The following is a 144,179-nucleotide window of genomic DNA, read 5'->3' as shown; positions in this document are numbered from 1 at the left end:
TTGGCATTTAGGTCTTCTAATATTCGTTGCGGAACATACTGACTATATACATTTTGTTTCTCTTGTAATCAGCTTTCGAATGAGGTATGAGATTTATCTATAATTAGGGGCTAAAGGGTCGCCGCAGTCCATTCTAATATTCAAAATATCCAATTCATTATTCAAAATTGACTTATTTTTAATTTTGACGCGTACTTTGGCAATTAGGTCTTCTAATATTCGTTGCGGAACATATTGGCTATATACATTTTGTTCCTCTTGTAATCAGCTTTCGAATGAGGTATGAGATTTATCTATAATTAGGGGCTAAAGGGTCGCCCCAGTCCATTCCATTATTCAAAATATCCATTTCATTATTCAAAATTGGCTATTTCTTAATTTTCACGCGTATTTTGGCATTCAGGTCTTCTAATATTCGTTGCGGAACATATTGATTATAAGCATGTTGTTCCTTTTGTAATCAGTTTTCGAATGAGGTATAAGGTTTATCTATAATTAGGAGCTAAAGGGTCGCCGCACTCCATTCCATTATTCAAAATATCCATTTCATTATTCAAAATTGACTTTTTTTTTTAATTTTTACGCGTATTTTGGCATTTAGGTCTTCTAATATTCGTTGCGGAACATATTGATTATAAGCATGTTGTTCCTCTTGTAATCAGCTTTCGAATGAGGTATAAGGTTTATCTATAATTAGGAGCTAAAGGGTCGCCGCACTCCATTCCATTATTCAAAATATCCATTTCATTATTCAAAATTGGCTATTTCTTAATTTTCACGCGTATTTTGGCATTTAGGTCTTCTAATATTCGTTGCGGAACATACTGACTATATACATTGTGTTCCTCTTGTAATCAGCTTTCGAATGAGGTATAAGGTTTATCTATAATAGGGGCTAAAGGGTCGCCGCAGTCCATTCCATTATTCAAAATATCTTTTTCATTATTCAAAATTGACTTTTTCTTAATTTTCACGCGTATTTTGGCAATCAGGTCTTCTAATATTCGTTGCGGAACATATTGACTATATACATTTTGTTCCTCTTGTAATCAGTTTTCGAATGAGGTATAAGATTTATCTATAATTAGGGGCTAAAGGGTCGCCGCACTCCATTCCATTATTCAAAATATCGATTTCATTATTCAAAATTGGCTATTTCTTAATTTTCACGCGTATTTTGGCATTTAAATCTTCTTATATTCGTTGCGGAACATATTGACTATATACATGTTGTTCCTCTTGTAATCAGGTTTCGAATGAGGTATAAGATTTATCTATAATTAGAGGCTAAATGGTCGCCGCACTCCATTCCATTATTCAAAATATCCATTTCATTATTCAAAATTGGCTATTTCTTTTTTTTCACGCGTATTTTGGCATTTAGGTCTTCAAATCTTCGTTGCGGAACCTTTAATAGCTGACTATGCGGTATGGGCTTTGCTCATTGTTGAAGGCTGTACGGTGAGCTATAGTTTTTAATGTCTGTGTCATTGTGGTCTTTCTGGATATGTGTCTCATTGGCAATCATACCACATCTTCTATTATATATTTCCTCATTTTTATGCATATTGTGGCATTTAGGTCCTCCGTAAACCGTCTTATGGTCATTTCGAATCAAAATATAGCTATAGTGTCACAGTCAATTTTTTATTTTTTTTTTCACTATTCATCGCTTCAATTTGAATAATGAAACATAAACCATTTCATTATTCATTATTCATTTTTCAATATTGAATAGTGAATAGTGAACTATTTCATTATTCATTATTGAATAATGAATAATGAACTATGAATAATGGACGTACTTCAGCGCGGTTATTAAATCGTGTTGACAAATATTTCGGCTCAACAAATGGCCTTCTTCAAGTGTCACAAGTTTTAACAATACTGATACATAATGTATAAGATGTAAAAATAGATCAGTAATAATACAGGTAAGTTTTGGTCGATTGATTTTAATCCAAAATCCTGAATATCATAATATAAACAAAACACTATAATTCAATATACGTGACTGTGTATATTAACAATAAAAATGAGTGAAAAACAAAACTGTTAGTATTTCTTATTGATGCCGTTTGGATGATGTACATTAAGTTCCTTTATCCAAAAGCTTTCCCGGACCTGTCCTTGGGCATCACTCCAGTGAATGTTCTGTTCAATTACAAGAATTTTCATGCGGTTAAAGTCATCAGGTTTGTGACCCGACTGTCTGAAGTGCTGAGAAACTGGGAGAAGTGGCTTCTTAGAGATATCACTCCTGTGGCCATTGAGGCGTTTGTGGAAAGGCTGCTTTGACTCACCAACATATTGGAGGCCACAAACCGAACATTCTAGTATGTAAATAACATACATACTTTTGCAGGTAACATTGCAAAATATCTTATAGTTATTTTCGGTTGCCTTACTATGAAATGTTGATGAATGCTGCATCTGTAGGCAGCATTTGCAGCGTTTTTCTTCACACGAACGACATTCTCCAGAAGTACTTCTATTATCAGACACTTCAGCCCGCACCAGCAGGTTCCGCAGACTATTAGGTTGACTAAAAGCTATCATTGGAGGCTCGGGAAAAATCTTGGATAGTTTGGAATTCTTTTCAACTGATTTCCAATGTTCACGAATGACACCAAAACTGTTTTTGAGAGATAGGTGGTAAGTTAGAACACATGGAGTCCTTTTCTTTTTCTTTTTAACTTTGTATTCCAAAAGTTCACTCCTAGGAATTGACTCCGCTTTCTGAAAGCTTTTTTGATATTTCTGTGTTTGTAGCCCCTTTTCTTCAAGCGAGTTACAAGTTGACGTAGTTGTCTTTTAGTTGTTTCTGTGTTGGAACATATTCGCTTGACTCTAAGTGCCTGACTGTATGGGATGCTCTTGGTTAGATGAGCAGGATGGCAACTTTTAGGGGACAAATATTGATGAGTCTCAATAGGTTTAGAATATAAATCTGTAGTTATGGTGCCCTCTGTGAGCGAACTTGAAGTATCGAGGATGTTATAACTTGTATAATGCAAAAATACAAGTTATAACATGTACAAAAGTACCTCATACATGTTATAACCTGTACAAAATATTGCTTAAAAATGGTTTTAACTTGTACAAAATTTAAAATAAATCTTAATGAGGTAAAATATACATTTAAATTCACCAATGCATAAAGAACAACAATAAATAGGCCAGAACGTGTCTTTTTCTGTAGAGGACAATGATCACAAAGTTTCAGAAATATATGTTTCATGACTTAAGTTATGTTGGCAAATGTGTTTTCATGTAATTGTATGTTATATGCAGTCCATCATGGCTTAAATAAGTGTGAAACTATTTACTAAAAGCTTGCATTTCCTCAATGACAATGACAATTACATTAGATACTAGTAACTAAATTCTTCCAAAAAATTTAAGAACGATGCCTAATAATTTTGGGTTATACTCCTCCCTCTCATTTTATAGCATGCAAAGACTAAAACAATGTCTTATATGCTTACTCTGTAAAAACAAGAGAGAGCTGAAATAGTTTTCATTCGACCACGCTTCATTATCAATATCTTTGGATCTACTCTAACATTTTTGGCCTTCAGCTTGACTTATGTAAATTTATAACTCAATCTTGTTTTATAAACTCTAGGATCATTGCATGAGGCGAATGTCATTTTGATGTTTAAAATATATCCTCTACTTTGAAAGCATGTATTTGTGGCCTTTGGATGTTGTTTGGTCCATGGGCGGGTTGTTGTCTTTTAGACACATACCCCATTTCAATTCCCAATTTCAATTGTAGACACATCTATCCTGGCTATCCTCTTACGTCTTTTAGTGTCAATTAGAATGAAAGTATGTTACTATTGCCTTCAAAGTGGACACTCACAATTATAATTCATTAAATAAAGATATGTCCATAGATAGTCATAAAAGTATCATAAGACATGTCCTAAGATATATCTTATGACAGGTCTTAGGATTGCATCGTAATACCGACCCCTGGACATTAACTGTATCAAAAAAGGACAAAACACACTAACATGAAGGAATAATAAAAAAAGTTATTGAGGTCAATATCATCTTATTTTTCGATTTTGTACATGTTAAAACCATTTTTAAGCAATATTTTGTACAGGTTATAACATGTATGAGGTACTTTAGTACATGTTATAACTTGTATTTTTGCATTATACAAGTTATAACATGTACAACATTTTTGTACATGTTATAACATGTACAAAATCGCAACTTGTACACGACATATATATGTCGTGTACAAATTCCGATTTTGTACAGGTTATAACATGTACAAAAAATTTGCACATGTTATAATTTGTACAAGGCAAAAATACAAGTTATATCATGTACAAAAGTACCTCATACATGTTATAACATGTACAAAATATTGCTTAAAAATGGGTTTAACTTGTACAAAATTTGAAAATAAAAACATGTCTGTATTATTACAACACAAGTCATCAACCTCAATAATAATATAAAAAAATCCTCTGCAAATAGTTGTCAAAGGTACCAAGATTATAATTTAATACGCCAGACGCCAGACGCGAAGGTCATTTCGGTGTACTACAGCGAGGTGGCTACAACATTTGATCAAACTGCACACATTAAGTATGCTGCAATTTGGACAAAAATGTACTCTGTCATACGAATCTGGAATTTTGAAAAGATTCTTTTAACAGACTGTATCAACATAGCACTCACCATCCGATGTTTTTCTTTTTTTTTCTAAGGTTCAGGCTGTCAATATATCATACTGCTTCAGAAGGGTTCTTTCTTTGTCAGTAGTTTTAGCTGCATCTTTTGCTTGCTTAACACTCTTTATATAAATTTCTAATATATATAAAGAATTAGAATGTACTAAATTATAATCCTGGTACTTTTATAATGTACTAAATTTATAATGTACTAAATTATAATCCTGGTACTTTTGATAACTATTTACACCACTGGGTCGATGCCACTGCTGGTGGACGTTTCGTCCCCGAGGGTATCACCAGCCCAGTAGTCAGCACTTCGGTGTTGACATGAATATCAATAATGTGTCCCAGGAATAGATTACCTTAGCCGTATTTGGCACAACTTTTTGGAATTTTGGATCCTCTATGCTCTTCAACTTTGTATTGTTTGGCTTTATAACTATTTTGATATGAGCGTCACTGATGAGTCTTATGTAGACGAAACGCGCGTCTGGCGTACTAAATTATAATCCTGGTACTTTTAATAACTATCTATCCTCTCCTTGGAAAACAGGAAATTGTTTGCAGAGGAATTGTTTCCTCGACATATCTAGGATTTCATTGTAAAAAATATAGTTTACTGGCTTTCCACTTGCATAATAGAAAAATATTTTTATTTTCAATTTTGTACAAGTTAAACCCATTTTGAAGCAATATTTTGTACATGTTATAACATGTACGAGGTACTTTTGTACATGTTATAACTTGTATTTTTGCCTTGTACAAATTATAAAATGTACAAATGTTTTGTACATGTTATAACCTGTACAAAATCGCAACATGTACATGACATAGGTTATATGGCTTATTACAACAGAGAGTTCAAATATATGCTTCAAATGCAAATAATAATGTATGATATGAACTAGCACATTTCTAAAACTTTAACGGGAACGACAATTATGATGGTACAAGAATGATTACGTCAATAAAATTACCAAATAGACAGCACTGAACGATCTTAATTTATAAATATTTTAAATTGACAGAGTAAAGTAGCTGTAACAGACTCTGATCAATATTTCTGGTCTGTTCCAATCTGTCCTTCACTATTGACAATGACTATATATTACATTTTCCCAAATTCACCCTTGGAAAAAATATTTAAATAGATTTTAATTTCATCAAATCTTATTTTTTGGGTATTATTTATATGTTTATGAATTATATTCTTTACACCAGAAATGTTATTTATAAACAAGCGTATGAGTTTAGTAATGACAAGTAAGACAGAGTTGTATATTATTCATCTGATAGTTCAAAATGGAAAGTTATAAGTTATCAGCCGTGTACACTGATCAATACCTGCAGAAGTGAAACGATGCATGAACTTGCAAGCCCGACAGGAAATCGCTTGAATACCTGGACGTGTCACCTCACACCCCTCACAATACCTTTGGAAGTAATACCTTTAGCCATGCTGGTGATCAGATGAGGGAAGATCAAAATATATTTGTTTATTACTTTAAAGAATTATGAACAAATTAGATTTTCGAAAACAATTTTCACGGAACACTTATTTATGATTTCAACTTTGACTTTTCACCTAATTCCAATATCAACAGTTTAAAAACAACAGACCATGGTAATTTAAAAAATTTTTCGTATCAAGTTAGTTAGTCGGATAAAACAACCGTACGATTGACAAGATATCGACACGCAGTTACGACTACATCGGTTACTGTAGTTTTGTTTCTTTGTGGTTTATAGACATATCGTTTTTATTAATCGGGAAAGAAGACAAAATGGCGGATCGCAGAGAATTGATACTCTAAATTTAAAATCGATGGTGATCGCTTATCTAGCGGAATAAAACTTTAATATCTATGAATTTGAGCATTTTTATACAGAATGAACATAATATCAATTTTTAATTTTTTTTGCGAAGTTTCCCTTTAATGAAGTTTCTTTATAATCATTAAAATGCTGAAATGACGAATTGAAAACCATACTTCTATATACATATAAGGCAGCAACCATTTGATTTTCTGGGGGGGGGGGGGGCTATGGTTTTTTTTTCTGTACAAACAAATTTTTTTTTTCGCGACAAGTCGAAAACAATTTTTTTCTTTCAATTTTAGCATTACATATAGTGGCAGCTGAGGGTGTAACAAACGGTAAACGGACAGAAAGTCACAGGACAAAAAGTCACAGGACATAAAGTCACAAATTTGATAGGACAAAAAGTCACAGGACAAAAAGTCACAATTAATTCTTTGACAATTTTTTTTTATTTCCAAAGGAATACAGAACAAATCTTTAATTATATTCTGGATTACCTCCTTGGCAAGTGTCATTGTATACATGTTGTTTCAAAGAGAATTGTAAATATTTTATTCCTATATCAATCAGTTTATGTGATGTGATTTACACACAAGTAAGATGTTGTATTTGGCTTTATCTATGGAAAAAAATAAAGGCAACAGTAGTAAACTGCTGTTCGAAAGTCCTAAATCGATTCAAAGAAAGCAAATCCGGGTTGCATACTAAAACTGAGGGAAACACATCAACTATTAGAGGAAAACAACGAAACAACAGGAACACTAAATTATATAACATTGTTATCATGAAGACCAGACATGTGCTTAGCAATATCTAGATTTTAAAAGATCAAAGTAGCATCTGTATTCATAGATCCATTTAGTTTTTAATCAACATCACAGCCTTAACACAGTCAGAAAAATATATAAAGTTATATTAAATGTTCTGGTCACCAGTAAATACATGGCAAGTGAATGAAGCTTCTTGCGAAGTGATGAATACACAACAGCTTTTGTAAAGATAGCAGTGTTCATATTCAAATTTTGAAAGTGGTTGAGGATCTGAGGAATCAAGATAAATGTGAACAGTTACCCTTCTGGAGCACCTGATATCACCCCCAGTTTTTTGGTGGGGTTCGTGTTGCTAAGTCGTTAGTTTCCTATGTTGTGTCTTGTGTACTATTATTTACAGTTTGTCTTTTTCATTTTCAGCCATGGCTTTGTCAGTGTATATTTGATCTATGAGTTTGACTGTCCCTCTGGTATCTTTTGGCATCTTTTAACAGTTGCAAGATAATATGCACAGTTATAGCAATACCTCAAACAAGACCCTAAGTGAATTCAACTAAACTCAGGTGTTCTAGAATTATACATCAAACATTATGTTTTATACTTTATTTCATATCAGACAGAATATTTTACTTCAGACTTCTAAATAAAGTCCTGTTTATCTAATTACCAATGAGAAAACAAATTTGACTTTTGAGTGCATTGATAAAAACATTTGAGATATCTGATCAAGCCGTAGAATAAAAATCTGAAAGATAACAAGACTAAACATACATGGACTCTATAACATGCATAAAATATTAAACAATATCACTTTAACTCTAACATGATATTTCTATTGATACAGCAAAGAAGACAAAAGTATAACAATAACAATTTCACATGATATATGAGTAAAATCAAAGCTCTAAAAGTGCTCAAAATGTATGAAAGTTTAACATGTGAAAATAATCTGATTACAATGTCCTATACTAGATACTACTGCAAAATAGGGCTCTTCACGGTTAGTTCGGCCATGCATGTTTCTATGCAACTGATGTGTTTTAATGATGTGTTCCCATATTTTCACACCATTTTTACCTCCATTATGAAAATCTGCCCCCTATTCAATATGGCCGAACTAACCGTGAAGAGCCCTATTACCAGCTATATTTGTAGTCTAATGCATCTAATCATACCCGTAGCCAGGGGGGTTCGTCCGAACCCCCCCCTTTGAAATCAAATAAGCACTGTTAAAATCAATGTTTTGTTCAAATTGTGACTGTTAAAGTCAAGTTCATGAGTCCAACGAACCCCCCCCCCTTGGAAATTCCTGGCTACGGGCCTGCTAATGCATTATGCAGACTGTTTATGCACACTACATCCTATTTCGATTTTATTTTGCAATTAGAATTCTACATAAAAATATCTTAGCACTTTAAGCTGAAAACTCAATGTCTGATGTCACTATGAATAGATTAGATCTCCTTTGAGAGCTGATTTAGAATTAAATGTGTGTTAGTGACAGGAGTATGGAGAGAGACACTTTCCCATAATCCTAGCAACCAACAATATTTTTTTTCAATTTCTATAAGGTTCTTAAAGCTGCTATAAAAAAAATTAACAGTTAACATTTATTCAATAACCCTCCTGACTCGCTCATACATTCATTTATGGAACATGGCTTTAATCAAATTTGATAATATAATAATACAATGAAACCTGCATTGCCTTTTTAAAAGATTCATAGCCCTAAACTATTTTGTTCAGCTTGTATGAAATAATATGAAAACTGAACAAAACATGATAAGAAATTGTTGCTTCATAGTAACAATAAATTATTTCTGTATTTTTTTTACCAACTTGCGCAATATCATTAGAAAACTTCTACTTTGAGTAACCTGGCCAGTCATACCCCATTGATAATCTAGGGTCTAAAAAAGATAAAGAAAAACTCAACTATCAAAAGAAAAACTTGAAATACTAATATGTTGAAAGCAAAATGGAAAGGAAATCCTTTAGAATTTTTGAATTCTATATAGACATATCCTCCTTTTCTTAGTATTCACTTCTTTCAAGAGGCATATACAATTGTTCTAATAGTCTTAACTTGGTTTATGTTAAGTTTAACTTGTTGAATTTCATAAAAAAAAAAATAGCAGATTTATATCATGGTACCATTGGCCTATTGAAACTCTTTCAATTTACTTTTGTTGTTTCCATTAATTATAACTGTTGGGTCTCATTGTCATATACCCTAGAACTCCTTTGAGCCATATTAAAAAAAAACAGTGAAACAAATTATGTCCTTAACTAATATTTACAAAATATGCCATTTATAAGTCACCTATAAGTGTACTGATGCCCTCAACATCATAAACACAACTACATATACTTTTATTCAATCTACATATTCTCCATGTATTCTCAATGTATCATTGTTTCTTTAGTACAATTCTAAAATTATGCTTTAAAAAAATCATAGATATCAAGCTTAACATATACACATAAAGAAAACAAAAATAAAAATATGAACTTGTAATGACCACTAAAAATACCATGTCATGTTTTGTATATGTGTAATCATAGTTATCGCTATTTTACGAAATTTTTCTTTGATCATGCTGACTGATAATTTCCTTTCTCAGCGAAGTCGAGTGATATGAAAATTATTGCTAGAAACTAAGGGGGCATGTAGCGTTGCCAATGAAATTGGCACATTATCATAGGTAAAATTAGCAATAAACAGATTAACATTGGTCATAACAACCTTGCCGGCTCAAGTGAGAAAATCATTATTCTGATATCGTCTGCTGTTAAACTGAATGTTATGATATCTTACTGAAAACTAGCGATGAAAAGTCCATACATAGAAACGTAAATGACTGAACCTGAACTTTGGGTAGCATTGAAATTTGGAGAGAACATTTGTTGTAAACATTTTTCATATTGTTTTTAATATTATTCAATTTAACTTTGTGTTCTTCATTTCTAAATGTTAAAAGCATTTTAATTAGTAAAATAATAAGTTTAACCAGGTGCTCCGCAGGGCACAGCTTTATACAACTCCAGTGGTAGAACCCTGCACAGTTGGGGCAAATTTGGTCACAATATTCAAGCTTGATACTGTCTGAATTTGGATTGTGATCAAATTTTTGACATAATATAGGTTTTTGTCAGAAAAATTATGTGGTCAAAGATCTAACAAAGCTATTGCACAATACTGTGCAATTGAAGATTTCTTCTTAAATCTTTTCAAAATTCGAAATTTGAAAAATTTTGAAAAAAGGAATCCCTTAAAAAAATGGTACCCCCTCCCCAACTTAATGAAACCCCTCTTGGAGCAATAACCCTCAAACTCAATCCCATGCTTTCCTTTGTAGTATTGAACCTTGTAGTACACAATTTCAGAGAGATCCATACACTTAAACACAAGTTATTGTCATGATTGTTTGGGAACTAGAAACATGCTTCTTTTTGGTCCTTTTATGGCTCCTAATTCCTACATATTTTGGGCCATTAATTCAAAACTTACTCCCAGCCTTCCCTTTGTTATATGGTTCATTGTGGTACAATTTCAGAGAGCTCCATATAATTACACACAAGTTATTGTCTGGAAACTTGAAAAATGCTTGTTTTGGCCCCTTTTTGGCCCTTAATTCCTAAACTTTGGCCCATAACCCCTAAAATGAATTCAAATCTTCTACTAGTGGTTTTCAACATTGGGGTATAATTTCAGAGCAATTGAAATACTTGTACACATGTTATTATCCTGAAACTAGAAAAAATGCTTGTTTTGGGCCCCTTTTGGGCCCTTAATTCCTAAACGATTGGGACCATCATCCCCAAAATTGATCCAAACCTTCCTTTTGTGGTATTGAACCTTCTGAAAAAATTTCATAAAGATCTATTCACTTAAACTAAAGTTATTATCCGTAAACCAATGTGTCTTCGGACTACGCAGACGACAACGATGATGCAGACAACGACGACGACGCATACGATTTTTTTTTTAATTTTGAAAGATACATTGAGTCTTCTGCTGATATCTTGGGAATTGACATCTATACTTGAATTTCAATATCTGCTTCAATGACAACACAAGAAAAGTTTTCTACATGTATGATTACAAAGAATTCATAATAATGCTTCTCTTTAAACTTTGAATTTGTTCTAAGTCTTTCAAAGAAATCTTTTAAATTCACTATTATACTCTAAATTTTAGTTATCATTTTTTTTGTTTTAAAAATTTTGGCAATAGCAATACTTAATCTCACATTTTTGTTCATTGATTAAACATCACAATAATTAATGCAAACAAAAAATTCTGAATAAATAGTAATTAAAATTAAGTGTAATTAATCTCATTTTAGGAATACAAGTACAGAAATATAAATAAACAATAATAAAATATTAATGCTTATGTGACCTTTGTATATATTTTGTGAATTTTTGTGTAATTCATATTCAATTAATGAAAGTCTTTCCTTTTTCTACGTAAACTCAGCAATTTCAAATAACTATCACTATTTTGTTTAATGTTTAACTTAACTCATCCCGATACTATTATCTAAAAATGTAGGGTCAAAATATTTTCTAAGGTAAAACCAGGTGCTCCGCAGGGTGCAGCTTTATACGACCGCAGAGGTCGAACCCTGAACAGTTTAGGGGGAAAGTATGGACACAACATTCAAGCTTGATACAGCTCTGCATGTGGATTGTGATTAAATTTTTGACATAATTTGAGTTTCTGACACAAAACAAATGTCAAGATCTTACAAATCTATTGCACAATATTGTGCAATTATTGTGCAATTGAAGATTTCTTCTTCAAACTTTACAAAAATTTGGGAAAAAAAATTGAAAACTACTACCATCCCCCTTTTTTTTGCAATTAGTCCAAAACCTAACATTTCTTTAAACATACTTTACAAGTAGTGTAAGAGGTAAATTCGAACATACCCAACATTGTATATTAAATGTTTTGAGTTACATCCATTACACTGCTTTAAAATTGTCTTAATTGTCCATTGACCAAAAACCTAATTTTCCCCCTTTTATTGCCCCTAATTCCAAAACATTTTGAGCCATAACCCCCCAAAAGTCAATACTAACCATCCCTTCATGGTATGGAGACCTGTGGTATAATTTCAGAGAGATTCAAACACTTAAATACAAGTTATTGTTTGAAAACAAAAATGCTTATTTTGGGCCCCCTTTTTGGCCCCTAATTCCTAAACCTTTGGGACCATAACCCTCAAAATTAATCTAAACTTTTTACCTGTGGTATTAAACATTGTGGTACAATTTCAAAGCAATTGAAATACTAATACACAAGTTGATATCCTGAAAGTAGAAAAATACTTGTTTTGGTCCCCTTTTGGGCCCCTAATTCCAAAACAGCAGTGTTTTCCTTTTTTCACTAAGGGAAGGTGGGTGTTTTAAAAAAATCACTTGCAACCGGGTGTTTTTTTTTTTAAATGTCCACCTGGTTTTTTTTAATTTACTGTGGGTGCACGTGGGGGTCACAAAAATAAAGATTAGTATAATATTCACATTTAATGGAGTTGAACAATCATAAATAGACGTAGTCATATTAATTGTCAAATATTCTTTGATTTTATTTTTTTCAACAATTTATCTCTTTTCTCTCTTCTTTCATTTACAATTTTATGTCCTGTTTCTTGCTTTTGTGCCGTATTTTTGGCCCATAGAACAGTAGTATCCTTCCTTTGTGACTATAAGCCATTTGAAGTCTTGATCATATTTGTCTTCACTTGCGTGTCTTTTCGCTTTCGGGTCGATCCGGCCCCACGTCGATCCGGCCCAAGTCGATCCGTCCCACGTCGATCCGGCCCATATGTAAAGTCGATCCGGCCCCAATAAAAAAAAAAAATATTTCTAAGGAATAAAAATAAATATATATTAATTGTAATTCATAAATGTTTATTATTTTTATTATAATGTTAAAGGTGTACGGTAAAAAAAGTAAAAAAGGCCTTTGAATTTTCTTTAGATGAGTATAAAACAACTAGGTTGATTATGTCTTTATTACAAGTTTTCAAGATTATTGGGTATAATTATATTAAAACGTATATAAAAGAATTCAGACATCAACATTATTCAGCAGTTATTAGCATTTTCTTTCAATTGACTGTGATCCTAACAAGTCTTTCATCTTGCGTAACATATAATAACAAATAGTTTCATACATGAACGGTACAAGCCGATCCCCAAGCTGATACATATATATATAAACTTTGTTTTTCTTTTGAAGTTCTTAAAATTTCTAAAATTGAGAAATGTTGTTTGATTTGCCGGATCCTTTCTATAAAAGAGTGCTCATATTATATTTTAGAGAGTGAAAACGTGCATTCAATGTCATTGTTTTGTTGTTTTCTTGCAATGAAGAATAATGAATACTCATATGACTTTTTTTTTATCTACACTATTCAAAATATTGTCAAAATAAGAAAAATATATTGACTATATCCGATGTTACAAAAAAAAAAGTGTTATAGAATAGAATAGTTTTATATGTTATAGAAGCCTATGATGTAACCTGCAAAAAAAATACAAATAATTATTATAATATACACCAACCAGAAGATCAAACTATAAAGACCTTGTTGAAAAACAGATTACGTAACTTTAATTAATCAGCATTGGAATCAAATCAAATCAAATATTTTATTATAGTCTCACCTCTCTACATGTACAATACAAACATGAATACAATATATACAACATGTTTTAATTAAAAGTACAACACAATCTTAAAAACATTCGAGAGCCACTCTCAAAAGAGTTATGAGAGACTTTTACATAAAAAGGATTGAATTAAGTGATTACGAGTGGCATTACCTTACAGTGTTCCAGCTAGGTTTTCAAAAGGGCAGGGTGCCAATCCTGAAAAAGGGCATTAAACGCGCGATATGATAATATGAAAAGGGCATATTTTAATAAAAGATGTTAATCAAACATTTGTGTTTATTCGTTGAATCACAGGTTATACAAGAACAACATCTTTAGCCCATATAGAACTCTATCTTTCTACTTTTAAGGCTGAAAAACTTGTCAAGCAGCTTGTCACACAAGTTTTTTTATCATTGCTTGGCACAGTTGAACTTTATATGCAGTATGTTTTGAAAGGAGATCTGTTTCATACTGTTTCTATGGTCTACCACATTTTACCAGTTTCACCTTTCTACCCCTGCTGTGCTTGATGGCAATACAGCACAAAACAGCTGTGCTCAGTAAATTCACAATTTTAGGATATAAAGCAACAGTGAAAAATAGTATCAAAAATAAAGAATACAGAAAAAGATGACCAAGGCACCCTACCAACACTGCTACTAAGACCCTCTTTAACTTTTCCCATAACTCAAAATAAATACCTAAACATATATATTCTTAAGCAAGAAGTATGGAGACACATTTTAGAATATGTAAATGGGTTACTCAATGCTAGGAAAAAAATCAGATTGAGTTATCTTTCTTTATTCGGGTGTGCTCCTTCTTTGGAGGATTATAAACAGTACGTAAATATGATGTAAATATGATCACAATATGGCGGACGATTTTGTTATTTTCGTATTAAAAATGAAGGCAGTCAATGACAAATACGTCTGAATTTTCTGTTTATTTTACAGAAAACAAGTAAAACAATGTCTTCAACGAGTTTATAATGGTTTTCCAACTTTCTGTCATTACGTTTCTTCCATGAAACTACGGTAAACATCGCAAATTGTGCCCAAGTTGTTGTATGCACATTTCTTCAAAGATAATTGCCGACTGACCGATTCTATTTGAACGAATTAATGTTGATGATCATTAATGACCCATCCGATAAACGGATTACCTATAACAACAGATTATGACACCAGTTGTAACCATTGATTAGCTTGGGGTGGTAAACAAAGTCATAATCTTTTCCCCAGGTAAAATTTAGTAATTAGCGTATCATATCAATACGCAAATTAATATGCAATCGATCTTCAAAAAAGGCAGGGCGCCCTGGAAACTGTAAAAAGGGCACAGGGCGCCACTCGGAAAAGGGCGGGCGCCGCGCCCTCTGAAAACGGCCTAGCTGGAACACTGCCTTAGTTCACAATCATCAGACAACTGTTGAATAAACAAACCAATTATAGACTAATGATTTGATTAAATAAGTCATTATTATGCGTTAAATTTTATAGGTCCTTTGGACTGTAAATATTTATTTAGCTATTCTGTGTGTGAACTGAATAAAATAAAAATCGCCATGAAATTCAAAGTAATAGTTATCATGGAAAATAACTTCATAATTTAAAAATGTAGAAACTGCGATACAAACAGACACAATAACACTAATTTCGTATGGATTTAAATTAGTTCGTTAACTGTTACTCCAATACTTCACTGACCTGTTGTCATCCATCATCGATCGGACACTTTTTTTCAAATTCCATTTATACTGTTTAAGTTTGTGACAAATTCCTCCAAAATCTAGTTAATCCATATTTTATTATGGGGCCGGATCGACTTGGGGACGGATCGACGTGGGTCGGATCGACTTGGGCCGGATCGACTTTGGGCCGGATTGACTTGGGGCCGGATCGGTTTGGGGCCGGAACGACCGGATACCGTCTTTTCCGTTGTTTTGTTGATTTTTGTTCAATTTCCACAACTTCAACATTACTATCAATTTTATTTAACTTATTTGGTCTAGTATTTTCTTTATCATCATCGTCATCTGCCTTTCTTGTACCCCGATTGATAAATGAAAACACTGACGATTGGACGCCATCTTTGTCAATGAAAACAAATCAGCGAGGCGCGATTAGTATTCAAATTTTAACGGTACGGAACCGAAAAAAATCCGAAATTTGAAAAAAAAGCCGACTACCTCCTAAAATCGAAAGGTGGTCGGCTTTCAAAAGAAGGTGGTCGGCACACCCGGCTTAAATGCCGAATGGAAAACACTGAACAGTTTGGAACATTATCCCCAAAATCAACCCCAACCTTCCTTTTGAGGTATAGAACCTTTTTTATTAAATTTCATAGAGATCAATTCACTTAAACAAAAGATATTGTCCGGACTCCAAATGTGTCTTTGGACTACACAGACGCAGATGACGACATCATACCATTATATGAAGGCAAATTTTTTTTGCGGTAGTATAAAAATGACGAAGAAAGTAAACAGTTCATTAGAGCTTTCAATATAAATCTTTTCACACAATTTATGCAGTCTGCAATAACAATATAAGCTGAACACATTCACCCTAACAAACAAATTGACTAAAAAAATAACAAACTCACTGGTACACATACCAACACCTACGATATTGTTACACAAATCTTACCATAGAGAAAACAAACTTGAGGCTACATGGAGTCTGTTCTAATCAAGCAAAAACATTATTTTTCTTTAGGTTTTGTATCTTTACATATTTTTCTTGAATATATTCAGAAATTCGACTAAATCATCTTTTGTTAATAAATTCAGTGAAAAGCATATGACTAGTAATTAAAGCATAAAAAATCGGTGAACTTTGTATCACAGTGTTAATCTTGTGACCCACAATTTTATTTTACTTGATGACTTGTTTACACTCTACAAGCAAAGAAACATTAAAAAATCTTTTAAAATAAATTGACCTACTTTCTGATTTATTGATAAAAATATTATATATACATTTGATACTTTATACATCAGAATTATACAAACCATTTTTTTTACTGATCTGATTTATAAATACAAATATTTTATATAAAAAACAACATTTATAAGTTTCAAACAAGAGATAAATAAATGAAGTTGGAAAAATCTTGAATAAACTGGCCTGAGATGAAAACTGAGCTGCAATTTGTTTATATTTGTATGTATAAACTACTGAAATGTGACTGTCACTTTTGAAAATTTTGAATGGCCTACCTAGTCAGAAATAAATAATCCCTTACCTTTTGTTCTATTTAAATACTGTGGATTCATTATAATTCCTTGGATACTAATTTTTCTTGTTCAAGGGTATAGGTGAACCACCAAATAAAGTATTCAACGAATGACAAATTTTCTATCTGGTAAAATGCAGATTTTGGCAATACCACGAAATTAAATATCTACGAATATGTAAGTTTTCCTCAATCCATGAAAATTGGTACCCACGAAAAATAAATGGATCCACAGGAGCAAATATCATAATTGAAGACTTTCATGAGGGTCTGGATGGGGGGGGGGGGGGGGGTCTGTTTTTCTGTAAACATTTAATTTTCACCCCTTTTTTCTCTAATCTTCATTTTTTTTTGCCCGTTATTCTCTAATCTTCATTTTTTAAGGGCATTATTCTTTAGTCATTTAACCCCATCCAAACCCTCTTTCATAGCCTAAGTTCAAAACCAGATTTACATATTTTTCCTCCAAAGAGGAAGTGTTAGTAATTCTATTAAATTGTCGATTTCAAAAGAGAGCACCAAAATACCTCAATACATGTACCAATATAAAAATTTCCAAAACATTCATATATCAATATAAATGAAAATGTTTAACTACTTCTAATATCTAAAGTTGAAATTTGTATACAATTTTAAAATTTCATTTGATCTACAAGAATAAATGTGTTGCTTGGCAACTCTCTAAGAATTCCAATAGACTTGGAAATGTAGTAATTTTATTTAATTTCATGCTTGGGCAGAACTTCAGTATCATACATATTGCTCCAATAGGCAAGTCATCATTGTCATACCTTATCAAGTCAAATTTGGAGAAATACAATGATAACTTTAGTAATAAAATAATTACTTTAGTAGTACAATAATTACTTTAGTAATCAAATAGTTACTATAGTAATAAAATATTGACTTCTGTAATAAAATAATTACCTAAGTAATAAAATAATTACTTTAGTAAATTAATGTCCACCTAGTAAAACAGTGATCTCTTTAGTCTATTTTATAGACAAACCTTGTCCTGTAAGGTTATTATAGGACAACATTACTTTCCTGAAGTATTCAGTCATTTACAAAAAACACCTATAGATATATCACAATGACTACACCTGATAAAATCTTTAAATTAAAAAATGTAAAATTTGTATTTACAATTCAATATAAAATTTCAAATATATAAAGGTGAAGAGATAAACTTTAGTGTGACCAGGCACAATATAAAATAGAAACCTAATTTTACCTTCCAAAATTTAAACTACTTGTTGTCTGCTAAGTAAACTACTGATTTTGTTATAATTTTCAAAAAAGCTAACCAACAGAAAATGAAATCATAACAAAGAAGTTAAAGAGAATAAAGATGATTTTACCACAGAAACTATATTCCAAATGAGATTATATGTGAATATCAAACAAAATTTGATGAAAGTTTTACATAATTCAAGGTAAAAAAAATAAATGATTATTTTGATAAAATGCTTTAAAAAGGCCAAAAAATCTTCAATTGCCTTATAAAGTTGTCAAATCAAACAGACAAAAATGCATGGTCAAGAGAATATGTTGATACATTCCAACCAGTCTCTGACAATTGATGTGTTTTGGACAGATGGATAGAGACCATTCAGAGGCGGATTTAGGGGGGGAAGGGGCCCAGGCTCCCCCTTTTTCAGAAAAAATTTGGTTGGTTATATAGGGAATCACTGAAGCGTGACGGAATCACCCCCCCCCCCCCCCTTAGGCAGTCAGTGGGCCCCCTCTTATGAAAATTTCTAGATCCGCCACTGCCATTACCATATCCCCTGCAGCTTTGTGTGTTGGGACAATTAAATTAGAAAAATGATATATGCTTAAATGTAACACCAAGTATAATTAAATCAATGGTCATGCCTACAAGAAGTTTGAAATTGGAAGGTAGAATAGATTTCTATATAAATAACAAATGTGCACTTTATGTACAAATATTAAAATACTTTTAAAATAGTATGTTTTCAAATAAAATTTCAATTTTTACAAACATATTTTATATACAAATTCTTAAACTGTGGTGTAAAAATAAATTTAATACACTTTTATCATAAGACTTAACAAAATTAGAATGCAGAAACAACAAAGAAATAATTTAAATATCTCAGACTCTGTCTAAGAAATACAGAGAATACTATGGCTCATACCAGATAAAGTATAGTCCTTAATGACATCATGCTTATAACATATATGTATTTTTAAATACAATATTTTGTACTAGATACATGCAAGGCTAAATTCAAAAGAGGTCATTAATGAAGAAAAAATCTAGTCAGATTTTCACATGCTATATACATGACAAATAAAAATTTCACAGAGGTGATAAATATAAAAATTATTTGCAAAAATAGTCAAAAAGCAAGATGTTTACAATAACAAGTGTGGACACATTGAAATATCTCACCTGCTTTGCTGATCATGATTTATTCTATGTTCAAAATCTTTAAGTTAAAAATTTAACAAGTAACATATAAACTTAACAGTATTCATCAATTTACTTTTCTAGTGCTAGTGTATTTCTTACCTACACCAATAATGAAAATTTTCATTTTCTTCAACAGAAATCCAAGAATATAAAGAATTTTCTTTTATATAAAATAATTTTTGTTGAAGGGTCTATTTCATGATCATCATACATTAAAAATATAAAATTACCTTTCATAATAATTTAAATAAAGGAACATAAACATTTATTAAAATGATTGCAGAAAGATGATACACACATTTTTCTTTTGAAACCACAGTTTCACTTATTACCTGTAATGGTAAAGTTCAAATGTTAATGTGTTGTTTTTGTTCAAATGCACATCTTTTTTCTTTAGTACAATTTTTTTTAAAAGTATTGATGCTAATTTCAAAGCAGATATGTTGATGAGTATACTTTTGGTAAATTCTTTATTTTTTTTACCACACAAACATGTAAGCTGAAAATGATTTTTTTGAAATGATGCATTGTTTTTTTTTCAAAATGAGGCTGTAAGAACAAACTGATCTTTTGAATATACATACGACTCTAGTGATGTCAAAATAAAATGACTGTATCAATAATTCAGTTATTCTATTATGTTTTTTAATACAAACATTGCTAGAAATTTCTTGAAAATCTGTCAAAAAATGTAATCAAATGGAATGCCTCCAAAATATTTTTCATGTTATTTATATTTCTAGGGGTTATAAGTATAATGCTAGTAATTTGTTTTCTTATATTTTCACAACAGTTACCTGCTGATTAAAAGAGAGCTTTTACAGCTGATTATTTTAAAATTTAGGGTCCAAAATGGAAGTATTGTACCTTCAATTTTGTATACAATATCAATAGAGTCATTTGTATATTTACAAATAATTTTGATTGTATTTTTCAGAATATATTCCAATGTATAACCTTGATAATGGCTGTACCAAAAGATATAACGTGAGATCTAGTCAATATCAATTAACATTATTGACAATGAGAGTATTTAATCTCAAACTGAATATGAAATTGTAATGTTAACAATACTTCAATGTAAAATTGAAACAGCCTCATGTGTAAGCATGAACGACGAACATTAAGTAAGTAATTTAAAATGAAAGAAAGAAAAGGTGTAAAATCTACTTGGCCTTATTACATGTATTATGAGAAATGACGTCATGGAATGTTTGATTATGTATATACACAGTTGCACCAAGAATGAAAGACAAACAACAACCATATAACCTACAGAATCATATACATATATAACAACGTAATTTGTCCGATTCCAAGTCATCAAAGTTAAAATAGGAATCTAACATCTTTGTCAGACTCACATACATACCTTGCTATAACATAGAATTCAAGCTTGGCCACAGACATGACAGGCCAGGTTTGTAAAATCTCTATTGGTCTGTAAGTATTTCACCTACAGGTCAATGGAATCTGTACAATTTTGTTTGTTTTAAAAAATTGTAAAGCCTGTTGCTGTAAAAGTTTTCATGAAAACTGATAAATTGTTATTCATCTGATACCTAGTAATCAAAGTCAAAACAATTCAGTTATAAAACGAAGTAAGAACACTATACTAATATAGTACAATGTACATGTACAGTAAATATTTATTCTGTCACTAATATAGACCAAATTCACCAGAAAATCATAAGTAAATTTGATTCAAGCTTGAACAAAAAGCGTTTTAACTCAAATTCACTTAGATATTTCCTTCTCTTTCTTTTTTTTTTTAATATATGATAAGAAGTTGTATTAGTAATTTTTATACAACTATTATTTAACATTTGGAAAGAATACAATAATCTAAATTGCCAAACATGCAATGAGTCTAGAATGAATTTGGTCATATTGTACAGTCCAGTCCAACTTGTATTGGATTCTGTAAGCTATAATTATTCAACACTATATAATCTTTTAAGTACACTAATCATCTATAACAATAGGGCTAGTCCGATGATTCACGTCGGGTTGATCTTCTGCGTTGCTATCCTCCTCAATCTCCTCATCAGTATCCACAATATAACTCTCTGACTCGCTAGCAGAGAATTCTTCACTATTGTCATCAATTACAATTACATCTTCTTCATTCTCCTCTTGAGAATCATCTGAATGTTTTCGTTTCTCTCCACGACTACTCTGAAACAACTCTGAGGCACTGCCAGTTTCTTCTGTTGCCACGGTAACATCTTCTGCAACATTGACTTGTTCATTATTCAAGTTGACAGGGGTATGGGTACGAGGCACAAACCCTGTACTACAAATAGACGAGGTATTTGATGCACTCGAGATGCTTGATAAATTTGATAAATTTCTCTTTGGTGATGGCTGAGAATTCAGCTGATTTGACGATTCACCAGAACTTGAGGAATGAGTGCTGTCTGAAGAAAAACTACGATCTTCTACTGAATTTTTCATCATTTTACGACGTTTTAAAACCAATGGGGCTTTTGCCACATCCTGTAGTCTGAATCCTTCCCGAGTAGCTTTGTGAAAGGCACCTAAAGTTGCGCTGAGCTGACTATTAACTGTATGATTTAGTACACCGGGTGTCCTCAGAGGGGTACATGAGTAACATGAACTATTATGCCTATTTAGCCATTCATTGTCTTTGAGATCATCCATAGTTAATCTTTTTGATGGTTCTACTGTTAATAATCCTGTAATTAAAAGTAATTTTAACATATATATTAAAAAAATAAAATAAGTTGATGCTGGATGGCTGCTTAAGGTCGATTTTCAAATTAAATGCATATGCAGGATGAAAATATGTTGATGTAATATTATAAATACAACCCTGCTTTGTACAAGATCAACAAAGCTTAGCTAGATGTGCTAGTTCACAAGTCTGCTGGAAGACATGTCAACATACTCAGACACACTATTCCGTCTAAAAACCAGCCAGACTTTACTTTTACTTCTTACTGCTGCATGCATATAAAGGATGCAGTAAATAACAATTTTAAAGTCTAGTTTGACCTGGCTGGGGTCACAACTCACTACCTACCACACTTAATAAAATGTGTGTTGCAGTATATAAATGAAACCATAATATTCTGTATATGTACACCAAACCTTTAAGGGATAAAAGTTAATTCAGTACATAATGAACAAGAATGTGTCCATAGTACACAGATGCCCCACTTGGTCCGAGACCACAATTGTCGTCCCTTGATTTTCGTTGTTCACGAATATAGTCCCTAATGTTGACAGTGGGTTACTTGCCATTAATTTTTATACCCCTTCCAAATTTATGTCTCCATGTTTAATGCCTCAAATTGCAAGTAGGGGGGTGAAATTACACTAAAAAAATTTGGGTCCAGAATTTTAAAGGAAAGTAGTGATTTGTTTCAGCTGAAAAAGGTTAAAAATTAGCACTTCGGAAGCTGTCAAAAGATTTCAAGACGCCCTCAACATAAAATTGTCCATATTTTGAGTTAGAGCCGATGAAGTTTTCTATAATTTTAATATAATTTGTCTCAAAAGTAGTACAACACACTGTAAAAATTTCATTGAGAAAGCGCAGGTGGGATTTTTTAAATTTTCATTTATGTTCTAAAAGAAATGCACTACAAATTAATTGTGGTCTCGGACCACTTGCACTCATTTTCTATGTTCAGTGGATTGTGAAATTGGAGTCAAAATCTAATTTGGCATTTAAATTAGAAACATCATATCATACAGAACATGTGTACTAAGTTTAAAGTTGATTTGACTTCAACCTCATCAATAACTACCTCGACCTTTAATCTGAAGCATGACAGACAGACAGATGAACGGAGGAAAGAACAGACGAACGGACACACAGACCAGAAAACATAAAATCAAAGCAGGTGAGCACTGGAAGGCAGATTCTGTCTTCTTAATGTTTCTTTTGACTTCTAGTTATCCAACCTTCTGTGGTGTAATCAATTCAGAAAGGAGACTACTTTGTTTTTAATTCAGATGGTGTAGAAAAAGCTTTTTCCAAAATGCTATTAACAATTAAATAATTTGTTAATCAGATCAAAGGAGGATGTAAGCTTTTTTAAGTCTTTCATTGTTCTCAGGGCTATAAATATTAATGAAATACTAGTAAGTATGGGTAGCAATTTGTGTATATGCACCCTATTGACATATAAAGCTGTCTTTATATTCAAGAATCTTATCTTTCAATTCTTGCCTTTTTTTCAAACTTGTAAGTAAAAATTTATAATTCTGACCTTGAATGAGATCTTTAGCTTGTTCAGAAACATCTTTCCATTCTGGTGTAGAGAAATCAAATTGTCCACCCTTAATTCTCTTCATGATGCATTCAGCACTGTCGTCACTTTTGTATGTTTGAAATGGCACTGTTCCTGATAACATGGTGTACTGAAATACATAAATGTCATTAGTAAGAGGGTCTGGATGGGGTTTACAGAATAGAGAATAATGGGCAAAACTGCTGAATAAATGGCTAAAAAATAAAGAATGAAGAGAAATGGCCTTAGATTTAACTAATAAAGTTATGAAGGAACCCTAATTAAGAGTTGATATTAATTTGCATGATAACTTATATTAAACTGATAAAACCCCAAATAAACAGTTTGAACTATGAGATATTGCTCCATTATGATATCAACTAATTCTTCAGTAAACAGGAAGTTGTTATGCACTGGATTAAAAACTGCATCATACAGTACAGCTTTCCAACATGAAGCTTGATACCAAATTTCTAGAATCACTGATCATCTGAAAACCCTCTACATGGTAAAGCATGCTCACAGGAAACTTGCTACTAAATTTGATATTGCCTAACAAAATGGCTAACATAACTAACATAAATAAATAAAATACATTTATCCCTTGACTAATCAGAAGCTACTCACAAAAATAACACCCATACTCTACAAGCCTATGACTGATCAGAAGGCTACTCACAAAAATTTCTCTATGACTCCACAAGTCGCATAAGTCTAATCACAAGAATAAACCCTAGATTCCACAAGTCCTATGACTAATCTACTCACAAGAATAACACCAAGACTCCATAAGTCACATGACTGAGTATAACCATCTTTTGTTGTCCATGTTTTCAAAACTTCTGGTGCTGCATATGGCAGAGTGAAACATGGCGTCTCCAATTTCTGCATCTCAGGTTTATAAAATCGTGCAAAACCAAAATCTACTATCTTTATTTCTGCATTATCTGTGTCGTCTTGAAAAATCAAATTCTACAAGAAGAAAAAAAACAACAATTATTTTTTCTAAGTTTGTTCTGAATGATAATATAATTCTTAAGATGAGAATAATAAAAGAGGTTTGCTAAACTTTTAACTTTAAAATTTATTTAAAGATATGGAAATTAAGCAATGAACAGTAATTTATAACAAAACAATTCTGTAGCAGACATGTTTTTCAAGGAAGAATTCTTTTTTGTCTTTAATGTCTGTGAAAATCATAAACGTTCCTACAATTGATTTGTTGGCAGACTGTGAGATTCTCCTATTAAAGTAGAAATACAACTTACCTCTGGTTTAAGGTCTCTATGTACAACTCCTTTTGAATGCATAAAACTAACAGCTTAAACAAGTTTAAACATAATTTCACTGGCCCCAGGTTCTGTACAACTTACCACTGGTTTAAGGTCTCTATGTACAACTCCTTTTGAATGCATAAAACTAACAGCTTGAACAAGTTTAAACATTATTTCACTGGCCTCAGGTTCTGTACAACTTACCTCTGGTTTAAGGTCTCTATGTACAACTCCTTTCAAATGCATAAAACTAACAGCTTGAACAAGTTTAAACATTATTTCACTGGCCTCAGGTTCTGTACAACTTACCTCTGGTTTAAGGTCTCTATGTACAACTCCTTTTGAATGCATAAAACTAACAGCTTGCACAAGTTTAAACATTATTTCACTGGCCTCAGGTTCTGTAAAATTCTTCTTCTTCCTTAATCTGTTTAATAATTCTCCTCCTTTTAACAACTCCATAACAATATATGTGTGTAGCTGAAATAAAGTTTTATAGGTTCGAGGTCAGTCAGAATGATATTAACCGATTGTCAAAAACATAAAAGAATTATAATTTAAATAATTTTCTAATTCACTTTTTTCATTTTCATCTAATTGTATGGAGGTGAGGGGTTGAAAGTTACCTTATATCAAAACTATAGTGGCAGTAGGGTTTGCAACTTCTTTTCACCCAAAAATGCATTAGAATTCATTATTGAAATTGTATGGCTGATGGTCTTTGAGGAAAAAAGCATTTTACAACAAACCCCAAACCCTAATATGACTTGTCACTTTGTGAGTCATATGAAATAGGGATAGTGGTAGACCTTCAACTTCTTCACTTTTATCCTTGAACTGTTTTCTGATGATTTTGTTGTGTGTAGAAATATAAAACAATATTTTCTTCTCTCCAAATTGCACTTATTGTAACTTATAATACTTCTTTCAGTTGCTCTTACTTGACTGATTCCCAGAAGTTCCTACTACCTGTTGATAAATTATATACTACTATAGAGTCAGTAATATGAATATAGTAAACTCATAGTGTTTCAATATAAAATTACCTCATCACTGAACACGTCCATTATAGTGACTATATTAGGGTGACCTTGACAGTGTTTAAGGATTGTGACCTCTCGTGTACAATCAATACGTTTTGTTACTATTTTTACTGCATACTGTGTGTTGGTGTCCTTTTGAAGGCATTTCCTGCAAGTATAGATACAAAGTTTACACAACCAAGTAAAGTAAATGTCTTTCAACATCATATATTTTTATACAAATTTTCATGATACCGTCTGTCATGTAGCTAGCTTTGTGGTCATGATTCAAATAACATTTAAACTTCATCAAGTGATTGATTCATTGTTGGTTGCTTTACGCCGCATTAGCACAAAAAGGCTATATCGCGGCGACTTCATCAAGTGAAATTAACCTTATATACTTCAGTTGTTCTGTAAAGATACTTGCTGCCAGGGCTTCCAAAACGGTCATATATTCCGGTCATTTGTATAATGTCCGGTCAAAATCCGGCTGTGCAAAGCATGAAACGGTCATCTTCTTTTTAGTTTCAAGGCTTTTTCGGTCATTTTAACATAATTCACGATCTTTTTGACCCAACCTTTTGCCTTTAACATCCACACATTTCCGGTCATAAAAGTGACATGATGTTTAATTACTATCAAAACAGCCCCTACTTCAATACTTTCCAATTTTAATCAAGGCTAATTAGTTGTTGGACAGCTGAAATCTACCTGTTCAGGTGACAGGTAAACTACTTTCAGTACCGGACATCGTAAAAATTATCAGTCTTTTCACAATTATTTTCTTACATTTCAGCGGTATCTAATTGATTTAGTCCAAAAGATTAAAATTATAAGAAATTAGTTTATCAACATGATTTGATAAAAAAATTAAAAAGGTTTTAAATGAAAACTTGTCAGAACTACGTTGTATGAACTAGAACATGTGTGCGCATGTGCACAGGTGGGAAATTTAATTATGTATCCTACATTTCTTAAAAAATACTAAAATTATCATTGATACCTGTATCTAACGTTCATTTCAAGTATTTTGTTGAAGAAATAAAGTGGAAAGAGCTTCTTCACTCAGTCGTGCTTTGTAAACGTACACGGATTTTACGTATCCGTTTATGGTCCATGTTTTACCATTGTCAAGTCAACATCCGGTTTAGATTTTAAAAACGAAAGTAAAGTTTTTGACAATATCATTTTGCACAAATAAAGAGTCTAAGACAGATATGAGCAGGCTGATGTGCACACTATGAATGATGCACTGCCAATTTAACAGTTTACATCCGAACATCAAATTCATATCAAAGTAAAATTTAAAATCGTGGTTTTTTTAATCTAATGCCAATCATTGGAATGGCCATCTGATTACCATAAATGCCTTTTGTGACTAAGTCTTAAGGGATTAAAATCGGGATCAGATATAAAATGTCCGGCTGGCTCAAATATTTTTTGGAAGCCCTGCTTGCTGCCCTATCTTTCATAATTTTATTTTTCCAAAATTTTAATCTCAAGCTCTCTTGATTAAGGTTATATTTTTGTTTGCACATAAAAATCATCACACATTTGCTTTTCTTAATATTAAATGAAACAGAGACTGCCACTCTTTATTGCAAAGATGTTTTTTTTTGAAAATACCAAAGCTCTCTTGAATACTTGGACAGTACATTTTGATAGTTGAAACATAATTGATGCTGTTAACTCATTTTATTACCCATTTGAAAAAAAATACATTGTAAATTTTACCTGCATACTGAAAAACTCCCATCTCCTAGTGGTTTACCAGACAAATCAATTTCATACTTCTGAAAAAATGGTGAACTCTACAAAATATCCAAAATTTATTGTATTAGTCAAGAGGAATAATAATTAATCTATGTTATTTTAAAATCAGGGAAAAGAAAGAAGAATTCTTTGTTATACTTTTTTTTATAACATACTGCTTTTTAAGGCCAGTAACATAAAGCTTACACTAATACTTTTATGTTTCTTAATACCCTAAAATATTCAATCTAATGAAAATTTTGTTTGCTTTCTGAGAATAAAACACTATCTGAGATCATCCCAGGATTTTTCAGATACAAATTTCCACTCTTATTTCTTTAAAAGTCCTGCCAATTTTCGAACACAAAATATTATCTCCCCTCTTTTTTCATAACAGCAAAATGAAAATCCCATATTTTTATGTTGCTGAATTAGAATATCTCCCTGACAACCTATCAATTACTTTAAAATAATAAAACCATTAATCCTCTGGCCTTTGTTAGTCTTGTATTATTTTAACTTTTAGTTTCTTGTGTACAATTTGGAGTTTAGTATGGTGTTCATTATCACTGAACTAGTATATATTTGTTTAGGGGCCAGCTGAAGGACGCCTCCAGGTGCGAGAATTTCTCGTTGCATTGAAGACCTGTTGGTGACCTTCTGCCGTTTGGTGGCTCTATGGTCAGGTTGTTGTCTCTTTGACACATTCCCCATTTCCATTCTCAATTTTTTTTTTTTAATTACTTACTTTAAAATGGTTGGCATATACTATATGTCCTTCACTGGGCTGATTTTCCTTCCCTTTACACAGCAAATCTGAACTGATTGTGTTATCACTAAATATTATAGATGGTGCTACATAGGAATAACCCTAGAAATATAAAACATAAATTTATAATTTTTTTTGTTAAACTTACTGTAATTTCAAAACGTTTTTCTACACAAATGTCAGTTTTTTCTGTGTATTTGGAAATTTGGAAACATATACTGTAGCTTGTTGGTAATTCAAATTTTTGGCCAAGTATTTTCGCATGCGTCAATGGCCATACAGCCATATATAACTCATGGCCCATGTCTGAAAAACCAACTTCCCTTCCTATTATCCCTGGTAAATTCATTTTAATGTAATAACTCTGCCCAAAAATATAATTTCATCATCAAAGATTGGTCTGAACTCTGTCATAGCCAGCCTTTCACAAATAAATAAGCTATTAACCACTTACCTTAAATATTCTTTCAGCATTATTAGGAACAATAGCTGGTGAATCTGCAGGTATCATGTTGGTAAATTCTGTGGCAAAGTTCCTTACATCTAATTCATGTTGTATTTTAGGAACAAATGGAGCTGGTGCATTTCCACTGGCCAGTTCGTTCCAATTCAGAGTCTGAAAGATCAAACATTCATACATTTGATATTGGATATAAGTTAAACACAAAAATCCTTCAAACTGAAATCCTTATTTTATTCACTATATAAACTATTTGATGAACTTTTTACAGACTAAATTATTTCAAATATTTAACAAAATAAACCAGATGCTCCGCAGGGTGCAGCTTTATACGACTGCAGAGGTTGAACCCTGAACGGTTGGGGCAAGTATGGACACAACATTCAAGATGGATTCAGCTCTAAATTTGGATTGTGATTAAATAGTTGACACAGCATAGGTTTCTGACACAGAATGAATGTGGTCTAATGAACTTAAAATACTTTTTGTTCCTTTGAGCAATTCACTATGCTGTTGAATATTAATCCTCTCAAAAAAATGTTTGAAGAAATTTTCTTTTTATTTATGAAATCTGAAATGAGAAAAATTTAACCCCCCCCCCCCATTTTTTTTTCACATCCCCCTTTCCCTTTTTCCAAAACTGATCTCAATTCAAATTTCTAATGGAGTTTGCAACAATAACTACTCATTTAAATACATCATAAAATATTAAAATGTAACAAAAGGTGCTTGTTATCACTGAATGGTAAAGATTGTTTTAATTTATCAGTTGGTAGTAAAAGTGAATATACATTGTATATTGTATAAAACAATGATTTAAGTTGACTCAACTACTATTCTGGACAAAGAAAGATAACTCCAATCAATTGAAAATTTCTTGCTATTGCACAATATTGTGCAATTAGATATTTCTTGCTATTGCGCAATACTGTGCAATTGAAAATATTTGCTATTGCACAATACTGTGCAATTGAAGATTTCTTGCTATTGCGCAATACTGTGCAATTGAAAATTTTTTGCTATTGCACAATACTGTGCAATTGAAGACTTCTTGCTATTGCTGAATACTGTGCAATTGAAAATTTCTTGCTATTGCACAATACTTAATATAATAATTTTGGATCCTGATTTGAACCAACTTGAAAACTGGGCCCATAATCAAAAATCTAAGTACATGTTTAGATTCAGCATATCAAAAAAGCTCAAGAATTCAATTTTTGTTAAAATCAAACTTAGTTTAATTTTGGACCCTTTGGACTTTAATGTAGACCAATTTGAAAACGGGACTAAAAATTAAGAATCTACATACACAGTAAGATTTGGCATATCAAAAAACCCCAATTATTCAATTTTTGATGAAATCAAACAAAGTTTAATTTGGACCCGATTTGGACCAACTTGAAAACTGAGCCAACTAGATATCATTGAGATGGGAGCCATCTCTGTGGGCCCCGTTGTGAATAATGTGCATTAAAAAATTGTATCTTTACCATAGGACATGGGTTTGTCAACTGAAATCAAAGTTTTTGACCTTGACCTTTGACCTATGAAGTTGTAAATAAATTATGACACACCCTTTGGTGTTGGTTTATAAACATGTCAAGTATAAACTTTGAAATGATAAAGGTTCTCAAGATATAGAGCGGACACGATCTTTACCATAGGACATGGGGTTGTCAACTGAAACCAAAGTTTTTGACCTTGACCTTTGACCTAGGAAGTTGCACATAAATTATGACACACCCTTTGGTGTTGGTTTATATACATGTCAAGTATAAACTTTGAAATGATAACGGTTCTCAAGATATAGAGCGGACACAATCTTTACCATAGGAAATGGGGTCGTCAACTGAAACCAAAGTTTTTGACCTTGAACTTTGCCCTAGGCAGTCATTCATAAATTATGACACACCCTCTGGTGTTGGTTCATATACATGTCAAGTATAAACTTTGAAATCATAACGGTTCTCAAGATATAGAGCGGACACGATCTTCACCACAGGACACAGGGTTGTCAACTGAAACCAAAGTTTTTTGACCTTGACCTTTGACCTAGGAAGTTGTACATACATCATGACACGCCCTCTGGTGGTGGTTAATAAACATGTAAAGTATAAAGTATGAAATCATAATGGTTCTCTAGATATGGAGCAGACACAAAGTGTTACGGACGGACGGACATACAGATGGACGGACGGATGGATGGACGGACGGACGGACAGACTGATCACTATAGGGGACCGCCTTTGGCGGGACCCTAATAATCAAAAATCTAAGTACATTTTTAGATTCAGCATATCAAAGAACCCCAAGGATTCAATTTTTGTCAAAATCAAACTAAGTTTAATTTTGGACCCTTTGGACCTTAATGTAGACCAATTTGAAAACGGGACCAAAAATTAAGAATCTACATACACAGTTAGATTCAGCATATCAAAGAACCCCAATTCAATTTTTGATGAAATCAAACTAAGTTCAATTTTGGACCCTTTGGGCCCCTTATTCCTAAACTGTTGGGACCAAAACTCCCAAAATCAAACCAAACCTTCCTTTAGTGGTCATAAACCTTGTGTTTAAATTTCATAGATTTCTATTTACTTAAACAAAGTTATGGTGCGAAAACCAAGAATAATGCTTACTTGGGCCCCTTTTTGGCCCCTAATTCCTAAACCGTTCAGACCTCAACTCCCAAAATCAATACCAACCTTCCTTTTGTGGTCATAAACCTTGTGTTTAAATTTCATTGATTTCTATTTACTTAAACTAAAGTTATTGTGCGAAAACCAAGAATAATGCTTATTTGGGCCCTTTTTTGGCCCCTAATTCCTAAACTGTTACAACCAAAACTCCCAAAATCAATCCCAACCTTCCTTTTGTGGTCATAAACCTTGTGTCAAAATTTCATAGATTTCTATTTACTTAAACTTAAGTTATTGTGCAAAAACCAAGAAAATGCTTATTTGGGCCCTTTTTGGCCCCCAATTCCTAAAATGTTGGGATCAAAACTCCCAAAATCAATCCCAACCTTCCTTTTGTGGTCATAAACCTTGTGTTAAAATTTCATAGATTTCTATTCACTTTTACTAAAGTTAGAGGAGAAAACTCAAAGTATTCGGACGACGACGCAGACGACGACGCCAACGTGATAGCAATATACGACGAAAAATTAAAATTTTTGCGGTCGTATAAAAATTCTATCATAAATTTATGTTGTCATTGATAGACATATATTTACTCTGAATGGGGATTGTTTAGTAAGTATCATGCACAATCAGAAAAAAAATATCTCACTGGCCTTGAAATTCAAAGGATTATAAAAAGAAGAGCTTATAAAATGAAGAATTCTAGCATAAAAAGCCAAAACTTTATTGAGATTATATATTTCATTGTCTCAAAAATTCTTTTTTCAATGCTATTGGTAGAATATTTCCCTTAGCACACTGTATTCAATAATCGATTATGAGACAAGTTTGTACCTTAAAAAACTTGTGCTTCTTAACTTCAGCAGCTCCTCTAGATCCAAGTCGTTCATGTGGATCTTTAGTCAGAAGTTTAAGTATAAAGTCTTTGGCTTCGGAAGAAAACGACTTTGGTATTGGAGGACTTGCTTTTAAAATTCTCCTACAAAAGCAAATGAAGTCATCAGATTAATTACATAATACACCATTAATGGGTGACAAGATTCTCTTTTAACATCATGAAAAGCATGAAGGTATGGATAGCCACTTCTTCAACCAAGTCACTTTTGTTTGATAAGGTAAAACATACAAATATTGAATTCATCACTTTGCTTTCCTTGGTAATAGATAAACAAAACTCACCTAGAAACTTCTGACTGTGTATTTCGTTCTCCTTCCACTGTGAAAGGTGAGGCACCAGTTAGAAGTTCGTAGGTCAAAACTCCTAGAGACCACCAATCAACAGCCTGTAAAAAAATGTGTATAATGTTGTTTACAAGTATCTGCATCTAACTTGTACAAAACTAAATTGTAATTGCTTTGGTACAGAGAGACTAGGAATAAATAACCTTCAAGTTAGATAAAGAAAGATTGAGGAAGTTGGAAGGACTTTTTATTGTATATTTTTGTATGTCTTTACTCTGAACTTTAGAAAGAACTATCTGTTTCCCTTATTTCTTTTACATAATAATCAACAACATGTATTATTCATTTTACATATCTGAACTTGCACTAACCCTTTTAAGAGAGAAAGGTGTGAAGTATATATCAAGAAGCGAGCATCAAAAATACACCCATACAAAATTTCTTAATTGGGAACATCAATTTAATGCTGTATAAATCATTCAAGAAATACTATTATCAATTCTGAAACATTCATCAATTAAACAATAGGAATTTGAAAACTTACAAAATCATGTCCTCCACTGCTGCCCTCAACAACCTCAGGAGCCATGTATTCTATGGTGCCACAAAAGGAGAATGCTCTGTGGTACTGAAAACAACAAAAAATAATGAAGACTTGAATTATGCTTTTGTTTATATAGCTTTTTTATGTATTTTTTTGTGGTTTCAATATTTGCTTCGATTTTATAGTATAGATTCATTTTTTTGGTGAGTGTTTTATTAATTGTGCTATTTTGCTTTTGATTTACCCTCTGAAGTATATGCACATAAATTGTGGTTATAATCCATGTGCAGCAATTCATAGCAAAATAGAATAAATAAACATTATTATTAGCAAAAATACAAAAAGTAGAAGTTCCTTATCAAACAGCATATGAAAATGCATGCATATTTTAATGGGGAGATAATTCTTAAAACATTTGTGAGGGATGTGGCTATTTTGCTCTAAAGTGGACGAAATTCCATTAAGGGTCTGCTGAAATTACCTTATCTGTTGGTAAAAATTCTTTACTGAGACCAAAATCTGTGAGTACAATGTGACCCGTGGAGTCTAGTAATATGTTTTCAAGCTTGATGTCTCTGTAGATAATCCCAAGCTGTAATACATAAACACTAATTATGCAAAGTTAGAATCCAATTTACCAAATAAACAATAAATAATTCTACAAGAATTTAATTGTTAACTAAAATAAGGTATATACAGAGATTTTTTGTTATGTAGATTTTGTTGGGGTTTCCAAAAAAAAAATAAGATTGCATAAAATTGGTGAAAAGGTATACATACATACATGTTCAAAAGTGAACTTAAAATAAAGCTTGTCAATACAGCAGATATCAGTTGTAGGTGAGAGATTGACTTTCAAAAGGGTTATCTTGAATATAGTCAGTAAATAATACTCATTATTTTAATGTTGCATTCATTTGCATAATTTGACAACCCTGCATACCAAGGTATCCACTTCAGGGACTCTATCGAAATGATTCACACAGGCGTTGGTTCACCTCATGGAATTTAATAGTCAGTAAATGTTTAAATTTTCAATTTCCCTGTAGGAGTCTGGTATTTCTGTTATTTCCCTTTTTACAGCAATCTACATGTATCTACTTACCTTGTGCAATGTTTCCAATGCCAAAGTAATTTCTCCTATGTACACTCTCACGTCTTTTTCCTCAAACTGTTCATTTGAATTGAGATGTGTAAACAATTCACCACCACTAACATAATCTGAAATAGAGTAAATAATGAAGTGATTATTTCCCCTTTTTTATCAACTCAATCACCATTTCATTTATCACATGTTCATAAACTTACACTTAATATTTTCATAATATATAAGGTAATAATTATTATAATTTATTATATGAAATCTAATATTGACATAAGTTATCACACTGAGTGCTGGAATTGTGGATTTTTTGTCTTGAATCTATCTAGGTATATACAAGAGTAGAAAAATCACAGTCATATCACATCAAATCATCAGCTTTCAGGTGTAACACCATTAATTCGGGTCCGACCAGAAAGCACATACCAGAAAGTAGTACATATTTAACACAAAATAGTTCCTACGCATGAGTGTAACTTTCAAAATATGTAGGATAGTCAGGTATTTTTGGCATCAAATGAAAGCTGAAGGACGGGTGATCATTGTAAAACACTTTTGGACTTTTAATTTTAATTATTAAAAAAACTGCACCAAATTTTAAAAAGAGGGTACATTTTGTCTGTTTGTCAGATCTGAAGTATCTGTTTTGGTACATCCGAAGTTCCGGGAACCAGTTCTTTCTTATATGCCATTAAAGGTATGTTGATTTTTTCAGCACAAGACACCATAAAGTGTTGCTTTGACGTGTAATGATTGCCACTTTATTAGAACTTAAAATAAAAGAGCTGTGCCTACTTGAAATGGAGGAATTTAACATAGAAAGCAATGGGACCATGAATTAGTGGTGTACTTCCTTCATCCTGTTCCACTGTAATTCACTCATCACCAGCCATTGTGATTTTAAGCTAAGTCACCTTGTGTGAACTGTACATCTGTCATTGGTGGCAATCGGCTGTTGTCTGCTCTATGGTCAGGTTGTTGTCGCCTTGACAAATTCCCCATTTCTATTCTCAATTTTACTTACCTAGTATAAGGTGTAGCTTAGCCTCAGTTTGGAATGCGTAATGGAGTTTGACTAGAAATGGTGATTCCCTGATAGCCTCTAAAACTTGTCTTTCTGTACGAGTATGTTCGGTTGTTTTTGTTTTCTGTACTATGGCTGCCTTCTTTAAAACTTTCATTGCATACAGCTTGTTGACATCTTTACCTCCTATTTTTCTTACCAAAAACACCTTCCCATAAGCTAAACAAAAATTTGAATAATTCACATGCAGAAAAGATAAATTAAGCTTTTTCTCATATAAGATATTCATTTGTTTAAAATTGACTGCTTTTTTAAATTGTCTATTAGAAGATCCTAAAGGTGTAATACCACCATTGATTTTCCCCTATTAGTCTTTGTTAAATTTGCACTTTTCAAAAAAATGTGCAGAATTTATCTTTGTTTCAAATAAAGAAATACTTGGCATGAGTAAAGTTTTATCCTGTCCAGTTCTATAGAAAAAATTTCACATAACATTTCATTGCATATAAGAAAATAACCATCACTGGAAGTTAACCAATCAAATTTCTCCCCTTATTTTATCTGTGTACATGGTTTAGTCACCATGTAACCTCAAGACTACAAAATTTTCTATAGAAATCCCAAATAAAAAATAATGGTGTTTTGAAATACTCAAGACATATGTTTATGACACAGAAATGGTTTTACTGCAATAAAATGTAGGATTAATTACCTACAACTGTCAAATTCCAGGGAATATTTTTTTCAACTTACTTTCGTATACAACCGGATGTGACGAACCATGATTTGGTGGTATAACACATAAAGGGAAATATATATATACATATATAATAACAGTAAAATGGACAAAATTTCCATTCACATGATCTATCAAAGAAATTAAAAAAAAAAAGATCAATCACAATTAAGTATTGCATTTGCATATATGCAAGTCATGCAATAAAAACATACATATACTATTACAAAGTGTGCTGAATGTGTGTCTCAATATACTTACCTCCTGTTCCTAAAACTTTCAACAATTCAAAATCTGCCATTGCAACTTTCCCCTGGCCTGTCATGTTCACTGGAAATGCAAAAAAATACTTCAACTAAAATAACGTTATTGTAATAGAAATGTCAAATGGTTTGGTTTTTGAAGATGTCTGTGTATAGCTGATTTTTTATATGTGTAAATGAAACCCAATAAAAGTTAGTAGGAACAAAAAATAAATACTTGCCTTTAGGTTTTCCATACTTGCCATATTTTTAACATGCTCAATGACTCAAAATAAAAATATTTATAAAAAAGAAGATGTGGTATGATTGCCAATGAGACAACTGTCCACAAGAGACCAAAATGACACAAACATTAACAACTATAGGTCACTGTACGGCCTTCAACAATGAGCAAAGCTTTTTTTGTCCATATTTGCCTTTTTTTTTTTAAAGAATCATGGCTGTATGAAATAATTTGATGAAAAAATTGATATGCTATTTTGTTAAAATTTGAAAAAAAAATTGTCAAGTGGTATCCTTATCATCATTTGAAATCTAAAAAAAGACTGACAAAGTTCTGATAATTAGATATCATCATCATGAGTCATGAATGATAAAAGCAAAGCTGACAAAAATGACCTGTAAAGTATGGTTATCATATTGTGTTTAAATTTTCAAAGATTTGGTCAAGCAGTACTTTGTACACAACCCAAAAGAATGACAGACAGACTGATGCATGTATGTGTGTACATCAACATATTTCCCAATCTACATTAATGAAGATTTATAAAACTTGAACAATTTGTCCACTTTACATAATATGTATTATATTCTGCTGTAATAAGATAATAACAACTTGAAATTTAACATTACCTGCTAGATACTTCATTTCTACACAGCTATGTGGCTGAACAATTTCCCATTTTGAAATCATACTGAGCAGTGATATTTTAAATGCTGCCATTTAAAAATTAAAATCTTAAAGACTGGTATTTGAAAGAACTGGTTTGTTTGGCTTCTGCTTGTTAATATCATAATACAAAACATATGCAGAGAACTTTCATTGATTTTTGTATCCTAGTAACTAAATTGGTAACACTCATGATTTACATTACATGTATGTGCATCATTAAACACATTGACACTAAAATTGACATCAATTATAATTATTTAAAAATTTTCTATAAAAATGGAAGTATAAAATAATTTAATGATATTTTTTTATTTATTTCTAATAGTTTGTAATTCATTTGTAATTGTTTCTGCTATTTTAGCCTATTTATTCAAACTTGTCCATTGTGTTCATATTTTTAAGCGTGTGTGTATTTATCAAGTGCATGTTAAAGTTATACATGTGCATTTTATAATAATGTCATTATCTGATACTTCTATAAAAAGTCAAAATGTGACTATGTGTATACCAGAAAGACAACAATATACATAAAATGTACTGTAAATAAAATTTAGAAATTATTGTGTGCATTTATTATTGTTATTGAAATTTCCAGAAAATGCATATATATATGTATCAAATATCAAAATGCAAGTTCTTGTAGCAATACTCACTTATTTTATTCTTTTTTTGTTAGTTAACTTTGTTTTTGTAGTGAAATAATGGGTTCTAGAAACAGAACTTAGTTAAGCCTTGGTCTTGTCTGTTTAAAAAATGGTGAGCCCAGTCTTACTTTCATGACTCTAGGACCCATCTTAGTGAGAACCCTGTTGCAGGTAACTTTTCTGTCACCTGATCCAGTAAAATTTGATAATTGCTGAGGATGAATATTCCAAAACATTTAAACTTTTTGATTTACATGAAGATGTGCATCATTGATTATCTCCCATTTCTCCAAAAACTTTCAGATCTAAGAATCAATCAAGTAGATTCTATATGGACCCATTGGTGGCCTTCAGCTGTTGTCTGCTCTATAGTCCGGTTGTTGTCACTTTGACACATTCCCCATTTCTTTTCTCAATTCTATATGGGACTGGTCATTCAATGAATTAAAAAATCATTTTTAAAAGCTTGAGATGTCTGTTTTTTTCAGACTAAGCTAAATCATATATACTTCATTTTCAAAGTATATTCCTGTATACAATGAACAGGACATTTATAAATTTTATTGATAGAATGAATGTTTTTATTTAAAATAAATTATTTTCAGTGTAATATTATTTAGATAGTATATTACATAGCAGGGACAAGCTAGAACGTTTACATCTATAAAACATATAAAACATATGTTTAAGAGCCCTTAAATCTACGCTTTAATCATTTAATTTAAATCTAAACTGTATTAAAAAGTAAAAATAATATCCTGTTTAGAAAAATACTGTTATCCAGCATGTTATTTATCAGCTGTATCAATCAGGTCATCTGTAAAATACATTGAGAAGCTTTCTTTAAATGTCGTAATTCTGCAATTGTATTTGTTTTTATATTTTATATATAATTTTAATGTAGATTTTTTTTCTTTAAATATAAACTGAAATCGGAAATTATTCAACAACTTTAATGAAAAGTCTTTCTTAATTCAGGAAGAATTTTTTTACCACAATTATTCGAAAATCTCTTAATGAAACAACCTAATAATATTAATAATACAAATTTACTATCTTATTAATTATATGTTCATCCACTTTTAAGAAGTGAAGGTATAAGACAGGTGCTTTCACTTTAAATCTGTTTAAAAATATCTGATTTTTGACAGGTTTATAGATTTGGGAGGTCATATACGGTGCACTTGCACTCCGTTGCGAATCACAGAAACGCACATGTATAGATTTTACTATATTAAAAATAACATTTGCATTCAATTTATAGAACGGAAATTACTGCACATCGTCCGCCCACGAACACTTTGTACATATTGATGTTCGTTTGTAGATGACAACCACAACTGCGACAACACCATTATGTCGCTCGTTTAATGTCTAAATTCGATCTTACTAACCATCCTTCAGCTCGATTGTGACTGTCTCAGCCTCCGTAGAGGACGCTTCGACATTTTCTGTCGTTGCCATGTCTTCTGTTTTGCAGCAATTTGCGTTTGAATATCACTTGTAGAGTTGGACAGTTTCCATTCTCATAATACTGTTCCCACAATGCAATGCGAACCGGAGGTTAAATAATATTGTTGCTAAAAATAGTAATCCACGTGCTTTTGTTTTGAAGTTCAATGACAGTTCAATGAATGATCCATATTCGAGCCACTGCCACATTATAAAAATATTGAACACATTTTTGTATAAGAATTTTATATAATTAAACCTTTCACTTTTCTATTATTAAACAACTTGACAAATTAAAACAGGAAATGACTAGTTGAAATCCACCTAAATCAGTTGTCTACATGTCATTTCGCTTCATATTATTTATAGATTTTTTTATTTTTTTTTTTTTATCTCTCTCTTATAAGTTTTCACATCTGAACTACCAGGGGAAGATTCAGCGGATATAGCCATTTCAAAAAGGGGGTTTCAAACCAGGATAATAAAGGGGGTGTTCCAACCATATTTTATATATGTCCCTCATTCAAAAGTATTAAAACCACTCAAAAATAGAGGAGTTCCAACCCAAGGACCTCAATAGATTCGCAACTGACTGCATATTCTGCATGTTTGAAAAGGGAATACAAATGTTTATAAGGCGACATGAGAATTGAGAAATCAAGTTAATATCGCGGCAATTATATATATATATATAGTGCGCCCAGGAAATGTTAATGGAGTATTGCTTGTGCTTTGAGAATAAAGAATACTAGAATGCATGCACTGGATTGAAGAACTGATTGAAATCGTGTGTTTTCAGTATGGCGAAGATAAAACAATGACAAAAAGTTAATGTTAAGGACGGTTATAACCTGTTGTTTTGATTGAATTTTGTAAACACGATACATATATAACTACCAGAACACACCCGTGATATCGTGGGTCCGTGACTGAATTAAAGCGTATGCCTTATTTTAGTATTGGTATTGTCATCTGATAAAGTCATGCCGATAATAAAAGATGCACAGTTTTCTCTGCTTTGAAAATCTTTCTGTTTGAACCCGTCGACCTGGAACCTATCAATTATTGGTAATATTAATAATTTTGAAAACAAAAGGGCCTGGAATGGAGTATTTTTTACTCAACAGTATACAACAAAATTCTAAATACACCGTTTGGTGGTGCGCCTGTCAGATGCGGAACGTACAGATAAGGTAATAGGTAACAGGTGAATATACTATTGGTATCGGTGTCGGACTCGATCCGGAACTTCTTAATTATTGGCAATATTAATTACGTGGAAAACAAAGGGGCCTGGAGTGGTGTAATTTATAATCAACACCATTGTACTATATTAGTTATATATAAAGTTGAATTCTTTGATTCATCGTTTTTACGTGATGACGGCTGACAAATTGGACCTCGTAATTTTAGTATTATAGATGAACAAAAACAAAGAATATAGACAATAGCCCAACAGTGTTAATAACATGCATGTACAAAGTATAAGGAATAGGGAATAAAGAAAGAAAACAAAATCAGCATTCACACCATCTGCAAATATAATTGTTTGTATAACTTGAGATGATTGATTGGTAGATGGCGTCTTCACAAACAATTAATCACACATTAGTTTTGTCCAAATCACATAAAAATATCTCTATTAAAAGATCAGACAAAAGGGCAACTACGTCAATATACCTATTGATATCCCTGAGATTCTATTCTTTTATATCACCTATTCAACATATGGAACTGATGATGAGAGAATAGATGTTGTTAATTTGAAGATTGTTTGTTGTTGTTGTTGCTTTCTTCATTTTGTTTTGGCTATCCAGATAGATGATACTTTTCATACCAAAATTCAGATCAATTTTTTTATCCAATAATAGAAAAATAAATCTAATTTCACTTCTTTTGGTTAACCTGATAAAGGAATATCAGACGTGTTGGAAGGACAAATGATCGTCTTTTTTCCTTAATTTAGTAGTCTTTATATTATAGGCTGTCAGAATATAACCAATTACTAAGTTAACCAGAATCATTCGCAAAATTATAAAAACCGCCTATACTGGATATGTTTAATGACTCAAAGTACTTAAAGTCCCAGGTTTTTTGTTCACTATAGCGAAAATGAACGGTCCACGAAATGATTGTCAATATTAATGTATATCCACGTGTCAGATTGACAGCAACTTTTATCAATTCTCGTGTTATCATAACATTTTTTTATCAGTAATCACTACATAAACATATAAATTGATAGATATACTGTTCCCAGATCACAGTAAATGTGTCTCCTTGTCATTGTAAATGACAATTTGCCCGACAGCACAATAACAGTGGCCAATGGAATACGTGAAAGACATGCAGTAAATGAAAACAAAACATTAACAGCAGACCACAAAACACTGCAAGAGAAAAGCGGACTATTTTGCAACACGAACCCAATCAAAAATAGGATGTCAATGCACGTGCCCTGCAGAAAGGTTATAATTCCTGATTCACGGGTACCACCCGTCTTATTGTTCAAACGAAAAAACAATCGCAAGGTCACATTCGGTGATGCCATAAATGAAGAGAGGTCACATTGATTTCAGGCCATCATGTCAGTCAACAAAATTATAATTGTGCAAGTAAAAATTGAGAAGTGAAACTATGTTAACCTTTAATAATTCTTGATTCGATAATATCTTCATAGAAGCACACCGCTATCAAGGAAGTAGCAAAAAAGGAAATCGCACTTTCATGTATACTGAAACAACTTGGAGAGAAACACTCCATATAAATTGGAATATTGCTGCATGCCATGAAAATGGAAAGTTCACAAAGTGAAAACTGTAGAAATTGCTTGTTGTGAAGTTCAATTTTCACTAACCCTCAATATCAAATTCTAGATTATACAGTCCTGCATTTCCGCCTGGTCCATTTGTATGTTTCGAACCCTATTAACGAGTCTATTTCGCTTAACTAGTAAACGCCATTGTTAAGGGGTCAGCTGAAGCCTGCCTACAGTTGCGCGGGGATTTCTGGTTATATTGAAGACTCTTTGGTGGCCTTGGGCTGTTTTCTGCTCTTTGGTCGGGGTTTTGTCTCTTTGACACTAACTAGTACCCTGCTTCTATTTTCTTTATAGGATATTCATGTAAGGTATAATTATGTGGCATCCTTTACTTTAAGTTAAAAACATCGAATAAATGATATCAACATTGTCGCTAAACTGATTTATCCAGCGAGAGGTAATCCTATAAAAATGGAGATCTCTCGTGACTCGATTTCTGGTTGATGTTATAGAAGCATACGGAAATCACAGATTTTATTTTAATCCGATTTAGTATGAGAGCATTACGGTATTTGAGCCGATGCTACATCATTGTGTATTCAATCGGATATGTGTGATAGTACTTTCAGATTGAATATAATGTACCGTTTATATTTTCAATAAATCGCGAGCTTAAGACAACACTTTTATTGTATAGCAAACGGTTTAACATTTTAAACACTACTTTGCTACTTCATGGCTGTCAGAAACTAGAGTGCAGGCAGAAAACCACCGACATTAGGAAGGAAAACTGACGCGAAACGGAGCGAAATATATGGTGTCATGAGGGACAATAAACTAGTGTTTGAGCCATTAAATCATGTACTTGAAGTGATCTTTTAAACAGAAAGTGCAAGACAATGTTTGCTTCCAGTAAATGGTCATGCAATCCGGCGTCATCAGACTTGTGCATCCTTGCTGGGACCCATATATAAAGGATTTATAACGTTACCATGCATTTATTGACTGATTGTTGGTGTTTCAACACAATTGGATATTATATATCGTGGTGGTCATCGTCTATCGGGGGAGGAAGTGGAAGTGCCCGGAGGGATACTTATGAAATAGGTTGTGTTTCATTGGCGAATATGCATCTCGCCGTAGTTAATAGTTAATGATCGTTAATATGTAGAAAATGTCCAGTATAAATGAGTATCCTTGCATGGATTACTATGTTTACATTTTAGTCAATAATAAGTTTAAAAGTGTATCATCGTGTAAGTATGACAACAGTTTTATCAATTGTCATCTAATGTCGTCTGACCTTGGATTATAGGCCTAATAGATGTCGTTAGTGACGCGACGTGACACTTCTAGTGGTATTCAACAACATCTTGAATTTTTTTAAGTGCCCTGGAGCTACTTATTTAACTTGTAATCTTCGATTTGCACTACATACACTTTTCTGTAGACTTATTATGTCTCAAAGATTAAGTTCCACGTTCTTATATGATCTTAGATCTATACGGAACAAGTCTATCAGACCTCATCAAAGCAAGTCACAAAACAAGTCTGCTAGATCTGATTTAAACAATTAATATAACGAGTGTTACAGATCTCATATAAACAATAAACGGGACAAGTCTGACAAACCTCATTCAAGATAATTCAAACAATAAACGGAACAAGTCTGAGAGACCTTACTTAAACAAATAAATAAACGGAAACGGAACAAGTCTGACAAACCTCATTCAAGATAATTCAAACAATAAAAGGAACAAGCCTGAGAGACCTTACTTAAACAAATAAATAAACGGAACAAGTCTGACAGACCTCATTAAAACAAATCAATAAACGGAACAAGTCTGACAGACCTCATTAAACAAATCAATAAACGGAACAAGTCTGGTAGACCTCATTAAACAAATCAATAAACAGAACAAGTCTGACAGACCTCATTAAACAAATCAATAAACAGAATAAGTCTGACAGACCTCATTAAACAAATCAACAGACCTCATTAAACAAATCAATAAACGGAACAAGTCTGGTAGACCTCATTAAACAAATCAATAAACAGAACAAGTCTGACAGACCTCATTAAACAAATCAATAAACAGAATAAGTTTGACAGACCTCATTAAACAAATCAATAAACGGAACAAGTCTGACAGACCCCATTAAACAAATCAATAAACAGAATAAGTCTGACAGACCTCATTAAACAAATCAATAATCAGAACAAGTCTGACAGACCTCATTAAATAAATCAATAAACGGAACAAGTCTGACAACCTCATTAAAACAAATTAATGAACGGGACAAGTCTGGCAGTCCTCATTAAACGGGAAAAGTCTGACAGACCTCATTAAACAAATTAATAGACGGGACAAGTCTGGCAGACCTCATTAAACAAATCAATAAACGGAACAAGTCTGACAGACGTCATTAAAACAAATTAATGAACGGAACAAGTCTGATAGACCTCATTTAAACAAATCAATAAACGGAACAAGTCTGGCAGACCTCATTAAAACAGATCAATAAACGGAACAAGTCTGGCAGACCTCATTAAAACAATAAACGGAACAAGTCTGGCAGACCTCATTAAACCAATAAACGGAACAAGTCTGACAGACCTCATTAAACCAATAAACTGAACAAGTCTGACAGAACTCATTAAATCAAATAAACGGAACAATTAAGCCTAGCAGACCCCATCAAAGCAATAAATGGAACAAATATGACAGAACTCACTAGGGCAATAAACGGAACAAATATGACAGATCTCTTTTAAGCAATAAACGGAACAAGTCTGATGTGTGACAGAACTCATTCAACAATGTACGGAACAAGTAGGCAGACTTAGAAAAGCAATAAATGGAATAAGTCTAACAGACCTCAATAAACGGAACAATTGGGACAGACGTCAACAAAACAATAAACGGAACTATATAAAATTGTAAATAGCTTTTGCTGAATTTGATAATGGGGGAAGAAAGACCTCAAGATTAAACTAGCAACAGTCATTATACACTGAGTGACTCAAGAAGTATGACTATAACTATCCGGTTCCCACAAAGTAAAACACCAACATAACTGACGAAAGCTTTTAAAATGGTATGCAGAACTTTGACAGAGTAAATCTGACAACAGTAAACATCGCAATTTACCTCAATTTCTGTGAAAAATTGGTTGTCGGATTTTAAAGTCATTAGGTCCTACTCAAAGTAATAATTTACATGCTATGAGTTGTGGGTTTTGCTCATTGTCGAAGTCCCTTTGTTGGCCATATAGATTTTCATTTTATATGAAGTGATATGAAAGTTATACATATCCTATAACCACCATGACGTCGAAATATAAGCCAATCAAAACGAATTATAGAGCACATCTTAATTTCGTGTTGTAATTTTCACAAAGAAAAAACACTGAAGATTTTCTATCCCCTTGCATAAATGTCCAAGTAAAAGTTAGCACAATTATTCAGTTTTTTTGGTTTTTATAAAAAAATATCATCATCTGGCAACTGTTATGATTCGGTGCTCTGGTGGGTTGTATGTCAACAAAACGTACAATTTTGTATTAAATAATGATATCTTTCATGAGTTCTTACTTATTGTTCCAAATTTTTCCAGGTTTCTGAACTGTTGTCTTACATTTAAACTTGATCCTTGTATACCAAAATACATTTCACAGGAACGGCCATCTTGGATTTCAGATAGATCAAAATTTATAAATTATTCTATAGAGCATGGATATCTTCTTCTATGCATTATAGGCATCTCTTTGTGTTTTTATTGTGTTGTTGGCTTTTTGTCACTTGGTGTGTATCTTACATTTTCTTCTGTTTTGCACCAAACAATTCTTCTCTGCAACGTTCCTATTTAAATGTAAACTAGGAAAAAAAGCATACCTATAGTTTGGAGGTCCTCCATGGATACATGCAAGTTCACAATATTTTAGTTCACTGTTTGGATTCAACTGTCAAACTGCTTTTGATTCATTGATTTTTAGGGAACTTCTCTTTCAAATCTTGAAATTTTGGGAGTTTTGAGTCAGAAATTTTAGATTATTCACCAAAGAAAAAATGGTATTAAATGGGCCACTTCTTCCATTGATTAAAGTATAAGTAAAAGTTGGTAATTGGTTTAACACATAGAAGTGAACTGTATTCTTGTAAACATCGACCAATGAACTTTGCCATTGGCTCTTCTTAACTATAGTGTTCTCTTAAAGAAAAATGCAGGTTTCAAACAAATAATACTTATACCTCATTATTGACCATTAAATAGTACAAAAGTTAGCACCTTTCTGTGATCTGCAATCTTTTTTCGGTTTTATGGAATCATGACTTCCACATCAAAAATACTGGACAACAATCCCTGATTACTATTGTAGATCCTTTTCTAGCAGAATTATTTTATCCAAAAAAAGCATATGCAACGGTTAAATAGATCTGTAAATAATAACTGTTCATAATTTTTGATAACCAAGACTGAATTATCACTTTTGATATCTGGAAAACAGTTTGAGAGATAAACTTTAATATCATTGTACAGCTTATACTGAGTCTGAGATTTATCAATTGCTTCCCCATACATAAAATACTGAAAAACTACTATCTGAATTTCTTATCAAATCATAGTCATAATATTTTATAAACAGTTATTTTCATAGGAACAGTAAAGACTCTTTATAGCTGACTATGTGGTATGAGTTTTGCTCATTGTTGAAGTGCTGATGGTGACCTATACTTGTAACCTTCAATGCAATATGGTCTGTGGTGGAGAGTTGTCTCATTTGCAATCATACCACATCTTCTTATTTTTATACATGTATATTCAAGTGAATTACTTTGATAAAATTGAAAGAATTGGATTCTCTTTAAAGACTAGAATTATTTTTCATTTTAGAGCACAATTTGCATGTGAAAATTTTCCAGTATATGTATATGATTTAAATGTGTTTTACAATTTCAGCAAACCATTAACGTGTATGTCCAAACTTAAAATCTTTAATGGTGATACAGATCCAGATTAGTGGGCTCAATTTCCCACCATTAGACTGTAAATGATGAATTGAATCTCCAAAGATCCTACATGTAAGGTTAACTAAAGACTTATGTCACAGAAAAGAAACTAAAATAAAGTGTTGTTTGTTTATTTGTTTTAATATACAAATGAGGTGATAAAGCCATTAATAACAAATGCATGAACACTTATAAAAATCACATGGTTTTGTCTGGTACAATAGTACCCAAGTCACATGATCACCACATGTACAAAATACACTACACAGTCATCACAAAAAAATAATCTATTATTAGATACTCTCATCTTCAGGTACAAGAAGAAAGTAAATGCAACAATAACAGCACCCTTTACATAAAGAAATGCTCTCTACACACTATTTTCTGTTCAACATCATCACAACCACACATTTATTTACCAATTACAAAAATACACATTTATGATGGCCATCTACATTTTCAACAAGGCATAGAAGGGAAAGTATGTACGTACTACTACAGCAAAATTGTTTGAACTGGAGATCTCTTATATAAGTTAATTTTGTAAATGTGACTTAAAATAAATTTGAGGGTGACAGATTTACAAAAGTTTTTCTAAACTTTGTTTCTGAATTCTATGTACAATGTACTTAATTACACTTTAATGATTTTCCAATAACAAATACTGTTTAAACTAAAATGTTTTGGTTTGAGCATTATACAATTATTTAAATTTGAAGGAAACTAGATGTTGGACAATATACTTAAAATGCATTTTCACTAAATTATAGAAAATATGCATTGACGAGGTAAATCATAATATGTTGAGCAACCTTCATGACCTGTTATATAACATTTAAAATATATCTTAGCTGGATTAATATTTTTCATCCCAAAACAGGTTCTCAAATAAGGCTACTGACTTATTTGCACAATTATTTTATGTGCACTTAAATTTTATCGGAAATAACAGCAAGAGCCATTAATCAATTAATTTTCTACAAACAAGACGTCAAATTAAAATTTTTAGAAGAGCTTTTCAAATAATTAGCCTTGAAAATCAATCTATTTAGATAGAACTCAGGTAAAAATATACCATTTACATAAATTAAGCAATTTTTCATTTCAACAGCTTAAGTACTTTATAGAGAAATGACCCCAAAAATAAAATAAAATTGAATATAAAAAAGAAGAAGATGTGGTATGATTGCCAATTAATGCTTCATATGGTTTGAAAAATGAAACAAGAGCTCCTCCAGTTCAAATGATATGTGTAAAATGCCATCTACAAGCACCTATGGGACTAGACCATCAACAGGACGGAATCATGCTAAAGTTCATCAAAAAATAAAATCAATAAGGCACTTTCAATCGACAATGAAAGCCTCACAATGGAAATATATAAATATAATAAATACTGTGTAACATATGGAATGCTGTACATAAAATGGAATGAAGTAATTTACATATCACATGACTTTGTGCTGTTTATATGGATGTTGTCACATGACAAATTTGTTATTTCTGATTTATTGCTTTGCAAAAAATAAGCTACTATAGCAATATTTGACCAATCAAATATATCCATGTAAACAGCAAATTTAAAATTATGATCCAATTAATTATGGTGCAATAAATGAATAGATCTGTCAAATGTGCAGTTAAGAAATGATGGTTTTGTAAGGATAAGGGGCCATAACCAAGTTTGGGTGTATCAACTTGTGGTCAAATATGAAAATACAAGACAACATAGCTGCCTTATCTTTAAAAGTCAAAAACAGAAATACTTCAAAATTCTTTCAAAAATTTCACACTCTTTATCAAGAAGCCGATAGGTTTAAATATTCAAACAAGATACAAGTTTCTAATGTAGAAAATATCTCATAGTCAATGTATATAATTTATATAAAATTTGATATTTCTCATCAAACAAAACAAGAGTCTAAATGGATTAAGTTATTACTGCCACCCAACCATTTATGAATGGGGAAAAAGATTTATCTTTATCATTTTTATTCACTTGACATCAATGGAAACAATAAGGCTTTTCGTCGCTTTCAGAATCATAAAATATGAATCAGGATTACATTGTTTATATGTTCATTCATATGAAATATATAACCAATTCAAAGTATTTCCTGAAATCTGTTCTATATGCATGCAATGAAATGTAACAACATTCAATAATCTATCAAAATGTAAATATTGCTTTCGTGAACCAATGGAAAGGTGTGCGATGAGATCACTGCATCATGCTAAACTATGCTTGAGTGAGACAAAAGTGAATAAAGGACGGAAAATATAGTGAGACAGGGAATAAAGGACAGATTTCAGGATATCATGCAGGTTTGAGACATAAAGCATAAATGGTTAATGAATTTGAGCATTGGTTAATTTCTAATATTATTTCCATTACTAAATATAAGGAGGAGATAGATATAAAGCTCCTATGTCTTTTCTCTGATATAAAGCACTGTTATTAACAAAGCACTGAGGATGAGTGATACATACTGACATCAAAATGGTGTTAAAAAGATACAGCATCTGTTTTAATACTAACATACTACTTTCTGTAAAGCGTTTCTAAGTATAAAGCTTTCACGGTTAATTTTTATTAAAGATAGAAAATACAATGTCAAAGTACAGTTACATACTACTGTGGATTAATTCATTTTCGTGGGTACCAATTTTCGTGGATTGCCGAAAACTGGCATATTGGTTGATATTTAATTTCATGGTTTTGTCAAAGTCTTCATACATTCCTTAAAAAAATTTGTTAATCTTTGAACATTTAAATTCATGGTTCCCCTGTACTGATGAATTCCACGAAAATTAGTATCCAACAAATATTAATGAATCCACAGTAGTTTCTGCAAATGGCTTCTAAGTATGCTTTCACGGTTAATTTTTAAAGATAGAAAATACAATGTTCAAGTACAGATTCCATGTATGATACTACCGTCATGACCTAAGATAAAAGGGACTAGTATGAGTATTAAAACAGAGAGGAAATGAAGCGTGTTAACACTAGAGTCTTTGGTCAGCAGTGAATCTTCACAACACCATTCCTTGTCACCATGCATCATCTCCTGTCAAATAAGAAAAAATACAACAGTTACCATCTACTGTATCTCATTCACCTTCCCATAATGCAACAGTTATAAGTCTACCTACACCATCTTAATTTATTTCCCACAATGTAACAGATGTAATAATTCAATTAAATCTGTCATATTATTCTTTTTGCATTTTTAGATAATAATAATGTATAAATTTCCTATTACTTTAACAAATATTTCATTCTACTTTAGTTTAAACAAACAAATTTTCTTTCAGAAGGTATCTTAACAATTTTGGTCAACCATAGCTTAATAGCTAATAATTCTACACCAATTCACAAGAAATAATAACATTAACTAAAGATAATACAAAAATAAATTTTTCCAAACAATTCCAACTCTAGCAATAAACTACACAGAGTAGGTGTTAAATACCAATTACAGTATTGCATGCTAACAACCTAAACCCATTTCTTATCACAGGCTTATACACCAGCTAAAACATGCTAAGCATGCAAATTCAATACCCTGAAATGCATGCCAAAAGTGTTCACCTAGTTTTATAACTATGATGCTGAAATGCATATGTATTAATTAAAATTGAACAACTAATGGTTAAGATGTAATCAAGTTTCTTCAGTATTTAAATAAAGTATAATCAAGTTTCTTCAATATTTAAATAAAGTATAATTGACTTATTTTTTTACATCTGGTATCTAATGACAGTTGGGAAAACCAGTTTAGCCAATTTGATTGACCAATTCTCCTATTATTTAAAAACACTGAGGCCCATCAATTTTCAGATAATGTACCATCAAAAAAGTTTTGACTTTATAAATTCACTAAATGAGTGAGGTAGAACTACGAGGTTGTGAATTAACAAATAAATAACTAACATTAAAAAGCAAATATTTTGCTAAATTTTGAAAAATCTAACAGATAAATATTATTTAATAATCAATGTTTGATTCATTTTAACAATAATACTAATAAATTATACACAGCCATATTCATACCAAACAGAGTTTGCTTTTGGGTCTTTTGGTGGTTCTTCATTTACCGGTACTTGGCGAGGAGGTGTGTCTTTCCGTAATGTGGGTGTTGATGAACGATAGGTATCTGTCTGAGGTAATTGACGCCCACCAGAACGATTGGCTCCTGGTTCTCGTAGCAAACTAACACGTCCAGTTGTTAGAGGTGGTTCTCTACTTCGTCTTGGTGGCGGTTTGGGTGGTGTCCCTTTACTAACATTATGCATGTCTTTGGGTCTATTGTTCATGTTATCCTGATTTTGAAGGGCTTCAAACATATTAGGAGGCACAGATTTTGGACGTTCAATACGCTGCACACGAGCATAATGATTTTCCGGACGGTTTTCATTTTGTTTATTGTCATCAATACTGAAATAAATGTTGTTTTGTTGTGATTCATGAAATGTTTGTGGTCGATTTAATGACTGACCTCTTAATAATTGTCCACTTGGAGGTAATTGTCCATTTGTTTGTGGGGATGAATTGTGATGTGATGCAGCAGAGGGTGGTCTCCCTTGTTGAACACCTGGTGAGAATGTCTGATTGCTACGTACAGGTGACCCTGCTCTATACCGAGACGTAGGACCAGACCTAATGGACTGGTCATACTGAACTGAACTGTCCTGATTATTACTATAAAGACTAGATGAATTTGAAGAGTTTTGTGACTGTGACTGTGAAAATCCTGCCAAACGATCTAGTCTATCTGAAGGTGTATCATTTGGTGTAGGTGGTAGCTCACGATTTTGCGGAGATTTATACGGTGACGGATACACATACTGTAATGTCCTTGATGCCGTAGAGGGTGTTGATCCCAGTGAATGTTTTCTAAAGTCTGGTTTAACAAGGGGAGAATAACCTGCTTCCTCAAACTTCCTAATATTATTATTTATATTATTGTAAGCGGGAGTGGATGTCTCGGGATGATCACGTTTAGACTGTGGTGGAGTGGACTGATCCAAACTATCAGGTCGACTCTCATACCCACTTCCACTGCTCCCAGCAGATATACGTGACATTCTCGAAAGGTTTAATTCTATCTGAGATTGTGATACAACATCAGGTATAGAAATCCTATTATCTGATGGCGGATTAGGGGCTTGTCTTCGTCGTCGATTAACACTATTTTCTGAAGAATTTTCACTACTTTTAGATTCCAAATCCTCCCGATTTTCAGACTTATTACCCTGAAATATTCATAAAAATATTGATTTTGCATAACATAGAAATCCAATAAAAAAAAGCTTTTTAAGAATATTTTTCAAACTTTTAATCTGTTTTATTAACTACCTTATTCTGAAGACCAATTTCATCACTGATAATAAACTATCAATACATTTTCGTTTGCAAATCTTGATATTTAAATAAATGTAAATGTGGCAACATGTATTTCTTATGCACATATTCTTGTTAATGACTCACCATTGCTCTCTCGAGGTCTAAATTCATGAACAGAAATTGAGTGTTTATTTCTGATTTTAGGGTTTAATTCAATACTTTCTTTTACAGACACGAGTAATTTGAAGTTTGCTCATTACTGCAACCCATATAGTGACCACAGATATCTATGTAAGCTTATCAGCTATGCATCACTGTCTTTCTGTTACTTATCCCACTTCTGCCTTTTTTATAAAAGGAAGATGTTTTTATAATTAATAGAATATTGGTTTTCCTGTTTGAATGGTTCTACACTAGTCCCTTTTTGGGGCCAAATTGGAGGGCCCTTTATAGCTTGCTGTTTGGCGTGAGCCAAGGCTCTGTGTTGAAGATCATACTTTTACAAATTGTGACTTGGATGGAGAGTTGTCTCATTGGTTCTCATACCACATCTTCTTTTCTTTTTTTTTTCTTTTTTTTTCATCTATTATGAAACAAAAGAACATTGTTATAGTTTGTAATGACATACTCGACTGTGATTGGATGTTTTGCTGCTCTCTGAGAGGAACTGCTCTAGTGTCAACATTTCATTGTTGTTTTCACTCCTGTTACCAAAACCTCCATCATCATCTTCATCATCACCTAGGTTGGCTGGACGACCCAATCCTGTAAAACAAAAAAAAATCATTATCTTTAAATTTTCTACATGTATGAAATTTAAAATTTAAAATATTTACAGAAACAGCTTTTCTCTTGGAAAATAAGGAAAGACAAATTTTCTTTTGACGAATTTCTTTTCTTTATATCAAGTGGTAGATTTCGTCACTAAAAGTCTGGTTGACAATAGAAATTAAAGAAGAAAATAGTTTTTTTTCTAATACTTAAGTTATTTAGTTATAGTGTCACAGAACATTTTGAATGATTTTGGCAGTTACCATGGTTATTGAACTATAGAATTAAAGGTACCGTGTCAGAAATTTAAGTTGGATACTGTAAACCACCTTATTATTGCAGATACTTTATTTCGCGTTTTACCCTTTCTAGTCAACTTCACGATTTTCTTATTTTAATACTTCATGTAGTTAAATAAAGAAAGATTCAAGAACTTGAGAGTCTACTGTACCTCCAGAGGTCTTATCAACCCTTGGTGTACTGTTACAATTCTAATTGAGCTATTTTTCTAGTTGCGAAATTTGCAAAAATAAATTGCTCTTGAAAAAAAGTAGGTTTATAGTATGTTGGCTGACTCAACATTCATTAATCTTTATACAACTTAACAAAAAAGAATACAGAAGCACTTAAAATGCTTATATTATGGTCTTATATAAAGAATTTAACAGAATCATTTAACTTTCTAGTAGCAAGACAGACATTGCAAACATAATTAAACAGTCTAAGGATATTCCAGTAATCAATTTTAATATTTCACACTTTTATAGACAACATCTCCCCTTCATTCTTCACACACTCCTTTACATTGATTTTAACACACCACAATAAAATTGAGAAAGGAAATGGTGAATATGTCAAAGCGACAACCACCCGACCATAGAGCAAACAACAGCCGAAGGCAACCAATGGGTCTTCAATGTAGCGAGAATTCCCGCACCACTTTCGAGTTCATCCGTCACAGGAAAAAACTCGTCAATTATGCGCGCCTTTCTGACGTCATTTACCAGATAGAGGGGCTCGCCTGTATCCCTGCACTATTAACGTTCATCAAGCGTCTTAGTGATCGTCGTTGTGCATGATAAACTAGAAATAATGGTTGTTCTGTAGGTACTTAATGACAATTTCCTAATGACAGCAGTGCTGATTGTCAATTTTGAGAAATTCAATTTGCCGAATAATTTGTACAATATAGAATTATAGTTTTCCAACCACTTGCTCAACATTAGAATGGAAGTGACGACGCCCCTAAACGCACAAATGACGTTCACTAAAAAAAGACTTTTTGACGGAAATGCATCGAACTCAAAAGTTGTCTATTTCGTTTAAAGAAAACCAATTGTAAACAATGATTTGTTAGTGAAATTTCCCACCACATTTACAAGACCTATATGAAGCACACACACAAATAAGTAAATACATTTATATGCATATATACCATCACCATACAAAAATATTCCCTTCTTGGGAAATTTCAATACCGTATATATAAACATCACATTAAATCTTGTGGTTTAATAATACCTATGGTGCTACAACTCAATAGTTATACAGAAAAACAAATCCTTCTATGCTAATGATAATATTAAATCATAAAACATATTAGATAAAAAACAAAACAAACTAAAGTTTACCTGGCAACAAACTAGGAGAGCCAGCTGCAAGAAGGTCTTCTGTAGATTTTGAGCCTAAAGGAAGTGAGTACATGTAATGTTAAAGTGGTGCTCCATTAGGATAGGAGGAAGGAAAATTAAAAACATCTATTCTTTTCTGGAAGTCTTAATTTTCATTTTAATTTATAGAATTTACATATTGAATGTTAGTTTGGAAATTTTTTGTTTTTTCTTTCTTCAAAGTTAAGAATTTAAAACTTCCACATACATATACATGTACTAGTTACAGAATCTAAAAGAAACTAAGTTTTAACATGAAAGGCACAGAACTGAACAAGACAAAACATTTAAAATATAACATAAAAGTATCTTTGACAGAATTTACAGATATATGATCATTATACTAAGCAGTTTAACACATAAGAGAATAAGACTCAATAAAGAGCTGTAATACTGTAAATTCAGAAATATCTTGCTATGTTTTTAATCTTTAATTTCTTTGCAGCTTTTCTTGAAATTCACTATGATTAATTTTTCATTTTTTGTCAATCTGTCGACAGTCACAACAATAAATGCATGAAAAAAATTGCTGAACTTACAGTATTTATTATAAGTTATAAGCAATAGATAGGAAAAGCAGTACTTTACAGAAAAGAGTAATGTATGTTAAAACAAATCAAATAGTGTTTCAATTAGTCATAAAGTAAGTACATTTACAAATAGATTGCTAGTATAAAATGTATATTAAGCAGAAATTAAGAACAAAGTAGGGGAACTAACTCCTCCTGATATTGTCACAATTTCTATCAGAAGAATAGATATAAAAATAAAATTTCAGATGATAAATGAATTAAACTTTTAAGAAAAAAGTAAAGAAATAAGAATGAAAATGAAAATTGACTAAAAACGATGAGACAACAGTAGTACAACATGACCTATTACCTCTCAATGAGTTATCATAATCACCACTACCACCACTGAGCATGTGCAATGCAGTTGTTGATTTTGCAAAGGTTTTATGTGTGGCCAAGCTTGATGTATCTAATAAGTTGTCTGCGCTATTACTCCTCTTCCTCAAGTCTACACAAAAATAATGTTCAAACATGTTTTATAGACTTCAAAACTTCTTGATTTTAATGAATAAAAGATATGGAAGTACTTGATACATGCTAACTCGTGATAAGATAGGAATTGAATGACACATGCTATAGTTGTGGACATCAAATGTAAAAGAGACTGGTACAAAGAAGAAATATATGATCAAAAGAACAGACTTCATACAATAAAAATATAGGTATTAACTTCAGGGGTGATAGAACATTTGTTACACAACATGCATCAATACATGTTAAGAAAAGTGAACATGCTAATACAGAAACATCTCATGCACTTTTCTCTTTTAAAAGTTTGAGAATGTCCATTTGCAGGAGATAAAAAGTAACCTGTGATGATTAAATGAGGACAATACTAACAAGAAGCATGTGTGGGTAATATTTACATATGGAAGTCGCCTAAATACTCTTCAAAATATAAAATCAAAACTACTAGGACATAACTGTGTCTCTTTCATGAGTTTCTCAGATAATTTTGAAACTTGACATTCATTTAATTTGATTATTATTCTAAAATTGCAGCCTCTTAACATAATTGTACACATTGATCTTTTCTTGGTTGTACCATGGTCAGCTGAAAGTGTTTTAGTCAGGAACCAAGATTAAATTCTTTTTAAAGTGAGCAATTCATATCTCTGGTGGACTAGAAACAATTTTTTTTAAGTGTACAGTACACTTATGATGCTTCTATATAGAAACAGGAACTCCATGTGTGAAAACTCTATCTACTTGTGCCACATTTGAGAAAATATAAACCTGAAACCTTGTTGGAAACCAAAACAGCAATAAAAATCCTTTTACAAAACACCATAATCTTTTGTGAAAAACTAGTGCATATCTTAGACCCAGTCCACACATCATACTTGTACTGTCTGACTCAGTTGACGAATCTTCTTTCAAAGTATAGCCACTACCATGATCTCTCAATTCAAGAATTGCTGGTTTAGATACAGAACTAGATGATTCACCTCCTCCGGACCCTGAGGATTCTTGGTTAATTGATAGATTATCTGAATGTTCTTTCTCTGGTATCTTTAAATCTTCTTTTAGAGTTGATGTGTTTGCCGATTTAGTAGCAAGCTTAGGTGTAGATGTGTATGGACTTCTAGGTACCAGTACTGGTGTCATTCTACCAGATCTTCTTAAAGACCCCCTAGAGCCTCCTGAGGTCAAATCAACTCTTGGTGTAGTATTCCTGGAACCTTGAGAGTCTACTGTACCTCCAGAGGTCTTATCAACCCTTGGTGTACTGTTACAAGAACTGGATGTGTCAATATAGGGTGCAGACATGTATGGTCCTCTGGGTTCCAGTTTCAGCGTTGTACTAGGCTTTGCCACTGTTGCCACATCTGGATATCTGGTTGGATTTAGTGATTCTGTTCTTAATTTGTCTTTCTTAAATTGATGTCCATTTTCCGAATTGAGTGTCTCATCAGACATTTCTTAATAGATCAGAAATATAAATACCGTAATTAACAATGTTTACTAACATGCAAAGATAATACCAAACACCAACATTCATCTAAATTGGTACACTAAGATTGACCATCTAATTTTCAAGAACATAAAATATTGGGTCACAAAAAAATATTCAAGATTCTCATCTCTTACCAATTGCTTTTTAAAGTCTAGATTTTTTAAAACCAATTTTTCAACATTACATCAAAATTCAAATAAATTTTGCTGAATTCAGAATACAAACACACCAAAAAATCCCTGCCTCTGAGTTTTATCCCATATTTTTGTGGAAGGGTGAGAATCTAAAAATATATTTGATGTAGCCTTGCCTTTACTTATTTGCTTATCCTTATTCCCACCTATCATTTAGCTAAGATCTAAGTTTATCCCTACTCTTACCTAGCCCTATGTATGTATACACTTCTTCATCTTTTACAGAATCAACTAAAAGGGCAAATATAATTTATTTCAGGAATGTAAAATTAAGAACTCAAAAGGATTCAATACATGTGTTCATGCAATGGTTGTCTTAATGCAGACTTGCACATATTTTTCATTTTTAGAGGAAAAGCATGCTTCACAAAACAAGCTGGTGAATATGTTAGTATTGTAACAATATTGATAAATAAGTGTCTACATTTGTACAACTGAAAGCTTAAACCAGAAACACTCAAACCTGATATATAAATTTTATTGAAAATTTGTCTTAATGGACTTTGGATTTCAATAAGAGCTATTTTTAACAGTTGTGTAATGATAATTGCTCATACATTCCATTACACTGAACCTCAGTTAATCTTACAAGTTGATTTTAACTTGTAGTTACTGACAATCTTAATTTTAACAGCATTATTTTGTTTTTAACAAAATTACACATGTGATCCAAAAAAATAAATACAAGGTTGAAGTGTTTCTTATGTAACATCTTTCATTGAATACTTTGTTGCTAATTATTTATGGTAAAAGTAAAATGCAGCATAGAAAAGGATTATGTTGTATACAGAGTAATGCCAGGTTATTCATATATGTCAAGATTTTCAAAAGCATTATAACATTTACATAGAAATATAATTTGCATCATAAGAATAAATTACTTGTATATATCTTCACAAAAAAGTAAGTGTAGCTTACTTAACAGGACATTTTTGATAGCATTTATCTAACATTGATAAAAGTAAGGACTTTTAGGATCAGAGGCCATTTATCAATAAACACATTTATCAAAAGTGAGGAATTTTATTCAGATTGTTGCAAAGCTTCAAAATCAATAAAACAAATTTTGAAAATTGTTAGAATAGCTCATTATAAAAGTATGTAGATGTGGTATTATTGGATTTCTCAATTCTTAATTTATGTAGATATATATGACCAAATCTCAGTTTTCTTTGTGAAAAAGGGAAATCTTATATAATATACATAGTCTTTAAGTTTCAAGATTCACTGAAATATGCTGAAATATAGTCTGCTATGACAGAGTTGATGTTACAAAGTGCACATGAAAGAATAAATGAAAAGTTACAAAGATCTATCTTTGTTGGACGTCTGTTTATAGACAGAAAGATACTATAACTATGAATTTCCACAAATCTGTAGAAATATATAACATCTTACTTATCAATTCCTCATGGAAAGTTTTTAATGCAGCCCATTTTAATGAATGAAAAGCTTACAAAATTCTCTAAAGTTTTCGTAATACTGATGCATAATATCAAGCCTCTGTTATTGTGCAAAACTTGTATAAATGATTATGGTTTGGATCAGAAATACACATTAACTTCTTTTTTAAATCTCAACTTTTCCATCAAAATTTAATTTGTTGTTCCTTTTGTAGCAAAAAAAAAATCCTTTAAAAGTGTCATCTATAAAATTTTACTGTAAATATTATTTTCATTATCTATCCTAATCTGTATTTCTGACCCCAAACCATTTTGATCTCTGTGGACCATGACTTACCTGATTTTTTAGCTGAGTCACCATTTTCTGTGATTTCATTAGATCCATGTGACGTATTGTCTGCACTCAGATCTGTCAGGTTGTTTCTACTCTTACTTCTATGGTTCTGAGAGAGAAAATCATTTACATTAAAGCTTGTATTAAATATGAAGACACCATTCGAACATTATAACAACTAACTAAAGTGACAAAATATAAAGGACTATAATATAGTAATTCTTTTGGAGTATTAGTCTATGCTTGTGTTGTAAAGTGTTAAAGTGTTCATATTTCTGTGTATTGGTTTCAGTGTCCTTTAAGCACCTGCCCTTGCTGACTCCTGCACTATTTGTTCATATGCATCAGCCACATGTAAGCACTCAACTCAAAAGCATTTTCTATAATGTATGTGATGCTGCTTCTGGTGCATGGTAAATAAACACTAAACATACTTGTTTACACGACTACATGTATTATTAACTCAGTTTATATTTCATGTTTTTTTACAGTTGTATTTTTTTTTTTTTTTTTTTTTTTTCTTGTGCATTATCTATTGCAATTGTTTGATACAAAAAAATCAATGTACTGACTATGTCTATAATGGGCCCTCTATTGGAAATAAAATTCATCTTAATATCTAAGACTTGACGAACATGTGCATTTAAGTTTTTCTGAAGTATGAAAAATCTGTTAATTTTTAATACACTTCTTCTCCCAAAATACTATTAAAATACAAGCAAATACCTTTGTCACAAATATCTTTGCAGCTTTCCTGGCTATTCTGGCTCCCAAACCTTTATTTCTGTAAAAGTAATTCAGAGTATACACAATAGGCACAATTATGAATATCGAAATCTTGTATTTTTCTCTGCATTCCAGACTTGATTGATTGATGTTTTAACGCCACTTTTTAAGTGCCAAATTTGGGCTATTTCATGGCGGTCAGTTTTTAATGTTGGGGGAAGCCGGAGTGCCCTGAGAAAATCACAAGTCTTTGAATGGAAAACTGACCCTCTCAGTCAATTAAGATTGTGCTGGGTTCAAAATCACAACTATGGTGTTGACTGGCTAGTGATTACAGTAATAGTACTACTTAGACCACTTGTTCAGAATCTGAATTATCATTTTATCACTTTCAACAGTTCTTGATGTATAATTGTTTTTAAGTGTTTACATTTTCTTTCAAGCAGTATCCTCATTGGGTTAAACTATTATTTTTTCGGTCATTTATGATGCAATTTAGGATTGGCTGAATTCTGAAAGCCCAAATGAATTCTAAAATCATCATGAAGACTGAATACATGCTGGATTGCTGTCTCATTAAATCATATTTCAAAATTACACAAGAAAGACAGTTCTCAATCAAAATACTTCAAAATGAGAGTCAATAACAGTCATCATAAACTTACTTTTTCTGGGTTTCTTGTCTTTTATATGCTTCCATTATTTTCTCTTCTAATCTTTCTTTCTGCCTTCTCAGATCACCCAATCTTTCCCTAAAATAAAATTTAGAAAATAAGAGATGAAAGTTAATTATGTATCTATAAAGTGTCAATCAAGTTAAGTTAACATCTACAATGTAAACAGTTTTAATTGCAGAAAAAAACAATTTGTGTGATTTTACTATCCTTAAATCATGAATTTTATAACAATAGTATCCAAAAATTGACAGTTAAAGCACATAAATAATATTCATCAACATTGCAGCAGCATATAAATATTTAATTGGTCAAAGAGACTAGCGGATAGGACACTTATGAAGTATTATCTTTGACATTAATATTACAATTAAAAACAATATTCAGAGTATGCAGTTGTGTAGATCCACCACTAGAAATTAGAAATAGAAGCAGATACATATAATATGAAGAAACAATAATGTGTCCATAGTACACAGATGCCACATCCGCATGTTCTATGTTCAGTGGACCCTGAAAATGGGGTAAAATCTCTTATTTGGCATTAAAATTAGGAAGATCATATCATAGGGAACATGTTTACTAAGTTTCAAGTTGATTGGACTTCAACTTCATCAAAAACTACCTTGACCAAAACTTTTACCTGAAGTGGCACAGACGGATGAATGAACGGACGAACAAACGATCGAACGAACGGACTGATGAACAGACGAATGGAGGCACAGGCCAGAAAACATAATGCCCCTCTTCTATCATAGGTGGGGCATAAAAAAACCCAAATAAAACCATGTCTGCAGACATTTTGATTATACTATGAGGAATCTTTTGAATACTTTCACGAGTCTGCAGAGTTTTCCAAGTATGTTAGATTTGCAACCTTTAACTTATTTTGATTTTTTTCTACATTGCCATACTCATTTATACTGACTAAAGCTGATTGATGTACAATTCATCCTATGACTATAACACTACGATTTCTTAAAGTAGTAAAGTACCAACTAATAAGTATTATTTTCCAACTTTGCATAGGATTCTCTGGTAGTTGTGGAATTTTTAATACAAACTAGTTCACTTACAAATAAGACTTCTGTTCCTCAGCAATGGTGTCTTTACTGTTCAGTATTTGTGTTAATAAATCAGAGTTTGTATTGAGCAATGCCTGAACCTGCATCAACAAGTTTTTATTATCATCTTCCATTTTCTGGTTTGCTTGGTATAATGACTGCAAGTAAAAAAAAAGAATGGAAACTTAATAATTTAAAAGACTAAATACATTTTTGTTATGCATAGTTCAGAATCTTTACCACTAAAAAATACAGTATTTTTTTCTCTGATACATCAGTGAATATATAAATCTACATAGTATGGTGTAACTGCTGTATCAAACAGTGAAATAAAATGTCAATTAACAAGTAATCTCTATGTTAAGAAATTAAATACAACTTTTAGTAATTGAACACTGAAAAAACATATCAGAAACAGTGGTTATGATGTTTTCAAAGATAATGTTAATGTAAGTATGGCTCTATCATTTACTAAAATATTCTGCTGCCATAACACATATTGTTTCACCTTCATGTGTAGAAGGATTTGTTCCTGATTTTTGGTGGGATTTGTGATGCTCTGTCTTTAGTTATCTATGCTGGAATATGATGTACAGTAGTTGTCGTTTGTTTATGTAATTTATACGCGTTTCTCGTTTTTTAATTTTATATAGATAAGACCGTTGGTTTTCCTGTTTGAATGGTTTTACACTAGTAATTTTGGGGCCCTTTATAGCTTGTTGTTCGGTGTGAGGCAAGGTTCCGTGTTGAAGGCCGTACATTGACCTATAATGGTTTACTTTTTTTAAATTGTTATTTGGATGGAGAGTTGTCTCATTGGCACTCACACCACATCTTCCTATATCTTTGTGTTTTGTGTACCAGTGTTTGTCTTATCATCGTTTGTCTTTTTTTTTTTTACATGGCATGCTCAGTTTGTTAATACTGTGGATTCATTATTATTCGTTGGATATGAATTTTCGTGGGATTTGTGGGTACAGGTAAACAACGAATTCAAATGTTCCACGGACAACATATTTTCAAAAGGCTTTGTATACAGAGATTGGCTAAACCACGAAATCAAATATCCACGAACATGTAAGTTTTTAGCAATCCAAGAAAACTGATACCCACGAAAATAAATGAATCCACAGTAACTTATGAAGTTGAATATCCCTTTGGTATCTTTCACTTCTTTATTACAAGATGCATAGATCCATCGTTAATTCAAAGTTTACAATAAGGACCTCATTCTTAATTGGACCTTTCACAAGTTTAGTCAATCGATAAATTAAAATAACAGAAGTAACAACTTACATCATACTTATTCCCTAGATTACTCAGTTCTAATTCCATCTCATGTAACTGATTCTTATAATCATCGCAATTACCACGTAAACTATTATAGTCTGTTTTTAACTGTTTATGTTCCTTAGATAAATCTAAATAATCCTTTCTTATTTTTTCATGTTGATTATACACAATTTCATGTTTCTCTCTCATGTGATTATATTCCATTTTTAAACTTTCAAACGACTGTAAATCAGCATTAATTTTTTCCTTCTCCTGCACAGACATTCCGTATGAGTTGCCATTTCTTTCCTGTAATCGTATTGTCAATTCACGATTTTCATTTTTCAACGATTTGTGTAAAGATTTCAGTGAACCAAGTTGTGATATCAAGGCTTCATGTTCACTAGACAATTGTTCATGTAATCTCTGTAAATCTTCATGATCCCCCACAAGCTGTTCATGTGTCGTCTGCAACTCTTCATGTGTTTGTATCAAATGTTGGTGTTCTGACTCCACACGATTCAACTGATTCTGAAGAATCTGACACTGACCCTGAAGTGAGGAACACTGAGCTTGTAAAGTAGAATATTCTACTTGTAACTTGGCAATTTGTGACTGAAATGAGGAGTTATGATCCTGGAGTGAGGCAGTTTGCGACTGTAACTGAGAATTATGTCTGTCAAGTTTCTGAATCTGTTGATTCAGTGAATCTGTATGGGACTTCATGTTTTTATTCTCTGTCATTAATGTGGCATTCTGAAACAAGAAAAGAATAAATCATTTATTTGAATTCATATTAGTATAATATTGTTCTGTTTATACAATTTTTGCCAATATAACATTTTGACCTTGTTTAAAAAATATTTTTTGATATGTTGTAAAATAAAAGAATCAATTTCCTGGTGTACTTTTTAAAATGAAATTAAAAGTAAAACTTCTATTATTACTTTCAATATTTATTTTGTTACTGTCGGAAAGTAAATGGTTAATCTATAATGCAATCAGAGGAAATCAGTATTCAGTATAAAAGACCATTCAAACACATGAAAGTGCAAACAAATTTTTGTTTTTTATTGTTACTTCCTACTTTTCATTCTTCATAAAAATTTTCCCTTTCATTTTCCATAAATAATACTGTAAATTTCAATATATATTTCAATAATATTCCAAGTGATTTCTTGTTAATTATTTTCTGAAAAATACTGTACTATGCTGATTATGCATTATGAGCTTTGCTCAATGTTGAAGGCTGTATGGTGACCTATAGTTGTTAATTTCTGAGTCATTGGGTCTCTTATGGAGAGTTGTCTCATTAGCAATCATACCACATCTTCTTTTTATATAGGTTGCAAATTGCAGAATAGCAAGGAAAGAACTGTTTTTATGGCAGTTAAAAACTTGATACAATGTACTGCACTTTAATTCCTTGTGAAAATGCCTGTACCAAGTCAGGAATATGACAGTTGTCTTCCACTCATTCTATTCATTTTTTGTTATTGCATTCATCAGGGTGAGACAAAAATACCAACCGTTCTTTCTAAATTGACTAAATGATCTTTGAGGTCTAATATATCCTTGGTTGGATTATTTTGTGATACATGTGTATTCCTTAGTGCACCTAATGGTCCATGGAAGTTTACCTTGGTCCCATGCCTGGAAAAGAGAAATACACTTATATAAAACATTAAATAATGCATTAAGTTACAAAAATTGCGATATGATTTATTAGACCAAATTTTTTTTATAAAATGTTTGTTATATCCCTGACTATATACAAATCTGTATGAGGATACAAATATCTGTTAAATTTACATATGCATGTTTATGTTCACAAAATCCCATTTTAAGAATTTTTGTTGGCAAAGTATAGCATATTCATGAAGGGCTTCATTAAATGTTGGAATATTCAGTTTTCAACCTGACAAAGTAGGCAGTTACTATCCTGTGTAAAGTGTCAATAAATTTGTTTATGTAAAATACCAGTAGAAAAACTGCTGCCTTTTTCTTAATTCTACAGGCACTGTTTAAGGGTATCTATCTTTGCAGTATATAAATCATATTTTAATTAATCATCAAAGAAGTTTTAGCAGAATATTTAGTCAGAACAATGCCCCAAAAACTTTTCAACATTTACCTCTCACTTCCCACCGATTCTTCCTCATATCTTTGCTTCAAGGATTCACACTCTCTCTTCAGAATTCTAAGTTCTTCCTGTAGTCTAACATTTCTGTTCTTTGATTCATCCAGCCTAAAAGAAAAGTAAACGAAAGTGTCATTAAAAATTGATTTTGGTCAAATGTATAAGTTTGTACTTTAAATAAACTACTATGTACTAGTATGTTATAAATATGTTGAGATTTTTTTTAAATAACAGTAATCTAGCTAATTTGGTACATTTGCAATTATTATCATGTCCTTTTGCTGATTTATTGAACCAAAATATTTAAAATCAGTTAAACTTAAACAATTTAAAACATGCAATAGATAATTTTCTTTGTTTGGGTGTTCATGCAATTTTCAGTTTTTCTCTTGGTTTTCAATTTTCAAAGTGAATAAGTTAACATTGAACATTAAATTTTTAGATCTGACACGGTCTGCATCTGAATATTAATGTCTCATTATTGAAATTCTTAATACACCCAACATGTTACAAGAACCATATTAAACATTTCTGCAACCTTCGAAAGGTTACTTTTAAGTGCAATCCTATGAAGTTAGGTGCACATGATGATGTCAAAGGGAAAAGGTATTAATTGTTCAGGGTGTTTTCGTGTGCAGACTAATCATGAGGTCATATTATTAAATCTAAATAGATGCTCCTTGAGCAAGAGTTGATATAAGCAATCTTTTAGCACAGAAAGCCTGGCTTTCTTTAACACTTGTTTAAGGGTTAATGAATAATGTCCTAAAATAGAGTATCAAAACAAGTTTTCCTGTATCAAAATGTGCTGACCAAAAGATAATTTCTCAGTTGTTTACTGTACAGCTGTGCAACTAATACTACATTTTACGCCAGTTTAGGCGCTTAATGGACTTATACTCTTGGACACTTATTTAATCTTCTTTACGCTCATAACAATCCAAATTTAAATACACATACACTTCATAAAAGAAATAAGAAAAGAGTCAACAAAGAATAATAAGCTTATAAATAAGTTTTGCCTGATGAGCATTTTATCAAAATTAGACTCGGCTATCAAAACAATTTGAGGACCTAAGTTGAAGACCTTTGAAAAAACAAAATTTCAAAAATTTAGCCACTGAAATAGGGTTTCGGTTAATTATTATTGGGAGGGTTGAAAAAACTAAGGGTTTTAAATGTTTAACAACATTTTTGAATTTAAAATTTACAGAAAATAAAATCATCTATCTTGGATAAATATTATTCACAATTGAAATTTGATTAAAAATGTTCTAATCTAATTCTGAATCTATTAAAACGGGCTTCAGAATATTCCTTATTATAGAAATGCACTTTTAATGTCCATAATGGCATTGACTATAATGACTTTTAATAGCTTTTAAATTATAATAATGTATCTAAAATGATGATTTGTGTAACCTGATCAATTTTATGCAAAAAATAACTTCTAGGCCACATAATACTCTTACCTAATCTTATTATTCTATTATTGAAAAGTTGCAATTTTCCCAGGAAGACTATTTCAAACTGCAAATTCATTGAGGCAGACAACATTAAATAAAATATTTTGTTCGGTAAAATACCCACTGTTTCATTTCTCATATCCATTTTTCATTATAATAAACTTACAACAAAGCATAAAATTTGTCAAAGAAATTTGACACTTTATGTCAACCGAAAGTTACATTCAACGAAAAAATATATACATGATATAAACCTAATGATTCTGCCAAGTAAACTTTATTATCGATTAATGATCAAATTGGAGGGATTGATTTCTCTTGTGTTTGTAATGTGAAATAGACCAACAGATAAAATGGACCACATATGTTGCTATTTAATTCTTATCAATAGATTATTGTAATAAATTGGGTATCAAGGTGACAAATGTCATGAATTATTTCCTGTCGACACAAAAACCCTCAAGGATTGGCAGTACAGTTATTACCTGGATATCCGCTGACTTCTGAGGACAAGATCTTAAAATAACCCTGTTTACAGTACAAAGTAAACTTCCCGTATTTACATAACTACACCCAATCAACATTAAATTAACCCCATCAAAATATAGTTTGGGTTGTTTTTATAAGGTTTAAATGTAAAACTTTCTACTTTTTTTGTGGTTAATGTGCTATGAATAGCACTCTATTTCAAAAGGAAATAGTAGTTTTACAATCTTTTCAATTTTTTTCTTTAATGTTAGAGATGCATTTTAGGTTATTTTTTGGAGAGACAAGTAAGACTGCATAAACAAAATTCTATATAATTGCATTTACAGTTATCATGTTTAAATGTAATTCAAATTTTTTCATAATTATGAAACATTAAAACAATTGCAGGTTTCTAAATTTCTCGTTTAAAAGTATCTTTTATAGTAGAAGGAAATTATAGGGTCATTTGATAATATCTAGAACTTTTAACATCACTTCAACAATGAATAACACAGCATATCTACAGAAATTTTGCATTTTATACATTGTTTAGCATTATTTTTTTTATAAAGGTATGAATTGAGGACCCATAGTGCACCACCATCCTTTTTGAGATTAGCCTATTATTCCTATGTATCTAATTATACCATGGTGCTCTTAATCTAAAGAACACTACTATCCAAGTCATTCAAATCATACTTGAAACAATTTTTATGGAAAACACTGCATATGTGCTAATTTTGTTCTGTTCTGAAGTTTGTTCAGAATGTCAGCTGTTTCATTATATTATTTTTTCAAAATTTGTTAAGAAAATCAAAATCTATTAATATATATTTGCTATAAATTTTGTGAAGAAAGACTCATCTTCTGCATTTTTGTTCCAAAGTTTGTTGAGATTGTCAAACTTTTTATAAAATTTTGTTCCAAATTTAAGCAAGAAAGTTGAATTCTTGTTATAATTTTATGTAACGTCCTTGTCTTCTTAGCCAACTGGTTCTGTACGGTACATACTCACCAAAATTGGCATAAAAATTTGCAGAAATGCTTGCACTTGTTAGGTGTTGCTTTCTTTTGACTCCGAGTAAGATTTATTTTATCGAAAATTCAAATAATCTAAGTTTCATGTCCCAAATCACAGTCATGAGTAAATAATTGAAATGGAAAAAGGTTCTCTATTGAATAGATCATGTGTAATGTGTCCTTTTTGCAAAACAACAAACCTAGATTGAAAAGGCTGAATGACATACATCTATGCAGGTAAAAAACCCTTTTCCCTATGAGATTCTAATGCATCAAAGACAATCATATACCGGAAGTCATATTAATGTTTACCTTTAAACACTTGTTTCTACATGTATTTCCAAGGCATGATAATGCTTTTAAATTAATACATGCAAAATAATCAAGATAAGTAGCAAAGTTATACCTGCTCTGTAAAGATAAAATCTTGTCCTCTTTGATTTCCATGTTCTTCACCAATGCTTCTTCCATCATGTTCTCCAAGGCTTTGTACCGACTGAAAATAAATAAAACAATTATAACAGAAATTATAAAAGTATTCAAACATCAAAGAGAAGAACCAAGCTGTCTCTTACATGTAAAACCAGATGCTCCGCATGGCACATCTTTATACGACTGCAGAGGTCAAACCCTGAACAGTTGGGGCAAGTATGGACACAACATTTAAGCTTGATACAGCTCTGAATTTGGATTGTGATTAAATATTTGACACAACATAGGTTTCTGATACAGTATGAATGTGGTCTAAGAACTTTAACTAAAAAACTTTAAAATTTTTAATTGGACAGTTACCTATTATGGTCCAATATACAAAATCTAAATACATGGTTAGATTCAGCATATCATATCAGCATAACCCCAAGATTTCAATTTTTGATGAAATCAAATAATGTTCAATTTTAGACCCTTCAAACCTCAATGTGGACCAATTTCATAACCGGACCCAAACATCAAAAATCTAAATACATAGTTAGATTCAGCATATTGAAGAACCCAATATATTCAATTTTTGTTGAAATCAAACAAAGTTTAATCTTGGACATCAATGTGGACCAATTTGATAACCGGGCCAATTTATCAAAAATCTAAGTACATGTTTAGATTCACCATCTAAAAGAACCCCAAGAGTTCATTTTTTGTTAAAATCAAACTAAGTTTAATTTTCGACACTTTGGACCTTAATGTAGACCGATTTGAAAACAGGACCAAAAATTAAAAATCTAAATACAAGGTTAGATTTGGCATTTCAAAGAACCCCAATAATTCATTTTTTGATGAAATCAAACAAAGTTTAATTTTGAACCCTTTTGGCCCCTAATTCCTAAACTGTTGGGACTAAAAACTCCCAAAATCAATCCCAACCTTCCTTTTGTGGTCATAAACCTTGAGTTTAAATTTCATAGATTTCTATTGACTTATACTAATGTTATTGTGCAAAAACCAAGAAAAATGCTTATTTGGGACCTGTTTTTGGCCCCTAATTCCTAAACTGTAGGGACCAAAACTCCCAAAATCAATCCCAACCTTCCTTTTGTGGTCATAAACCTTATTTTCAAATTTCATAGATTTCTGTTCACAGCTTATACTAAAGTTATTGTACGAAAACCAAGAAAAATGCTTATTTGGGCCCTTTTTGGCCCCTAATTCCTAAACTGTTGGGACCAAAACATCCAAAATCAATCCCAACCTTCCTTTTATGGTCATAAACCTTGTGTTTAAATTTCATAGATTTCTATTAACTTATACTAAAGTTAGAGTACGAAAACCAAATGTCTTCGGACGATGACGACATCATACCAATATACGACCAAAAAATTTTCAATTTTTGCGGTCGTATAAAAATGATTAAGAAAACAATAGTTTCTTCAAGATTACAATATATGATATTAGCACATAATAATGCATACTTTTTACACCCACATTTTTAAATAATAAAAAAGGATGTGACCCTATCCCATATCCTTTTTTGGACCAAGGGATTATAAAAGATAAATATGTGGGGGGGGGGGGGGGGGTATTTACTATTTACTTTAAGTTGTTGGACATGTACAACTCATGCTTTTTTTAGTATTTTTGAACTACATTTGTTTGTATTATATTAACTTTTGGTTTGTTTGTTTTTATAGGGATATGAACCATGATTACTTGAATTTTTCAGAAGTGTTTAACATAAGACAGATTTAAAAGAAGTTTGTCTTTTAGATGAAACAAAATTAAGCTATGGAAATTTTAACTAAGTGAGAATTCCAAAAAACATAAAATAAAGTTAGTATGACCTTATGTGACATATCCTGTGGCAGGTGACTGTAAATTTATACTTACAAAGTACTATCAAACATTCAGAGTAGAAATGAAGATACATTTTGTAGACATCAAAATATGTCTTGTTTACATTATTAATTGCTAATTTACATATCCATTTAAGAGTACAAGCAGATGTTGTGTATAAGTCAATAAGACAGCAACCAAACAGCACAACAAAACCAAAACAAAACACAAACCATAAAAGAGACAAGATGCAGTAAAACATATGTTCAATACTTTGAGATCAGGAGTTTTGCATCTTTTTTTTCAAAATTCAGCTTGAAAGTTAGTGCTTAATTCATACTCCATCATTGTTGTAGTAGACAATAGGGAATTATTTAATTACTTGATCAACCACTTACACAATAACAATTTCTTTTAGCATTTCAAAATCAACATCTTCAGGATTAGGTAAAGACCATTCATCATTCGATTTTTCATCTGACTTTTCAGGCTCAACAGATTTATTTGAACTGGTACTAGATACATTGTCAGATACCAGCTCATTGTTCTCTTCATCTATGCTTGAATACTTATAATCATATTCTTTCAAGTCTAATAAATCTGGGTCATTAAAATTTGAGGAATTTGGAATTTCCACATTTTCATAATTATTTGATATTTTGCATCCTGAATTCCTTAATTCATGACTATGTTCTGTTTTTATATCTTCAGACTGCCTGCTTCCTGGATTTTCAAAAACGTTAGTATTATCTGTTTCCTTGTTTGCAAAGTTATAACTGGTACCAAGACTTCCTGCTTTTATCAGTAAAGGTTCCTCTGAAGTATTCACATCTGACCTCTCTGTATCTAAGGACTGATTAATTGACACATAAAAACAACATTGTTCATTATCAGTTTTATGAGTTTCCAATTTTTTTACGTTAATCAATTCATTTTTATTTCCATTATTATCCGTAATTCCATCATGGTTTCTATGGATACCATCTCCAAATGATACATTATCATCACAATCTTCTTCAGGACTCTCGAACAATGTCAACTCTTCTAAAGAAGAATAATCTGAAGGATAAGAGATACCATTGTCTTGATTAAGTGAATTTGAAAAGGTTTCCCTTCTACAGCTTGCTTCTGGGTCACTATAGAACTGAGGGTTCCTGTAACTGTTGTCAAGATTATGGCCATTAAATTCCATACTGTTTCTATGATAGTGTACATCATTGTCACTAGAAGAACTCAATTGCGAGCAATATTTTGAATTACCATAATCAATGGCATAGTTTTCAGTATTTATACTATTTCTCCTACAGTCCACACTACAGTCGCTAGCAGTACTTGTCCTAAGACAATATTCAGCTTTGCCATGATTGACAGCACTGCTGTGAGAGCTAATATCATTTCTTCTGAAGTCCACTTCACCATCACTCAAAGTACTCTTTTGAGAATAGTTACTAGGGTTTCTGTAATCAGCAGCCCCATTCTGATATGTAATATACCCCACACTGCCTGGACTAAGGTCTACATCATTTGTACCACAGCCCAAATCTTCATCAATTGAAGTGCTTGTCGGAGTGCAGTATTTATGTTTCTGATTTTGTACGATATCTTTTCTTCTATATGGATTGTTTCTACTCTCTTCAGACAAGTCAAGTCTTTTTGAATTTCTATTATAGATGGTGCTGCTGTCTAAGGAATACCTTTTTTTGAAAATATTCTGATTTTCGTCCTTTTTATACTGCCTAAAAGGGATTTCAGCACACCAAGTTTCAGTGTCAGAGCAGTAATTATCCACTCCATTCATCGTGTTTTTACTACCACCAACCTTTTGGCTACACCAGGGATACTTGCGTACAGAATTCCTTATTCCATTACCAGGGTAGTCAGAACCTTTCTGATTAGAAATAATTTGTGATGTTTTTTTCGAGTTATCACTATTGCTATCATATTCGACCTTCACCTGCCCTGGTATCTGATAAGTCTGCTGCACATCAGATGCACTTCCATTTGGAAAACCTTCAGGGTTTTCAGTCCTATTTATTGGTAAACCTATTTCATCTACCATACCATACTTTGATAAAATTTGGTCTAATTCACTTTCTAAGTTAAAGCTTTGTCTTTGCCTTCCAAGATTTTTATCAAACATTACAGGAGTATGACGAGCAATATCATTTGATGCAGCAACGCTGTGTCTATAACCACTATATCTTATATCCATTTTAATCAAACTTGCTTATTTAATGTGAGAATATTTTCAAATTTCCAGTCAGTTTATTCAATCCAATTTTCAGTTCTAAACTGAAATGCCAATATATTTTAAACTTGACGACAACACCATATAGTCCTTATCACTTTGTAAAAATCTACCCCAAAAGTGACCAGTTTCTGACAGGCAGATGTCCTGCTACTGGTATTTAAATTCTGGAATAAATTTCTATAAAGTACTTATTTAAATTCCCAAATCAAACACTTAATTCCAATCCATTTCGTATTCATTAGTTGTCAGTATGCTGTAACAACTAAATGAAGCTGTTTTCAATGCTAATCCTTTCACAAAACCTAACCATACAATTCTAAAGTGTTAATAAAAGTTCTGTAATATTCATAGAACCATGTCCTATTATTTCATTGATTTTTTCCAGGGAAATTCTACGTCCAGAATAATTTTCCAACCGATAATTAGGTCCATTAAGTATCCAATTTCATAAATAAACACTAAATGAAAATATCTTTTTACGTGTATGTCACCACATTTATTTTTCAAGATAGATCAATGAATTCCAGGGGTACAGTTTCTTAACACATAAAACTTGGATCAATAAATCATAAACCACGACATATCTCATTTCACTGTATAAGGAACAGTTTTTCTAACGGAAACATTTCTGTGTTATTCCACGTGCTTTTTATTTAAATAACCATAACATTAAAGAAATTAACATCCTGTCCATAAGTAGCGTGGGTGATACTCCCAGCTGTTAAACTATCATAACCTTATTTAAATCAATATCTCCAAAACTAAACGTTGGAACAAACTTTTAAAAATCAATTGAATTTCATTCAAACTTTTTTTCTGAACTCAGCAGAAAATATTACATAAATTTTAATCAATTCTCTGACGGAATGGCTTTATAATCTTTTTACGCAACTTTAGATTTTTTATTGAAATTCAATAGAATAATGTTTAATTTGTATGTAAGGTTAACAAAAAGTTTTCTTAAAACTTCTGGAAGACAAAACATAAAAGCATTAAAATGTTGCCACCCCTGTTGACAAACTTGATGGGAAAAATAAATAAAGCACATAATTAAATATTTAACAATATATAAACTTCAATTACAAACAAATGAGTTTTATCTATGTTATTTGATAATGTGTATCGGTGCATAATAGCTGTTTTTATCCATCCAAATATTTTACATATATAAGAATGAATCAGATCTTCCTGAGAAAATTTAATACTATTAAATACCTAAATTTTTAGTAATGTATCATTATAAGTGTAACAAAATGAATGGGGACGAACTCAAATTTATCACCTCCAATATAAAAGATGTTTGCAGTAGTTTAAATGCATAATGGAAGAAGATCTTACAGACAATCTAAATTCTATTTTTTTCAACTACGTCTTATCAAAAAGGTGATGTAGGTTAATCATCAAAGGGTCAGCTACCTAACAACACACAATTACCAAAACAAACATCTTGTGGTTACCATACAAATTACAAATAGACAAATAAATTCTATTTATCTACTTTGGTAAGGATTTAATTTTTAAAGGTAGAAATCAGAATAGGCAAATAACTTAGTCATTTCCTTAAATATCAGTCCTTGAAATTGCACAGGACTGATACGACATGTCCAGTAAAAATATATATTCAGTCCTGTCGATTTTTGTTATTTTGTAATACATTTCTAAAATAAAAATGGAAGAATCATTGATCAGTCCTGCAAATGCCACACCCCAGTTTCTTTGACTGAAATTTTTCAAAATTTTGATGCAAAAACAAATCAAACTATAGTCATTGTAAAAAGTATTCATTTTTCAAATCATCAAAAACATTAAAATGTAGAATAAAGTGCAACTTTAAACTCTCTTAATATAAAGTAAAAACCTATTTAGAACATCTTGAGATTTTCAAAGAAGCAAGATCCAAATATTATCTACAATAAAACACTAGACATATTCTAGCTCACAATTATGTGTATCAAGCCTGTAGGTTGTAACAATATATCAAATCAGGGACATTCTCCTTTGAAACATCTGTAAAATACACTTGCATTAGGTACAGTCATGTTAGAGGTCTATTCTATAAAAAAAATTTAACAAGAATTTCTCCCTTCTAAAGATTTTAGTCAATATTTTAGAAGAAGGGGCTTATCCCTACAACTCTTAGTGAAAATATCTTTGTAAAATATGCATATAAATTTTGCAGTTGACGGAATTGCTATATAAACTAAGAAGCAATAGTCTAACTCATTTGAAACCTTTAAATTGTTTGTCCGCAAGTGAGTTCTGTTTTGTAAATGAAGTATATTGCTTCCTCTGCAAGAAAAAAAATAGGAAGTCTAACTAGTATGAGACAACTACAAGTCCTAATTGACGTGGATGAAAGATGTAAGCAATGGGACTCATTTTTAGAAATTTCTTCAAACAATTTTATGTTCAGATTATTCATGTGTATCTAATGTGTATCTAATCTAACACTACACTAAATTTCATTTCTTTTTTTCCTCATTTTTAAGCAATTAAGCACTTCAAAATACCAACTCAGCAGTTTCAGTCAATATGCAATTAATATTACCAGTACCCCTACTCTTAATTCTTGAACAGGCAAAAGCCATATCTTTTCAGAAATACACGAAAATTTCATATGTAAGAAGTTATAGACCAGTAAGTTTTAAATTGTAAAAGCTGTTGCATAGATTTATTCATTTTTTTTTTACAGATGATACATAGATGTCAGATGGAAGTTCAGGTCAAGCTGAGTCACACAGCATCATGAGTTCAGATAAACTATATAACTGCTACAAAGTATTCTTATACATGCACATCTTTTCATTTAGACAACAGATAATGTACTGCCTACTGGTTGTTCATTCAAATGTCAATTTTTCAAAATTATAAATTAATTTGTTGGTTTTTTTTCCTGCAAAAACTGACCAATTCATTTTGGTTTTTTATATAATGACACTGTACTGGTGAGATAAGTTGTGTGGAGCATAATGTTTGGTACTTCTGAATGTTTGGGCACATAACATTGATTATGATTAATACCATTAGACTTAACATAAAATCTCAATACAAAGTCATTCAAGCAAGAGCCAGACCAAACATTTAACTAAATATCTATTTGCTTATTTGTCATCGAAGCTGGCATCATCAAACCATCCTTAATAATCTCTTTGCTTTTACCTAATTCACATTCTGTGAGTGTTTGTTCATGCAAATATATATATCTACTTCAAAATCTCATTTTCAAAACAATTTTTTGAAAGTCCTATTTTATATCTACATGATATCCTCTGCTATGATTTCTTGTTTAAACTTTTCATCACTATCACTTTAGTTTGTGAAAATAATGTTTCAATCTCTACTTTTAGTCATAGGTGTAAGATTGTTCTGACAAATTTGACAGACTTTCTGAGACTTATGCTTAATTGGACTGTTCCAAACCAAATAGAAAACATGAAAATTGCAGACTGATATTATTTAGGGTTAAAAGTTTTCTGTTCTGAAACTAACTAATGCCCTTACCACATTAAATATAATGTATATCTCTATACAGGTGATTTTTCATATATACATCATTTCTGGAACACTAAATAAAAAAGCCAAATCAAGGATGAATAACTCCCAAAAAGAAAGCAGTAATATATTTACTTTAAATCTGTTTTGTTGTAATGAATTATGGATTGAAAATTATACTACCTAAGAATGGACAGATAGACAAAGGAGGTGTCTTTTTAATAAATTATGGATTGAAAATTATACTACCAAAGTATAGACAGGTGGCACGACAAAGGAAGTGTACATGTCCTTTTAATGAATAATTGATTAAAAATCATACACCCTAAGAATGGACAGATAGACAGACCAAGGAACTGAGTTGTTGAATATGAAACCTCCCACTATCCTCAGACAGGGTTTAATAAAACTATTGTTTAACCTGACAGTGTCCTACCATCTCCATTCATTTATAATACTATATAACTTACTTATCATCTTGTGAGTGTTCAGCCATCACCAACTTTTCCTTGTTGATACCAACTCTTTCTAACTCTCCATTTAACTTTTCTAGTTCATTGCTTAACTGCTGACTTTTAATCTTTTCATTAACCAATTCCTAAAACAAAATAAAAGCATACAGAATACCATATTATACAAGACCAATCCTGTGTCTGGACCTGTGTGGCTCATGCAATTAATTGAGGTTACTTAAAATTGAGAATGGATATGCGGGAATGTATCAAAGAGACAACAAGAGTGCACACGTTGAAATGTCTCGCCTTCTTTACTAATCATTAGTATTATGTTGATAGAGCTTAATATAAAGCTTTACTACAACTGTCACATAAAATCAACATTAACCAAAGAAAACGAAACATTGATCAATGAACCATGAAAATGAGGTCAAGGTCAGATGAACCATGCCAGGCAGACATGTACAGCTAACAATTCTTTAATACAACAAATATAGTGGACTTATTGCTTATAAATTAAGAAAAACAGACCAAAACACAAACACTTAACACTTAGCAATGGACCGTGAAAATGAGGTCAAGGTCAAATAAAACCTGCGTAACAGACATATAGATCATAAAATATTTCCATACACCAAATATAGTTGACTAATGCATAAAGAACTAGATATCATTGAGATGGGAGCCATCTCTGTGGGCCCCGCTGTGAATAATGTGCATTAAAAAACTGTATCTTTACCATAGGACATGGGTTTGTCAACTGAAATCAAAGTTTTTGACCTTGACCTTTGACCTAGGAAGTTGTAAATAAATTATGACACACCCTTTGGTGTTGGTTTATGAACATGTCAAGTATAAAATTTGAAATGATAACGGTTCTCAAGATATAGAGCGGACACGATCTTTACCATAGGACACGGGGTTGTCAACTGAAACCAAAGTTTTTGACCTTGACCTTTGACCTAGGAAGTTGCACATAAATTATGACACACCCTTTGGTGTTGGTTTATATACATGTCAAGTATAAACTTTGAAATGATAATGGTTCTCAAGATGTAGAGCGGACACGATCTTTTCCATAGGACATGGGGTTGTCAACTGAAACCAAAGTTTTTGACCTTGACCTTTGACCTAGGAAGTTGTACATAAATTATGACATATCCTCTGATATTGGTTTATATACATTTCAGGTATAAACTTTAAAATGATAACGGTTCTCAAGATATAGAGCGGACACAATCTTTACCATAGGACATGGGGTTGTCAACTGAAACCAAAGTTTTTGACCTTGAACTTTGCCCTAGGCAGTCGTTCATAAATTATGACACACCCTCTGGTGTTGGTTCATATACATGTCAAGTATAAACTTTGAAATCATAACGGTTCTCAAGATATAGAGCGGACACGATCTTCACCACAGGACACAGGGTTGTCAACTGAAACCAAAGTTTTTTGACCTTGACCTTTGACCTAGGAAGTTGTACATACATCATGACACGCCCTCTGGTGGTGGTTAATAAACATGTAAAGTATAAAGTATGAAATCATAATGGTTCTCTAGATATGGAGCGGACACAAAGTTATTACAAAGTGTTACGGACGGACGGACGGACAGACTGATCACTATAGGGCGACCCGCCTTTGGCGGGGCCCTAATTAGAAAAATAGACCAAAACTCAAAAACTTAACTTTGACCACTGAACCATGAAAATGAGGTCAAGGTCAGATGACACCTGTCAGCTAGACATGTACACCTTACAATCATTCCATACATCAAATATAGTAGACCTATTGCATATAGTATAAGAAAAACAGACCAAAACACAAAAACTTAACTATAACCACTGAACCATGAAAATGAGGTCAAGGTCAGATGACACCTGCCAGTTGGACATGTACACCTTACAGTCCTTCCATACACCGAATATACTAGACCTATTGCTTATAGTATCTGAGATATAGACTTGACCACCAAAACTTAACCTTGTTCACTGATCCATGAAATGAGGTCGAGGTCAAGTGAAAACTGTCTGACGGACATGAGGACCTTGCAAGTTACGCACATACCAAATATAGTTGTCCAATTACTTATTATAAGAGAGAATTTAACATTACAAAAAATCTTAACTTTTTTTTCAAGTAGTCACTGAACCATGAAAATGAGGTCAAAGACATTGGACATGTGACTGACGGAAAGTTTGTAACATGAGGCATCTATATACAAAGTATGAAGCATCCAGGTCTTCTACCTTCTAAAATATAAAGCTTTTAAGAAGTTAGCTAACGCTGCCGCCGTAGCCGCCGTAGCCGCCGCCGCCGCCGCCGGATCACTATCCCTATGTCGAGCTTTCTGCAACAAAAGTTGCAGGCTCGACAAAAACCAGGCCAAGGAACAGCAAACATGTATACTGAAGTATAACTGATTGGTCCCTCAAATCACTGACTCCAAGATAAAAGAGTGTTGTAAAATTTTAAATTATTAATCTGCAAAAAGTGCTTCATTTTAAAAATTTGTATCACTCTACAAGTCAACATTTTCATGCTGCAGACCAAATATATATTCATTCCCTTCCAAATAGGTCATAAAATTTTGACGAAATTGTCCATGTACTATGAGTATTCTAAAATTTCAAATCATGAGAATAGCAGACTTGAACAGGAGAGTTAAAAGCATGAAAACTAACTTCTTTTCAGAACAGTTCTGAAAAGCTTCAAGGGTTCTCTTCCTCGCATAGTACAGCTTAATATCATAAATTGATTATGGATGTGACATAAAAGAAACGTTAAATTCTAATACAGGATTCATTAATTATAATTAACTTTAAAAAAACATATATAGGCTTGGATTAATCATCTGGTCCAAGACCTTGGCAAAACAAATTCTAGACAAGCCAAGTTCATATAATCAAAGTTTAAAGAACACAACTTTTATTTATAATCAATTTACTATGTAAAATTCTTGAAATGCAGAATCAAGTTTTCTTTTTTCACAACCAGGTATAAATTTTATGCATGTGTAAATTTTTAAAATCTAAAATAATGACCATGCATTACTTTGAAATTGAAATTCTGTTATAACAAAATTCATGACCACACATTTATTAGAAACTTAAACCCTAAAATGAAACACACTATCATAATTCTAGTCCAATATACATGTATTGGCAAACAATTTATTTTCTCTAACAATTAATATTTGTTTTTTTTATCAGTATTATCGTATACATGTAAGTATGTTTTTTTGATAGATGAAACAGCATTTAGGGCAATAGGCTATCATCATGAGCATCTTGAAATCAATTATCAGGATCTTTGTAGTTCAGAAATATTCTGCAAGCATTGAAGTATTACAAAATAAAACCTATACTTTATGATCCATGACATGATATAGTAAAAAATGTACATAAGTGAAATACTTTTCAATTATATCTTTTTAGGAAGTTATAAAACCTTAATTCTTTCATAAATAGTAAAGTAAATTGTAAGTCATAATGAAAATTTCACCAGGTAGAAAATTAATTCATGCATCAATTCCCATTTTCTATTTAACCCTTTTCAAAATTTTAAAAATGCATAAGAGTATCTGAAGAAGTAGGATGAAAAAAATCCACAGGGTCTTCATTTTGTCATGATTGATATTTAATAATGGAAGACCAAAAGGATTATGAATGAACTCAGGCACATCATAGAGTTTTGAGAAAATGTTTATTAAGGAAAGCCCAGACAAAATGGTATTTATCCTGAATTGCTATTTTTGATCAACTAAATGATATTAAACTGTTGTGCAGGCAATTCAAATGTATCACTCAAATGTTGGCGCAAACTATATTAGATGGGAGGGTTCCATAAAAGAGAAAACCTTCAATGATAAAGGAAGGTTGTACCATGAATCATCACTCAATATATAAAACTCTTACACTCTGAAACATCTGCGATAAAATAAATATTCTTCCATTTTAGAAGACTAGGAATACCTTTTCTAATTAACACTAATAAACATAATATTCCATATGATTTTAAAAAACTAAAGTCAGTGACACAAAAGAGCAATTTAACACAATTAAATTTACTATTCACCCACAGTGCATACATTGAACAAACACATGTATATAGAATACACAACTTTGAACTTAAAAGAAATGCAAAAAGGTATAAATAATTATCTTGCCGCATTCTGAATAGATATAATCAGCCATTTTACGTGTATGGTAATAATAGACTAAATAGTCAGAGCTAAGACATAAAAAATTCTATTTGGCAGGTCTAAATGTATTATGTTTCATTGGTTATCTCCCTTTATTTTAAATCAAGTCTTGGTTATCTCCCTTTATTTTAAATCAAGTCTTGGTTATCTCCCTTTATTTTAAATCAAGTCAATTACAAATGCAATGTTCAACCAAAAATATATGACCTGAATCAAGATGTTTCAAATATCACAATATTGACTGGAAATAAATACCATAACTTCAAATCAACATCCATGTGCCAACGTAGAAAGATTGTCATTTTCTGACTAACATGTATGCATAAGTCATAGTGTAAACACTTTTTTCTCATAACACAAAATTTGATTTCTGTAATTCACAAACAAAAAATACATATTCATGAATGTGTTACTGTCAACGTATATTTGTTCCGCCTGACAGATGTTCCACCAGAAACTTTGTTATAAACAATGTCATAACATCTGTTCCTGTTGGAACAAATATTCTATATCATTCATTCCGTTAGGAACATATACTGTAATATTTATTCCAGTGGAAATAATATTCCAGAATACTTTTTCCTTTTGGAACTTATATTATAAAGGAACTTCTATTCCATGACATTCTGACTAAACATAGATATGCTACAACAACCTCTGCAATAAGACATCTAAAGAAGAAAATGAAATACTGACCTCTCTGAGTGTTGCTATGGTTTTCTTGTTTATATTTGACTGTTGTAATATCTCTCTATTTTCTCTTTCAAATTCATGTAACTTTGACGATGTTTCTTTCTGTGTTTCTAACGTCCGTTTGACACTTCGATGTTCTCTTTCCATTATATTACACTTTGTTGTCAGTTCATCAACAGTAGTGTCTTTTAACTGTACTGACTGCTTCAGTCTTTTGTTTTCCTTTTCTAGCACTGCTTTAGAAGTCTGTAACTTACTAACTTCATTTTCAAGTTCTGAACTTTCCTTTTCTACATTATGTAATCGCTTACTAGACATTTTCATTTCTTCCATTGTTTTTTGTAACTTTTCATTTTCTACCTCTAAATCAGTATTGTCTTTCTCTAACTGATTCAGACGTTTTGTGGTTACCTCTAGAGATTTCTGAATTCTCTGATTTTCATTGTCCAGATCTAACAGATCCAATTCCATCTGTTCTTGCTTAGTCCTCTGATTTCTCTGATTCTCTAGACTTTTCCTCAGCTGTTGTATTTCCCTGTTCATCGAATCTTTTTCACTTTCTAATTCAGCTATCCTTGATGAAGCGCTTTTCATAGAGTGTAATGACCTTTCCAACTTTTTATTTTCCACTGTCAAGTTAATATTTTCTTGCTCTAAATTTTCCTTTTTCTGTAATGCCGACTTTAGTGTCTGAACAGATTTTTGTAACTTTCTGTTCTCTACCTCCAAATCAGAGTTTTCTTGCTCTAACACCTCACTTTTATCACATGTCAACTGAAGAGTTGCTATACTCTTACGTAATTCTGAATTCTCTTTTTCAAATTGTGAATTTTCTGTTTCTAATTCATTTATGTGATCTGAGTTTAATTTTAATTTAGAAAATGATTTTTGTATTTGTCTATTTTCATGTTCTAATTTTGATGTTACTTGATTTTTTGCCGTCACCGTTTCATGCAATTGTTTATTTTCTTTTTCTAATTCTTTCAGACGTGTATCATTCGTCTGCTCATTTCTTTGTCTTATAACATGGACCGTCTGCTGGAGGTTGTCATTTTCAGCCTCTAATTCTCTGACTTGTCTCTCATAATTATCCTTAAGTGTTTCGAGAGTTTGAGCAAGATTGTCTCTTTCTCTAGCTGCTACATGTAGATTTTGTTCTAAGTCTATGCACTGTTGAGAACTATCGTTTGAAGAACCCTGAAGTTTTTCTATTTTCTTTGCTAGTCTCTGGTTTTCTTTTTCCAATTCCAAATTGAGAGAAGTGTTTTCAATTAAAGAACTTTCCCGCAGTTCTTCAATCTTTTTCTTTAATCTCTGGTTTTCCAGATCTAGTCTTAGCACTTTGGCATTAGTTGTCTCTGCCATTTGATCAGATAAAGTACCACAAATGCCTAAAAAATAGTAAACAGATTATAGTTTAAATGTAAAAATATAAACACAGTTATGCTTCACAACAATTATAAATGATCTTTAATAAATCTTTTTAAAATGTATTTTTTTTGCCATGACAAATAGTACTGTAAATTCAGATATTATCGAGATGTTTTTATTTTTGCGAAAAATGCAACGAGTTGTAAATGCAATAATTTAAACTCGCATTTTGAAATATTTTATATAACTAAACTAGATTTTTCTCAATATCGTAAAAATAAAAATCGCATTTACCCTTTAAGTGTTAAATGACAAAATCGCAATAATAAATGCATGCAAAAATTTCTGAATTTACAGTACTGAGTTCCAAGTAAAATATCAACAGTTTTGTGAGTAAATAGTTTACTTGTTTTCTGCAGCATTTATTATATGAAAATATAAATGTTTACCTTTATAAGAAACCCTTATTATTTAAGGTTTAATAACCCAAACATATTAATATATTTGGAGCTATATTACCAAAACAGGTCTTGTGAAGTAAATAAATATTATCCTACATAATAGCACTTGTACAAAGCCAGAATGGTGCAAGTTTCTTTTCTAGGCTGCTCTCTGATTTTTAGTTCATTTCTCTCTGAAGGGCTAATAGTTTATTTTATACTTGTTTACTATTGACTTTTCACTAAGTATTAAAAACAAAAGAGTTAATCTCCTAATAATTTTCATTTTATCACTTTTACTGTCTTTATTTTGTTTTTATAATCATAAATATTTTCTGTGCGTCAGCTATAAAACTCCCTACATTTCTACCTATTACATTCAAAACAGTATACAATGGAAAGATAAAAAAACAACAAAATTACCAGAAATTTTAAGTCTTGCAGAAACCAGTTCATGTTCCAAATTTGTGCTTTCATTCATGTTGGATTTCTTTTCAAACTGTAGCTGTGCATTGTCCTCTGTGAGAATCTTGATCTTTTCTCTGTCAGCATCTCTTTCCTACAATAGTTCATATTTCATTTGTTTTGTAATATAAACATATATTGTTATTTAAATTCCAAATTAACATAGATCATTCAAAATTATCTCCCCTTGACTTAAACCACAATTTTTAAATATTTTGATTTTATGTGAATGTTTTTTTCTTCTTATGTACATTTATTATATAGAATATTTAGTTTCTTTAATATTTTAGAATAACTGAAGTCAATCATATGCATATTCTAAGGTCAATAAATTGAAAGTGAAAAAAAAAAATATTTCTTGAATAGTTTCTATTTTTTGTTTTTTTCAAATTACTTGTAAAACCAATTTATGAGGAAATGCGGTTCAGACAAATGGAAAAGAAGTGTGACCTTATAAAGTGTGGAGAAATCTTGCAGTTTCAAAGCCAACAGTAGTTATACCCCTATTTGACATCAACATTAAAGGGGCACTAGCTGTCAAATTCATGGTCACGGATTTGACTCAAATTCTCATATTTGATTTATAACAATGTAAAATATTTATCCAAACTATCAAAATTCTAAAACAGTTTACAGAGCATGGGGTAGATAATATATAGGTTCGTTTCGTGTGTATTTTAGTCCAGACGCCATCTAATTAACTATCGATTTGACCTCAGATGACCATATAAGCGATGTAAACATAAATAAAGATATGAAAAGATTAATCCAACACGTGCAATTGGATTTTTATAGGTCTGTTTGATTTTATTTTATAGATTAAAAAAAGATGTTTCTCATGGTTTTTAACCGTAAAAGAATGATTTTATGTGCATCAAATTAGTAATCAAATTATTTACTGTAGTTTCACTTTCATTGTTGACATTCTTTATCTTTAAATAACCAGCACACGTACAATGCATGCGTTGTCAATCTCTAGCTAGGGGTTAAATTGAAGTTCACTTGAATACCGATTTAAAGAGGTCGACTCATTCACTTGCAAGTGAATAACTATTTATCAATGTTTCTTAGTGTAATTTGACAAAATTGAACATTTTTGGCTGCAAAAAGCGAATGGTTATTTCACTATTTCACTTTCATTATTGACTGAACAGAAAAAAAATCAAACTTTAGATTTTTTATATATCTCGTAGCTAGTGCCCCTTTAAAGGATTTTCAAAACACAGAGAGTTTCTCTCCAACAACAAGACTCGATGACAGGCTTTTTGTATAACTTCTAGAAGAAAGTATCCAATATCACTCTACATGGATCTTGATGGATAACTGTGTTGACATTTTTCTTTATTTCAAGGATATTTAAGTTTATTCTTTTGTTCCACAGTAAATAAAACCTATCATTCCAATTTAAAACATTCTAATCCAAGGGAGATAACTATTGTTTTTGAAGCTCACTAACCAATGTCATCTCTTCTACTTGTTGTCTATATCTCATCAGTTCATTTTCTAACTCTATCACTGTTTCTACACGTTTATGACTCGTAGACAGTTGCTCCTCTAATATGTTCTTAGTTTCTGTCAGTATAGCATTATCCTCTCTAAGTTCCTGTAATAGTCAAATGTACATATTGATTGTCCATAAACATAATAATATCTTGTAAGCATTAGTATAACTGTCCAAATTTTTCTTCTTCAAAAGTCATAACCTTTCATCTCATGTAAAGTGTAACTGATTATATAGATGATATTTACTTATCAGGATAACCATCAGAAGATTGGAAAAAAAGAAGAATGTTCCTGAAGACACAAATGGCCCTGCTCAAGTTTGATTATATTACATTAAGGAATAACAATACAACTAGAAGCAAAATCATGAAAATGAAATTTTAATTTGATAAAGACTTATCTAAATTTATATCCTAAATTAAAAAAAAAATTTCTTTTGTTTATAATTTTGTTATAAAATATTGAGAAATGAACTGATTCGCCACTTTAATTTGTCTGGGTGGTGGAAAATAATCATAACATATTATATCAATTTTCCCTGTTATAGACATTAACATGTTCAACACTATGACCTACTTACATTGACCCTGGACTTGTAGAATTCCAACTCATTTAATTTCTCTTTACACTTTGTCAACTCAGCCTGGTATGCATTAGATTGTGCTACCTGTGATAAAAATAGAATATAATATAATGTCAAGCTTTAATTTAGATATACGAGCTACCTTAAACTGCTTTATTTTCAACATTGTTTAAACATTAAGAGCACTGGTTTGAAAATACATGTCTATTCTATTTGTGTTCAATCTGTTGCAGTTTTTTATAACTCAAAACACCCACTATGACAGAGTTCTTCCATCAGCAAAATTCTATACAGATGAAAACAGATACGGTTTATGAGCGATTTATTTTAGCAGAAAGAACAAGAATGTATCCATAGTACACGGATGCCCCACTCGCACTATAATTTTCCATGTGTAGTGGACAGTGAAATTGGGGTCAAAACTTTAATTCGAAATTAAAATTAGAAAGATCATATCATAGGGAACATGTGTGCTAAGTTTCAAGTTGATGTGACTTCAACTTCATCAAAAACCACCTTGACCAAAAACTTTAACCTGAACGGACGAACGGAGGCACAGATCAGAAAACATAATGCCCCTCTACTATCGTAGATGGGGCATAAAAATAAGGTGGATATAAATCATCAGGAATATGAGAAACTTGAGATTTAATTATAAGGTGGATATAAATCATCAGGAATATGAGAAACTTGAGATTTAATTAAATGTTTTCCATGATTCATAACTCTTACCTTTTCCCTCAAAATATCAAGCTCATCTCTCAACAGTCTGGCAGCTCTTGCATCTTGTATCAAAGTAGCATTCTGTAATACACAAACAAATAATTATGATCTCTAATAATAGCATAGCAGAAAATAAATTTTGATTTTACTGGTATGAAAAATAATCATTTCAGAAATTTGTATAATGCTTTTATTTATACAAAAATGCTATGGGACTAGAATCAAATTAACTAGAAATTGATTTTAAGCAATTTAACTGACAATCCTAGTCAATTAAGATTGGAGTCGAGTGCAACAGCACGAACGGAGTTCGAACTCACATCCTCAGTGTTGACTGACTAGTGATGACAGTAGTAACAACTTAGGCCACCTAGGCCCAACCTTTTTTTTCAGGTATTCTTCCAATCTCACAGCTTGATTTCATGCTCCATAGAATATTATCCATAAAACATAAGATTTCAAAATGATGAATTTTGAACAAAAATACCATTTAAACAAATCTGATACGGGTATCTAAACTAGGGTTTTCTATGGATATATTTTGCATAAAATTGGCAAACATATCTTTCACACTATATATTTTTTCATAAATATTCAGAAATACAATGATTATTTTTAAGGAGTGTGCAGTGTATTAAAGGTAAGTATAACTAACCTCATTTTTAAGTTTGGAAACAATGCCTTTATTATCATCCTGGTCTACTTGTAGATCTGAAATTAATTCTTGCTTATCTTCCCTGGAAAATAAATATAAAATATAAGCAATTAAAATGATTGTAAACTGTAATAATTCATGATTAAAGATAAAGTAATTTTTTTAATGTTTGCATTATCATGTACTACCAAGTGACCAAAGCCTAGGTACTTACATGCTTAATGTGTAAGAAAATGTCTTAATCCTGTCAAGAACTGGTTTAAGGGAGATAACTGTATTATTTTAGTCATGAAAGCTGGTTATTTGTTCATATATATTTTTTGTTAAATACTTTGTTTAGTTTGAACATATTTTATTGTTCAATAATGACAAATGGATTAGACACCAGTTTTTCAACTTTAATAGTAACATCTTCTCCAATACATACATAAATATACACATGAATGAACATTACATATATATTTGACTTTAACCAATTATCATTTTAGCATGAAGGTATAACCAGGTGCTCTGCAGGGCGCAGCTTTATACAACCGCAGAGGTCGGACCCTGAACAGTTGGGGCAAGTATGGACACAACATTCAAGCTTGATACAGCTCTGAATTTTGATTGTGATCAAATTTTTGACATAATATGAGTTTCTGGCACAAAACAAATGTCAAGATCTTACAAATCTATTGTTCAATATTGTGCAATTAAAGATTTCTTCTTCAAACTTTTTAAATAATTTGGAATTTGAGAAATTTGGAAAAACAATTTGAAAACTACTTCACCCCCCCTCTTTTTTTGCAATAATTCCAAAATCTGACATTTCTTTATACATAATTTACAAGTAGTGTAAGGGAGGTAAATCTGAACATACCCAATAATGTATGTGAAATGTTTTTGAATTACCTCCCTTACACTGCTTTTAAATGGCTTAATTGTCCATTGACTCCTTTTTTTACCCTTTTGCCCCTAATTCTAAAACATTTTCAGCAATAACCCTCCAAAGTCAATACTAACCATGCCTTCTCGGTATGAAAACTTGTGGTATAATTTCAGAGAGATTCATACACTTAAACACAAGTTATTCTTTGAAAACAACAAACTAGAGGCTCTAAAGAGCCTGTGTCGCTCACCTTGGTCTCTGTGAATATTAAACAAAGGAAGCAGATGGATTCATGACAAAATTGTGTTTTGGTGATGGTGATGTATTTGTACGTCTTACTTTACTGAACATTCTTGCTGCTTATAGTTATCTCTATCTATAATGAACTTGGTCCATTAGTTTCAGTGGAAAATGTTAGTAAAAATTTACAAATTTTATAAAAATTGTTAAAAATTGACTATAAAGGACAATAACTCCTTAGGGGATCAATTGACCATTTCAGTTATGTTGACTTATTTGTAAATCTTACTTTGTTGTACATTATTGCTGTTTAAAGTTTATCTCTATCTATAATAATATTCAAGATAATAACCCAAAACAGTAAAATTTCCTTAAAATTACCAATTTAGGGGCAGCAACCAAACAACGGGTTGTCCGATTCATCTGAAAATTTCAGGGCAGATAGATTTTGACCTGATAAACAATTTTACCCATGTCAGATTTGCTCTAAATGCTTTGGTTTTTGAGTTATAAGCCCAAAACTGCATTTTACCCCTATGTTCTATTTTTAGCTATGGCGGCCATCTTCATTGGATGGCCGGGTCACCGGACACATTTTTTAAACTAGATACCCCACAGATGATTGTGGCCAAGTTTGGATTAATTTGGCCCAGTAGTTTCAGAGGAGAAGAGTTTTGTAAAAGATTACTAAGATTTACGAAAAATTGTTAAAAATTGACTATAAAGGGCAATAACTCCTAAAGGGGTCAACTGATCATTTCGGTCATGCTGACTTATTTGTAAATCTAACTTTGCTGAACATTATTGCTGTAAACAGTTTATCTCTATCTATAATAATATTCAAGATAATAACCAACTAGAGGCTCTAAAGAGCCTGTGTCGCTCACCTTGGTCTATGTGAATATTAAACAATGGACACAGATGGATTCATGACAAAATTGTGTTTTGGTGATGGTGATGTGTTTGTAGATCTTACTTTACTAAACATTCTTGCTGCTTACAATTATCTCTATCTATAACAGTACTTTCTGTGGAAAATGTTATTGAAAATCTTCAAATTTTAAGAAAATTGATAAAAATTGACTATGAAGGGCAATAACTCCTTCGGGGGTCAATTGACTATTTTGGTCATACTGACTTATTTTTAGTTCTTACTTTGCTGTACATTATTGCTGTTTACAGTTTATCTCTATCTATAATAATATTCAAGATAGTAACAAAAAAACAGCAAAATTTCCTCAAAATTACCAATTCAGGGCAGCAACCTAACAAGCGATTATCCGATTCATCTGAAAATTCCAGGGCAGATAGATCGTGACCTGATCAACAATTTGACTTCCTGTCAGATTTGCTCTTAATGCGTTGGTTTTTGAGTTATAAGCCAAAAACTGCATTTTACCCCCATGTTCTATTTTTAGCCATGGCGGCCATCTTGGTTTGTTGGCCGAGTTACCGGACACATTTTTTTAACTAGATACCCCAATGATGATTATGGCTAAGTTTGGTTAAATTTGGCCCAGTAGTTTCAGAGGAGAAGATTTTTCTAAAAGATTACTAAGATTTACGAAAAATGGTTAAAAATTGACTATAAAGGGCAATAACTCCTAAAGTGGTCAACTGACCATTTTGGTCATGTTGACTTATTTGTAGATCTTACTTTGCTGAACATTATTGCTGTTTACAGTTTATCTCTATCTATAATAATATTCAAGATAATAACCAAAAACAGCAAAATTTTCCTTAAAATTACCATTTCAGGGGCAGCAACCCAACAACGAAATGTTCGATTCATCTGAAAATTTCAGGGCAGATAGATCTTGACCTGATGAACAATATTACTCCTGTCAGATTTGCTCTAAATGCTTTGGTTTTTGAGTTATAAGCCAAAAACTGCATTTTACCCCTTTGTTCTATTTTTAGCCATGGTGGCCATCTTGGTTGGTTGGCCGGGTCACCGGACACATTTTTTAAACTAGATACCCCAATGATGATTGTGGCTAAGTTTGGTTTAATTTGGCCCAGTAGTTTCAGAGGAGAAGATTTTTGTAAAAGTTAACGACGAAGGACGACGCCGGACGCCGGACGAAAAGTGATGGGAAAAGCTCACTTGGCCCTTTGGGCCAGGTGAGCTAAAAAAGCTTATTTTGGGCCCCCGTTTTGGCTCTTTATTCCTCAACTATTGGGACCATATCCCCAAAAATCAATCCCAATCTTACTTAAGTGGTATTGAACCTTCTGGTAAAAATTGATAGAGATCCATTCACTAAAACAAAAGTTATTGCCCAGAAACTTAATGCATCTTCGAACGACGACAACATGATACCATTCTACGATGCATAATTTTTTTTGTGGTCGTATAAAAATAAATTACATATAAATTTGAAGAATCCAATCAATGGATTTTTTCTACTTAATATAGCTAATTGAGTGCATCTATTTTCAGATTAAATAAACACAAACACACAGAGCTGTGTAAAATAAAATATGTTAAATACTTAAATGTAATACAAATCAGTGCAAATAACATATTTTACCTTTTAAAGTTTCTGCATCAATTTTCAGATAGCTGCTTTAAACAATTCTAAACCTAAACATTCAAGTTTCCAGATTAAAGCTTTATACTAATTCCCCAAACTTACAATTTCTGCCCAAGTTTCCTGATTTTAACTTTATACTATTCCCTAACTTACAATTCCTGTCTAAGTTTCCTGATTTTAGCTTTACAATCAGCCAGTTCCACTACCATGTGATGTTTCTCTGGACTGGTGGGAGGGGCCATAGGTAATGCAGTATTCCCTCGGGACTGTTTTTGATAGAAGTCTCTCTCCTGTGCCAATTCTGTAAGGATCTGAAATGTAAAATAACTTTGATTTAACATTCACCATTTGGAGTATAAGAACATCAATAAGAGTTTTAAAAGTATCACATTCTTTAAATAAGACAATAGGTCGGGGACCATTTCTTTGAATCTAGTTGCACTTTAACAATCAGAATACAATGTAACATTTGAAATATATCTTAGGTGTTGAAAATGTATTAAATACAACATCAATCAAATTATATTTGTGCTACAAATTTCTAATTGACAGTTTTATACTTTTTTAGATTGCAAAATCAAACTAAATAAATGGAGAATGTTTCTGTGGGACACTGATGATGCCCCCGCTTGCATATAAAGTTATAAATGGGGACATAAAAAGAATTGTAAAAGTGACGTGCATGCATATTTAAACTTTGTGTTTTGTGGTAATAAAAATACACAGAGCATGCAAACAAAAAATTCAGCAATTTTTCCATATGCTAAGGTGCATAACTATAAACTGCAGAAATGATGTGCCTAAATTTAAATCTGATCTGTGTTTTATGGTAATAAGCATTGTGTATAAGTTTCATAACATTTGTTTAGGCAAACTACAGTGAGAGTAAGGACATTAATTTTGAGACATGTGTACAGACATACAAGGGTAACACTTAATGTACCTCTGCTGCGTTGGGGGTATGAAAAATATGGAATGTGAAAGCAATAGAATTTCATTGTGGAAGGGATTGAATTCTTCATAAATATGGTCAATATCGCACCTCAAAATAATCATCTCTCTCCTTCAACAGTCTTGTTACATGGTTGAACATTTTTTCTGTATAAGTTTCTAACTGTTCTGTTGGTTCTATGTGCATGATGAATTCTGTGTCATCTGTAACCTGCAAATATAAAATAATGAAATTATATAAACATAAAAAAAAGCTTGGAGAGCTTATGGGAGTAACTTTGTTGTTACCATTGGATGTGGTGAAAATATGTTATTTTTGCAAAAATGTTTTAACTCATTCGCCCCCAAGACATTTTTGGAAAATCAGGCATTTTCGAAAATTTGCAAACATATGCAAATTATATGCAAATGAGCAAACTCCTGATGCTGTAACTGATGCTCATCTATTAAACTACTTATTGGGATTTGGGGGCGGATGGCATGGGTGGGGGGTGGAGTGGGAGGTGGAATATTTTCTCGTGGGTTTGAACCCACCGCCAGTGAAAAATGGTAATTTTCCGTCTATTTTCCGATTTCAAAACGACCTTGAGAGGTGAACACTGACAAGACTGTGTTTTTTTGTCATTCAAGTATTACCCTATAGTTACAGTAGTCCATTCTTGCTAGCTGGGAGTATATTGGACTTCAGTGTCTTGCTTGGGAATTATTATTGTCAAGTCAGGTCTGCCTAAATGTCCGTTTTTATGGATTTTTGACAAAACAGTGACCTAGATTTTACAGACTAGATTCCTATTGGCCATATTATACCTCGTTGTGTTCCCATACCACCTATGCATGCATATATGATAATAGTTTTTACCAACAGTGACTTCCAGTTACGTAGTGGCCATCAAAAGATGCCCACCCCCACCTGATTTTGGCTACTTTTCATGTTTTTCCGATTTTGAACTCTTAAACGGCTTTCAAAGTGCCAAATTTTCATGAACAGACATCTAAGAAGAGTTGATGGACCATGAACTGTTTGGTTGAAGTCCCTGCTATCATGACAGTTCAGTTGGGGCAGTTCAAAAAAAGTATGGAGGGTCATACGGGCCATCAAATAATGGTTGTCGCCATCACGCCTACAGGCGGGATTGGGGGTTAAAGGGTTAAATTATTTGATCGAAATTTTTTAATATGGCTTCTGTTGGGTTTGAGGGTCGTTTTGGAGTGTAAAACTGACTAAAACACTCTTTAGAGGTTGAAAATCGTGAAAAAAATATTTTTACTTTAACTCATTCGCCCCCAAGACATTTTTGGAAAATCAGGCATTTTCGAAAATTTGCAAACATATGCAAATTATATGCAAATGAGCAAACTCCTGATGCTGTAACTGATGCTCATCTATTAAACTACTTATTGGGATTTGGGGGCGGATGGCATGGGTGGGGGGTGGGGTGGGAGGTGGAATATTTTCTCGTGGGTTTGAACCCACCCCCAGTGAAAAATGGTAATTTTCCGTCTATTTTCCGATTTCAAAACGACCTTGAGAGGTGAACACTGACAAGACTGTGTTTTTTTGTCATTCAAGTATTACCCTATAGTTACAGTAGTCCATTCTTGCTAGCTGGGAGTATATTGGACTTCAGTGTCTTGCTTGGGAATTATTATTGTCAAGTCAGGTCTGCCTAAATGTCCGTTTTTATGGATTTTTGACAAAACAGTGACCTAGATTTTACAGACTAGATTCCTATTGGCCATATTATACCTCGTTGTGTTCCCATACCACCTATGCATGCATATATGATAATAGTTTTTACCAACAGTGACTTCCAGTTACGTAGTGGCCATCAAAAGATGCCCACCCCCACCTGATTTTGGCTACTTTTCATGTTTTTCCAATTTTGAACTCTTAAACGGCTTTCAAAGTGCCAAATTTTCATGAACAGACATCTAAGAAGAGTTGATGGACCATGAACTGTTTGGTTGAAGTCCCTGCTATCATGACAGTTCAGTTGGGGCAGTTCAAAAAAAGTATGGAGGGTCATACGGGCCATCAAATAATGGTTGTCGCCATCACGCCTACAGGCGGGATTGGGGGTTAAAGGGTTAAATTATTTGATCGAAATTTTTTAATATGGCTTCTGTTGGGTTTGAGGGTCGTTTTGGAGTGTAAAACTGACTAAAACACTCTTTAGAGGTTGAAAATCGTGAAAAAAATATTTTTACTTTAACTCATTCGCCCCCAAGACATTTTTGGAAAATCAGGCATTTTCGAAAATTTGCAAACATATGCAAATTATATGCAAATGAGCAAACTCCTGATGCTGTAACTGATGCTCATCTATTAAACTACTTATTGGGATTTGGGGGCGGATGGCATGGGTGGGGGGTGGGGTGGGAGGTGGAATATTTTCTCGTGGGTTTGAACCCACCCCCAGTGAAAAATGGTAATTTTCCGTCTATTTTCCGATTTCAAAACGACCTTGAGAGGTGAACACTGACAAGACTGTGTTTTTTTGTCATTCAAGTATTACCCTATAGTTACAGTAGTCCATTCTTGCTAGCTGGGAGTATATTGGACTTCAGTGTCTTGCTTGGGAATTATTATTGTCAAGTCAGGTCTGCCTAAATGTCCGTTTTTATGGATTTTTGACAAAACAGTGACCTAGATTTTACAGACTAGATTCCTATTGGCCATATTATACCTCGTTGTGTTCCCATACCACCTATGCATGCATATATGATAATAGTTTTTACCAACAGTGACTTCCAGTTACGTAGTGGCCATCAAAAGATGCCCACCCCCACCTGATTTTGGCTACTTTTCATGTTTTTCCGATTTTGAACTCTTAAACGGCTTTCAAAGTGCCAAATTTTCATGAACAGACATCTAAGAAGAGTTGATGGACCATGAACTGTTTGGTTGAAGTCCCTGCTATCATGACAGTTCAGTTGGGGCAGTTCAAAAAAAGTATGGAGGGTCATACGGGCCATCAAATAATGGTTGTCGCCATCACGCCTACAGGCGGGATTGGGGGTTAAAGGGTTAAGATGACACAAAATTGCATTTTTTTACTTATATTTACACAACATACAGTGATATTGGACAAGATGACCTTGTCTTATTTCATTATTTAATCATTTTTAAAATGCAGATTCTTCCATAAATGTGTTTTCATCCTATCTATATACAGAACTATAGTAAGTCATTCCCAGGTTTTTTCTGTTATTTTTTTGTTTGTTCGATTTCTTGTGGTATGTAGAATCATCATTTATAAAGGGATTTTTTTAAAAATTTGTAGTTTTTAATTGCATGAAACAAATCAACTGAATACATTGATTATGTAATTTCCTTTTGCCAATTATAATTGCTACTTTCATAGTGTGGATGGAAAAAAGGCAATAGATTCCTTTTATTTGGCAAAACAAATCGGAATTTTGCGCCTTTTATGGTTTTATAGATTCCTTCTGACAATTGCCATCCATTGTTTATACAAAATCGTCAATAAATGTAAGATGTCTATTTTAGGATAACAAAATGTTAAAGATAAAGATTAGGCTTTCGTGGAGATTATGGCAATGTTACAACACTGTTAAAACAAAATCCTGCATAAAACTGCTAACAAGATCAATGCAAATAAATAATGCCAAGATAAATAATCTGAATATGTTTCCAAATTTCTATTTTTACCAAGTTTCATGAAAATCAAGATCTCTCTACTTTCTTCTATTACACTTGCAAAATTTTCTACATGGTAGTAATGCAGATTATTTTTGGAATTCCTACTTGAAGCATCCAATTAGTAACCGAGGCATTAAATTAATGATCAAAGTATTGATTTTCTTATACTGAAGCACACATTTAGAGCATGTTTTAAAAACAAACGAATCAATACTTAATTTTAGACAAACTACAAATTACGCATTCCACAGGGGACATTATCTGTTTTGTACAAACTCTTATGATTTAGTTTGGAAACAATTAATTTTGAGTAATTACCCATACAACAGAGGTAATATTTTTAAGGCAAATTAATTTAATTATCTTGGAGAACAATATAGCGTGACAATGCAAGTCCGAGGACATTCCGTGAATAGTTTTGGTTAATTCAATAATTTATCTATGATCATCGGACAGTGAAATGAACAAATCACCTATTAACTTTTATTATAGTGTCTTAATTGTTTGATTTTTATCTGGTAAATTGCTTAGAGCAAGTAACTTGTTTTTTTATCGATGACCCATCACTGACCCATAACATACAGAACCTAATAGTATTCTAATGATCTGTATCGCTAATAATACACAATTCTTTTAGATTATCATTTAATTATGATCATTGTATCTAATAAATAAAACTCAGGTTTTAAACAGAAAAAGGTTTTTCAGTGCAGTTTTAAGAATTGGAATGTATACATAATTTATGCAATATATTTTCACGTGACAAAGACCGTTTTTGAGTCTTTGAGTAGGAGAGTTTTGTTGTTTTTTTTACAGATACTTTCTGTCTTTAAACTAACTTTATATTTTACATTTTCCTATCAACAGGACTTTGAGGTGTATTTAATAGATTTAATTGCTCTCCTTGATGTGAAATGTATTATTCAACGTCTATTTCAGAAAATACAAATGCCCTAACATGTTACAAAGTATTCAATAATCCATTTCCTTTTTTTTGGCTCTTGAAACTGTTTGAAAGTTAATGGAATAATAATGGGTTTTAGATATATGTTCTATTAACATTACAGAAAGCCTTACATCAACATGACCCTTCAATCTTAATTTGCTTGACATTTTTTGGTCTGTTAGTCTAATAGGGCTTTTTATCATTTTTTTTTTTTACATTAATACAAAAGTGGTTATCTTTAATGGTGCAGGAAATGGAAATGCACCGGAGAAATTTAAACCCATTGTTTTGTATTGTTAATTCAAAATTAAATGTACAAATGTATGCAATTACCATAGAAAATCTTTGACAAAATTGTGAGATTAATCAATGTACAATAATTGTTCCACATGTGACATTTTGAATGGAATATAACCAGAAAAAAATAATACAAGTTGTAGTTTTTCAAAGTTTTTTGCATCATTTTTAGGGGATTTTTTTGCTATATTGACAAGTCTAATCACTCATGGGTTGATTAAATGTACTGTTTCGTTATGCAAAAGACTGCAAAAGCTTCCAACCCCAACTGGGTAAAGGAAGACTTAAGAGACAAATGTAATCAACTAAACTACTCAGTCACAGCACTATTGAAAAGACATCCTCCGAAAATAAACTAAAACAAAATTCATGTTAGACTTTAAAGATTTTTTTTAGTATTTTACGTTTTATTGAATGTATCTGAAAAATAATATAATTCTTTAACATATATTACTCCAATTTTACACCCTTTCCAGCAAATATAAATAGATGGCATTTTTCTCTAGCACTAGAATACATGGTTAAGAGCAAGAATTCCAGACAATCAATGTTTTGTTGACATATAATTTCCCCCAGGGTCTTATATCCATTTTTTCAATCTAGGCATATGATTTAATGAATATGTTATCTTAATCACCAAATAAATAATTAACAAGCAAGCAACACAGAATTTGTTATTATAATCAAAGGAGGAAATAGCTACAGGTAGAATTTTATCATTGACCCATCACACCTATCTAAATACTTTCCTTTGATATCTAAATCAATCAATAATTACAGATATTTATATATAGAAAGTGATTAATATCAAAACCACTAGCCCTATAGGTAATAATCAAGGTGAAAGTACAAATGATTAGCTCCACACCTACTTCATAAACTAATTATCATCTTTTTGTCACTTGTTCTACATGGTAAATCTCTAAAGCCTATTACTAACATTACTTTGCCTAGTTAGCGTATTAGGTGGAGATTCTGTCATTGTTAACAGACTAGAGGAGACATGGACAGATGTCAAGTAAAGTCTTAATGGGATTTGATTACAAAGCATAGTTGTCAATCACTGCAGTTGGAATCAATACACATTTCCATAAAGTTACAGATCTCCTCAATTTGTAGAAGAACGATTAGATCAGCATATTATATGCTTGATTAAAAGGGGGGCTTCTTTTTCAAAATTATACCATAATCTGGCAGTTGGAATCAATACACAGCTCAATAAATTTACAGGGGATCTCGATGTTTTGAAGACCAAAAATTAGATCAGCTTCTCTTGTCAAAACTTATGTACTTGTAAAATAAAACGGGAGGCTCATTTTTCAATTGTACAATAATCTGATATTTCACAATCCCAGTCTAATTTTTAAAGACTCTATTATTTGGTAAGTAGAGTGGCTCTGGTTTCTCATTCAATTGAAGTATTTTGTAAAGCATACAAATGTGAGTCTTTTATTTCAAGGTTGAAATTGAATTCTCTTATACATCTATATTACACAAAAACAGTATCGTCGGTCTAAAATAACTTAAGTTTTAAATCCAGAGCTTCTAATCTCTTATCCATCTAGATTATTCAAAACATAATGTTTAGTGTAAAATAACTTTTAAAGTTTACATTCCGAGGTGTACTTGATTTCCCAAATAACTTAAAATAATGTAATAACCATAACTTTACCCCCACAGACCATAAATAAGAACAGCCTTAGCCGTAATAGAAAAATGAATCGCCAATTGATACAAGCAACAGCTTCAAATGAAATTTTACAGTTAGAATATGTATAATTTTTGTAAATCAGCCTTTTTTTGCAGATACTTTTAAACATTTGGCCCACATAAAAAACTTAATTACAATTTGTTTTCAAGATTTTTCTATTATTTTACATAAGAGAAGATTTGAAATTTGTTCCTGGCAATTTATTTTTGCATCAATCTTTTCCCACACAGAAAATAACCTAACTCATTCGCTTGTAAAGTTAGTTTGTTTTCTGTAACAGAAGAATTAACTATTTGGTAAGTTTAAGCCATGGTACTGTTCTCCCACCATTATTACCTCTTTGATTAACTCCACAATTTCATGTTGTACGTGTACATCCAGACTTTTGATAGTATCGATAAAGTTTTCTTTTTTATCACATTGTATTGCACAACCCAAAATTAACAGCAACAGCTTCTTAATTTCTGTAAAGCTGGCCTCTGAAATCACAGAATTTAAACAATGAAAAACACAGCATGATAAATAAGTCAATTTCTTAAAATCATATTTATAAGGCATATCAAAGAAAAACACATGTCGATTTATTAACAACAGATATATTGCATGTTGAAATGAAGTCTGAAGGTCTTTTTAATTATACTTATTATAAATGAAATAAATATATTACTTCAAACAAAAAACATTCACCTGCATTTAAAAGAAAGGTCATATTCCATGTATTGTAATGCAGAGAGGAGAGTGATATTTCAGGGTAATTTACCAATTTAGTTATTGTTTTGCTAAAGCTTTGGACTAGAAACTAAAACCTCGTGTGAGAAATATTCATCTATCATAACTAGCCCTTTAATAATAACATCTACAAACAAAATTGTCCATGAAAAATTCAACTTTGCTGACATGTGCGCTTCTGTTTTCTGTACTTCCATATTTACTGAAGAAAGGGTGGGAAAGAAATTACCCCAATTTAAACAGCTTCTTTGTCTGATAACAGATGTCTTTAAAGATAATTACAGGTATTCGACAAATTGAATCTATTCTTACAAATATCAAATTATGTATAATAAGATGAAACTAACCCTCAATACCCAAAACTAATAAAGACCACTCAAAATTCCTTACAAAACTATAAATCTACAAAGAGACCCTATTGTAGATTATATGAAAAGATTTTGGTTCAACTATTTTTTTATCATATTGATTTGATAAACAGTTATGTAGATAACAAAAGATCCTATGTACTGGCAAATCGGGCTGGCATCAAAATTTAAATCTACAAGATTACATAAAATTTCTGTTGACCTAACACAGGTATATACTTGTAAAACATACATCTTTATAAACAATAAAATGATACTTCAATTTATAATTGGTAATTTAAATCTTATAACATTGTCATCTTTGTGTCTATAAAGCTTTACTATATAAATGTCATATATAGTGATGTGACCCTAAATGCTCTGTAGGTACCAATTTAACCAGAACTTGACTTTCTTATGAATAATGGTATCAAGTATTGCCATCTCTGGTGTTAATGGACCTTGGTATACTATAAATAACAAGACAAATCATAAAAGTGTGACCAAGTTAGTCCCTTTAATATCATTTTGAATGCAAAGATTTATTTTTTTCAATTCAGTTGAGATTGAGTAATGGTACATGTCTGCCAAACAAAATATGTCAGTGCCCTATACTATTGAATCTTCTAGATCAATAGATGATTAAATAACCTAGATTCATGTTACAATGTATGTTAATTTTTCCTCTTTAGTTTACTACACCAAAATATCTATCTATGCAAGGCTATGAAGGGATAGTACGCTGCTGAATAATATGGTCAATCCTTCAAGGCAGATGTGACTGAAGTGAACTTCACTGATTGATCAAACTTGAGTTGGACAATTTAGGCACATGAAAAGAAGCTTGTCAACTGCATCACACTAAGAGCAAACTTTATTGGCACATGTGAAACAACTTTTTTGCTTTTCACCTACAAGATAACTAGTATAAAATTTTATGTAGGGGCCAGCTAAGGACCACCTCTGGGTGTGGAATTTTCTCGCTGCATTGAAAACCTATTGGTGGCCTTCAGCTATTGTCCGCTCCTTGGTTGGGTTGTTGATCTTTGACATATTCCCCATTACTATTCTCAATTTTAAGTTAAACACAACCATCAAAATATGGTCTCATAACCAAGCAAAATGTAAATGATCACTTGCTGCTGGTTTACTTCAGCAAAACATAGATGTACAGCCAATGTAATATTGAATAAATATATTTGCAGGTACATTTCATGAGCAGCATTGAAATGAGGGTCAAAATTTTCGTGCAGAAACAGGATACTATTCATGTTTGGAATCTGAATATTCAATGTACCACCACAATAATATGATCATATTCCTGTGTTTGTAGAAATTATTAAAGGAAAATTTACATAAAATACTGCTTTATATGCATTCACATACATAATTCATAGATTTAAGTTAAAGTTTAATGATTCTAAAGTAATTACAAGATTCAAATGTACATGAAACATGATTATTAGTGCTTGTTGAAAAGGATGTTATGGGAGTATTGAGAGAGTAGTCCTTCCAAGAAGAGAGCAAGATTTAAAATAAAATATTGGAGAAATCTTGTAGTGATCTTGAAGATTTCTACTATAAACTTTTAAAGAATAGAATACTGATCATGAATCAGTGAATGGAAATGAGGGGATGTGTCAAAGAGACAACAGAACGACCAAAAGGCAGAAAACAACCAAAAACCATCTTTAAATTACTTTTAGCTTTTGATATATAATGTCCACTCAGCTTTAAAAGGTTTATAGGACAGAAAATATCACAACTCCTATATGTGCAATCAACCTTGTGTTACCTACCTTTTTCTGGTTCTTTACATATTTGTTGAAAGTTTGGTAGTTTTACTATCAATATCTGTTGCAAAACATCCTATAAGTAAAAAGAAATCAAAAAAATATGTTATAAGCTTAAATCTACAGATTCATTTTATACATATTTTAACAATGTATTCAAAAACATAGGTGTATCTCAAGATGATCACATGCATCATGAAATCACCTATTTTTTAACATGTAAAATCCAAAGATGCCACCCATATCGCATATGCTACTGAGACAAGACATTAAAATTGATATACTGTGGATTAATTTTCATTAGAACCTTGGAATACCAACCTTAGTGGATTTGAAAACATTTGACCGTCATTTAGTTGATATTCAAACTTTGATATAAAAGAAATTTTAGGTATCTTTAAGAGGTCTTTTGAAGATTAACCTTCGGTATACTGTTATGCACTAAATGAAAATACTGAAAAATATTACAGGAAGGTTATCCTGTAACGAATAATACCTCAACACAAGCAATCAAATGCTAAATTAAAGACACCTTTTCCTTTCATAGGATTACAGGCTGCTGACAGACAGATGAACTAATGTATAGGTATATATACTATAGTTTTTATCCCTTTTGCAACTTTTAAACGGGATAATATAAAATACCAATACATCAACAAAGTAATGCGTTTGCGGTCTCCACTAAATTGTGTTCCCACAATCAGTAGAAATACATGTATCAAACCCAATAGTAGGGTTAGATAATTGTAGTCCAATTTATACTATATAATAGTAGCTTGTGTGAAGTATAAATATCTGCTAAGTCTGATGTCAGAGTTTTACCACTCATTGTTAGATCAAGTACACTTCAACTCTAGAGGATATCCTTAAATTATTCTTTATCTAAATAACTGGTATAAAACACGTAATTTGTTTAAAAAGTCAATCACATCCTTGGACCATATAAAATATAAGTGTTTAGTCAAACACGGGATGTCTTCAACAATGACGGATACAAACAGGTATATTTACATAAAAGTATATGTGAAATTCAAAGAATGTAATTTGAGGGAAAGTTTGAGGTTTGTTCAACTCTTGAACTTTTCAATAAGGTTTTGGATTTCAAATGTTTTGACCTCGAGCATCTCTAAAGAGACATTCATTGTTGAAATGTGCATCTGTTGCAGTAATTGACATGCTAATGTTACCACATCAAAGACAATGCATAAAATATGACAAGGATATTAATTGCCTGTTCATCTGGCTTAATACTGGAGCATACATGCAACATTTTGATATTCATCTTATCTAATACACAATTAATCAGAAGCCAAAATCTGAGCTGGCTGGAGAAAAAAATATTCAATTTAACTTTATATCATTCATTTTCATAATGTTTATGTTGCTTGGCTTTGAATAAATGCCTATTTTTGGTATCAACTAACCAGAAGTATTCCATTTACAATTGCCAATAAAACCAAAAGACAAATTTTTGCTTTTTACCAATTCTGTGGCATATTTTGATCAAATAAGGTAATAAGTGATTAAAAAATTATTTTTTCAACAAAAGCTTTTAAAGAGATCAGTCTGAAAACCAAAATTCCCTGTAAAGCAGTGATAAACATGTACAGCAAAGTATTTTCATGTTTATCTTCTTACGAAAGGCAAGGGCATTAGTTGCAAAAAGACCCTTTTGAAACATAAGTTTGTCCATTGTATACCTTTGAGCAATCTACATTATATATAAAGCATTTTATGTAAACTGGTACAAAATGTACTTTTTTTGTACCATTTAAATTTGTATTACATAATGTTTTCATTTTACTAATGCATTATAATTTTTCAAGTTACTCTATAGGACTTACAAGAATGCTTGAAGTACTTATATGTTAAATATTAGCCTAACGTTGTGCCAAAGTTATTTCAGCAATACCGTGTAACTTTGATTAAATAGGCGATAAATACAACTTAAATACAGCCAAAGTCTCAATGGTTAACTTGTTCCAAAAAAATAATTGGATTCGGAAACAAAAGATCTCGAAAGTCATTAAGAAGATTATCTCCCTTTTGTTATGAGTTTTAGACTTTGAAGCGGAATGCAGGTATTGTTAGACTTAATGACATTGATCATGAGAGCGTGTCAACAAGCCTTCATAATCTTCACTCTCACCAATAATTCATATACCTTGTTCAAACATTGGCCCAATACACATTTATTCAACCTTGTTACCCTTATAAAGGTCGAAACGAAAATATTGTTTGCACAATGCCTTGATTATTATAAAGACAGACAAAAATATTATAAAATTTTTGAAAGGATATAATCATAATAAAAAAACAATTCTTTTCAATAAAGTTCAAGTAAACGATCATAAAAGCTAGGCTGTGAAGTTTTGTAAATATCTAAACATCTAAACCGTGATCAAACAAATCATTTGGCGCTATGCACCGACACCTTAGGTGTATGTATGTAGAGTATATCAGTAAAATCTACATGAACAACTCTCAATATTTACTTGTAGAACCATTAAACCATAAACATATTCTCTGTTATAAGGCCATATCCTAGTTTATTTGGAGTGTTAGTCAATAAGATTTCTTTAAATTTTATCACAAACAATTCTAACCACTTTCACTTACTAAGTTTATAATTTCTATAAATTAAAGTCAAACTTATCTATTTTAACAGTCCTACTAGATTTATACCCATAGAAAATTCAGTTTTTGTTACAAGTACTTGCATGTATATAGTTTTGAAATAAATTGATTAAAAAAATTTCCCCTCCACTATGAAGAGCAAATTATGCATCAAAATCATCATGTTATAATTTGAATTGTTTGTTTAATCTCCTTGAAAGACATGAAATGGGTCTATGTTAATTATATATGCATATACTATGAGAATATATTTATCTGCAGAGTTGCAAATTCATTGAAATCCACACAGAGATGACTTACTTGCAGCTTGCATAACGTTCTAGAAGATAAATCTAAAACAACCTTTATCTTCAAGTATAAAAAGCCCTAAAGATTTGTAGAAAAGCAGTACATATCATCTTTCAAGTTTTTTGTAAGACTACATTGTATATGAGGAACTAAACCAGCAGCCTTTAACACTTGAGGCAACATGCCATTAAAAATCTGCAAATGCAGCTTTAATTTACCAAAGATTTTTTATAACCAAACAAATCAGTATCCTCGAATTAAATAATAGGACTTTAGTTGGACTGAGTGATGTATTAAACCTTCAACCTCCAACCTCCTCCAACACTTGCAGTCACATGCTACTAGAAGACATCCAAATGGCTTTGATCAAACTTATCAGTATACTTTAATAATACGATGCAGGATTTTCTCACAATTTTTTTTCAGATTGTGGCCATTGGCTGTTTCTGCTACATGTCCATGTATTAGGTCGGTTGTTGTCTCTTTTAACACGTTCCCTATTTCCATTCTCCATTTTATTTAGGTGATACCAGACAATTAAGTTGAACATTCCAAGACGGGAAGCCAAATGCTACTAGTGAACATTCACAACAATTTTCTATGAAACAACTCAACATCCATGAAGAAAGGTACTTTCTTAATATTTCCAACATTACTTTTGAAGTTTTGATCTGGTCTAAATTTACTAACTTTTACCTTGTCTTTGACAAATTATTTTTCTGGACAGTGTATGAAATCTATTTTATAAAGCAGGCAAACAATTCTACCGTAGACTACGTAACAAGCTATGCAAATATATTGGAGAGATTTTTATTGTCAATATTCACAGTTAGAACCTTGTATAATATCTAAGTAAAAGTTAGACCTCTAGATTGTGTAAAGATTTTCAGTTATTCAATTACTGTATCAATATTCAACAATGTACATCCCACATCTAAGGTCTTTCAAATACTAAATTATCAAATACTTAGTTCACGTAACAGTACATGTACATGTAGGTTTCATTTAATGTACATGTGTGTTTTGTCAAAAATTACAACTTACAAAAGAAGCGACATTCAGTTGTATGTTTCATTTTCACTAAAAAAAAAATTATTGATTCATCGAAATATTTGTGTTGTTAGCATGTAATCCACAGGCAGATTTTTTAATTATCATTTTCAATAGTCTATATAAGTATAAGCACTATGATTTCATTTTCAGATAAAATTTTCTGATTGACTGAAAGTTAAAAGGTCACATGGCCTTTGGATAAATTAGATTCTAGTCAAAGCTTTAATAGAACATGTAAATCTATAATCCTACTGAAAAAGAATTTAAGATTCTATCAATGAATTGGAAAAAAAATTAAACATCAATTGAACCACCTGGTGCTAGATAAACTTTCTTGGGCCTACAGAATAATAAGTATCAATCAATTTGTCATACCTTTGAATAAATTCCAACCCTATACTTTTGTTTGTCAAATGAAACTAGTTACCAAGAACATTCAATTTCATTAACAAAGAGAAATGTCTCAGTCCAGCGGCTTTAATCAGATTGTTTCATGCAAAGAAGAAATAAAATTGGCTCTATTTGATACTAACATCCCAGTTCATGAATAAGATGAAAAAAAATGTAAAAAATATGTTGAATTATTGGGAAGTTTGAATTGGTGATGATTAGAAGCAAGGAAAATGTTCTCGAGTTTATAAGACATAAGTCATCAGATTTTAAGAAATTCCCAAATAGTGTGACAGAAATTCAGACAGACAACCAGTCTGAAAGACAATCTAATCTGTCTGTCTTAAATTTTTAGTAGGGTTTGTTTTATCTTCCAAACACCCCAGGCTCAGACCTTGTGAGAAAGTTTAACAAATATTTTTTTAGAAATCTTGAATCAGACAGAATTCAAGACCTTCTTTTATACATAATAAATTTTTAGAAAATTGACAAAATTATTGATTAAATTCCAAGAATCTTTTTATATGTACTTATATTTTATTTCAAATCAAGATCAGAGATATAAGCCTTTAAGGCTTATGCATCCTACCACTTTGGCGATGAATCAAATTGTATAAATTTGTCAATTTTTATTATCAACTTCAAACTGTAGTTTAAGTTCATCCTCAAATATTGTGTACATAAAAATCTTATTAATGTAAGTAAATTTACTTAGGAAATTGACTCTGTGTTATTACTTAATTTTCTTCATAAAATATCATTTAAATAGCCAATAAATCATTCAACTTTCAATAAAATCGATTAAAGTCACCAAATTGTATAATTAAAAAGTTAAATTGGCATCATTTACTTCAGCTTATTATTATCAAAATGTCTTCCAATCCCCAAGTAATTAAATAAATTACTTTACTAATCTCTGGTTGAATTTTAATTGAACAAAGGTTACATTTTTCTGGACTTAAGTCACAGTGATTTATTGATATAAGATTATACTAATCTAGGATTAACAGGGACTATTTTTACACCCCTTGTTGATTACAAAGATTTATTCAAAATCAGGTATTGACTGATAATACACTTGCGATAGACAAGAACTAATTGTTCACAGTTTTAAGATTAGCAAACCACAACATGATTCATGCGGTATTTTCTATCTATTAAAAGTTCAGTGTCATTTTAATAAAATGACCCCGAAAAAATATTATAGTCTGATCTCATGGGAAAAGGCCTAATATTAACATGAATGCATGTTATTAATATTTTTTCAATTTAAAAACAGGTACTTAAAATTTCACTGCTCTATACAATTTACAGGTAAATCTGCAGTAGATAACATGTAACAGTATACGTATATATAAGAAAATTAACTCACAATGGCATGTATTATTGTAAGCATTTCATAAACTTCACAAAACTATGGTCCCATGGCCTTAACTTGTACATTGTAGCTAGCAGTCTCATTGAAAATTATGTCATATCTCTTTATTTTCATAAGCACAATTTAAAGATATGGCGAGTGAAATTACATAATGAGTCATACCAAAGTTTAATAGTGAACCAAGTTCAATGCAAAGCTAAAATGTTATGGTCATCTATCAGCAGTGTTCCAGATAGGTCGTTTTCATAGAGTGGTCCACCTGCCCTTTCCCCAAGTGCAGCCCTGTGTACGTTTTCTGACAACCTGCCCTTTGTTAAATAAAAAGGTCTGCACAAAACAATGCAAGAGAGTCTTGTACTTGTAGTGGGTAAAATGATAAGCTTTTGCTCCTTGCACATTTAACGTTGATTGGTTTACTGTGAAGGAGATGCAGATCAGCAATAAAAGTGCTATTTCTTTACTTTTGTTACAAATTGGTTTATATTATTTTATGTAGTGAGTTAACAACATCTGTCCTACTGTTTCAGTCCAGCAACCTGTCATATGCAATACTAAGGGTAAACTCTCATATTAATTTCAACATTTGAACTTATGCATGAAAAAAATGTTGATAAAAATTTTTCGTTTGAAACCAGTAAATGTTTTTAATAGAATTCTTATAGGATATATCAATAGACAAACATGAACTTGGTCAGATTTTTCCTCTGAGGATAGAATATGTCCATTTGTGGTGTAAACTGAAGTATTGACATTCAAAAGATCAGAAATGGAATCAGGGTTCATAAAATAACAAAGGAGTAGGTCCGGTAAGACCCCTTTTTGGCCCCAAAATATAACAGTTTTACAAAATTGTTAAAATGTAAACTTTTAGTTATTTATTGGACAGTTGAATGCGTCTGCCACATAAATATGGGCTGTTTTTGACTATGCAATGCACATATATCGGGTTGTAGCGCCATTAAGTCATGCTAAATTACTGAAATCTTCGAAATTCTAGCATTTTAGTTAAATTTTAGACGGTTTCCGTGTAAAACGGAAGTGGCCGCATTCGTGTTCATCCTTAATATTGAAATGTAAGTTGTATTTTATGATAATACATAACATATATATAAAGCTTGTGGATGAACACGGATGCGGCCACTTTCATTTTTGACAAAAACCATCTGTAAAGTGACATTTTTCAGCATATTTGGTAGATTTTTCATATTTGAGCTGGAATCGGATCGTTTTTAATGACTAAATCAGTTCAAATCTTTCACATAAACTAATTGAATCAAGTAAAATAGACACTTAAGTGTTTAAAAAGTGGTCAAAATCTTTCGTCAGATGAAACTGAAATTTGAGGCCAAAATGAGTCCTTACCGGACCTTCTCCTTTCTAAATGCATACATTTGCTCATATAAACCTTAAGTAAAATAAAACTTGCACATCAATTTTTATAGTAATATACACTGTATCATTCCAGAAAAAAAAAGTTTTAACCTACCCCCTTATAGTCAATAAAGAGCAATGATTTCGTAATTTATGAATCATGCATTAAACATAAAAGTATCTATTTGTTTGAAATCTACAAATGTATATAACAGAAAGGTAAAATTCATAATTTATATAACCTTTTGTTACCTGCAACAATATAAACCCATTAAATATTTAATTCACCTAAGTAACTTTTCCTGAAGTCATTCAAAATTAACATATTTGGGCCAATACCGCATTATGGATGTCATTATTAAACAATTTGATATCAGAAATTTCTATGTAGGTCTGCCAAGTTGAGGGGTTTCTTTTGAGTCGACATTATTTACAAACAATACCTATAAATAAGACCATTTAAATGGAATTAAACGTAACAAAGACACTATATGTACAGCTATTCAGAATGGCAATTTTATTCCCCTTCTTTTGATGAAATATGAAATAACTCAATAACTGAACACGAAAAATAGAATTACACTTGTCAGAGTAAAATGTTACATTCATTGATAATACCTGTTGAAGCATGCATTATTAATATTTTGACGCAGTACAAATAAATGTAAGATTCAGGTAAATGATTACAGGTGTACCGTCTTACTATCAAAAACATTTAAAGGAATTTTGACATAACAGGAGTAAACAGTTTAAAGTGAAAATGTCTTTTGTATATAATACATAGATAAACCATTACTTCATAGTACGTGTATGTACAGGCATTTTCATAACGTTTTTTACACATAGGTATTTTTTCAAACATTTTGAATAAAAACATCTGTTATAAACTTCAAATATATTTGACAGCTGTCATGGAATGTGAATTTTTGAAGTCAAAAATAAAAGTCAATCTTATAAAACTCCCTAATGAGTACATGTAGGTTTAAAAGAAAACAAACATTAGTATAGGGCCCAGTTGTTTAAAACATTACTAAGATTTTATCCAGTAGATAAACATTATTACATGTACATGTATTCAATGGGTAAGCCTCAACTGACAGACTTATTTATCATAAGTCAAAAACAGTTTTCAAATCAAGCAAAAAAATCAAAATTTATGCTTGAAAACATTTGTAGGTGTATAATTGATTGATTTGTACTATGTTTAAATTTAAATTCATTTATCATGATATTTTAAAGTACAACTAAAAACAGAAATAAAAGTTAAAAAGTTCGGGTGTTTTTGTATGTGATAATCCTGTAAACATGATTGAAACAACAGAAATAGGACTACAGCAAACACTTTCACAATTCTCAGATCCTACAGTACATTCTGACACTGACACAATAAACAGAATATAGTTTAATTTTGACTTGGATAAAGAGTTGTTTCGTTGACACTAATACCACATTTTCTTAAACAAGGCCATAAAAAAGAATAGGCTTGTTTGCCCAAACGCTACCTACCCAGAAAAAAGCTGCCTACTCAAATTCTTTTCTTGTCCTGATTTGAAGAAGTTTTTTTTTTAATCAGATAGGCATGAAGACTAATAAACACCCGATACTTCAATTTCTCTTTTTCAAAAAAAAAAAAAAAAAATGCCTACTTACATAGTACATTGTACCTACCCACTGTCTCAACCTTTGGGTAGGGTTTGGGCAAACCAAAATATTTTAATTGTGGCCCAATGTACAAATTTAGTTATTCCTTCAATTATTTATACATGTACTTATGCTAAATGATATGCAGATAATATTGAAGGCAAATAATTTATCAAAAACACTTGTCTCTTATTCTTATATAAATGTATCAATCTGCCATACTAGCAATAATTTTCTTTATAGTTAAAAGTTTAATAGTAATTTCATAGCACATTCGATCAGCAAAAAAAACTTACTGCGACTTAATCTCGATGTCACAAACATGACAAAAGGGCACATAGAGTCAAATGTTTTGGAAGAAAAATTGCTCTAGATAAAACACTATTTATAGGGGTAAACATTTTCTATTTGAACATGTTGATGATACTAATAGGTACATTGTACATGTACATTGTACATTTTATAAGACCACATATCTACTTGCAATACCATCTACTATTAATTTTAACATATATAGCTCTAAATGGATTATATACCAGGACAATTGTAATCAATTATACTCTTCTTTTTCCTTTCATTTATTGAAAAAAATGTTCTGATAAAATCTACCCATAAAGTAAAACCTTTTTTCAATGGTTTTGTTTTGTAGTGGAAAAAATCAATATCAACATTCTTGTGATAAACACAGATAATGATTGAATCGCATGATAGTCAACTCTATAATACATGTAGATTGAAATGGATACACTGCGCATTTTATACTGGAAAATTGTAAGGAACACTATTATACATTAACCTGTGAAATAAGCAAAAGTGTACACATAGCATGTACAGTTAGTACATGTATTTACAAAATACAATGAGGCTATATATGATACATATAATTTAGCTCAACAGTACTAATGTACTCCACAAGACAAGTTAGCATGAAGATACATTGTACCTGAAAAGCCTTCCCTTTAACCCCCCCCCTCCCCTTTTCCTTTTTATCCTTATTCTGTCAATATACAAGGTTCAATACCTTTCTGATTATGCTGTTCCTAAATGAACTTTTTGGAAGTTTGATTTATTCAAGACATTCAATGCTTTGAATCTCAGTCAGAATTTGATAAATTTCTTTATGTCAGGATGATTTTGTAATCTCTGTTAAAAGCATTAAATTGTTTCAATCTATGAGCTTATACATAACATTCTACACTATCAATATACATGTCCATACATTGTATATGTATAAAGTGATTTCTTGGACTTACCACATAAAATGATTTTATATTTCGAATCAGTATATCCCAGTTCTGTAATCTACTGTTCATATCATCAACAGTATCATTGACATTGGCATAGACTGGTCGACTGTCACTGAAATCGGTAAAATTTAACATAAAACTAAAAATATATTAATTCCTTTAACATGTGTATAGTTTGAATTGTTTTCACAATATACATTGAGAGTCGTGCATCTAACTATGGAATTAAGGCAGGACACTCATTAAAACTATATCAAATTATTATATAAAAATAAAAAGTTGAAAAAAATGTTTTATGTCCACTTGACATATTTTCTTTTATAACCTCAAATTAATTGTACTGGTTTGACATACAAAAATGAAAAAGTTGAAAAAGACAAGTTTGAAATGGTTTACATCATTTTAAACAATGTTCATTTTTTTACCTTGCACATTTTTAGCACAAAAAATTGGTACTGTGTATGTTATTACCTACATGTATTACTGCACATTCTTGTGTAAACTTAGTTACTTACATTTGTTGAAGCACTTTGTTCAGAAAGATACCATCATGGAGATCTTGAAACTCAATAGATCTTCCATTTGCAAAAGTCTCCACCTAAAACAAACCAACTAAATTAAATGCAAGCATCATACAAATATACATGCACACAAAATTATATCAAGCAAATACAAAAGTTCTTTGATTTAATCATTTAGATTTCAATAATGATGGAAATCCAAATACTTGACCTTCATTTTTTTGTTACCTTTAAAATTGTTTTAGTGCATACCCAGTAACACTAAAGATTTACTTTAATTTTTGGGCAAGAGCTACAAAATTCAGACTGTCTCTCCTGTTTATAAATACATGTACATGTATCAATACACTTTTAAGAAAAATGTCCCTAATTTTTGTTAGCCTGTAAGCAGAATCATAGGTACAATAGTCGATTTGCCAATTACCAATTTGATTCTGATATAACACACTTTTTAAACGAATTACTTCCCTTTGTAAATCGTAGACTGGTTCCATACCGGACAAAATTGGCTTTTGCCAATGCAAAGCATAGCAAATTGAAAGTGGTGTATTGGCGGTTCAACTAATTTTTCACGAAAAACTATTTCAGAGGACAAAGGTTTTTAGCTTTACAACAAGTTAATGTAATTAAAAGATTTAAAAAACCTTAGAGATTACTCACATTACGCACAGGTAAATTTGCTCTTTCTGCTAGCTCCCCATTGTCAATAAAAATTAATGTCCCTCATAAGGGAGACAACTAAAAAGGGATCTCTAATAACAGGGTCAATTGACGGAAATTGGCAAATAGCCTATTGTACATGTATTTACCACTACATTCTATTTTTTGGTTATAGGATTCTCTATATACATGTACAAGTAGAGCTTCATGACAGCCTGTGTTTGCTGTTTAAAAATAAACAGTCAGATGCAGGACACATGTGCACTGATTGAAAACATGGATAATCATGATTAAGGCATTGCATTCCTTCAACAAATCATCACAAATACATAATGTAGAGAGCTTCAAATCTGCTCTAACATCCCGTCAACAAATTAGTGGCGCTCTCTCAAAGTATTGTATTAAAGCCAGTTTTGGTATGGACAACATATTCATACAGATAATTTATGTACACAAAGCTTTTTCCCATGTGTCCAGAAAATATTTTGAGAAGCAGTTGTAGTAGTGTTTTATGGTTTAACATTGAAAAAATGCTAAGAAATATTTTCTTCAAAGTCGTATATGTACTTTTAAGTCAATGTTGTTGATAACTCGTGCATTCAAGACTTCACTCTTCAGACATGTCCTTGCATCAATTACGAAATAATTTAAGTTAATAAATCGTTTCATGAGAACAATTTGCATGAAAAAAATATACATTACCCAAAGGACGAGTGGAGACTCCATGAAACTTGCGCATGATGCCATTTTCAGCAGCTTGCCTGGTCATGCATTCACATTCTTTCGTAAAAATACAAAACAATTTATCAGACTCAATAGATTGTAATCCAAATAAAATTTATGATCATAGTTTGTCACAAGTAAACAATAAAACTACACAAATTATCAATTAATTTATCCTTTTGTCATGCACTAGAATTCGTTGGGTATTAAATTCCATGTTAAATGTAAATAAAGTGAGAAATGTGTATTTAAAATCCGTCCATTCCTCGTGAAGGTAACACAACACTGTAATTAACCTTTTGAAATTCATACGCGACAGGTAGACATTTATAAACGTTTATAATGTAAAAACTGATGGAAAGTCATTAGTTAATATTATCTTTTTCAATATATATTTTCTACTTTTGTAGTATGGTTTTATTAAAAAAAATCAAAGATACGTGAAAACTTGTTTCCAAATAAAGCACTATTTCTACGCGAAGACCGGAATTACTAAGAGACGCCATCTATTGGGCGATGCTAATGACGCTAAGAAAAGCTAACTCCTCTTGAAAAATATAAGGACTGTTCGATTTGCACAATTAGGAAATTATATTCAGAAAATAAATTGTTGCCAAAAAAACGCAAAAAAAATGAACTCTACAAATTTCCAGAAAAAGTGAATGTTAATAAACACGAAAGCTGTATTTATTTTCCCTTTTTTGCAAGGTTAAACATGTCAACATGATAAGTTTGACTTGGGTTCAAAGATCAAAGAAGCACTTTTAACTCTAATAATTAAAGTGCAAATTCTATTGATAGAAAATTTTACTTATTGATATACAATTCTACTTAACACTGTTTTCAGATCGAAGTTCTCTGTACATTAACTCATTTAACAGGAACTGGATTACGACTTAACCCAATTTAAAAAAAAAAAACGTTTTGAAAGTTCGTTATGATCGAAGACACTCCACTAAAATATTTCTGACTAGTGAGGCAGAACCCCCTCTCCATTTCTGGATTTACCGTATCATACTAGTAAATGGACCAACTTTTTACAATAAAGATTGCACTCTGCACTGACAACAGCAATCGCAAGAGAGACACAGGGTTCTGCGAAACCCTTTACAATTGAAAATTTAAAGTATTGAACTAGCAAGGATTCACTAATAATTTTTTAAATATGTTTTGAGAGGTATTGTCCCCCAACCCCAACCCCATATATACTACAATGACTCGGTTAGAAGATTGATTTTTGTATCAATGTTTTTTTTCAAATCTTTTCTTGAATTTTACAACAAGATGACAATGAATATGAATTCACACTGAATAACTACTGGCGGTGACTGACATCATCGAGTCGACAACTCGAAACCTCATTTAAAGTGCATGTTTGAAACATAATGTCTTCGTTCTGTCAAAATCAACACCAGACCCCCCATTCTGGGGTTAAGTAGTATGCCATCATGAATAATACGAAAACACAACCCTTACCATGCCAACAACTGGTTTTAGAATAAACGTAAAATTGAGAATGGAAACGTTGAATGTGTCAAAAGGGCAACCGACCAAAGAGCATGCATCAACAGTAAGAGACGGGCTTCATCTATCTTCAGCTGGCCCCTCAAAACTGATTTATACTATAGTTCAGCGAAATGTACCCAACACTAAAATCTGAAACATATAAATTTTAGTTCGAACAACATTTAATCACATTTCTATCCACAATATGGAAAAGGAGATGTGGTATAAATACCAATGAGACAACTAACCATAAAGTTCAAATGAAGTGGAAGGAAACAGTTATATAGTTGGTTATAATGTGTCCCGAAAAGAAAAATATGTAAAAAATAAAATTTCGAAAAGTGACGGCCTAATTTATAACAAAACAATTCTCTAGAGCTGGGTCTTGGTGGCTCAAAGTACGTTGATTTTGTTGAACGAGGAATACTGCTTTCTCAAAAGTTGATAAGACAAGGCTATGAATCAATCAAATTAAGGTCATCATTCAAGAAAATTTACGGTCACCATCATGAGCTGATTGGCCAACAGTGTGTCAGAAATCATATCTGATATTCTTCCTCAGTCATAATAACCTTCCATCATTACCGAATTGAACAAAGAAATAACACGACGGGTACCGTATACGGTGCAGGAAATGCTTACCCTTCCGGAGCACCTGATTTCACTCCCGGTTTTTAGTGGAGTTCGTGTTGTTTCTTAATTATTATTTATAACTGTTGATGTAAATGTCCTTTTGGTTTTGAGAGTCTTTGTTTACTCCTTGGTTTTGATTGTTATTGTCCTCGAAAACAATAACATATGACAGACATGAACCTTCGACAACCACTGAAATACAGGCTCCTGATTTGGGATAGGCACATACGAGGGCCCTCGTGGGGTTTTTGATTATGTGATTACTTGGCCGTTTTTTTTAATGATTATTTGATTATTAAGCCAAATATTTCATGATTATTTGATTACCTAGGACTGTATTTTTAGTTTATGATTATTTGATTACTAAAGATAAGCAAATATTTAATGATTATGTGATTATATTGGCAAAAAAATGGTGATTATGTGATTACTAGGACCCCCCCATGAGGGGCCTCACATACAGATAGTGGAGGGGTTAAATATGTTTGTGTACGCTCAGTCCTCCCCAAAACTGGGACTGATATATAACAACAGAACACAAGACACACAAGACCAAACTATAAAAAATCAATTCAATGATCATCATGTAAAACTATAATGGGCGATATCAGACCGGACGTGGATCATGCCTTTCTGAACAAAGTATGATTAAAACCACGGAACACCATGAAACGTTCACAACTAAAATAAAATAAAAAGAGGGGTTTCAACAACCTGAACACCCTCACCACGCACACCGTATCTGTTAATGCAGACTGCATCCATTAATTAACTAGAGGCTCTGAAGAGCCTATATCGCTCACCAGACTCTACTTGGGTTTTTGAAATTAAGTAAAAAAAGATAAAATTTGGTTTAATATTGCATTCCATTCTGTGGTTTCTTAAAAGAAGATATTTGTATGTTTTTCTCATGGGGTCCTATGTTAAACTAAGTCCTCCGCTGGCAGCCATCTTGGATGATGGATCGGCTACTAAGTTCCAACACTTGGTAAGCATCTCATGAAGAACATTCATGCCATATTTGGTTTCATTTCAATCAGTGGTTCTCTAAAAGAAGAAATTTGTATGTATTCCCCATAGGGTTCTATGATAAACTAAGTCCCTCGCTGGCGGTCATTTTGGATGAAAGATCGGCTACAAAGTAACAACACTTGGTCAGTACCTTGTAAGGAACATTCATGCTATGTCTTGTTTCATTCCATTAAGTGGTTCTCTAATAGAAGTCATTTGTATGCATTTCCCATAGGGTCCAAAGTTAAACTAAGTCCCTCGCTGGCGGCCATCTTGGATGATGGATCGGCTATAAATTTACAACACTTGTTCAGTACCTCGTTAGAAAGATTCATGCTATGTTTTGTTTCATCCCATCCTGTGGTTCTCTAAAAAAAGTCATTTGTATGCATTTCCCATACGGTCCTATGTTAAACTGAGTCAACCGCTGGCGGCCATCTTGGATGATGGATCGGCTACAAAGTAACAACACTTGGTCAGCACCTCGTAAGGAACATTCATGCTATGTTGTGTTTCATTCCATTCTTTGGTCTCTAAAAGAAGTCATTTTTAGCTCACCTGGCCCGAAGGGCCAAGTGAGCTTTTCTCATCACTTGGCGTCCGTCGTCCTTCGTCGTCCGTCGTCGTTAACTTTTACAAAAACTTCTCCTCTAAAACTACTGGGGCAACCAACCAAGATGGCCGCAATGGCTAAAAATAGAACATAGGGGTAAAATGCAGTTTTTGGCTTATAACTCAAAAACCAAAGCATTTAGAGCAAATCTAACGTGAATTAAATTGTTAATCAGGTCAAGATCTATCTGCCTTTTCAGATGAATCGGACAACCCGTTGTTAGGTTGCTGCCCCTTAATTGGTCATTTTAAGGAAATTTTGCTGTTTTTGGTTATTACTTTGAATACTATAATAGATAGAGATAAACTGTAAACAGCAATAATGTACAGCAAAGTAAGACCTAAAAATAAGTCAACATGACCAAAATGGTCATTTGATCCCTTTAGGAGTTATTGCCCTTTATAGTCAATTTTAACCATTTATCGTAAATCTTAGTAATCTTTTAGAAAAATCTTCTCCTCTGAAACTACTGGGCCTAATTAAACCAAACTTGGCCATAATCATCATTGGGGTTTTAGTTTAAAAAATGTGTCCGGTAACTCGGCCAACCAACCAAGATGTCCAACATGGCTAAAAATAGAACATAGGGGTAAAATGCAGTTTTTGGCTTATAACTAAAAAACCAGAGTATTTAGAGCAAATCTGACAGGAAGTGAAATTGTTTATCAGGTACAGATCTATCTGCCCTGGAATTTTCAGATGAATTGGATAACCAATTGTTAGGTTGCTGCCCCTGAATTGGTAATTTTAAGGAAATTTTGTTGTTTTTGGTTATTACTTTGAATACTATAATAGATAGAGATAAACTGTAAACAGCAATAATGTACAGCAAAGTAATAAGTCAAAATGGTCAATTGACCCCCTAAGGAGTTATTGCCCTTCATAGTCAATTTTTAACAATTTTCATAAAATTTGTAGATTTTCACTAACATTTTCCACTGAAACTAATGGACCAAGTTCATTATAGATAGAGATAATTGTAAGCAGCAAGAATGTTAAGGGCATACGATACAGTTACAGGGGAGGTAATGACGTTGTTACTGTCATCCAATCAGAACCATGGATACAAAATAATTGCATTAGAATGTTATTTTCGCGACGTCAAACTGTGACATGTCGGGAAAAGATGCATTTTTCGACTGATTTTTATCACTCAAACTGATTTAATTTGAAAACGAGTGCTTGGACCCCTATTTTTTAAAATGACATTTTGTTTCATTTTGCATGGAGTGTGAACCAAATTTTATAAAACTGTAAAGAGTGCATTTTTTTTAATGTTGATATTATGACCATTTGATGAATATGAGTTATTCCTGAATAAAAAATGCATAAAAAGTTAGGATACTTATAAAATACAGAAATTACAAATTATTTAACAAAAAACAATATGTGTTTATCTTTTAAAACAAAAAAGGTATGGTTTTTTTTTTCGAGAGGGAAAATACGGCCACAAATCCGAATTTTGAGCAAATATACAAAGTTTCGACCTCTTTTAACTCAAAAAGTAGCACATGAAGGTATATTTTTTATTACATATTTGATTTAATCAGGCAAAAAAAAGCCTATATGGAAATTTTCAGCAAACTGTAAATACAGGATCAAAACTGTATCGTATGCCCTTAATTAAAGTAAGATCTAAAAACACATCACCATCACCAAAACACAATTTTGTCATGAATCCATCTGTGTCCTTTGTTGACCAAGGTGAGCGACACAGGCTCTTTAGAGGCTCTATGTTGAACTAAGTCCTCAGTAAAAAGTAACAACACTTGGTCAGTACCTCGTTAGGAAGATTTATGCTATGTTTTGTTTAATTCCATTCATTGGTTCTCTAAAAGAAGTCATTTGTATGCATTTCCCATAGGGTCCTATGTTAAACTAAGTCCACCGCTGGCAACACATCACCATCACCAAAACACAATTTTGTCATGAATCCATCTGTGTCCTTTGTTGACCAAGGTGAGCGACACAGGCTCTTTAGAGGCTCTATGTTGAACTAAGTCCTCAGTAAAAAGTAACAACACTTGGTCAGTACCTCGTTAGGAAGATTTATGCTATGTTTTGTTTAATTCCATTCATTGGTTCTCTAAAAGAAGTCATTTGTATGCATTTCCCATAGGGTCCTATGTTAAACTAAGTCCACCGCTGGCGGCCATCTTAGATGTTGGATCGGCTACAAAGTAACAACATTTGGTCAGTACCACGTTAAGAAGATTCATGCTATGTTTTGTTTCATTCCATTCAGTGGTTCTCTAAAAGAAGTTCAAAATGTAAAAAGTTAACGACGACAGACGACGACGGACGCCAAGTGGTGAGAAAGCTCACTTGGCCCTTCGGGCCAGGTGAGCTAAAAATAAAACCTTAAAACATTAGTGACACCTACGAATGTGTTGTTGAGGCTTAGATAAAAAAAAAAATGATAACAATACGAAATAACTGTTATAAAATCGTTATAGAACAAGGAAAGCAGCCTCATGCCAGACAAATGTTGCATTGGCTTGCAGTAGTTTTAATAAACATTTATATGACATAGATCTCATTGAAAGTAAAAACTGTTCATTGAGGTTGCAGAATTGATAGCAATACACATTTTCCTACTTGAGCGTCATAATTATTCATATTCTCAAAACGTAAACACTAAAAACTATAATAATTATGTACCATTAAAATATCAATTCGCTTTTTGACTTATAATGATTTCCTCTTTATCTCTGTTTTCACCTTTTGAAAACAATCATTTCCATTTTTCTTTAAATAAGGAGATTGTTATAAGAACAGCATTCAGTTCTAAACCTCTTAGTGTTTCATTGCAATCATATTTTGTGTTTCACATATTTTTGAAATAAAATATGGTTAACTAAAAGCTATGTATCACGAAAATATGATGATACAAAATAATTTTAATGACAGTTGTGTCAATAATTTAACCTGCAATCGAAAATATTTTTATATAGAACATTTTAATCATTTAATTACGAGTCAAGCAAATCAAGCCAATTAAGATATGTTTACTTCCTTCCAATTTTTGTTTACCAAACTTTTCAAACTAAACATTACAAGTATGTTATATACGTATATTCATTCATGGAACTACAATCTGTCGATACCTGTAACTTCGCATTGCACAAGGTCATGTTTTTCTCTGACTGTTTATGACGTCTTTACACTAAATCCATTGCCGGGATGTTAGATGTGTACGGATTGATTGTTTAGTCTTAGATGCATAATTTTTTGTATTAGTTGTTAGTGGCTTTGAACTAGCTGTCAGATAACAGCGAGTACTTTCAGAACTGTTCCTAGTGTCTTTTTGTTGTCGGGATGTACAAGTACCCGGCCACGTCCACATCAGTGTATTTTTGTCCATCTGATGAGATAAGCCCTTTTCAACTGATTTTTATAGTTCGTTCTTATGTTGTACTGTTATACCACTGTCCCAGGTATGGGGAATGGTTGGGATCCCGCTAATATGTTTAACCCCGCCACATCATTTATGTATGTGCCTGTCCCAAGTCAGAAGCCTGTAATTCAGTGGTTGTCGTTTATTTATGTGTTACATATTTGTTTTTCGTTTATTTATTTTTTTATATAAATAAGACCGTTAGTTTTCTCGTTTGATTGTATAACATTGTCATATCGGGGCCTTTTATAGCTGACTATGCGGCATGGGCTTTGCTCATTGTTGAAGGCCGTACAGTGAGCTATAGTTGTTAATGTCTGTGTCATTTTGGTCTCTTGTGGACAGGTGTCTCATTGACAATCAAACCACATTTTCCTTTTTTTTTTATATGTTACAATTAAGTTGGCCAAGCGATTGTACAGGAAAGCTCCAAGTGAGTGTACAGTAAACCCTCAAGCGATTGTACAGTCAATAGAAATATCCGACATTTAGAAAATAAATAGATTTAGGTTTCTACTGAAACAATGGCTTTTAAACTTTTAGACAGGTAAGACTATATATCAGAAAAGGGGCATATGAAAATTCTGGTAGTAAAGATGGGTTTTCCGATGTTTATTTAATATTTTTTTTATCGCTGCTCTGTAAAAACTTTGATCGTTTTACTAGGAGCTCCACCATTCTAAGGAAAACGTTTTGATGCATAATTTTCATATGTCGTTTTTATTATTTTTGGTTCATATAATCATATATATATAGAAAGTACAGTTTTGATTACCAAAACTTGAAGCAGAAACATTATGCAGTAAAATTAAGTGCATCAAACTTTCCATCAAGCAACTTGTTATTTTTTTTCGAATCTCGGGGCCCCGCTTGACCAAAACATTAAAAAAAACTTTCAGTTCCGTTCCCACACTGTGTTGAAGTACTTGACCAACACAGATCAAAACATGCAGACCATGGAAATGACGTCAAGGACAAACAGAAACATTGTATAAGATAACGTATCTGCATACAAGGAAGGAAGCATCTAAGTCCTCTACAGTACCTTATGAAATATGAAGTTTTACACCACAGCTTCCGCTCGGTAGATACTAGTGAACCTTAAAATTTGTCTTAATGCCGATTAAAAAAAAAATCAACCTTTTAAACGCAAACAACTTATATTATAACTTTAATTTATTATGTATATATATAGTATATGTGTTTTCATAAATTGTGTTCTTAAACGGGCAATAGATGTCAAATAAATTATTCACCGTTTATAACAATTAAAAATGTTATCCAAATTATAAAAAAAGTCTTAAATTAACAATGTATAGGCTCGATAACATATAGCTTCGTCTCCTCACGCATAACACTTTATTTTGGCGTATGTAATGATTTTAAAGTGAACATGTCTGTCTATCATATATCATCTGACCTTGACCTCATTTTTGTGGTTCTTTGGTCAGTTATAAGTTTCTGAGATTGGTGTGATTCTCTGATTCTATAAGCAAAGGGTTAACTATATTTGTTGTATAAAATAATTGTAAGGTGTACATGTCTTCAGGGGTTAATCTGACCTTAACCTTATTGTCATCGATCATCGATAATGGTGAGTTTTTGTGATATTTGTAGTAAAACCTTTATTTTAGATACTTTCAACATTAACTCAAGCATGCATGGTCAGTAAAGCAGATAAGACATTTCAGCGTGTACACTCTTGCATTGACACAAAATTGAGCTATATTTATTGTTATAACACTTGTGTTAATGGTGATGAGGGACACGTGTTCACATCGACTGTGCCGGAGGGACACATATTTCCATGTTTTAATTTATGCAATCTTCTCATTGCTTGTCTTTTTTCAAATAAAAGCCCAATGATTAAACAGTTCGTTCGCTAGTGTTCAGCGAGTGAATCACTTTTTTTTACAAAATATTGATGTATACAATTTCGCTATCATTATGAAAAGTTTAAATCGTCTTTTCGAAGACCCATATTATGTATATTAGTTGGCCGCTATGGAATATCCGTTTCACAGATGACATCGGAGATTTTCTTATCTTTCGCCTTTCTTTTGATGTGTCATGGTTTTGTGTCACACACGCAAACGTGCATGTGCATCAGCTTTCATCTTATTCATATAATTATTCTGGTATTGCAAAAATGATTGAATAATACAAAAGGGATTGCACAATATAAATTGTTTCTAAAACCTTCCATCTAAAAAATGTTCTTTTACCATGAGTTTTGTTTTAAATTAGAATATCAAAATAAAGAAAAGCATAGTACGATTACCAATGAGCCAACTATATATGCACCAGAGTCAAACTGGCAAGAACTGACAGTACGGCCTTTAACAATAAGTGACACCCATACCGTATAGATAAAAAGCACCAGTATGGCAAACCGTGCATGGAACAACTATATATGCACCAGAGTCAAACTGGCAAGAACTGACAGTACGGCCTTCAACAATAAGCGACACCCATACTGTATAGATAAAAAGCACCAGTATGACAAACCGTGCATGGAACAATTCAAAAGAGGTAATCAGAAAAAATAACGGCCTGATTTAAGATGAACAAAAAACCGGCAAAAAAAACCCCAAACAAACAAACATCAAACGAATACCAACGACATATATATACTACACAGAATGTCACTTGTGTTGGGCTATACAAAAATTTTGAATAGTAGAAAAAATCTAACTATTATGTACTAAGTTTTAAGTTGATAGGACTTCAGCTTCATCAAAAACTACCTTGACCAAAAACTTTAACCTGAAGCGGAACGAACGGACGGACGGATGAACGGACAAAGACAGACGGACGCACAGACCAGAAAACATAATGCCTTTCTACTATCGTAGGTGGGGGCATAAAATCAGTTGGAAATTCACCAGAACGCCACTGCTCACAAAAAACACCCCAGTAACAAAACGAAGAAAAAACCAACACTAAGTCAAGGTACATAAGAGTAATCGCCGTTACAGCACGCTATAGTTAGTCAAAGCTAATTCCAAATAATAACTTAACCAGATTTTCCCCATACTGTCAACAGTAACGAATCAAACATTTATATATGTATTTCATTGCCGTGATTTCTTTGACACAATGAGTGTTTCCTGTATCATTTGTGTGTCAATTTGAATGACTTTTATGCAGATAATTATATTCAAAGATCTTTAAAGCTTTGTCTAGCTAATATAATTGCTTAATACGGAAAACACGAATACCTAAAATTCAGAAATGTACTTAATTCGATAGAAGGTAAAACATAAAGGTATTAGTACTTTGAGTTTTGTAAAATAAAATTCTACAAGTACCAAGCCTACACATTTGAGGATCGGAGATTTGTGAGAAGCAATAAAGCGGTCTTCGTATTTTCAAACTCAGTAAATTTACTACACTGGTGGCGACCATGTTTTCCGGTACATGATCCTTACTTGTGTTCCATTGGCAAAGCAAAAAAAAAAACACCAATCGGCAATATTCACAAAGACTCGCATTGGTTGGATTGATTGGAGTCCATGCAGCACCAATCAGTTAACGCAAGCGTTCCCACATGACATCTAACGTCGAAACGTCATAAACCTCTCTGGCAACCTTGTATCAGAGTAGAACGTTGCTATCTATCTGACTGCTGCTTTTATACGCCTGCATATTTGAAAGTTTGGTGAAGATTGTTGGAATATCATTGTAAGGTAAGACTATTTTTTTTTTTTTAAGCGTTATTTTCCACAGTAAGGCAAATCCAAAATAAATTTAGCGAACATTATTGATGTATTTGTCTTCCTGTGAACTATTCAACAACTTTTTTTTCTTTAACCTCATTTTACACAACTTTTCATTTTGGGACCGATTTTTTTCCTGACGAAAGTACAATAAGTATATTATTCCGATCATCCAAGTTAACAGCCAGGCTACAAAGTTAGAATAATTTAACTATTTTAATATTGGACGTTTGCAAGAATCATTAACATAAATCAATCTTGTTATAAAAAGATTTTGCATTTCAAATAAAGAAAAAGTAGCAATTCCACCGCTGCCTACAGTGTTATTTTTTTTATTTATTTATATTTGGTTATTGGTTTTTTTATAAATATATGTAAAATTGTGTAAAATTGGCTTGAAAGTGCACCATAAACATATAAAACAATTATAAAGTTAGTTGAAGACAGTCTGTTTATCTAGCAGTATTGTGCATATAATTCAAATCAATGTAATAAATTGACATACATATGTTATATAAGCACAGAAAATATCAGTTAAAATTTAAAGAACACTTTATACAAATCGTACGGTCGTAGCGCTTTTCTGAATTTACTTTCCCTAGTTATGCTCAAATGTATCATGGATGTTTAAACACGGAGATACGTTGGAGTCACTATAACCCTAATAACAAAATTATTCAATGGCAAAATTTATCCGAGGTCAACTTTGCCTGGAAGTTGTTTGAACCCTTGTAAACTGCTGTTAAAATAGTACTATTTGCTATTTGTGTTATAAGAACAGGGATCATGTACAGTTAAACCTCGACCATTAGAAACTATGTAACATAATCGTTGTTCAACGTCTAAACGTCATAATTCTAATATATCTTTGGCAACGTCGCTAGTTTGTTAACTTGCCTTCAGCAGTGTACACGCTTTTTAAAGATTCTAAACTAATATAACCATTTGTCCGAGATTCAGCAATCGAGAACAACTTGGTAAGTTTATATTCATAACATTGATATATTATTGCATGAACGAGCAATAGGTTGGATGAGTCAAACAATGAGTTCTTTGATCAGAGGAAAAAAATGAGAAAGATGGAGTGAGAAACTGACAGATTTAATTACAACAAATTAGGGAAATTATATTTAAAATTACCGAAATAAAACAGCTTTACTGTAATATTTGCACTTTTTTCAGAATAGAAATGGAGACCAATAATGATAGTCTTGGGTGGAATATCCGTAGTTTAATGGTGTCATTATTTCAAGTTGCTTTCAGGTAAGTACTGACTACCATCATTATGATATATGTTCGCACTGCTAGTTATATAATTTCTAGCTTGAAATTTATTTTAAAATGTAAGAACTATTGAGTATTGGCTAAGATTTTAACACTACAAAAATGTATATTACTTCAAATACTAACCAAATGCTCCGCAGGGCGCAGCTTTATACGACCGCAGAGGTCGAACCCTGAACAGTTAGGGCAAGTATGGACACACCGTTAAAGCTTGATACAGCTCTGAATTTGGATTGTGATTAAATAGTTGACACAACATAGGTTTTTGACACAGAATGAATGTGGTCTAAGAACTTAAACTTTAAAACTTAAAAAAATTAATTTTGGACATTTACCTATTATGGTCCAATATCCAAAACCTAAATACATGGTTAGATTCAGCATATCACAGAACTCCAAGAATTCAATTTTTGATGAAATCAAATAATGTTCAATTTTAGACCCTTTAGACTTCAATGTGGACTAATTTGATAACCGGGCCCAAATATTAAAAATCTAAGTACATGTTTAGATTCAGCATATCAAAGAACCCAAAGAATTAAATTTTTGTTAAAATCAAACTAAGTTTTAACGTAAAACAATTTGAAAAAAGGACTAAAAATTGAGAATCTAAATTCACGGTTAGATTTGGCATATCAAAGAACCCTAATAACTTATTTTTAAATGAAATCAAACAAAGTTTAATTTTGGATCCTTTTGGTCCCTTATTCCTTAACTGTTGGGACCAAAACTCCCAAAATCAATCCCAACCTTCTTTTTGTGGTCATAAACCTTGTGTTAAAATTTCATAGATTTCTATTTACTTATACTAAAGTTATTGTGGGAAAACCAAGAAAAATGCTTATTTGGGACCTTTTTTTGGCCCCAATTCCTAAACTGTTAGGACCAAAACTCCCAAAATCAATCCCAACCTTTCTTTTGTGGTCATAAACCTTATGTTAAAATTTCATAGATTTCTGTTTTCTTATACTAAAGTTTTTGTGCGAAAACCAAAAAAAAAATGCTTACTTGGGCCCTTTTTGGCCCCTAATTCCTAATCTGTTGTAACAAAACTTCCAAAATCAATCCCTACCTTCCTTTTATGGTCATAAACCTTGTGTTTAAATTTCATATATTTCTATTTACGTATACTAAAGTTATAGTGCGAAAACCAAATGTCTTCGGACGACGACGAAGCCGACACCAACGCCGGACGACGACGTACGACAATTTTTTTTTTTCAATTTTTGCGGTCGTATAAAAAAATGTTAGACATCTACATTTTCTAATTAAAAAAAAAAGCAAAACATTCAGTGTGTCTGGCTCCTCTCTTTGAGACTTTCTCTTCACTTTTCGTGTATTTTATTGAATGAGTATAATTTTCCTTAACGGCATTACATAAATTCTTAATGATCCTTGCTTTCATTTTCAGCAAAATAGAAGCTAACATTATGTCTGGCGCACAAATAGTTAATTGTAACGAGACTGAAATACCACTGAATAACAATGAAGAAGATATAACAGACGACGATGAATGCGCTGCTTTTTACAAGTCCGTCAGAGATGCTGAATACAGTAAACTTGTTGACGCATATGCCAGAGAAAATATAATCCAGGAAGAAAAGGAGAGAAATAGGAAAGTAAGAGAACAAGAAAAGATAATTTCAACCAAAGAATTAACAGACGACGATGAATTTGCTGCTTTTTACAAATCCGTCAGAGATGCTGAATACAGTAAACTTGTTGACGCATATGCCAGAGAAAATATAATCCAGGAAGAAGAGGAGAGAAATAGGTTAACAAAAGACCAAGAAAAGATAGAGAAGCAATTTGAAGAATTCTGGAAACCAGCCACTGACCTTGACTTACTGCGGCGTGTTTCCCAGGAGGTACTAACATATTTTTGTTTAAATGCGTTTGAGTAATTGGTGATAATGAACTTAGCATTTAAAAAAAACTATAGGACTATAGGTACAGCAGTGTTTATATTTGTGTACAAAATTATGGTATCAGTGTTTATATTAAAAACAATTACACTTTCGTAGAAGCAACCCTCCAACCAATCAGTAGCTCATAAAGTATCCTTCCCTTTTAATATTTTTTTTTTATTTAAATGACCTGTTTCAATATTTTGCGTAGATAGCAATCGTTTACTATCGTAAATTCATATATTTATATTTTTTTTTGTTGACAGGCAAGAGACAATATAGAGAAGGATTTGACTTCACAACAAGATCTGTGTCTTAAAGAGGAACACATAGAAAAAAGACAACAAGGATCCTTCCTTTCACCGGCGAAAGAAGAAAGAATAAACTCATTTGTGAGAGAACAGCATAACAATTACCAAAGCTTCCAAATGACAGACACGTGGAATGTAGCAATCGACAGTAAGCACATATAGAAATTAACCCCTTTAACGAAAATATGAAATTTAAAAAAAGGTAGAGGAACACGTATGGAAATATAAACAAACGTACCTGAAAGGAAAATAATCCTAACAAATCAAACATGATAATTGTTTTCGATGTTAACCCAAAATAAAACCAATATTTTTTTTTATCTTATGTTGATTAAAAATAACGAAGTTCCCAACTTCAAACATGGCCTCTGTTTCATATTTGAAAATTTAAAAAGTTAAACAAAATTTTAAGAGCTTTTGAAACCAAAAAAGGACATTAAAGTATAATATAATAACTAAATTTACCGTAATAATGAGTTTGTCGTTAGAGACACAAGCAATCGTTGGTGTTACAACAGTAACAGTGTGTGTTTATTTTTCAATTTTCAAGTTTATAATTGAGAAACATTTTTGCTTTGTTTTTAAGAAGAACTGGACGGATCTGTAATAAGTCAAACTGTTCCAAATAAAAGGGGATATCTTCGACGGATAGCCGATATAGTATTTAAGGTAAATTATGTTGATATTTATAAAAAAAAAATATTACGGTAAAAGATGAAAATATAATTTTCACCATTGATTCACATACTAGTATACTGCTGGTGAAATGCTGTCTATAAGCCTAAGTTGAAACAAAATGTAAAAAATAACAATAAACGAATATTGTATTCCTTTTGTATCACTTACAGTGGTCTTTCAAAACAGATACCCCCAATTTTTATATCATGACTGGCATAAAAGGACCTAGTAAAATTAACACTTAATTTGACTCTATTTTTCAGAGAAACAAGTCTTCAACAAAAGACATCATTGATAAACAGCTTTTAAAGGAGGAACTAAAGTTAGATTTGTCAACATTGGATGACGAAATAGAGGACGAGGGTAAATTATATTCGAAATCCCCCTTTTCTATCTATCTTAGTTTTCATTTTTTAACCTTGGTGGCTTTTTGGTTCATGATGAATCTTGCCAGATGCTGGATATCAACAATAATATATCAGTGTCACTCATTTTTGTACGTAAAACTTTATAAGAATAAAAAGAAAATCATCACTGAAACTTTGAATACCAGTACAAATTGTTTGTTTCATAATATTACAATTATGTACTCAACTTGCACACCCAAACTAGTTTTGCTGTGATTGATAATGAGATTGTAATTTAAAAGGCTTTAGGCGAGACTTAAAAAAAATGTCTGACTTTCACTGTTCCTCTGTTAATAAAGTTCGAATTTCTTTTAGATATACCAGACACATCAAGGACATCGGACAGTGAATGGTTCAGTATTAGTTTAAGTGACACAGAAGAAACTCCAAGACCACATTTAAGGCCATTCTTTTCATCAGTAGTGGAAGATATACACGTTTCAACGATTACTAGTAAAACAAAAGATTCTGCAATAGATATAGAAGTTGACTTTCAATCCAAACCTTGCAGTAGATTCACGAGCTTTCGACAGTGGTTCTGTCAACTATTTTGTTGTCATAGCAAACCTGATGAAGATTTTGAACATTGATTAATTATTTTCGTTTTTTATTTGTTTATTTAATAAATCTTTTATTTTTGTTTAATATTATATTTTAATTATTCAAGTACGGAGTATTTAAAATTTGAACATCATAATGAAATTGGCGATGTACCTATCGTCGTGTCATATGTTTTCGTATGTCATGTTTTCGAATCATCTATCTACATCTACATCTATACTATTGATCTGCAGAGGAAATCCATAACTTAGACACTGCTGTGCAAACGTCAACCTGCGTGCTCAGTATTTTCAAGTGCAATTAAATACATCTTATTTCATCGGTTTTGATTTCACACGCGTATATTGTGGCGGGTTTTTCGGTTTCTATATTAGGAACAAAAACACTACAACTTGACACCTTTAAAACATATTCAAAGTCGTTTTAAACGACGCTAGAACAAATTTATTCAAACTGACCAGATAAGCCATTTTTATTTAATGCCAAAAATATGCCTAGAATAGTTGTTGAGCAATATTCTAAGGGGTTACATGCAGTACTGCTATATCATCTGCCTGCCCGATATCGGATCTTCAAGACATGTGAATGTCATGTGTTTTTTGTCGAGCCTCCAACTTTTGTTGCAGAAAGCTCGACTGAGGGATAGTGATCCGGCAGCGGCGTTATCTAACTTCTTAAAGACTTAAATATATTTTAGAAGGTGGAAGACCTGGATGCTTCATACTTTGTATATAGATGCCTCATGTTACGAACTTTCCGTCAGTCACATGTCCAATGTCCTTGACCTCATTTTCATGGTTCAGTGACTACTTGAAAAAAAAGTTAATATTTTTTGTAATGTTAAATTCTCTCTTATTATATGTAATAGGGTAACTATATTTGGTATGTGCGTACCTTGCAAGGTCCTTATGTCCGTCAGACGTTTTCATCTGATCTCGAACTCATTTCATGGATCAGTGAACAAGGTTAAGTTTTGGTGGTCAAGTCCATATCTCAGATGGTTCAGTGGTTTAAGTTAAGTTTTTGTGTTTTGGTCTTTTTTTCTAATACTATATGCAATAGGTCAACTATATTTGGTGTATGGAAATATTTTATGATCTATATGTAAGTCGCGCAGGTTTTATTTGTCTTTGACCTCATTTTCACAGTTCATTGCTAAGTGTTAAGTATTTGTGTTTTTGACGGTTTTTCTTAATTTATAAGCAATAGGTCAACTTTATTTGTTGTATGGAAGAATTGTTAGCTGTAAATGTCTGCCTGACATGGTTCATCTGACCTTGACCTCATTTTCATGGTTCATTGGTCAATGTTTAGTTTTCTTGGTTAATGTTGAGTTTATGTGACAGTTGTAATAAAGCTTTATATTTAGGACTATCAACATAATATCAATGATTAGTAAAGAAGGCAAGACATTTCAACGTGTGCACTCTTGTTTGGTCATTTTTATTACAAACGAGCGCGTTAAAAATATCATGGTTCTTATATAAAATGGCTGTTCAAAATCCATTTATTCAATATTTTATTGACAATTCTTTTTATCCATCCTTGATACACGAAGATGAAAACAGATTTAACTTTTTACATTAAAACCCTAAATATAAAAACTGCATTTTGTTTTTTAAAAAATATTGTCCTTTGTAGAAACCAAGTGTCAATCGGATATAAATATAAAAATGTCACAATTTCAGCACATGAAACACCAACCTTAAACTATTATTTATTTCCAAGGCCGTAGCGCATGTTCATTTAAAGTGAGGCAAATCGTCGAGCGGAACGGGGCGAAAAATTTTTGAGCTTTTTTTTAGGGGGGTTCGGGTGCCTGAAACGGGAGAAGCTAGCTTATTTCAGCATTACTATTTAATTATAATAAAAAAACAAAAAAAAATATAACAGAAATGCGTTATTTTTATTAGCTAGCCTAATATTTTTGAGTCTTTTTTTAAGGGGGTTCGGGTGCCTGAAACGGGAGAAGCTAGCTTATTTCAGCATTACTATTTATAATAAAAAACAAAAAAAAATATAACAGAAATGCGTTATTTTTATTAGCTAGTCTATAAGTAAATATTCAAATCAATCTATGTTGGTCAATCAAAACTTTCCGATTATCCTGTGACCTGTACTATCGAAAAGCTTCAACACACGTTCTTATGTATATACATGTATATATATTTATGTCCAGTAGCAAGTTATAAGCTTCTAGAAGACGAGGACATGTTATAAGCATTTTAATGTCACAAGTGATCACACGCTGGAAGACATGTCAACCTACCTGGACACATTATTCTACCAATTTATAAGTCATTGGTTTGACCTACCGGGGTTCGAACCCATGACCTACCGCACTAGAATCAACGGAACACGCTAGCATACAACCAGACAATGCTGATCATAATCAGAAAAAGAAACACGACAAAAATATTTTCAAACAATACCAAACATATATTTCATACTTTTATTAAAGATAAAAAAAAATCATGAATTGCTTTATACACCAAAGACTTCCATAGAAAAGGTTCTTCGTGATTTTGCTTAAATTAATTATGAATAATTATTATATTTGGTCAATGAATTATTTTATCGATTAGCATTTGTTGTTCAGTGAGTAAACATTGGTAGCTATAGCGTTATCGATTCAAAAATAAACCAAGGAATAAGCCAGCATACTTATAGGGGTGTTTATACTCATGAGTTACCTTTTTCATCTTTTTTTTTCTCTTTAAAGAACCCGTCTTCACTCAGCTTTGTAACGACATTAAGATTTGTTTCAATTTTTTTATTTTTATTTTTATTCGGAACACTAATTTTTACCGTCACCGCTATGGTAAAAGCTGCAATCGCTGCTGCAGATTGGACACACTGTATGTAGTTTGCCGGTAGATAATTTGAAACTCGAAACTCGCATATTGATAATGAAAAATACATAATTTAAAAAAAATGACACTCGAAAGTTTGGTCGTCGTTTCAAGAGTGAGGCATTTGCCTCATTACGCTACGGCCCTGATTTCTAGTACTGCAAAGTATTGAATAGCCTTTATTATGATTCAAGCGATCAGCAAACCCAAAAGATGTTACTAAAAACAAAAATGGAGACTGTAAGAATTTCAGTAAAAAATACTATAAAAATGAATTTCAGCAAAGATATAAGGAAATATATGACAATAAAATATCATATCTCGATCAAAATAGCAAACTTCTATTGTTTAAGAACATAAAAACTGAATATAAACAAGAATTTTATTTGGCATACCCTAATACATGTACAAGAAAACTAAATATGCAAATTTAGAATAAGAGATCATTCCCTCGCTATTAAAACTGGAAGATATAAAAATATTCCACGCCCTCAAAGACTTTGTAATAAGTGCAAAGTTCTGGATGATGAATCTCATTTCTTTCTAAACTTTATATAATCTACAATTATATTGTATATGCAAAAATACTCTCATCAACAGTAGAATCCAGGCCACCGTTTCACAAAGCCTTCGTAAGTCTACGTGTCATCGTCACTGTGCTTAAACGGCCGTGGGTAACTTAAGTTACCCACAGCCCAAGATGGCGGACTCTAAACGCGTTGAGATAATAGTTGATACGAAATCTACTTTTTGCAACGTTTTCCATGATCTATGTAAAAATTGATAGGATTTTAGAATAAAGAAATCACTTACCATCACTACAAATTTGTTAATTTTGACTTCACTTTAGCGCAAGGCCAACTTTTAAAAAATGCATAAGATGTCCGTAACTTATAAGTCAAAAATTATCAGACTGTCCGTAACTTTATTTTCGGATGTGGGTAACTTTTTTTTTAAATTGTAAGATTAGCAATTTCAACACTTAAAGGACAATAAACACTAGCAAACCCCTTAATTATTACATATATTTATACAATAACGATATGCTTCAAACTAAACAAGAGAAAAAAGCAAACAAGAGTGTCACGGATTTTCCGTTAAATTTAAAAAAAATATTCCCGGGATAAAACGGTATCTGACGGTACGGCAAAATGTATCTAACATTCTTCTAGCTTTTTAGATTGTTCACTGATGAGTCCTTGGCCTGTGTAGCCGCGGAAAAAATTGATATCCTTTCCTTTAAACAATTTCTGAATTGTTAGCCAAAACAATATGGTCTCTTCACTATATCTAGTGTGATGTGTTGTTGGTTGTGAGAAAAAAAATGCCAACATTTAGGAGTAGATGGAAGGCTATATTGTTGAACAGGTGTCAGTTTATTATAGCAATAAAGGTAGATTTAAAATCTTCTAAAAGTTTCTTTGACATCAGTGATTCAATAAGATCGGGTATCAAATCATACATATCTTCTAGAGGTTTGGACTGATTCATCTATGTGTTTCTGCTAAGGATTGACCTCCGAACTTGTTTTCCTAAGGTGATTTTCATATGTTCACTATCAATGTAATTTCTACAGTTGAAAATGGTGAGATTTATAACCTGCATGTCATGATTTATCATCTAAAACTTAAGCAGTTAACAATCTATAAAGCCAGTAGAATGTAAGATACATTAATTTTGCCGTACAATTTTCTACATAAGAAAATGCCTGTACCAAGTCATGAAAATGGCAGTTGTTATCCATTGGGTTGAGCTTTGGACTTTTCCATTTGATAAGGGACTTTCCTTTTTGAATTTTCTTCAGAGTAATTTGACTTTTTAATGCCTGTACCAAGGCAGGAATATGACCGTTGTTTTCCATTTGTTTGGTGTGTTCAATTGAGCTTTTGGCTTTGCCATTCCATTAAGGACTTCCCGTTTGAATATTCCTAGGAGTTCGGTATTTTTGTTATTTATCATTTCTTTTTTAAAATAATTACATCCACTAATAAAGATTCTTTGAAAGTTACTGACATCATGCTAAAGTTACGGACATCCCTACTGTATTGGTATAAGGAAAAAAGTTACGGACAAGTTGTTTTGAAGTTAACGTTACGGACATCATAAGTGTTTTGGCAAATCGTGCTGTAATCGTTTATTTTGTAGTAACAAACCACGTTTTACATTGCAGAGTTTCCCTAAAAGATTTATATAACTTTTTAATTACTGAACATTTCTTTTGTATTCATGGTATTGTAATTATATAGGAGCAAACTTCCTAACCGAAGCCAGGCGGCTCCATCTTGGGCTGTGGGTAACTTAAGTTACCCACGGCCGTTTAAGCACAGTGATCGTAAGTCCATCGTAAATAAATCGTAGGATTTACAGCCGTTTCACAAAGCCGTCGTAAGTTAAGATTATCGTAAATAATGCGTAAATCCTAGCGTAACTTACTACAGCTATACCCAGTCGTAACTCCATCGTAGCTTTTCTACGAAAATAAATAAATCCATCTAACATGACTGCAGCGTTCTTTATTCTTGGTCAAGATGACTCAAATGTTAGAAGACGACGAAAACAATTTTCAATATTATAGAACTACACTTAATTAAAGTCTTTCTTCGTTTGATTATATATGTAACATATGCAAGCAACTTACATAATGCAAATCCTAGGTATTAATCACTTTTTACTCATTTTATTTCCTATCGGCGTCCGTCTTTACAATTTAATAAATAGGCTTTCTATCACGTCCGCGTTCTAGAATCTATTTATAATTATATCACTACAGGCTCAGTGGTAATCGATAAAACATTTAAAGACGGATATTTTATTCACATTTAAAGAGAAGACAATCAATGAACATAAAATCTGATTTGGAATTATAGTTTCGTGGTCAATGGAATTTTTGTAACTATTTATACATGTTATGCCTTTCTAGTGACTATTTGGGGATCGAATATTATGTGGATGGTATATATACCAAAATTGAGGGGTAGGTGGTAAGCTGCAGGTCAAGTAGACTTTTTTTTAGATGCGACATGTCTTCAAAAATTAATACAGTAGAAAAAAAATTGGAAGGCGGAGGGCTAGTTAAAGATTGAAAAGTGAAGCATTTTTTTTCCTGTTTACTTTATATTTTTTTAATTTAGGGACATCGGCACAGGCAGCTGTTTCTATCCGTGGGAAGGTCGACTTTCCATATGTTATACATAGATAGAAACAAGTGACTTTGTACATCTCTCCTCGGTCCATCTTCCTTCGAGCATATTATTGAGGGAAAGAATTACATAATAGTTCTTGAAAAACTGGTCATTATCGTGATATATGGACTGCCCACAGGACCGTGGTATTGACTAAGATAGTGATAATGACTGAGACGAAGGCGAGGTCATAATCGCTGTCACAGTCAATACAACTGTCCTAAGGGCAATAATAACTATTATATTTATTTCATTTAGGAACCATGTTTTTGAAATTTATCATAAATTCAAAACGTCCAAAGCAAACTCCAGTCATTGTACGATTTCTATTGCAAAGAGTGAAGATCAGTCGTAGTAATACTGCCATTCATTTTAGTGCAATTTTTCAGATATGAATATTAAATCAAGTTCTCTAAAATTTTATAATTTTCAAAAAAACACATGGTAAACAATTCAACAACTTAAATATAATATTGCATACAGGAAAATGTTTTCTTAAAGGGACATCTCTCTAAACAGAGAAACTACGCCCCACTGGTCATTAACAGCGAAAACACGCCCCACCGGTCATTAACAGAGAAACAACGCCCCAACGGTCATTAACAGACATAAACCACGCCACATCGGTCATTATCATGTAAAAGTCCGATAACGAACGGTTTTCTGGTCCGTCTTGTTCTATTAATGACCGATGGAATTTATTACTGAAGAATAATGAATGTGGCCCCTTTTTATTCAATAAGAGAAGCTTATTCTCAACCGATATGAAATAAAGACAATTATTCCATACACAATAACCGTTTATGTATACAAAACTGTTGGAGAGGTAGGTAATGCGTAAATAAGACAGCAAACAAATGACAAAGACATGTTAAGGACATCTAGAGGGCAACATATAGTATAGTGTTCAACAATATTAGATAGGTGTCTATGTTCCAGACCATATGAGTATTTGGACCGTACGCGTACTGTCCGGACCGTATGCGTACTTTTTTTTAAATACGCACACGGTCGGACTGTATTTATTTGAAATAACCCGATATATGAGAGAATATAAAGAAAAGTTGATTAACAAAATAACTGAACTCTGCCTTTTCTGCATACCAAATATTGAACTGGTCCTTATCAGAACTGGTTCATTGATTTTAGCCATGCAATTACTGTTCATTCACAAGCATCGGTATTATCCTCCAAAATCACGATCTTGCCCGAGTTGACAAATCTTGACTTCCCATGTCGTCCACTATTGCAGACAAATTTATCTTTACATTCTTCTCCTACATTAAGCTAGTTTCACACTGCTGATCAGATCAACTCGATCAAGCCCGATCAAAACAAATTACGGGAGACTGGTCTGACTCAATCGACACTGATGTTCGGGATAGTCTACCCTACTCGTCATCGATCTGACTATCTACCCGAGAGTTTTTGACATGTCAAAAACAATCGAGTAAGGACCGAGAAGCAAGTCACTCGAGAAGAGATCGAGAATTCGTCGAGTAGCGGTCGAATTGATCGGGAAAGGATTGTGTAGAGATCGAGTTTGGTCGGAATACAACAAAATTTCCGATCAGTACTCGATCATTTCGACCTTTGCTCGACTAATGTCCGATCATTTCCAGATTAACTCGACCAATGTCCGATCGATTCCAGATCACTGAGACTTCTATATCTATTTTACCCCAGACCAACTCGACCAATACCCAATCCCTTCGCGACAACATTCGACCACTCTTCGATCTCTACTCGCCCATACACGAGAACACATGACTGCTACATGATTCCCTAAACGTTTGTGCAGATGTGATTAACTCTCATAACTCTGTCTTTGCAAAAATATATTGGCAACATCATATTTAACTGTACAAAAATTCCTCTATGTACAGTACGTGTCTTTACTTTTGCAAGGAGAGGTAACATTTTAAAAGAGAGACAAAAGACACCAAAGGAACAATCAAACTCAAAGGTCGAAAGCAAACCGACACAGCCATAGCAAACAACGAAAGCCGACGAAAAGACAAACAGCAGTCCACATAACATAGAACACTAAAAACTTAGCAACACATAACCCAACAAAAACCTGGGATCAAATCAGGTGTTCCGGAAGGGAAGAATATCCTGCAATGTTGGCACCGGCTGATTTTTCAAATATGAAAGTAATTGTGCAATAATATTCATTATTAGACTGCTGACGACTAAGTTATCTTTCGAAGTTGGTTTATAGGAACATAGATCAAGATTATATTTACCTGTTTTATGGGCTATTTTCTGTTTTGTCTGTCCGTATTTTTCGTTTATCCAGAAATGTTTGTACTAGTATAAACAAAGAAGATGTAGTACAATTGCCAACGAGACGGCTCTTCACAGAACACCAAATGACATAGAAATGATTGATAACTACTATAGGTCAAATTACTGTCAATTTTTTTTTCATTCGAACCTTTTTTACGTAATTTCACACAAAAAGGAGACAAATATGTTTTTTTTTTTATTTGGAGCGAATTTCGTTCTTACACTAACGATACAAACAGTTCAGCGAGCACACGTTTTGATCATTTGTTTCTAACATACTTTTGCAAAATTTTGCATAAACTTTGACAAACTATACACTCGATGATAATGCGTCTTCTGTTTGTTGTTTGTCGTTTTGTCAGTTCAAACGATGTATTTCTTTCTTACTTTAACATTAAATCAATTATCTAAACGTGTTCTTTTATTGTCTAAAATTACTCAAAAAAGACCAATACAACTACCATTACATATCAGTGTCCACTATGAGGAAGTTTTTGTAAGCATTGGGTTCCTCTTTGTTAAGTTAGTGCAAGTCTCTCATACTGCCCACATGTGGTCGGCATGCCAGCCACTGCCTCACTTAGATTTCTCGGCGCCCGTTGCTATCTACACCTGCTTGTTCGTCTTCTTTTCACTCTCCAAGCTCCGTTACAGCTATTTACCTGTCTCTCTGAGCTCTTACCACCTTGCCCACAAATCCAATTGCTTTATTTCTATATAGATATTCTAAATGTATGATTTTATTCGGACCTTCTACTGAATATAACCAAATATACGGAAAATGTGTCCATGGGACACTGATAATACCCCAGCTAGCATACAAGAACGGCCACCCAAATTTGCATTTGAACTGTGTTTTATGGAAATAATCATTGTGTATACGGCGTTTCATAAAATTTGGTTGAGGCAAAATGAAATATGAGAACGGAAACTAATATTGTTGGGACGTACGCACATACGTACGGACGGACAAGGGTAACACGTAATGCGACGGGGAATAAAAGTTTCGGACGTTTTTATACTAAAATTGTGCATACTCGACCAATTCCCGATTATCCCTACGACCCATATATACGATCAGGTCGATCTGGTCTTGTCGAGATCAGACTGAGATCGTGAAAAAATTGATTTGGTCTAGCTAGTCGAGTAAAGATCGTGTAAAGATCGTGAATTGATCGGAATTGTCGAATAAGTATTCATTTTGTTGTCGGGATAGAGTCCTGATGGGGTCGTGAATTGTCGAGTTAAGGTCGTGTAAGTCGGATGGCGGTCGGGTAGAAGTCGTAAACAGGCCCGATCAAGAATTTGGTTGAGCTTGGTCGTGGAAATTTGGGCAATCGGGTTCATCGAGATGATCTGATCGGCAGTGTGAACCTTTCTTTATGTCAGAAATTATTACAACACTGATAACACAGTTCGTGATAGATCTAGAGTTCAGAACAAAATAACCTCTGACAAAAAAAAGAGCTAGATGCAATAACAAAAGGCCGTAAACAACTAAAAGAGCTATTCTCTATTTATCAATTACGCTTAAAACCGAATATTTGGAACCGAGGATGCAAAAAGAACAGAAACAGTTGAAAAGCTATCTGACCAAAAGGGCGCTCCCGGGCGCATTTTAGTAGGACCAATAATAAATAACAAAATAAGTCGAAGGTCAACTTTGCCTAATGGTGTTAAAATCTTAGTTTCTTCATAATGTCAAAATTTATAGACAATTAACATGATTAAAAGGGTGATATCAGAATCAAAACGTCGCTTTCGTCGGAATGATTCCTAAGTCTTCAGATTCGTGTTTGTAAGATCCACAATTCTTTCCAATCTAAAAACAAGTTGAACAATTTATTGCTAAGGTCTAGAAGACGAATGCTGAACGCCTATATAAAATAATTCGAAATACTAATCAGGAATTTGTGTTTTGATTTATATTGATTAATTAAACGTCCTTTACTTGTGTTTTTGTTATGTTTCGACAATCAATTTTCATAATAAGATATCGCAAAGCCATGTTCTTTCAGAAAAAAGAATGACTTACTGAATGCATGTATTGATTGATTATCTTTTTCGGATTTAACAATTGCGATTGTCGAGTTATGTAATCTTTTAACTTTTATCTGGTCTAATTTTATTTTAGAACGAATGCATAATCCACTTTCAAAAGTTGTGCAAATACGAAACATAAAGACAAAATATACTTCTGCCCTGTCTTTTTCGTACTTGAAAGTTATTGGATAGTAAGAAAGCCATTTGGATTAAACCTTGTGAAATTTGCATGCATTTACGTTATTGTATTGGCAAAATGTATCATTTGGTGTATATAGGAAACTTAAACCGTTCTGCTATACTGCTACTATACTTGTGAAAAACACTTGGCAACAGAAACGTATTCATCTTATCTATATAAAAAAATCGACCCAATTTACATAGAAATGGACGTCTTCGTGCATTTGTGATCGCAAATAAAATATGTTCCGGACCTTATGGGTATTTGGACCATACGTGTATGGTTGGACCATATTAGTATACCCTTATGGTCATGATATATGCGTATGGTCCAAATACTCATATGGTCCGGAACACATACATGATATTCTGTGCGTTGTCGGTCGTCTATTAATTTTTTTCTTTTGTTGATGGATTTGACGTCTTTCTGTGAGTGATTATTTGTTCATGACTTAAAACTTACTTGCAAATAATTTAAAAACAAGACTTGATTTATAAAAATGTCCAAACAAACCATGATTTTTTTTTAAACATACATCACATCCATTGCAAAAGGCTAAAATTCGCCAGGTCTTTAATTTCAACTAAGTGAGTTGACTAAATTAATGTTGCGGACCATTTTCCAATTTCCATGCGGTATCCCTATTTTTTTTCTCGCTCATTTTTTATGTTTTTTTTTTCATCCCAAGACCTCTTGGAGCTTTCATTCTATAAAGTGTGTATTTTGCTAATGGTCGAAGGTCATACGGGGACCTATAGCTTGATAACGCCTGTTGGTCACTGGAAAGAATGTGTCTGATTGCCTATCACACTTCATATTCTTATTTTAACATGCAGTTATATCTATGATAAGAATGAAAATTGAATTGTCATTGAGACAAAAACCCAACCAAAGAGCAAAAAAAAAAAAAAAAGAAAAAAAAAAAGCCCAAGGCAACATGTAGATCTTTCGTATCAAGGGAATTGCTATAAATATATTTATTTCAGGTTAATAGTATTCGGCCATACTCAAGTTATAAAATAGATCTTGTCGTCAACTTTTGCAACCAGCTTCTATGTTTCTATAATGCACTGTTCATCTTTTTTGGGCTTCGACTTTTCCATTGGACAGACAATTTTGTTTTCGACTGTTTTAAAAAGATGCATTTTTTTACAAAATCATACAAGTAAGGAGTCTCTGGCCTTTGGTAGTGTTGTATGTTAATTAATGTTTGTTTATTTATTTGTTTAGGAAATAAGTATGACGTACATTTTCACTGAACTAGGACACTTTTTATAATAGTTTTTCGATATCGCTCGGGCAAAAATAATCACGAATATAATGCCTACCCATGTTAAAACTACAATAAAGTATAGTCTGCATCAATTATTTCTTCAACCTACCATTTTTTTTGTCTGTGTTGGATTTGTGTGGCATTGAAAAAAACGGGTATAAACTACACAGTGCAGCTTTCAACAAGAATACAAGATTTGTTGATTTTCAAAATGCGACCAAAATTAAAAATTTGCTCGCAGCGGAAAAAATTCAACAGTTTGATTTTCATTGAAATAAAACAATTGTTATGATTTACACACCGTTACTTTTTCCAATATAAATATTCCAACTATTTTGTTTGTTGTTTCCTTTATAAATTTACATCATTTTTAAAAAGACCACGCGTCTTCGATATTTAGAAGACTATAAAAGCGATGTTCATTATCTTTCTTCTGCTGTAAGTTTAACTTAGTTATTTTGTGTCATAATTGCCATCTCGTATGTTTTAAATTTGAATAAAGAAGATTCAGGTTGTCTTATACGTCAATGATACACACAAAACAAAACCGATGACAAATAAAATAAGGTGCAACATTCATTCTCCATGAAAAGAATACATCACATGTAATTTTTGTAAGAAAAATACCAATTTCGTGAGAAGTTGTGTGTTGGACTTGAAGAGCCAAGGCAAACTGACAAATATCTGAATGTCAGGTATATATAAAAAAAACAAAGCCCACAACGTAGAAGTTTTTGTTCTCTTAATCAATAAGATATTTTCTGAAATAACGCGGGTCCCTATTAACTTTAAAGTTTTTTTGTTGTTTTTTTTTACCATGAATAAACTTTTTTTTATTATTATTATTTATTGATATCAGCTCTGGACATTAATATTCTTAAAAGTGAAACTGTTGTAAGTGATGGTATAACAATTATTTAAAATAAATTCCTTAAATGATATGTAAAAAGAAAGTTTCATTTTATGTATCAAAATGTGTAACAAATGATTATTTAAATCCCCACTTGAAGGCCTCCGATAGACTGAGTGAGCATAAAATCATCGCCCACGACAAACAAGTTAAAGGTAAACTTTTCAGTACAATTACTAATAAACGTTTTACTGTCGACCACACTGTTATGAATTTCGTTCTATGTACCTTGTTTTTTTTCCTTCAAATTATTTGATACCGGGTAATATGTGACCTTACTTTAATTAAAACCATGTCAGCTATCTAGTTTTATTTATAATAAAACAAACTGTTTTGTATTCTTTGATATAAATTTCAATTATCCATGCAGAAAGGACAATTTGTTTTTGTGTCCACTGAGTAGCATCGCATGTTCTTAAAATATATTTCTCGCACAATTCTGGACATCGGTGGACATGCAACATTGCAAAACCCCGTTTACAAATGAAAATCAACGCTCAGACTATAGTCATAAAGTAGGACAATAAATGAACAAAAGACAAACCCGAAACACAGAAGTACAAACAATAGACCATCAACTCTGAAAACTAAAAGGAAAAATAGAAACATGGATAACAAAAAACATCCAGGGAATACACCAGAGAGTGAAGAGAACTTGCTTCTTGCAAGACACTTTCCGTGAAAACAATTTGATATGAAAACAACCTTTGGTTTAATTTTTTTTTAGACGAGGCATTTGCCTCATTTGCCTCAATGTAGTTATGGCCCTCCTCCATAATTTTACATAATTCTCCTCCAAGTAGTTGCCTTTATTTATGATTAAATTTTTTCTTTTTTTTGGGAAATTTTGTTTCGCTTTTTAGTAAGTTCACTATGTATTCCAATTTTCAAATCTCGTGATGAACTTTTCACAAAAAATCTTAAACCCATAATCGATCGCAATTTACAGTGAAATGTTATTGACCTTGAAGTAGTTTTTGTCGAGCCTGCGACAGTGTTAATTAACTTCTTTAAAGCTTTATATTCTAGAAGGTGGAAAGCTTGGATGCTTCATACTTTGTATAAAGATGCCTTATTTTACGAAGTTTCCGTCTGTCAAATGTCCTTGGCCTCATTTTCATGGTTCAGCGACAACTTGAAAAAATGTTTTTGTTAATGTTATTTTCTCTCTTATTAGGCCATAGTAATTATATTTTTAGTTTTACGAAATTTTTTGACAAAACCAATGGGTAGGAGGACGAAAAAAAAAAGAAAAAATAAACTGCTGCTGCTGATTTTTTTTTTAATACCAACCATCAATATCAAATTTTTTTTTTTTTTTTTTATTTCACCAGGAGATTTTCTACTACGTGTAGTGTAACAACTATTTTTTTTTTCTTGACAAGGTTTGAATTGAAAATCAATGTGCAACAACTTACTAAATCACCAAGAGCATAAATTTAGATTCTTTCATGCAGTTATGAACTAAAATTATTTTTTTTTGCACGAAAAACACTGGGTCGGAGGAGAAAAAAAAAATAAAAATCAACATTTTTGATTTTATTTTTTTTCCTATTTGGCAAAAATTAGGGTAGGAGGGTTCGTAAAACTAAAAATAAAAAAACTACGGCCTTATGAGTATTAACACAGTTTTCACTTCACCTCATTTCAAGGATCAGTGAACAAGGCCAAGTTTTTGTGGTCAAGTGGAAATCTCACGTACCATAAATTATAAGCAATAGGTCTACTATATTTGGTGAATGAAAGGATTGTAAGGTGTACATGTGCAACTGGCAGGTGTCATCTGACCTTGACCTCTTTTTCAT

The 144,179-nt window shown here is 32.1% G+C and overlaps 3 protein-coding genes across 8 annotated transcripts; 1 reads left to right on the top strand and 2 right to left on the bottom strand.

The window, feature by feature from the left end:
- Positions 1–21,407: 21,407 nt before the first annotated feature.
- On the bottom strand, positions 21,408–39,765 carry LOC143068921 (ribosomal protein S6 kinase alpha-5-like). Its single transcript, XM_076243302.1, has 16 exons — positions 39,609–39,765; positions 36,677–36,745; positions 35,680–35,898; positions 34,659–34,774; positions 34,035–34,145; positions 33,554–33,637; positions 33,007–33,110; positions 32,662–32,806; positions 29,180–29,341; positions 28,705–28,827; positions 27,939–28,015; positions 26,226–26,370; positions 25,489–25,659; positions 24,674–24,877; positions 23,885–24,035; positions 21,408–22,342 (listed from the first exon to the last, which is right to left on the bottom strand). Exons 1-16 carry the CDS (start codon positions 39,676–39,678, stop codon positions 21,609–21,611), a joined length of 2,685 nt encoding a protein of 894 aa, XP_076099417.1. The 5' UTR covers positions 39,679–39,765; the 3' UTR covers positions 21,408–21,608.
- A 7,788-nt stretch (positions 39,766–47,553) lies between these two features.
- Positions 47,554–113,974, bottom strand: LOC143068914 (girdin-like). 6 transcript variants are annotated; one of them, XM_076243282.1, is made up of 27 exons: positions 113,594–113,972; positions 112,226–112,308; positions 111,717–111,822; positions 101,712–101,781; positions 99,173–99,315; positions 92,310–92,429; positions 91,421–91,578; positions 87,620–87,701; positions 86,974–87,045; positions 86,239–86,325; positions 85,612–85,758; positions 84,114–84,249; positions 81,883–83,270; positions 76,998–77,125; positions 68,923–69,012; positions 65,557–65,670; positions 64,952–65,075; positions 63,447–64,178; positions 62,163–62,308; positions 61,078–61,164; positions 60,413–60,470; positions 59,690–59,795; positions 56,109–56,246; positions 55,188–55,241; positions 53,414–53,550; positions 51,493–52,694; positions 47,554–50,506 (listed from the first exon to the last, which is right to left on the bottom strand). In XM_076243282.1, exons 1-27 carry the CDS (start codon positions 113,636–113,638, stop codon positions 50,500–50,502), a joined length of 5,760 nt encoding a protein of 1,919 aa, XP_076099397.1. In that variant the 5' UTR covers positions 113,639–113,972; the 3' UTR covers positions 47,554–50,499. The 6 variants fall into 6 exon arrangements, with proteins under 6 accessions (XP_076099397.1, XP_076099396.1, XP_076099398.1 ...); XM_076243281.1 differs by having other exon boundaries at positions 47,554–52,694; positions 113,594–113,974; XM_076243283.1 differs by lacking the exon at positions 55,188–55,241 and having other exon boundaries at positions 47,554–52,694; positions 113,594–113,973.
- A 10,116-nt stretch (positions 113,975–124,090) lies between these two features.
- Positions 124,091–129,725, top strand: LOC143066564 (uncharacterized). The gene is made up of 7 exons (XM_076239452.1): positions 124,091–124,463; positions 125,676–125,756; positions 127,189–127,645; positions 127,951–128,143; positions 128,582–128,664; positions 128,937–129,036; positions 129,396–129,725. The coding sequence occupies exons 2-7, from the start codon at positions 125,683–125,685 to the stop codon at positions 129,668–129,670; spliced, it is 1,182 nt and encodes a 393-aa protein (XP_076095567.1). The 5' UTR covers positions 124,091–124,463; positions 125,676–125,682; the 3' UTR covers positions 129,671–129,725.
- Positions 129,726–144,179: the final 14,454 nt, after the last annotated feature.

Source organism: Mytilus galloprovincialis, chromosome 3 (genome assembly GCF_965363235.1).
Source record: "Mytilus galloprovincialis chromosome 3, xbMytGall1.hap1.1, whole genome shotgun sequence".
Classification (NCBI taxonomy): Eukaryota; Metazoa; Mollusca; class Bivalvia; order Mytilida; family Mytilidae; genus Mytilus; species Mytilus galloprovincialis.
The sequence above is the reverse complement of the archived record's forward strand: the minus strand, read 5'-3'. Positions and strand labels throughout refer to the sequence as shown.

Coding starts and splice junctions, on each gene's coding strand:
- LOC143068921 (XM_076243302.1), bottom strand. CDS start 39,678: ATGGCAACGACAGAAAATGTCGAAGCGTCCTCTACGGAGGCTGAGACA. Junction 33,638..34,034: donor AATTTTTACCAACAGATAAG/GTAATTTCAGCA, acceptor TGTTGTTTTCAG/TACCACAGAGCATTCTCCTT. Junction 26,371..27,938: donor GGGAGTTTTTCAGTATGCAG/GTAAAATTTACA, acceptor CTATACTTGCAG/GAAATGCCTTCAAAAGGACA.
- LOC143068914 (XM_076243281.1), bottom strand. CDS start 113,638: ATGGCATCATGCGCAAGTTTCATGGAGTCTCCACTCGTCCTTTGG. Junction 87,702..91,420: donor AGGAAACTTAGACAGGAATT/GTAAGTTAGGGA, acceptor TTTATTTTCCAG/GGAAGATAAGCAAGAATTAA. Junction 60,471..61,077: donor AGACAAGAAACCCAGAAAAA/GTAAGTTTATGA, acceptor TTACTTTTACAG/AAATAAAGGTTTGGGAGCCA.
- LOC143066564 (XM_076239452.1), top strand. CDS start 125,683: ATGGAGACCAATAATGATAGTCTTGGGTGGAATATCCGTAGTTTAATG. Junction 125,757..127,188: donor TTATTTCAAGTTGCTTTCAG/GTAAGTACTGAC, acceptor TTTCATTTTCAG/CAAAATAGAAGCTAACATTA. Junction 127,646..127,950: donor TGCGGCGTGTTTCCCAGGAG/GTACTAACATAT, acceptor TTTTGTTGACAG/GCAAGAGACAATATAGAGAA.